This window comes from Chiloscyllium punctatum, chromosome 2, assembly GCF_047496795.1.
Source record: "Chiloscyllium punctatum isolate Juve2018m chromosome 2, sChiPun1.3, whole genome shotgun sequence".
Lineage (NCBI taxonomy): Eukaryota > Metazoa > Chordata > Chondrichthyes > Orectolobiformes > Hemiscylliidae > Chiloscyllium > Chiloscyllium punctatum.
In genome coordinates this window covers 22,857,552-23,001,730 of record NC_092740.1, presented here as the reverse complement: position 1 = coordinate 23,001,730, position 144,179 = coordinate 22,857,552, and the positions used below count along the sequence as shown (strand labels likewise).

The 144,179-nt window shown below is 43.7% G+C and overlaps 1 protein-coding gene across 5 annotated transcripts; it reads left to right on the top strand.

Moving 5' to 3' along the window:
• Window positions 1-36,251: 36,251 nt before the first annotated feature.
• On the top strand, window positions 36,252-108,133 carry LOC140495235 (15-hydroxyprostaglandin dehydrogenase [NAD(+)]-like). Of its 5 annotated transcripts, none has more exons than XR_011964060.1 (7): window positions 36,252-36,650; window positions 37,857-37,980; window positions 41,079-41,185; window positions 46,629-46,725; window positions 69,922-70,412; window positions 86,794-86,870; window positions 89,558-89,592. XR_011964060.1 is itself a non-coding variant. In XM_072594576.1 (7 exons), exons 1-7 carry the CDS (start codon window positions 36,558-36,560, stop codon window positions 103,124-103,126), a joined length of 801 nt encoding a protein of 266 aa, XP_072450677.1. In that variant the 5' UTR covers window positions 36,259-36,557; the 3' UTR covers window positions 103,127-108,133. The 5 variants fall into 5 exon arrangements, 3 of the variants coding, with proteins under 3 accessions (XP_072450678.1, XP_072450679.1, XP_072450677.1); XR_011964059.1 differs by having other exon boundaries at window positions 69,919-70,412; XM_072594576.1 differs by lacking the exon at window positions 69,922-70,412 and adding an exon at window positions 102,988-108,133 and having other exon boundaries at window positions 36,259-36,650; window positions 89,558-89,721.
• Window positions 108,134-144,179: the final 36,046 nt, after the last annotated feature.

Here is a 144,179-nt window from a genome sequence, read left to right as displayed (position 1 = left end):
TTCACAGTCAATGCATTGCAGTTGAAGTATCAAAATTGCAAACATTCAAGAGGCACATACATGGTCCACCAACTCTGCACCATCTCTCTGAGGATTTGAACTTACTGCCAAACCCCCTGTCTTTTCCCTGTAGCCCTGCACATTATTACTATTACAACAATCACCCAATGCCCACTTCAATTGAACCTGCTTCCACTACACTGCAAGGCAGTACATTCCAGACCCAAACTACTTGCTGTGTGCAAAAGTTTTCCCTCATCTTGCATTTGCTTATTTTGCAAAACTCTTTAAAATTTTACACTCTGTTTTCAATCCATTCACTGGTGAGAAAAATTTCTCCCTACCGACTATGTCCAGTTCCCTTGTGAGTTTGAAAAGTTATATCAGAGCATTCTCTTCTCCAAAGAAAACAATCCCAACATCTACAACACTCGTTATAACTAAGGTGTCTCACTTTTGTAACCATTCTTGTAAATCTCTTCTGCACTTTCGCCAAAGTAATCACATCTTTCCTATAGTGTGTGGTGCTCAGAAATGTGCACAATACTTTAGGTGAAATCTAAAAAGTGTCTTAATTAATTTATTCACTCTCTGTTCATGAACTTATTAATGAAACTGAGATAACTATATGCTTTATTAACAGACGTCTCTTCCTGTTCTGAGCTATGTATACATCTAACCAAGTGTTTCTGCTCCTGCACCCCTTTAGAATAGCACTTTTCATTTTTATACTATTTATCTATATTCTTTGTACCAAAGTTTCACATCACACTTCTTCATATGACACCTTTTCTCTGACTGTGCCAATGTGTCAATGGCCTTTTGAACTTCTAAACTCAGCTTAAAATTCTAGTGAGTTTGTGTTAACCACAACCTTTGAAATTTAAGAAAGATGGAAAGCATGATATAGAAAGGCATCTAGCATATGTAAAAATGAGGTGCCAAACTGATGAAGCTACAACTCAGGGGAAATATAATTCAAAAGGCAAAGACGAATATTTCTATAACTAAAAGATCAAATCAAAGTTCTGTACCATTGCTGCATTTAATTAGGAATGCAGTGGATAACTAACTGAAGACTACAAATATCCCAAGCTAAAGGATAGCAGAATCAAGTAAAGTTCAATGCAAGAGACAAGGCAGAAACATTTGCATTTGAAACATATAGTCTGTAGTGCCAATGGGTGATTCAATTTGACCCTGTCAATTAGGTCTCAAGCATTATAGACACCAGTCGAGAGTGTCATACTGGAAAAGCACAGCAGGTCAGGCAGCGTCCGAGGAGCGGGAGAATCGACGTTTCGGGCAAGAGCCCTTCACCATTCCTGATGGTGAGCTCTTGCCCGAAACGTCGATTCTCTTGCTCCTCAGATGCTGCCTAACCTGTTGTGCTTTTCCAGCACCACACTTTTCGATTCTGATCTCCAGCACTCCTCACTTTCTCCCATTGTCGACACCAGCTTGTAGCTTTTTCAAGAGATACAAATTCATGATTAAACACACGAGTTATGGGCTCTGACAACAGCCCATCTGTAGAATTAAGGACAGTTAGCTTCAGAACTAACAAGATCTACAGTCAAAATGTTCCAGTTCAGCTACAACATTAGCATCACAATGTGGAAAATTGCCCAGGAATACCTCATCCAAATAAAAAACAGAGCAAATCCAAGGCAACCAATTATTACCATCAAGCAATTCTGAATCATCTGTAAAGTGTCATTGACAATGCTGTCATATAACACTTAATAATAATCTGCTCACTTGATATTCAGTTTGGGTCAGGGTCAATTAGCTCATTACAGCCTTAAACTGAATGACAAGCTGAGGTTAAAGTGACAGCCATTGACATTAAAGCAGTATTTAACCAAGTGAAGCATCAAGGATCTAACAAAAATTGGAATTAGAAGGGAAGGTTTAAACAGACTGCAATCTGAGCGAGCACAAAGAAATGCAATTATACTTGTTAGAGACCAATCATCTCAAACATGAGGCATTGTTGCAGGAATTCCAGCTGGCACAAGGTAGTGTCCTAAGTTCAACCATTTCATAGAATCCCTGCAGTGTGGAAACAAGCCATTTTACCCAACAAGTCCACACCAACCCTCCAAAGAATAACCAACCCAGACCCATTCCCTTACCTTATTACTCTACATTTACCCCTGACGAATACACCTAGCCTACATATTGGTGAATACTATGGGCAATTTACCTGACCTGCAGGTCTTTGGATTGTGGGAGGACACTGGAGTATCTGAAGGAAACCCACGCAGAACGGGGAAAATGTACAAATTCTACACAGTCATCTGAGGCTGGAATCGAACCCAGGTCCCTGATGCTGTGAAGCAGCAGTGCTAACCACTGAGCCACCGCGATGCCCTGATTTGATTTTTCCAAACTGCTTCATCCTGCTGCACTCTGGCTTGGACCTGATATCGAAAATAACATTTGCATCATACGGTATCCAGGTAATGTCACCTCTAAGAAAGACCTCAATTATCTTTTGTATTTATTTTTATTCATTCGTGAGATTTTGACGCAGCTGACTGGGTCAGCATTTATTGCCCCTTCCTAGTTACTCATGACAAGTTGGCAGTGAGCTGCCTTCTTGATCGGCTGTTGCCCGTGCGCTTTATGCAGACCCACAATGCTGTTAGGGAGTAAGTTCCAGGATTTTAACCAAGCGATACTGAAGGAATGATGAAATATTTCAAAGTGACGATGGTGAGTGGCTTAGAGGAGAACTTGCAGGGCCTCCTCTGTGGCTGATGAACTTGTCCTTCAAGATGGGAGTGCTCATGCGTTTGGAAGTTGCTGTCTTAGGAAACATGATGAATGTTTTGCAGTGCATCTTGTAGATGATATTCCATTCTACTCCTGAGTGTTGGTGGTGAAAGAAGTGGACTTTTGTGGAAGTGGTACCAATTAAGTGAACTGCTTCTCTCAGATAGTGTCAAATGTCTTAAGTGTTGATGGAGTTGCAGTCGTTCATGCAAGTAGGGAGTATTCCATCACGCTCCTGACTTATATCTTGTAGATGGTGGACAGACATTGGTGAGTCAGGACGTGAGTTACACACTGTAGTATTCTTAGCCTCTGAACTATATTTGTCACCATTGCATTTATAAGATGAGTCCAGTTCAGTTTCTGGTCAATAGTAACTCCCGGTACATAGATAGTAGAGAATGGGTGCAGTCGTCTCAGCTCCAAGACATTTCTGTAGGAGTTCCTCAGCGTAGTATCATTGTTCCAACTATCTTCGGCTGCTTCATCATGACCTTTGCTCCATCATAAGATCAGGTGTGGGGATGTGCTGATGATTGCACAATGTTCATCATTATTTATGATTCATCAGGCACTGAAGTCTAAATGCAACAAGAACTGAACGGTATCCAGGCTTGGGCTGAAAAATATTTACATCACACAAATGCCATGTAATGATTATCTCCAACATAGAGTCATAGAGATGTACAGCATGGAAACAGACCCTTCGGTCCAACCTGTCCATGCCGACCAGATATCCCAACCCAATCTAGTCCCACCTGCCAGCACCTGGCCCATATCCCTCCAAACCCTTCCTATTCATATACTCATCCAAATGTCTCTTAAATCTTGCGATTGTACCAGCCTTCACCACTTCCTCTGGCAGCTCATTCCATACATGTACCAGCTTCTGTGTGAAAAAGTTGCCCCATAGGTCTTTTTTATATCTTTCCCCTCTTACGCTAAACCTATGCCCTCTAGTTCTGGACTCTCCAACCCCAGGGAAAAGACTTTGTCTATTTACCCTATCCATGCCCCTCATAATTTTCTAAACTTCTACAAGGTCACCCCTCAGCCTCCGACGGGTCCAGTGAAAACAGCCCCATCCTGTTCAGCCTCTCCCTATAGCTCAAATCCTCCAACCCTGGCAACATCCTTGTAAGTCTTTTCGGAACCCTTTCAAGTTTCACAACATCTTTCCGATAGGAAGGAGACCAGAACTTCACATATTATTCAAACAGTGGCCTAACCAATGTCCTGTACAGCTGCAACATGACGTCCCAACTCCTGTACTCAATACTCTGACCAATAAAGGAAAGCATACCTAACATCATTGAATATTAAGGGATAATGATTAGATTCCATTTTGTTGGAGATAATTATTACATGGCATTTGTGTGACGTAAATATTTTTCAGCCCAAGCCTGGATACCGTTCAGTTTTTGTTGCATTTAGACTTCAGTGCCTGATGAATCATAAATAATGATGAACATTGTGCAATCATCAGCACATCCCCACTCCTGATCTAATGATGAAGCAAAGGTCATGATGAAGCAGCTGAAGATAGATGGAACAATGATATTACGCCGAGGAACTCCTACAGAAATGTCTTGGAGCTGAGATGACTGCACCTGTTCATAAGAAAATTAGAACAATTTTTTACCATCAATATCCTGGGAGCTACCATTAACCAGAAAATAACCTGAACAAGCTATTTAAATACTGTAATGACAAAGCAGGTGAGAGATTAGAAAGTTGTGGGAAAGAACTTACCTCCTGATTGCCTAATACCTGTCCACCATTTCCAGGATAAAAGATCAAGGGGCTGATGGAATATTCTCTCCCAACCTGGTGACTGTGGTTTCAATAACATAGAAAGATCTTGACACCATCCAGAACAAACCAGTTTGTATGATTGGCACCCCAATGTGAATGGCCTTTTGGGGCCAGGATCTTCTGGTCCAGATATCAACATCAACATCAACTTGGATACAGTTCCACTTCATGTGGTATACCTTTATTGCACTACTAAGCAATACTACATACTCACAACTATGCTGGCTGCTTAGAAGCCCCATGAACCAGGCTCTAACTCCTGTAGCCAATCCTTTACCAGCTTTCCAAGTGTGATTCCATAGCAACAGAGCAAACAGTTCTCTCCATGATGTGGAGGTGCCAGTGTTGAAATGGGGTGGACTAAGTCAGAAGTCACATTACACCAGGTCTATTTGAAATCACAAGCTTCTGAAGCACTATGCCTTCATCAAGTGGGACTTCCCCAGTTACAGCAGCAACCATGTGCCTCTTTTATACTTCATCTTTGCATTGACTGTGTATCATATTAGGTCATACCTGTTTCGAGCCTCTTTCATTAATTTTTATTGACATCACTGTCCTTCTGAGAGTTCTGGCCAGATGTATTTTTCTGGACCCTTCTTCATCCGTGAATAAAGATAAGCTGTTGTCTGAGGTGACACCTCTACCAATGCATAATGAAGGAATGTGGAAGTCAGTTTTGTGATCATAGAACGAGCATTCTTCACAACTCAGGAACAGTTTCAGATATTTAGCAGGAATCTGTGGTTCTTTCCATCTGCCTTTTCTGTTCTCCCTCTCACAATGTATTTCTTCAGTCAGGATATGGATTACTTCATCAACACACATTCCACCCCCTTATGACAAAGCCAGCACACAGGACTTCGCCACAAGTAGTTAATTAATTAATAACAAGGCAAAGTCACCTGAGTCCTAATCTCTCATTAGGGCGATAGGTAAATGGTGGTGGCTTACCTTGAGGGTCACTGTACTTTAGACAAGGGGATAGGTTGAAAAAGGGAGTCCTTCATGGTAACCTCAACCCATTGTAAAACCAACTATTCACCCTACTGAGCTAACCAAAATCACTAATATCCTTCAAGGAAGCAAATCTGTCATCCTCACCTGGTCTGACCTATCTGTGAATCCAGACCCACAGCAATTCTTAATTGCCGCTGAAATGACCTAGCAAGCCACTCAGTTTAAAAGCAACTAGGGACAGGCAATGAATTCTGGCCAACCAGTGATATCCATGTTCCATGAATGAATAGAGAAAACCAACACCTTACATTTGCTAATAGGATTTTAAAAAAGCATTGCACACAATTCAAAGTAATTAATATAATGCAAGAGTAAATAATGCATTGCCTTACAAAGCTTTTATGCAACTGTTAGAGTGTCTGCTGTGATGTAGACTATGATTTATGTATATTTTTGACATAATTTATGGTAACTTTAGGTTTTCAGTTTTTGTATTAGTAACACATGGGTTTTCTGTGTGTCTGAAATTAATAATTAAGTTGTAAGTATTTCTGTGGCCGTGGTAATTTACTTACAAGAGTTTTGAAATTTAGCTTTAAATTATTGATTTTTTTTGCATACATTGGTCCTTTTTTAACCAAATGACAAAAATAGCTTCCAGTTCAGAAGGTCAGGGAATTTGTTTTTATATCTTAAGGAACACAACCGTAATTTAAAGAGAGAGATTTTATCATTGTTTTACCTGAGTTTTGAGTAGTCCTGTGAAGTCTTTCAATAAAGTTGCTTCCTGAGAAGTGAAGGATACAGTGATCTAGATCACTTTAGAGTAAAGAGTTATTGATAGTACCAGACAAGAAATAGTGGGATTAAATCTTGTTGAGGTTACTCAAAGCCTTAATATTTAAGCTCAGATGTAAAATAGCTCAAGGTGAACAGTTCCAACAGTAAATGACTTCAGTAACATAGAAGTATTGGAGAAGTTAGAATTGCTTCCCTTGAAGAGTTAAAAACCACACAATGCCAGGTTATAGTCCAACATGTTTATTTGGAATTACAAGCTTTCAGAGAACAGTTCCCTTGTCAGGTAGCTACCTGATGAAGCAGCAGTGCTCCGAAAGCTTGCACTTCCAAATAAACCTGTTAGACTATAACTTTGTGTTGTATGATTTTTAATATTGTCCACCCTAATCCAATGAAGAGAAAAGAGAAGGTGGTGATGAAGTTTGATAGAGTTATTCAAAATCATGAGGGGTCTATAAGGAAAAGACAGCAGAGTGGCACTAGGTTGAATTGTACATTCAGACAGCCAGTACAAATCTGATGGCTGAGTTACCTCCTTCTGTGTGATAACCATTTTAATGTTTTACATCCAAAATTCCAGGAATTTTAAGCAATTATTTACCTCTTATGATGAGTCAGAGCAGGACTTGGAGCTCAGCTCTGCCTGATTGCTTGAACAATTCCAATATAAACATGTCACCTCAAGTAAGAATTTCTTCAAATGTAATTGTAGCTGGGCATGTATACATTGAAATAATACACTCTAACACAGGCAACTATTCCTCTTAGGCATAGCATTTAATATTTCTCTCTACTGCTTTTCTACTTAATTCTTTTTAACTTTACAAAACCTCAATAGTCATTGTTTCTCTGTCTCTAAACATTGAATACAGTCAATTCTCTACTCTCTACTCTCTCTCTTCTTCTTTCACTGTCTCTGCATGTAGTTTTCTTGTAAAGGTTAAGTTACAATACTGCTGAGGAAAGGAGAGGACATAATTCCAATGAATTCCATGTATTACAGGGACTGAACCCAACCATTGGTGTTAATTTGCACCATACTCCAGTTATCTATCCAATTAACTCACACCTTACTGGTCATCCAACCAGTAATATAATCTGTAATCTTTTCATCTTTACTTCCTAAGTGTAATCAGTTTTCATTGGACTTTGTCTCATATTCAGAAAGGATCTTGTCCCTTAATTTAGGTTATTTGATTTTTTTTAATGAAAATCAAGTGCTCTGGTCAAAATAACAGCAGCAAAACTCAAGTGCTGCAAATCCTTTACAAGGCATTAGTTGAGTTGGGGATCTCCAAAAGCTCAGCCTAACCATCGCCACAGAAATTGAACTTACCTTCAAAGAAATAACATCCAGCATCAACGTAATGGAAGCCATACAATCAGCTCAAACTGTGAAGGTTTGGCCTCCATTCTGAAAGTGAAACTACTCCAGAAATTCTTCAGCAGATGAGAAGCATGTCTGCACCTCAAAAAAGAGATTTCAGGCAAACCTATTGCAGTCCAATCTTGTCATTACATTTTGCCAAACACTTCTTACCGATGTGTGATGCAAGAAGTAGACAAGTAGCAACTGCCTGGCAACAATACATTGCTTACACAATCCTATTAAAGCACACTGAAGCTGATGGGACTTGGCATCAATTGAATTAAAGGTACAACATTGCTTTAATATACTTGTTTCTTCAACCAAGTGCTGACATTTTTAATATATTCATTCATGAAATGTGAATGTCACTCCAGTAATCTCCAGGATGTTGATATTGGGGATTCAGTGATGGTAATGCCATTGAATGTCAAGGGGAAATGGTTAGATTCTTACTCATTAGAGGTGGACTTTGTCTGGTTCACGTGTATCATAGAATCCCTACAGGGTGAAAGCAGGTCATTCAGCCCGTTAAGTCCACATTAACCACCCAAAGAGCACCCTGCCCAGACCTAGGCCCTATCCCATCCCTGCATTCCCTATGGCTAATCCACCTAACTCAAACATCCCTGAAAATTATCAACAATTTAGCAAGGCTAATCCATGTAACTGCACATCTTTGGACTGTGGGAGGAAACTGGAGCACCCGAAGGATACCCACACAGACATAATGTTACTTGCACTTGCTAGCACAACCCTACATATTGTCCAAGTCATGCTGCATTTGGACATGGACTGCTTCAATATCTGAGGAGTTCATGGTGCTGCTCAACATTGAGCAAGCATCAACTAACATCACCAGTTCTGACCTTATGGAGGAGGGAAGGTCATTGATAATGCAACAAGAAGACACTTGGGCCAAGAACACTGAATCTTGGGCTGAAGGAGATTGCAAAGACAGGGAGAGCCATGACAATGGGAATATTTGAAAACAAGGATGTAAACTTTGCAATTAAAAGCAATGAGCTGATAGGTAAATGGAATAATGCAAGTTGTGATGATTAGCGTTTTGAATTAGCTGTAGTTTATGCAGGATGCAAGGTGTAAGAGCTGGTATATTGGCAAAGTCAGTAATAATAAATCAAATAAGGCTCAAGAGAAAATCATTCATGGCTTCAAACAATCACCAAACTTTGTGAAATGTGTCAACCAACATAACATCCCAGTGGAGTGAATGATTTAAAAACTAATTGCAGGTTTTGATTTTGTAGGGTTGTAGGCAAGCACTCTCACCTTTGAATTACAGGGATTAAGGTTCAAATCCCACTTGAGAGCATAAGCACAATGAAATCAAGGGTGGCACGAGAGTACTGCATTGTCAGAAGGGCCATGTTTTAGATGACATGGCACATTATTTAGATTAGATTACTTACAGTGTGGAAACAGGCCCTTTGGCCCAACAAATCTACACCTAATCTACAGGTAATTTAGCATGTCCAATTCACCGAACTTGCACATTTTTGGACAGTGGGAGAAAACCCACACAGACACGGGGGGAATGTGCAAACTCCACACAGATAGTTGCCTGAGGCGGGAATTGAACCCAGGTCTCTGGTGCTATGAAGCAGCAGTGCTAACCACTGTGCCACTGTGCTGCCCTTATAGCTCTGTCTGCCCAGGTTGAGGTGTATGATCCCATGGGATGATTTCAAAGAAGAGCAGAGAGGTTGCTCCTAGTGTCCTGGACATTTCCAACATTACAATTATGACATTCCATCATTTGCTGCCAAGCATGTTGGGATATCTGATGCTTAGGAATTATGCTGTCTCAACGCAAGTCTCCGTTCAAGTGGTAAAATGGCACATTTGTGCCCAGGCCAATTTACTGTAAGAGTGCACAAATCAGCCGTAATTGACACCTCATAGTAAAATAATGCTCCATATTCCAAAGCTAATTTCATTCGGGAGAACCTAAATATTAAAGGGAAAGGAACCGCCTGAGTACAGCTCAATAATGTCTCAGTCTGATTGAAATGATGCAGCCCACAGACCTGACCAGACTCCACATTTCCAGCACACACTTACATACAAACGCAAAGGTCAGGGCTTTTGGATATCCGCACTTCTGATTGCTTTTGTTTTCACATTTCAGAGTTATCTATCCCTTCCAGGCATTTATTATTCAATTTCCTTTCAGTTCTGATAGTGCACTGACCTAAAAACCTTACATTCTTATAAAATTTTTTTCCAATGCACATATTTACCACAACAAGCAAGCACCCAGCTCCTCCCGAGACCCCAGGCTATGGCTTGGCGTAGTTGCCTGGATGGAGATAAGATTAGATTTCCCACAGTATGGAAACAGCCCCTTAAACCCAACAATCCACACCAACCCTCCAAAGAGTAACTCATCCAGACCCATTCCCCTACCCTATATTTTCTCCTGACTAATGCACCTAACACTATGGGCAATTTAATATGGTCAATTCACCCTAACCTGCACACCTTTGGATTGTGGGAGGAAACCCACACAGACACACGGAGAATGTGCAAACTCCACACAGACAGTCAACAGAGGCAGGAATCGAACCCGGGTCCCTGGTGTTGTGAGGGAGCTGAGCCATTGTACCCCCTTTAATACCTGGACATTTCTCATTCCTTTTGGTTTTACTCCCTCGATTTCTGCTGGATGTTTTTTCATTCTGGTTTTATGATCAAGTATGTAACCAGGGTGGCACCAATTCTGTCGATGGAGGCAAGATGGCGCCGAAAAGGTGGCAACTATCATTCCAGTGGCAGTAGCATGGTGAAGAGAACTCACGCCTAGTCACCAGGCCCATGGCCCATGACAGAGCACTAAACAAGAAGGACTGCAAAGTTCGGCACTTGCTTTATTTCTTAATTTTCCTGTCTTTATATTTTAGTTTTGGCTTATTTTTCTGTGTTTTAAGATGGCGCCATTGAGTGGTGATACTATACAACTATGTAAAAAGCTACAAGCTCACTTGTATACCCAGCAATCAAAGCATCTCTGATCATGACAAGATCTTCTAATCAGGTTAAGTCAAGGAGGTTGGACCCTTTGATGCTGTACTGGCCCTTTGAAAGAAATGAAGGATGTGCATCATTCATGATATGTTGTGCAAAGCAGGACTTATAGCAACCTATTTGGGCATAGTTGGGGTCAGTTAGCTCAATTGGCTGGATAATTAATGTGTGGTGTAGAATATAAATCAACAACATGGGCTCGATTTCTATGCTATCTGTGGCAGATCATGGAGGTCTAAATCCTAAGTCTACCCTGTGCTTGTGTAGTAGTAATCTTCTAGCTATCCATAATCAATTGTCTCTCCCTAACAGAAAAGAATAACTCCACGTGTTTCATTAAATCCCACAAGTATAATAGAGCACAGAGCTCACCAATTAATCTCATTCCTCTGCTCTATCACCATATTTCTGTTTCAAAGGTCAATTCCCCTTTGGGGGTTATCATCAAATCTGTTTGCACACCCCTGTGTAGATACCCTAAAGAATGTTGGCAAAGTCATTTCCATTTGACCTGTGAGAAAATCTGTGCTTTCTGACATCTTTAATTTTAACCACAAGCAGATGAATAATTCCTCCCAGGTAATGTGAATATTGAATCAACTGCAAAATGATGTCACTTTTACATCTGAGTCAAAGACATTTGAGATCAAAGTTCACTCAGGCCTTTGACCACAAAAAATGGGTGGACATTCCATTGGTGGACGGAATGCCTGAATGCAATACAGGAGCTGCTACCTTTTCATTGCACTATTGAACTGAATTTACCTTTTCAGTTGGACATTAAAGATCCCAAGGCAATATTCAAAATAAAACCGCAGAATTATTGTTGATTTCTGGTCAACATTTATCCACACATCAAGGTAATGGTATGGGCAATAAATGCTGGCCAACCGGCGATGCTCATATCCCACAAATGAATTAAAAACAAACAAATAATTGGAAAGAATTATCTCACTATCATATCACCGATTGTTGTTTTTGCTCTGTTTATATGGGCAACAGCTTTTCTATATGGCAAAACCTCATACATAATTCATTGCCAATCGAGTGCTTTGGAACTGCCTCTGGTTGGGAGAGTTCAACATAAGTGTGAAGTTCTTATCTTTTGAATCTAAACCTTATAGAATTACATTTCAGTGCAGGGGTGTTAAAGATGTCAACCTTTGGGGCAGGGTTTCTTAGAGATTTGCCAAGAAAAGAAAGATTAACCGGGGAGGGATTAGACAACCTTGGCTGACAAAGGAAGTCAGGAAATGTATTAAAGAAAAAGAGAGATCCTATAAAGTGGCTAAGAACAGTGGGAAATCAGAAGATTGGGAAGGATACAAAAGCCAACAGAGGATAACAAAGAGTGTAATAAGAAATGAGAGGATCAAATATGAAGGTAGGCTAGCCAGTAATATTAGAAATAATAGTAAAAGTTTCTTTCAGAACATAAGAAACAAACGACAGGCAAAAGTAGACATTGGGCCACTTCAAACTGATGCAGGGAGCCTAGTGATGGGAGATAAGGAAATAGCAGGAGAACTTAACAAGTACTTTGCGTCAGTTTTCACAGTGGAAGACAGGAGTAATATCCCAAAAATTAAAGGGTGTCACGGGGCTGAGTTGAGTATGGTTGCCATTACGAAAGAGATAGTGCTAGAAAAGTTAAAAAGTCTTAAAATTGATAAATCTCCTGGCCCCGATGGGATACACCCTAGAGTTCTGAGAGAGGTTGCTGAGGAAATAGCAGAGGCATTGGTTGAGATCTTTCAAGAGTCACTGGAGTCAGGAAAGGTCCCGGACGATTGGAAGATGGCTGTAGTAACCCCCTTGTTCAAGAAAGGATCAAGGCAAAAGATGGAAAATTATAGGCCAATCAGCTTAACCTCAGTTGTTGGTAAAATTCTAGAATCCATCATTAAGGATGAGGTTTCTAAATTCTTGGAAGAGCAGAGTCTGATTAGAACAAGTCAACATGGATTTAGTAAAGGGAGGTCATGCCTGACAAACCTGTTGGAATTTTTTGAAGAGGTAACAAGTAGGTTAGACCAGGGGAACCCAGTGGATGTGGTCTATCTGGACTTTCAAAAGGCCTTTGATAAGGTGCCACACGGGAGACTGCTGAGCAAGGTGAGGGCCCATGGTGTTCGAGGTGAGCTGCTGGGATGGATTGAGGATTGGCTATCTAACAGAAGGCAGAGAGTTGGGATAAAAGGTTCTTTTTCAGAATGGCAGCCGGTGACGAGCGGTGTCCCGCAGGGTTCGGTGCTGGGGCCACAGCTGTTCGCATTATATATTAATGATTTGGATGAGGGAACCGGGGGCATTCTAGCGAAGTTTGCCGATGATACAAAGTTAGGTAGACAGGCAGGTAGTACTGAGGAAGTGGGGAGGCTACAGAAGGATCTAGACAGGTTGGGAGAGTGGTCCAGGAAATGGCTGATGGAATTTAACGTGAGCAAGTGCGAGGTCTTGCACTTTGGCAAAAAGAATATAGGAATGGACTACTTTCTAAATGGTGAGAAACTTAATAAAGCCAAAGCACAAAGGGATCTGGGAGTGCTAGTCGAGGATTCTCTAAAGGTAAACATGCAGGTTGAGTCTGTGATTAAGAAAGCGAATGCAATGTTGTCTCTTATCTCAAGAGGGTTGGAATATAAAAGCAGAGATGTACTACTAAGACTTTATAAAGCTCTGGTTAGGCCCCATTTGGAGTACTGTGTCCAGTTTTGGTCCCCACACCTCAGGAAGGACATACTGGCACTGGAACGTGTCCAGCGGAGATTCACACGGATGATCCCTGGAATGACAGGTCTAGCATATGAGGAACGGCTGAGGATACTGGGATTGTATTCGTTGGAGTTTAGAAGATTAAGGGGAGATCTAATAGAGACGTACAAAATAATACATGGCTTTGAAAAGGTGGATGCTAGAAAATTGTTTCTGTTAGGCGAGGAGACTAGGACCCGTGGACACAGCCTTAGAATTAGAGGGGGTCATTTCAGAACGGAAATGCGGAGACATTTCTTCAGCCAGAGAGTGGTGGGCCTGTGGAATTCATTGCCACGGAGTGCAGTGGAAGCCGGGACGCTAAATGTCTTCAAGGCCGAGATTGATAGGTTCTTGTTGTCTAGAGGAATTAAGGGCTACGGGGAGAATGCTGGCAAGTGGAGCTGAAATGCGCATCAGCCATGATTGAATGGCGGAGTGGACTCGATGGGCCGAATGGCCTTACTTCCACTCCTATGTCTTATGGTCTTATGGTCTTAAGTGTCTGTAACTAGGAACACATTCACAATCCATGGTGCAAGCTAAATGAGAGCCAAATGTCCAGGGAAACATTTCTCCTCCACCCAACGCCATCAATATCGGATTAAGACATCATTACTGTCAGTGGATTTTGTAGGATGTGTAATTGCTGTCATATTAACGCTAAAGAAGCAAGGGTGATGCGAGAGAAAACATTTCTAGTTAGGATATGGAACACAATGCCTGGAAATGTGGTGGAGGCAGGCTAAATTGAGACATTAAAGGGGAGGGAGCGTGATTGGAAGATTATTTGGATGGAAATGGTGTGCAGGGATATGGGGTAAATGCCAGAGATTAGTGCTCGATCATAGAACCAGTGCAGGCACAGTGGGGTCAAACAGCCTCTTTCTGCACTGTTAACCATTCTATGATTGTGTGACCAATGTGCGCAACAGCATTGACCATTCAATGAAGAATTTAATAGGAATGGCTATTGGGCAGGAAAATGGCATTAAGGCTGAAGCTTATCAACCTTGATCTTTTTTGTATGGCAGAGCAGAGTCAAGGGCCTGCAATGCACAAGTTGGGTGGAACATTCTTCACTTTCCTGGATCGATTGGGATACAATAACACTGAGGAAGGTCAGCAGCATACCAGATAAGGCAAACCACTTGCTTGGCATTCCATCCACACCTTAAACTTTAACTCCATCCAGCAGGAGTGTGTGCAAGGATGCACTGAAACAACTCATTCAATTCTCTTCGACATCACATCCCTATTCCATGACCTCTACCGTGTAGAAAGACAAAGGCAGCAGACATGTGTGAATTCCACTACCTTCTTCTTCAACTCATGATCCAAATTTTGACCTATATCACTGTCTCTTGGTTATCAGTGAATCAGTACTTAAACTCCCGATATAATGGCACCATGTATTTTCAGCACTATCTTCTTCATAGCTCGTGATGATGGACAGTGACATCCCCATCCTTACACTGAAATTCCACCTCAAAAAACAGGTCCTTTGGCCCAACAAGATGGAATGGAGTTTAAAAACAGGGAAGTTATGCTGCAGCTGTACAAGGGGCTGGTGAAGCCACACCGGGAGTACTGTGTACAGTTTTAGTCTCCTTACTCGAGAAAGAATGTATTGGCACTGGGGTGGGGTTGGGATGGGTGGGCAGAGGAGGTTCACTAGTTTGAGTCCAGCATTGAGATGGTTGGTTTATGAGGACAGATTGAGTAGACTGGGGCTATAATTATTGGAATTTAAAGGAATGGGGGGGATCTTATAGAAACACATGAAATTATGAAGGGAATAGATAAGGTAGAAGTAGACAGGATGTTTTAACTGGTGGGTGAAACTAGAACTAGTGGGCATAGCCTCAAAATAAGGAGGAGCAGATTTAGGACTGAGTGGAGGAGGAACTTCTTCACCCAAAGGGTTGTGAATCTGTAGAATTCCCTGCCCAGTGAAGTCGTCGAGGCTACCTCAATGCATGTTTTTACGGTGAAGGTAGATGGATTTTTGAACAGTAAAGGAAGGAAGGGCTATTGTGAGCAGGCGGGTAAGTGGAGCTGAGTCCATGAAAGGGTCAGCCATGATCTTATTGAATGGCAGACCAAGCACAAAGGGCCAGATGGCCTATCCTAGTTCTTATGTTCTTATAACAATAATGCTGGTCAACAAGCTTTAGCTCAGTAATTACTTCGATTTCACTCAAATCCTTCTGGCCGCGAGTTCGCGTTCAGTTAACTACGGGCACTGCCCAGCGTTTTATTCCTTCGGTAACTTGGCTTGTTACCCCACTGGAAAATCTACACACTTTTTGAACAACAAGACCCTCTGTCCACCCTACTTCACCTAAACCTATCAGTATATCCTTTTATGCTTGGGTCCTCATTTTGTTGTTTAACATCCTCATAAATGTGGAGTCAATAAAGTATGACACTGGAAAAAGCATAGCAGGTCAGGCAGCATCTGAGGAGCAAGAGAGTCGACATTTCAGGCATAACTCTTCATCAGGACTCATCATGATCGGTTTATTGGCTCTGACTCTCCAGCATCTGCAGTCCTCACTACCTCCTAGTTCCTCATAAAGGTACCAATCATTACACGGGATGTCAGGCTCTTCACTTTAACCACCCTCTGTGGCAGTGTATGATTTGAAGTCAGGTTCTCACAGGCTTCACCCAAACTCTTTATTGAATTTATTAGTGACCGTCTTATACACATTGTTCCTAAATTTTGAAGTGGTTAAAAGTGAAAGAGAAAATGAATTAGAAAGTAACCAGCAGCATTTGGGCGAATTAATCACTCACCCAAAATTATAAGATAAATGGAGGTCTGAGCAGACTTTGTCCCTCACAAGCCGTGAACATGTTGAGATGACAAAAGAAATAGCATACGCAAACTGCTGGTTACGTTATATAATCAAGAGTAAACGCTCACACGAACACAGCACAATCAAATCCTACACCATCCCCACTTCCACCACATCCACCCCCTAACCCTCCCCCGAAGATATTCCTGATGATCAACAGCTGTATTTGCTGAACTGCAGGTCCCCACGTCTTTGAGTGTTCCTCAGTAAAGCTGCACCAGCTGAAGGCCAGTGGTGCATGTTTTTTGGGGAGAGGAGGGGGGGAGCGGGGAACTGTACTGTGCAGGTGGTGGATACATCATCAGCTGTCAAAGACCTTGAATCTAAAGGAGCTCAGAAACACTATGAAGCAGTGCAGCTTGGGCAGGCTGCCAACTGGTTATGACTAGCAGCAGAATTCTCTGAGACATACTGGCATACACCAGCCCAGCAGCTCTGAAAGCCTAAGATTAAAAGGCTCGGGGAAGAATGTCCAAAAGAATGGCTCACTCGCATACATAAAGAGAAGACAATTCTTCTTTATCTCCACACCAGCAAAAATAGAAAGAAGAAAAAGATGCATTTCTGAAGGCCCTTTCTAGAACTAAGGCCATTAAAAAGTATTTTACAGAAAGCGAAGTACTCTTTGAAGTGCAGCTGCTGTTGTAATTCTGGAAATGTGGCAGCAAACTTGTGCATAGCAAGGTCCCAGAAATACTAGTACAATAACGAGCATAAAATCTGATGTTGACTGAGGGATAAATATTGGCCTTGGCAAGAGGGAGCCCTCATCTGCTTTTCTTGGAATAGTAGCACATCGTCTACTCCCACTTCAAAGGGTAAGCAAACCTCTGTTTAGATCACACTTGAAAGGTAGTAACCACACTAGCTGTAGGAAGGCAAACATCTCAATCCTGGGATCTTGTGCAGGATACCTCACGGTAGTATCTTTGGCTCAAGGTCACCCAACCATCTTCATCAATGAACTTCCAACCAAAATAAGAGTAAGGGGGGGGGGGGGGATTCTTGATGATAATTGTATAGAACCATTTGCAATCTTTCAGAGAGTGAAGTGGCCAATGGACACATGAAGGAAGATCTGGACTACATCTACACTCACGATTACAAGTAACATTTATGCCAAACTAATGCCAGACAGTGACCACCTACAGCAAAGGAAACTCTAAACATCATCTCTTGGTGTTCATTGGCATTCCACCACTTAAATCCCCTACTGGTGATATAAATACTGTGGCTACAAGAGCCAGTCAGAGGCTTAGAATTGTACAGTGAGAATTCACTTCCTGAAACCAAAGCCTGTCCACCATCCACAAGGTGACATCAGAAGTGAGATGGAATATGCTACACTTTTCTCAGCAGTTCCAATAACACTCATCATTATCCGGGACAAAGCAACCCATTTGGTGAATACCCCATTCGCTACTTTAACAATTCACCCACTGCATTACAGTGAACAGGCATTGTAGTGTGCACCATCTACAAGATGAACTGCAACAACTCCAAAAGGCTCCTCCAACACCATTTCAAAACTAATGGCCTTTACCAGCTGGAAGAACAAGAACAACAAATGCAACAGGAAACAGGCAACAGGAAACAGGCAACAGGAAACTACAGGCCAGCCAGTTTCATCTCAGCGGCAGGGAAACTATTAGAAGCAGGGACAGAATAAATCTGGGGAGAGGCAGGGATTAATGAAGAACAATCAGCATGGTTTTGTTATGGGGAGGTCATGTCTGATCAACTTGATTGAATTTTCTATTGAAGAGGTGACCAGAGGTCAATGCATTTGACATGGTCCACTTGGATTTCAGCAAGGCTTTTAATAAGGTTTGACATTGAAAAGGCACGAGCGCATGGGATTTAAAGAAATTTGTTAACTGGATTCAGATTGGTTGAATGGTAAGAAGCAGAAGGTAATGGTTGAGGCTTGTTTGTGTTACTGGAAGTTTGTATCCAGTAGGGTCCCACAAGGATAACTGCTGGGGCCCTTGCTGTTTGTGGTATATGTAAATGATTTAAATATGAATATAGGAGCATTGTTAAATAAGTTCATGGATAATACGAAAATATTTAGTGAGGTGGATACTCTTAGGTTACCGGCGAATATAGATAGACTGGTTAGTGGCAAATGGAATTGAGACTGGATATATATGAGGTGATGCACTTGGGCAGAACAAACAAGGCAAGTGAGTTCATGACGAATGAACTTGGGAAGCACCAAATAACAGGGGGGCCGTGTGCATGTCCACTGGTCCCGTAAGGTAGAGAGACAAGTAGAAAAAGTAGTTCAGGAGGCATGTGGAATATTTACCGATATTAGTTGAGGCATAGAGTTTAAAAGCAGAGAAGTTATGCTGGAAGTGTATAAAATACTTGTAAGGCCACAGCTGGAGTACTCTGTGCAGTTCTGGAATCTACATGATAGGAGGGATGTGATTGCACTGGAAAAGGTGTAGAGGAGATCTACCAGAATGATGCATGGGCTGGAGAGTTTCAGTTATGAAGACAGAATAGATAGACCAGGGTTGTTTTCCATGGAGTAGAGGAGACTGATGGGGAACATGGTTGAAATGTTTAACATTATGAGGTACATAGGTAGGATAGATGGGAAGGTTTTCCCCTTGATGTAGCGATCAAGGGCCAGGGGCATAAATGTAGGGTAAGGGGTAGGATGTAAGAGGAGATGTGAGAAAAGAAATGTTTCATGCAAAGGATGATGGGAATCTGGAACTCACTGCTTCTAAGCGTGGTAGTAATAGAAACCTTCATAACATTCAAGAAGTATTTAGATGAGCATTCGCTATCCCAAGGTATGATGTGGAGGTGCCGCTGTTGGACTGGGGTGGACAAAGTTGAAAATTGCACAACACCAGGTTATAGCCCAACAGGTTTATTTGGAAGTACAAGCTTTCAGAGTGCTGCTCCTTCATTGGATAGCTAGTGGAGCAGGATCAGAGGACACAGAATTTATAACAAAGGGTCATATTGTCATACAACTGATGCGATATATTGAACAAACCAAGATTGCTGTTAAGTTTTTCATCTTTTAGAATGTGTTGCAGGTTTCGATTCATCAATATGTAAATCCCAGAACTTCTTTCAAGTCACATTCCCGAGATAATTTAAGATTTTATTTAAAAAGGTGACACCTCAGTTCAGACAATACATTAAAGGTGTGAGGTTAGAGTTTGTATGTATTCCAATCTTGAGTCAGACTGGTTCCATTTTCCAAAGTAGGAATTTATAAAATGTCACATGGATTGACTGTCTACAGATTGTGTGCACTTTGAACAAAATAGAATGTGTCTGCAAATACAATTCAGCAAATGTAAATTCATCCCATTCGACTTATATGTATGTGTGCACGCATGTGAGGGAGAGAGAGAAAGACAGTGAAGGAGTGTAGGTGTGGGCATGTGAGAGAGAGAGGCAGAGTGTGTGTGCGCGCTTGATCGAGTATGTCTGAGCTGAAATTCTTTTTCCTATGATCCTGCTCCACTAGCTACCTGATGAAGGAACAGCTCCAAAAGCTTGTACTTCCAAATAAACCTGTTGGACTGTAACCTGCTGTTGTGCTTTTGTTAACTTATTGAAAATGGGATTCAAATAGTTAAATGGCTGATTTTAACCAGTGCATTCTCAATGGGCTGAAGGGCATTTTTCTGTACTGTAGACCTCTATGACTCCACAAAATGCCTGGGAGCACCATCACTTGAAAGTTCCCCTTTAAGACACACACGATCATACCATAGAAATATATTGCTGTACCTCTACTGCTAACTTTGAAATAATTCTGAATTTACATCTCAGGTCAGTCTGCCAGTAGTATATGAATGCATCATATACGGGTCACATCAGTAGAACATGACACCGAAAATCTGATCAGCTAAATGTGGATTTTTTTTGTGATTTCTCCAGTTAGATTGGAAGAGGTAAACCAAATGGCACACCATCTAGTGGCCAAATTCAGCACTGCATCATGTCACAGAGAACAGTTCACAGTAAAAGTGACAAAATAGATTTTCATTTTTGGAAGAAAGCAGAAATAAGGCATTCGTAAAAGTAAAAGGGCGGCAGATTCTGGAAATCTGAAATGAAAACAGAAAGTACCCAAAACCCTCAGTAAGGCTGGCAACACAGTGAAGAGTGTAACAGATTTAGTATTAAACCTCAATGATCTTTGGTCAGTCCTGGAAATATTACCCAGCTGTAGCAGGTTGAAAGCAACTGCAAAGGTAGGGGAAAAGATGGACAGGTGAGAAGAGAAGGGAATTTCTGTGATAGAATGGAAGGTAGGAGAGTTTAAGTCATAGCGTCATAGAGATGTACATCATAGAAACAGATCCTTCTATCCAACTAGTCTATGACAATCAGATATCTTAATCTAGTCCCATTTTGCCAGCATTTCGATGATAACCCTTCAAACCCTTCCTATTCATACACCCATCCAAATGCCTTTTAAATATTGTTATTTTACCAGCCTCCACCACTGCCTCTGACAGTATGTGCCATACACGCACCACCCGCTACGTGGAAATGTTGCCCCTTGAACCCTGTTTAAGTCTTTCCCTTCTTGCCTTAAACGTATGGCCTCTAGTTTTCAACTCCCTGACCCTGGGGAAAAGAGCTTGACTATTCACCCAATCCATGCCCTTCCTGATTTACAAACCTCTGTAAGTGAGGAAAACTACCATAGTCAGGGCAGAAGGAGATGGTAATGGGGCAATAAAGAAACAATAAAGAAAATGTAAGTCTAGAGAAGATGTGACCTACAAGCCTAATCTTATCATAGCCAAGACAATATCTGCTAAACCTAAATAAAAATGGATGCACAAGTTATTACCTAAAGGGTGGCATGGTGGCTCAGTGGTTAGCACTGCTGCCTCACAGTACGGGGGACCTGGCTTCGATTCCTGCCTTGAGTGACTGTCTGTGTGGAGTTTCCCCTTTCTCCCTGTGACTGCATGGGTTTCCTCCGGGTACTCTAGTTTCCTCCCACAATCCAAAGATGTGCAGGTTAGGTGAATTGGCCATGATAAATTGCCCGTAGCGGTAGGGGAATGGATCTAGGTGGGTTGCTCAGTGTGGATTTGTTGAGCCGAAGGGCCTGTTTCCATTCAGTAGGGAATCTAATCTAAAATGTTTGAATTTAATGTGGAAGTAACATGTTTACCCTTTCACCAAAAGAAAGTATTTTGGTAATATACCAGACAGCCAACTATTTCACTTTGCTGGTGTTGGAAAGATTGGTGGTGTGGTAGTTAATGTACCTGGGAGCCTAACATTGCAATGACACAAAGATACATGCAGTGAGTAGTTGTAAATGCATTTTAAGTCAGGTAACTGCGAGGTCATCCATTTTTAATTAATAAAAAACATTTTTAGATTTATTAACTGGCAAAAAAACTAAGAAGGCCCAAAGATTTTTCAGTGTGGATTTATACGGATCACTATTATGTTGTGGTTGAGTATAAAATTAAAATGGCAAATAAAATATTAAGCTTTATAGTGAGGGGATTGCAATAAAAAGGAGTTGGATTTTTGCAATGGTGAATCGAAGTTCTGAACGTACCATATCTGAGGTGCTGGGCAGTACTGGGTTTAAATCTTTGAAAGGATGGTTTGTCCTCAGACCTAGATCAGTCATGGTCCACCATGATGTTACCAGGACTGCAAGGGTCAAACTATGAAAATAGACTTTATGAACAGGCATGTCTTCCCTGGAATAGAGATTGGATGAATTGTGTTTTGAAAATAAATTATGGGATTGATATGGAGAAATCTTTTTTTTTCTCTGGTGAGAGAGCAATAGACTCAAACATAAATAATAAGAATTTAGGAAATACTATCTGTCACAATGGAGATAGAAACTCAACATAAAAAGTGGCTGTAAGCTCAATGAATAATGATAAATGAATCATGGAAGACAGAAAATGGAATTTAATCCTGACAATTAAGAGGTGATGCATTTTGGGAGGTCTAATAGGGAGGGAGGCACACAATGGTAAGTCCTTAGGGAGTACTGCGGAACAAAGGAACATTGGTGTACAAGTCTGTCCATCGATCCCTAAAGATGTTAGTACAGGTAGACAGGGTGGTGAAGAAGGTGCACAGGATGCTTGTCATCATTAGCCAGGGTATAGAATATAGGAGCAAGGAAGTCATGTTACAACTTTATAAAACATTGGTTAGGCCACAGATGGAATACTAGATTAGATTAGATTCTCTACAGTGTGGAAACAGGCCCTTTGCCCCAACAAGTCTACACCGCCCCTCCGAAGAGAAACCCACCTGAACCCATTCCCCTACCCAATATTTACCTCTGACTAATGCACCTAACACTGTGGGCAATTTAGCATGGCCAATTCACCTGACCTGCACATCTTTGGATTGTAGGAGGAAACCGGAGCACCCAGAGGAAACCCACGCAGACACAGGGAGAATGTGCAAATTCCACACAGACAGGCAGGAATCGAACCCAGGACACTGGTGCTGTGAGCCACTGTGTCACCCATTTATTATGTTCCCTTCTTCCAAGTTTAATAATTCAATTTAACTTCCACCAGCTCATGGTGGGATTTGAACCTGTATTCCCAAAGCAAATGCTTGGTACACAGGATTACTAGCCTGGTGACATTACCACTATGTCACCATCTCCCCAAGAAGATTTGGTTTGCAGATCTGGTCGCCACGCTATGGCAAGGACATGATTGTACTGGAGAGAATACAGAGGAGATTCACCAGGGTGTTACCTGGGATGAAAAGTCTCAGTTACAAGGAGAGACTGGATAAGCTGGGTTTGCTTTCTTTGAAGCAGAGGAGGCTGTGGGAAGTGGGGGGATATGATTGAGGTATACAAAATTATGAGAGGTATAGACAGAGTAGATTGTGAGAATCTCCTCTCCGTGGCAGTCTAAGACAAGACGGCATAAATTTAACGTGAGGAGCAAATGGTTTAGAGATCTGAGGAATTTGTTTTTCACCCAGAGGGTAATAGATATATAGAATGTGCTGCCTGAGAGGGTGTCCCAGATACTCTTGCAACATGTAAGAAGCAACTGGATGAGTACTTAAAATGTCAGGGCATGTCTGTTTTTGTGCTGCATGCTTCTATGGCTCTATGGTAGACAACTCTATCGATTGATTTATTGTTGTCGCATGTACCAAGATACATTTAAAAATGCAGTTTTTCATACTATACAGGAAATCAAAGTGCAGGGTAGCAGAACAGAGTGCAGAATATAGTGTTACAGCTGCAGAGAAAGTGCAGGGAGAGAGAGATCAGAATTAACATTTGAGAGGTCTATTCAAAAGTCTGATAACAGTGAGGAGGAAGCTGTTCTTGAATCTGTTCATCCATGTATTCAAAGTTTTATATTTTTATAATTCCATTTAAGGATATAGAAGAAAGAAACATAAGTGGAGTGAGGATTCAGATCAAATGCTTGTAAATGGATATAGATGGTTATATTTAACTTCAATCTAGGACATTGAACAAACAACTAGATTTATTTTATACCTCTGTATTAAATCACTCACTCACAATCATTCCAGAAACCTTGATTAGGTTATCCATGTGATTAAGGTAAAATATATTGATTATTTGTAACACTGACTAATCAAATGTGTTCACGTGGAAGCTTGAACAATAGTTTTAAATCATGATGAAAGCATATGGAGTTTCGACAAAAGGCACTGGAAATTCCAGCAGCTCCTACAAAATTAAGATTAGTGGGCAATGGGATCTTAACAAGTGTAATCAGGTTGTTTCAATGGACTGAACAGCAACTTCTCCAAAATGAACATTGTATTTGTGGAAGTGAACAGGGTTTTGTGCAGCACGAATAAAGTAGTTCTCCAAAGAATAGTAAAGTACTCGAAATGTTAACACTGTTTCTCTCGCCACAGATGCTGTCATATCTGCTGAGTTTGTCCAGCACTTTCTGTGCTTATTTATGTGTAAGACTATGTTCACTGGTCACATAGATACATTTTCACCTTGAAATCATAACTGAAACAAATTAAATTAGTCTTGCAACAGTCAAAGCATAGTTTGGGCCAAATTAACTCTGACCGATGGTCCAAAAAAGGTTTTAAAAGTGCATTTCATACACAGTTTTGCACAGACATAATAGGAGATCCTACAGGTGAATATATATTATGAAAAGCCAAGAGATTCTCAAAAAGAAAACCAGAGAGAAAGAAAAAGCATGTTGCATTGACTGTGGCCAAAGCTTGAATGTAAAGCACAACAAAGAGCAATAAAGTCATTACTTAAAGCCTATTCTGTATAACTTTACTTCCTAAAAAACATTTGGAAACTGGTATCCAAGTAATCTGTTGTGTACATTGGCTTTTGTCTTGTAGTCTTTGTCAGATCAAGAGTTACGGACTAAGCATGTTGAAAAACAGACATCAACTGAACGATCCAATTCTATTTCCATATTAGGAATCTGCCATACTCTTAAAAATCGACAATCGTTAAAAAAAAGTGCAGATTTGATTTGCTTTCTCATGCCCACACTATCCTAATTCAGATTTTGTGTTCAGTCTTTCTTCATCAGGATGATCACCTTATTGGGATTGCATTATAGAACCTCGAATAGTCAGTGGGAAATTGAGAAATTTGTAAGGAGATTTCAAATATCTGTAAGAATAATAGGGTGGTTATGGTAGGGGATTTTAACTTTGCAAACATAGACTGGGACTGACACAGTGTTAAGGGTTTAGATGGAGAGGAATTTGTTAAGTATGTACAAGAAATCTTTCTGATTCAGTATGTGGATGTACCTACTAGAGAAGTTGCAAAACTTGACCTACTCTTGGGAAATAAGGCAGGGCAGGTGACTGAGGTGTCAGTGGGGGGGCACTTTGGGGCCAGCAGCCATAATTCTTTGGGCTTTAAAATAGAGATGGAAAAGGATAGATCTAAAAGTTGATGAATTGCTCAATCTCCTTCTGTAATTACACCGGCACCACTCCCCACCTCTTCCTCCACTACATTGATGACTACATTGGCGCCACCACATGCTCCCGCGAGGAGGTTAAGCAATTCATCAACTTCACCAACACATTCCACCCTGACCTTAAATTTACCTCTTAAATTTACCTGGACCATCTCTGACACCTCCCTCCCCTTCCTGGACCTCTCCATCTCCATTAATGACGACCGACATGACACCGACAATTTTTTACAAACCCACCGACTCCCACAGCTACCTGGATTGCACCTCTTCCCACCCTACCTCTTGCAAAAATGCCATCCCATATTCCCAATTCTTCCGCCTCCGCTGTATCTGCTCCCAGGAGAACCAATTCCACTACAGAACACACCAGAAGGCCTCCTTCTTTAGAGACTGCAATTTCCCTTCCCACGTGGTTAAAGATGCCCTCCAATGCATCTCATCCACATCCCGCACCTCCGCCCTCAGATCCCACCCCTCCAACCGTAACAAGGACAGAACCCCCCTGGTGCTCACCTTCCACCCTACCAACCTTCGCATAAACCAAATCATCCGCCGACATTTCCGCCACCTCCAAAAAGACCCCACCACCAGGGATATATTTTCTTCCCCACCCCTTTCTGCCTTCCGCAAAAACCGTTCCCTCCATGACTACCTGGTCAGGTCCACGCCCCCCAACAACCCACCCTCTCGTCCTGGCACCTTCCCCTGCCACCACAGGAATTGCAAAACCTGCACCCTCACATCCTCTCTCACCTCCATCCAAGGCCCTAAAGGAGCCTTCCACATCCATCAAAGTTTTACCTGCACCAATGTCATTTATTGTATCCATTGCTCCCGATGTGGTCTCCTCTACATTGGGGAGACTGGACGCCTTCTAGCAGAGCGCTTTAGGGAACATCTCTGGGGATACCCGCACCAATCAACCACACCGCCCTGTGGCTCAACATTTCAACTCCCCCTCCCACTCAGCCGAGGACATGGAGGTCCTGGGCCTCCTTCACCACCGCTCCCTCACCACCCGATGCCTGGAGGAAGAACACCTCGGAACATTTCAACCCCAGGGCATCAACGTGGACTTCACCAGTTTCCTCATTTCCCCTTCCCCCACCTCACCCCAGTTCCAAACTTCCAGCTCAGCACTGTCCCCATGATATGTCCTCCCTGCCTATCTTCTTTTCCACCTATCCACTCCACCCTCCTCTCTGACCTATCACCTTCATCCCACCCCCATTCACCCATTGTACTCTTTGCTACCTTCCCCCACCCTCCTCCCTGACCTATCACCTTCATTCCCACCTCCACTCACCAATTGTACTCTATGCTACTTTCTCCCACCCCCACCCTCCTCTCATTTATCTCTCCACCCTTCAGGCACTCTGCCTGTATTCCTGATGAAGGGCTTTTGTCCGGAATATCAATTTTCCTGCTCCTTGGATGCTGTCTGAACTGCTGTGCTTTTCCAACACCATTCTAATCCAGAGACAGTGTATTCCTGTTAGGATGAAAGGAAAGGCTAGTTGGTGTTAGGAACACTGGTTCAGAAAAACAAGGAAGCATATGTTGGATAGAGACAGGAAAAATTGAGTGAATACTTAGAATAGTATAACAGGAGTAGGAGTATACTTAAGAGGGAAATCATGAGGGCAAAAAGGGGACATGATATAGCTTTGGCAAATGGTGTTAAGGAGAATCCAAAGGGATTTTATAAAGATATTAAGGACAAAAAGGTAACTAGGGAGAGAATAGGGCCCCTCAAAGATCAGCAAGACAGCTGATGTGTGGAGCTGCAAGAAATGGGGGAGATACTGAACAAGTATTTTGCATTAATGTTTACAGTGGAGAAGGACATGGGAAGTATTGAAGGTGGGGTAATAGATGGTGACATCTTGAAAAATATCCATACTACAGAGGGGGAGGTGCTGGATGCCTTGAAATGCATAAAAGTGGATAAATCTCCGGGATCTGATCAGGTGTACCCTAGAACTCTTTGGGAAGCTAGGGAAGTGATTGCTAGGCCCCTTGCTAAGATATTTGTATCTTTGATAGTCACAGGTGAGGTGCTGGAAGACTGGCGGTTGGCAAACGTGATGCCACTATTTAAGAAAGGTAGTAAGGACAAGCCAGGGAACTATAGACCAGTGAGCCTGGCATTGGTGGTGGGCAAGTTGTTGGAGGGAATCCTGAGGAACAGGGTTTACATGTATTTGGAAAGACAAGGACTGATTAGCAATAGTCAACATGGCTTTGTACATACAAAATCATATCTCACAAACTTGATTGAATTTTTTGAAGAAGTAGCAAAGAGGATTGTTGAGGGCATGGATCTGTATGGACTTCAGTAAGGTTCAGTAAGTTCAAAAAGGTTCCTCATGGGAAAATGGTTAGCAAGGTTAGATCTCATGGAATACAGGGAAAACTGGCCATAGGATACAGAATTGGCTCGAAAGTAGAAGATAGAGGGTGGTAGTGGAGTGTTGTTTTTCAGACTGGAGGCCTGTGACTAGTGGTGTACCACAAGAATTGGTGCTGGGTCCACTGCTTTTCATCATTTAAATAAATGACCTGGATGTGATCATAGGAGGTATAGTTAGTAAGTTTGCAGATGACACCAAAATTGGAGGTGTAGTCGACAGCAAAGGAGGCTACCTCAGGATACAATGGGATCTTGATCAGATGGGCCAATGGGCTGAGGAGTGGCATTTAATTTAGATAAATGTGAGGTGCTCCATTTTGGAAAGAACTCAGAACAGGAACTTATACATTTAATGGTAAGATCCAAGGGAGTGTTGCTGAACAAGGAGACCTTGGAGTGCAGGTTCATAGTTCCTTGAAAGTGGAGTTGCAGGTAGATAGGATGGTGAAGAAGGCGTTTGGTATGCTTTCCTTTATTGGTCAGATTATTGAGTACAGGAGTTGGGAGGTCATGTTGCAGCTGCACAGGACATTGGTTAGGCCACTGGTGGAATATTGCATGCAATTCTGGTCTCCTTCCTATCAGAAAGATGTTGTGAAACTTGAAAGGGTTCAGAAAGGATTTACAAGGATATTGCCAGGGTTGGAGGATTTGAGCCATAGGAAAATGTTCAATTGGCAGGGGCTGTTTTCCCTGGAGCGGCGGAGGCTGAGGGGTGACCTTATAGAGGTTTATAAAATCATGAAGGGCATGGATAGAATAAACAGATAAGGTATTTTCCCTGGGATGGGGGAGTCCAGAACTAGAGGGCATAGGTTTAGGGTGAGGGGGAAAGATATAAAAGGGACCTAAGCGGCAACCTTTACACATTGGGGGTGATATGTGTATGGAATGCTGCCAGAGGAAGTGGTGCGGGCCGACACAAGTACAGCATTTAAAAGGCATCCAAATAGGTAAATGAATAGGAAGTTATAGAGGTATATGGGCCAAGTACTGGCAAGTGGGTCTAGATTATGTTAGGATATCTGGTTGGTATGGACGAGTTAGACAGAAAGGTCTGTTTCCATGCTGTACATCCCTATGACTCTATGACTCTATCACTGAGTCAAAATTCTGTAACTCGCTGCCCAGCAGAACATGGACATACCTTCACAATGTCGATTGCAGTGGTTCAAGATGAAGGCCAATCACCTTTTTCTCAAAGGAAATAAGAAATGGATAATAAATGCTGGCTTTTCTAATAAGACCCTCATCTGAGAACTAATTCATGAAAAAAGAATGCAAGTATTTAAGCAAAAGGTAGAGATTGCCTGCAGACTTCACTGACACCTGGTTAGACTCCCTTCCAGCTTATTGCCTCCACATAACTATTTCCTTCAAATTAAGAACTTGGCTTTACACTAAAGGTTTCATACAGACTGCAGTGTTGTGCAACACACCACGTTATGCAATTCATTATGAAATAGAATATACTTTATGTGGTCTGGCATCTTGCAATGCATGAAGTCAGCCAGATCAAGTAGCTCCATTCACAAACTTCCAGCCCCTGGGTCAGCAGAACTGCCATGCAAAGTGAAAAATTGCACCCTTCATAATCTTTAAATGTAGCTCCAATTCATTGTGTCACTTAACCAGGAACCACTGACCAGTGTTGATCCACCAGCTTGCTGATAATTGTAAGATGTGAGTCATACAAAGCCACAAGGTTGCAGAGTGTGTTATAGTGTGGCTGCTGCTGACGATCCACAGCACCTCATGGATGCCCCTCATGAACTACTAAATCTGGATGTAGGTTTGCTCGCTGAGCTGGAAGGTTCATTTCCAGACGTTTTGTTAACCTGCTAGGTAACATCTTTAGTGGACCTCAGGCAAAGCAATGCTGAAAATTCCTGCTTTCTATATATACGTTTGGGTTTCTTTGGGTTGGTGATGTCATTTCCTGTGGTGATGTTATTTCCTGTGGTGAAGTAACTTCCTGTTCCTTTTCTCAGGGGGTGGTAGATGGGGTCTAACTCGAAGTGTTTGTTCAAAGAATTCTGGTTGGAATGTCATGCTTCTGGGAATTCTCGTGCATGTCTTTGTTTGGCTTGTCCTAGGACATGCATGAGAATTCCTAGACGCATGACATTCCAACTGGAACTCTATCAACAAACACATCGAGTTAGATCCCATCTACCACCCCCTGAGAAAAGGAACAGGAAGTTACTTCACCACCGGAAATAACATCACCACAGGAAATGACATCACCAACCCAAAGAAACCCAAATATATAAATAGAAAGCAGGAATTTTCAGCATTGCTTTGCCTGAGGCCCACTGAAGATGTTACTTAGTAGGGTAACGAAACATCTGGAAATGAACCTTCCAGCTCAGCGAGCAAACCTACATCCAAAACCTCAACCTGAGCTACAAATCTTCTCAAAACATAATGCTACTAAATCTGTTTGAAGCCTATTCCATTTATCATGCTGATAACGCCGCACAACATGGCAGAAGTACACTTCATGTGAAATTTACCGAGATTCCTTAGACAGCAGCTTCCAAACTACATGGGAACATCACCAACTGCAAGTTCACCTCCAAGTCACTCACTTATCTTGACTTAGAAATATATCACCATTCCTTCACTGTCACTGGGCCAGAACCCTGAAATTCCCTCCCTAAACATGCTGTGGGTCAGCCGAGAGAGCTTTAACCACGACGGTTCAAGAAGGCAGCTCACTACCATTTCTCAAGGGCAAACTTCTCAAGGAACGTAAGCAAGATGGCGGCAGAGTAGGACTCCTGACTGGAGCTCATCCATTCACACTGCTTTCTTTCTTCTAATTTCTATATTTCTCGCATTTTTCTTTCTTTCTTTTAGTTCTTTATGTTTTTTTTCTTTCTCTATTTACCTTCTGGTGGGAGCCCAGTCAGGTAGGCAGTGGCTAGAGGCTTTAACGATCAGCCATGAGGCAGTTGGTGTGCCTGGCCGGAGTTCTGGTGGTCAGAGGCATCCCAGCTTCGTCGATGTCCAGCGCGGTGCCAGAGCGGGACTCTGCAGCAAGGCAGCCAACATGGAAACGGAGCCTGGCAACAACAGGAGCCCAACGTGAGCCCAGATGGCAGCAACTGATGGCAGCAGCAGAGCCAAGCCTGGTGTGCCCAGTGGAGGTTGGTAGTGCTGGTCGGCAGTGAAGGGCAGCTGGCCAGCATGGGCAGGTCTTAGCCTGGTGAAGTTGAAAGTGCGCCCTGTTGGGGAAAGCCCAGCTTGGAGCATCCACAGACCCATGGCTTGAAAAAAGGACTGTAATGTTTGACTTTTTAATTTTACTTCTTTATTTTTCCCCTTTTATTCTGTAGTGCTGAACTTTTTAACCTATTTATTTACTTTCCTGTAACTAAGCTTTGTACCTCAGTACTTTGTATTTAAGATATCACCATGTGCGGTGGCATTATACACCTTTCACTGTACTCTTGTACCCCGTACTTGCATACACGTGACAACAAAACCTAACATTAAATGTAACTGGTTATGGACAGCAAATACCAGTTATTATGCGATAAATGGTTGTGGGGGCTTGCTGTGCATAAATTGGGTGCTAGTCTTCCTACATTACAACAATGGGAAGCCATGAAAAGTAACCTGATCATTTCCATGATAGAGCAGGAGCCTGTTCGGACCAACAAATTTGAAAACTGTTTTTTTCTCACTCTTTTCACATGAAGTTCAGAAACTGAGTTACCGAATCACTCTTGCAACCCATTGTGACAGCTACAATCACTTCTTGATTACTCCCAAATTTTTCTATGATTTCCATATCTGTAATTTTATCAATTTAGTTTAGTAAGTGACTTAATGAGTGTATTTTATTCTTGCACAAGTTAACCAATTATAGCAATTAAAAGATTATTTAGATAGTAAATTTCAGAAAGTTTATGGGTACATGAATAGGGAGGGTTTAGAGGGACATGGGTCACATGTTGGCAAATGGGAATAGATTAATTTAGGATATCTAATTGACCATGGAGGGGTTGTACATCTCTAAGACCCTAAGTACTGAACAACACAGAAAAGTAATTCTTACAATTTCATCATTTGGTTAAACCATAACAATTGCTGGACATACCCTACTTCTGGAGACAGACAAACTGTCAGAGCTGAGATAGACGATATTTCCAAATCAAAATCCATTCAGAGATATTATTACACACCTCTAGAGCAGGTGGGTACTTGAGTCTGGGTGTTCTGACTCAGAGGTAGAGAAACTACCACTGCACCATAAGAGCCCTTAAAGCTGAGTCATATAGAGAATCCCTACAGTGTGGAAACAAGACCCTTCAGCCCAACAAGTTGACACCGACCCTCCGAAGAGTAACCCACCCTATTCCCCTACATTTACCCCTGGCTAATGCACTTAACCTATACACCCCTGAACACTATGGGCAATTTAGCATGGCCAATTCACCTAAACTGCGTACCTTTGGATTGTGGGAGGAAACCCCACAGACACAGGAAGAATGTGCAAGCTCCACACAGTTACCCAAGGGTGGAATTAAACCTGGGTCAGTGGCACAGTGAGGCAGCAGTGCTAACCACTGAGCCACCATACCATCCCCTTTTTTCTTGGTGCAAACCTAAACACCTCCACCCCTTCTCCACTGCATCCCCCCCACCCCCAATGCCACCACCGCAGACATCTTCCTTCCTCCTCCCTAGTACGTTTCTCGTCATTAAGAGAATCAATGGTTATGGGAAAAAGACAGAAAAGTGAAGTTTAGGATTATCAGAAATTTATATATCTCAGCTTTAAGGGCTCTTATAGTGCAGTGGTATGTCCCTCCCTCTGAGTCAGGATACCTAGGCTCAAGTCCCACCTGCTCTAGAGGTGTGTAATAATATCTCGGAATGGGTTGATTTGAGGAAGAGGCAGGAGTTGAGGATTATAAGATCGGCCACAATCTCATTGAATGATGGAGCAGACTCGATGGCTGAATGGCCTACTTCTGTCCCTACGTCTTACAGTCTGTTGGCCTTGGAAATCCGTCCTCAAGGGGTTTCAGCACTCTAGCAAAGAAACATTATGGAGCCCTGTCAGAATCAGGCTTTTAACTAATTTCATAAATGGTTCCAATTGTTGCTCAGTTCAATTGATTAATGTTTGGTCACAGTGACCATCACAGTATCTTTGATGAGAGTGCATTGAAGCTTATCACACTGTCTTGAATGTTATTTTAAACTATTCCTCTCTTTTGACTGAATTTTTTGTGCATTCCGAGTGAAATTTAAACAATGCTGCACTTTGTGACATGACAAATTCCTGGCACATTTTGCAATGCTAGATAATTTCCTCAGCCAGTCATACCTAACAATGCACTAACTGAACGGCATTAATTTTCTTCAAATAATTCAACTTCTGTGACTATCCAATATTTGCTGGTGAAGTGATCCTGCCAGACTTGATTGGAAGACTCTGTTTCACAGTCATGCTGATGATCTAAATGATGGCATGGTAGCTCAATGGTTGCCTCACAGTAGCAGGGTTCCAGATTCAATTCCACCCTCAAGCAACTGTTTATGTGGAGGTTGTACACACTCCCCATGTCTGCGGGGACTCCTTGGGGTGCTCTGGTTTCCTCCCACAGTCCATAGATGTGCAGACTAGGTGGATTAGCCACATGAAATGGGGAGCTACAGGATTGAAGGGTGGGATGCTTTTCAGGGAATTGGTGTGGATTTGATGGGCTGAATGGCCTGCTTTCACATTATGGGGATTCTACGACTCGTAGTTGCATCTAACCATGATCAGGCACTTAAACGTTGATGGACCAAATTGCTACAGACACTGGGATCTGTACTGGAAAGAAGATTTTGGAAATCACAACAGGTCAGGCAGCATCCGTGGAGAGAGAGCAAGCTAACATTTTGAGTCTAGCTGACTATTCATCAGATCTCTAAGGAAGTCATCTGGAAGAGTCATCTTGACTCGAAACATATGCTTTCTCTCTCTTTCTCCACAGATGCTGCCTGACCCGCTGTGAGTTCCAGCATTTTTTGTTTCCACTTTAACAATAACCTTCCCTCCATCAATAGGTCAGAAGTCCTGATCTTACTGCATTTGTTGATGGCTGCACAGTTGCTGAAGCAGTCCATAACAAAATGCAGTAAGATCAGGACTATATTCGGACTTAGGCTGACAAGTACCAAATAACATAACTACCTCTCAAGTGACAGGCAATCTCCAAAACGAAACAACTAAGCACCTCACCTTGACACTCAAAGAGTACTGGAATCACTGAGACCCCACTATCCATACCCTAACGGTTATGATTGGCCAGAAACTGAACTAGCCATATGTATATGTATCCTGTGACTGCAATAAAGCGCAAAGGTGTATAGTCTCAGAAGGCTGCTCTCTCACTATTAGAGTGGTGCTGGAAAAGCACAGCAGGTCAGGCAGTATCCGAGGAGCAGGAAAATCAACGTTTCGGGCAAAAAAAACCTTCATCAGGAATTTGGACTTGTGCCCGAAACATTGATTCTCCTGCTCCTTGAATGCTGCCTGACCTGCTGTGCTTTTCCAACACCACTTTAATTTTGACTCTAATCTCCAGCATCTGCAGTACCCACTTTTGCCTGCTCTCTCATTATGACTGGTGGTGAGTTTAACCTGAGGGTCTCTACATCTTAGGCAAGGGAAGAATTTGAGAAGGAGAATCCTTCATGGTAACCTCAGCCATTGTGGGAATTAAACCCACACTGCATTGCAAAGCAGCAGAGAAGCCAACTGAGCTAACCAATCTCTGCTGTGACTATCAGAGCAGGTCAGAGGCTAGGAATTCTACTATGTGCAGCTCACCCTCTGACCCCTGAAAGCCTCTCCACCATCAGCACAAGTCAAGAGTGTGATGGATTACACCCCCCTCCCCACCTGCCTGGATGGGTGCAGCTCCAACAACACTCCAGAGACTAAGATAACCCCTTTGAGGTCAGAGCACCCAGCCTCACCTCAGCCAAAAGCCCCAATGTGGGTGTCCCGACATCACATGTACTGCAATGGTTTAAGAAGGTATCTCACCTTTTCAAGAGCAGTTAGGGATAGAATAACAACTGATGTTATTTGGGTTCCAAATGCCATGAAAGATTTTCGTTTTGGCGAGATGGATTTTTTTCCAGGGGCGTCGGTGCTGTCAGTGATCCCCTTCCACCTATGATCAAGTTGGCTGGCTTCCCAAATGTGTTTCTCCTGACAGTGATTCAAACAGGTGGATGAGAGTATAGCGGTTGATGTGGTGTATACGGATTTCAGTAAAGTAAAAATCTTTCAGTAGGGTTCCCCATGGTAGGCAATTGCAGAAAACACGAGGCATGGGATTGAGGGTGATTTAATGTTTTGGATCAAAGATTGGCTAGCTGAAAGAAGACAGAGGGTGGTGGTTGATGGGAAATGTTCATCCTAGAGTTCAGTTGCTCGTGATGTACCGCAAAGATCTGTTTTTGGACCACTGCTGTTTATCATTTTTATAAACAACCCAGATGAGGGCGTAGAAGAATGGGTTAGTAAATATGTGGATGAAAATAAAGTTAGTGGAGTTGTAGACCGTGCAAATGATGTTGCAGGCTACAGACAGATATAAATAAGCTGCAGAGCTGGGCTGAGAGGTGGCAATGGAGTTTAATGTGGAAATGTGTGAGGTGATTCACTTTGGAAGGAGTAACAGGAATGCAGAATACTGGGCTAATGGTAAGATTCTCGGTAGCGTGGATGAGTAGAGAGATCTTGGTGTCCATGTACATTGATCATTGAAAGTTGCCACCTAGGTTGATAGGTTTGTTAAGAAGGCATACGGTGTGTTAGCTTTTATTTGTAGAGGGATTGAGTTTCGGAGCCACGAGGTCATGCTGCACCTGTACGAAACTCTAGTGCAGCCACACTTGGAGTACTATGTACAGTTTTGGTCACCATGTTATAGGAAGGACGTGGAAACATTGGAAAGGGTGCAGAGGAGATTTATTGGGACGTTGCCTGGTCTGGGGGGAAAGTCTTACGAGGAAAGGCTGAGGGACTCGAGGCTGTTTTCGTTAGAGAGAAGGTTAAGAGCTGACTTAATAGAGACGTACAAGATAATCAGAGAGTTAGATAGGGTGGAAAGGGAAAACCTTTTCCTGCAGATGGGGTGACTAGCACTAGGGGACATAGCTTTAAATTGAGGGGTGATAGATATAGGACAGATGTCAGAGGTAGGTTCTTTACTCAGAGAGTAATAAGGGCATGGAAGGCCCTGCCTGTGACAGGAGGAGACTCGCCAACTTTAAGGGCATTTAAATGGGCATTGGATAACTATATGGACGATCATGGAATAGTGTAGCTTAGACGGGCTTCAGATCGGTTTCACAGTCTGTGGTGCGCTGTATTGTTCGATGTTCTGTGATTCCAGTCTTTGCTTAGAGTTGTCTCGGGGCTGATCGGACAGTGAGTGATTCAGTCGCTGCACAGTAGAAGCGAAAGCAGATTCTGTGTCGCAAAGATAGGGAGGTGGGACTGTGCAATTGTCCCCGACTGCAGGGAGAGAGGGGTTGAAATGTGTTTTGTTTCTGGAGGGTTGATTGTGACCTTCGCTGACGTACTACACGTGATATAAACATTGAAGGGAGATCAGGAAAGGACACACACGGTGTGCGGCACAGAGACACAGAGGGAGAAGTTGGTGAAGTTTGCACAGGGACAGCTTGCTTGCAGAGTGTAGGGCAGGCTGTCAGTGAGCAGCCTGAGAGCTCGGTGCTGGGCTTCCGGAGCTAACACACCTCCCATGGATCTGACCGGCAAAGTCGCGCTGGTGACTGGAGCAGCTCAGGGCATCGGCAGATCGTTCAGCGAGGCGCTGCTGAGACATGGAGCCAAGGTAGAAGCTGTGTACCGCTCCGAGCCATCGCAGCTGCTCACCCTTCATTGACTTTACCAGGTTCAAGCTGACTGTTTTTACTCACTCTCTCTGTTTCTCCCTCCCACTCCCCGCTGCCTCTCCTCTGATCACCTTTACTCTTACACACACCCGTAACCCCCCCCCCCACCCGACTCTCCCACTTTCACCCCTTCTCTCTCCCCCAACTTATCGCTCTCTCCCCACTCCACACTCTCTCCACCTTCAATCTCCCCCCTTCTCTCACATTCTCTATTTCCCCTTTTCTCTCTCTTCCCCCATTTTCCCTTTCATTCACTCTCTTTCTTCCCCTTCTCTCTCTCCCCCTTACTGTCTTTCCCTTTTCTCTCTTCCCCCCTTCTGTCTCTCCCCACCTTCTCTCTGTTTCCCCTTCTGTCTCTCTCCCACTTTCCCCTTCAATCACTCTACCTTTCCGCATCACTCTCTCTCTTCCCCTCCATTCTCTCTCTTCCCCTTCACTCTTGATCTTACTCCTTCACTCTCTCTTTCCCTTTCACACTCTCCCCACCCTCCTACTCTCTCTCATTCCGCTTCACTCTGTCCCTCTCGCCTTCATTCTCCCTTTCCCCCCACTCTCTCTTTCCCTCTCTTTCCCTTCCCCTCCATGCTCTATCTTTCCCCTTCACTCTCTCACTTACCCCTTTATTCTCTATCTTTCCCCTTCACACTCTCCCCATCCCCTCTTCTCTCTATCTTTCCTCTTCCCTCTCTCCCTTTCCTCTCACTCTCTCTTTCCCTCTTTCTCTCTTTCCCTTCCCCTTTCACTCTCCCTCTCTCACACACTTTCTATCTTCCCCCTTCACTCTCCCTCTCTGTTTCTCCTTCACTCTCTCCCTCTCCCCTTCACTCTCTTTCCCCTTCACTCTTTCCATCTCCCCTTCACTCTCTTTCCCCTTCATTCTCTCTTTCTCCCCTTCGCTCTCTCTCATTGCCCTTCACACACATTCTCTCTCTTCCCCTTCTCTCTTTTTCTCTCTCTTTGCCCTGCTCTTTCTCATCCTCCTTCTATCTTTTTCTCTCTCCCCTGTCTTCCCCCTTTTCTCTCTCTTCCCCCTCTCTGTATTCCCCTTTTCTCTCTCTTCTCTCTCTATCTTCCCCCTTTTCTCTCTCTTTCCCTCTCTCTGTCTTACCCCTTTTCTCTCTCTTACTCCTTCTCTCTATGACTAGGTGGCTCTGCTGGATTTGAACATGAGCGCTGGGGAAGCCTGTAAGAAGGCATTGGATGGGGAATTTGATGCTGCCAGCAGTTTATTCATCGCATGCGACGTGGGGGCAGAGGAAGAATTAAAATGTAGGTGGCTCAGTACCAAGGCTTGTCCTCCTTGTGCTAATTGTAATTGGAGCTGAAGCAGTTTATGTTTGTTTCTGATTGTAAATAGGTAAGTGTTTGAGCAAGGCATGCTGTTTAACATCATCTTCCATAAATGTGAAGTAGATACTTCAGGTTTGCAGTATTGTATTTGTGCCGACCAAAGGTAATCTCATTGATGTGTGAGATCTTCACATTCAATGGTTCCCTTTGACGATATTAACCCAATGTTAGATTAGAAGCATGTCAGTTTATGTTCGCTGTGGATCAGCTGGACTGTGCTTACATTAAAAATTCATTTTGAAACACACAGATTGAGGTTGACGCTGCAATACGGTCGTGATGGGTGACACAATTAACCGAGCACCCATTGGCCCTTTCAGATGGAAGCTGCAGATTCAATCCCATTTATTGGAGGAGAGCAGAAAAGTCATCTTGATGAATATTTACCTCAGTCAACATTGGCAAGATTGGTTTATCATTATCAGAATGCTGTGGGAGCTTGCTGTGAACAAATTGTTTGCAACAATAATTGCAACAGCAACAATACTTGAAAAATACTTGAGCGGTTGCAAAGCACTTTTGAGATGTCCAACAGTCATGAAAAGTGCTATGTAAATGCAAGTGGCTTTTTAAAAAATATTCATGTTTTAAGCTGAAATGAGAATCACAAGAGTATTTATTTCAAAACATCTGAAGGTGCCTCAATATTTTTTAATATGTGCCTTTCTATTTTAAAAAAAGGCCATTTGTCAGTTTAAATGTGTGTGGTCTGTAGAATGAGGGGATTGTACTCAATGGGGGATTCTCTGAAGTCAGGTTAATGACAGCACTCTCTGGGAAATGCGATGGAAATTAAAGATGCTCCTAGAATCAGAGATCCTTGCAGCATAGAAAAGGTCTATCGAGTCTGCACTGACATAACTACCACTAAAGGTACACTAATCTCAATCTCCTGCAGTTTTCCCATATTCTTGGACATTATGATATTTGAAATACTCATCCAATTTTTTTTAAGGTATAAATTGAGATTAATGCACCTTTAGTGGTAGTTACGTCAGTGCAAATCGATAGACCTTTTCTATGCTGCAAGGATCTCTGACTCTACTACTTTTCCCACGCAGAGGATTGCAGATTCCCACCAATTGCTGAGTGAAAACCTTTTCTTTCCTTAACCCCCTGTGAATGTCCTGTCCCTTACCCTAAATCTATGCTCTCTTGTGATTGACCCCCTCAACCAGGGGAACAGCTCCTCTCCATACTGAGGAGACAAAAGGGACAAGTTTTGTTTGGGAACATGGTTAGTGTGAACTGATTGGACTGAAAGGTGTGTTTTGAAGCTGCACAACTCTATGACTTTATATCATACTTTTTATGTAGTAAAGCTACATTGCAGAACAGGTTCATAGAAGAATTCATCCATTCTCTCTGATCATTTTTGATTTCTGTTGAACAGTGAAGTTTACACTTCACAAGGACAGTTGAACACACTGCCAAAAATATGCAAAAAGAAAAAAAAAATCAAAACCTCATTGAGCAGAGAAAGCTAACAGGGAAATTTGATGGGGTTGTTGAAAAGCATGAAGGGTTCAGTTAGTCAATAAGGAGGTACTGTTTCCCCTTGGCAGAAGGTTCCATACTGAGAGAACACAGACTGAAAGTGATTGGGATTAAGACTATAACATGTTAGAGTACAAGTAGACCACTCAGCCTTACAGCTCTGCCACTCAGCAAGATTATAGCTGATCTGATTATGATCAATTTCACTTCCCTGCCATTTCTCAATTAAAAATCTGTCTATCTTAGCTTTAAATATACTATAGATTCTACAATCCTCTGCAGTAAAGAATTCCACAGATTCACAACACTTTGGAAGAAGAAATTACTCCTCATTTTTGCCGAAGTGCATCAACCTACATCTTGCACAAGGGGTAACAACCTGTCTGCATTATCCTGTTGAGTCACCTGCGAATATAAGAGTTTTATATGTTTCACTAAGGTGTCTTCATGCCATGCGTTCTTCCATGGCAAGACAATGTCTGATGCAACCTTCTTCCCTCAGCAGATCTGGGACAGGAAAGCCCCCGCATGGCCTTCGAACCCCACTGCTAATTGAACATCTAGAGGAGGCAATTCAAAGGCATTTAAGTATGTCATCCCATTGCCACTGAAATTGACCCAGCAGTAAGTTGGAGCACAATCCCTCCATGGAAATACCTAAAAATAGCCAATGGTTTATTTGCTTGAGGCACACATTAAGGGAGGGAGTTTCTTTCTTGTAAGGCTCCCAGTGCTTGATCAGGTGACCCCCATCTCTTTCACACAGAGCCACCCCTTCAAAGCCTTTGTGACCAATTCCCGTCCCTGTCACCATTTCCCCAGTCATCACTCACCTTACCTGGGTCCCTTTTCGATCAGAAGGATCGAGTGGGTGTATTACCAGCAGCAGCCACTATCTCCTCAGTGGCACTGGTGAGCTTGGCACTTCTACTTCCTGATGAAGGGCGTTTGCCCAAAACGTCGATTCTCCTGCTCCTTGGATGCTGCTTGACCTCCTGTGCTTTTCTAGCACCACAGTCACGAATCTGATCTCCAGCATCTGCAATCCTCACTTTCTCCTTTGCACTTAGACCTCAATCCAGCAAGGACCTTGATCCTGGGATGGTCCTGCTGTACCCAGCTAATTGGTCATTAATCTGGCAGAACTTTCTAGAAAAAAGTAAAAAATGGACACATGCTGGTTTTCTAGCTCGCAGGCAAGACCCCAAAACAACCACAGAATATTAATCAATATCAGGAAAATCTTTTCCACTCTGCTGTAGCTATATATTTTATCTATATCCTTATTTTTACTCAGTGTTTTTAGGTTTTGGAACGTCCAGCGTAATAATGCAATGGAAATCAGTCAAACAGTGAAATTCAAGAGCAAATGTAATAAATACTTGGGGAAAAAGACTCTAGGGTATGGGGAATGGATAAGAGAATGGAACTACCTAGATTGTTGTTTGGAAGAGCTAGCTCAGGCCAAATGGCAAATATGGCCCTCTGTGTACTATTCTCTGATTCTGCCTTGTTTATAGGTGCTTTTAAGAAGACGATAGAGCTCTTTGGAAGCTTGGATATAGTGTGTAACAATGCCGGAATAAACAACGAGCACAACTGGGAGCAGACAATCAATGTTAATTTGGTAAGAATTCAAAGGCCTTGAGCACAAATTTATTATCAACCCTTCTTTATAACCCTTTACTTACAAAGTTACAGCACTTCAAATTTGAATTGTTTAGTAATTGCACCAAATTACATTTTCAATCTGTTGTCATGTTGTTTTGGAGGTATTGTATGGACCAGTTTAAATGAATACATTTCGTTGATAATCTAGATAAAAGTTCAGTCCTGATACCAGATAATTCAAGATGGTGTCTGATTTCAAACAGGTTTTTGTCTTGTGACAGCTTCGTTAAGCTACTACTGGCAACACGCCATACTGTGTGGTCAATAATTCAGTTAACAACATGTTTACCTATGAGTAAAGTTTGGAGTTAGGCACTTAATTCTCAGTTGAAAATTAGTGTTTTATTGATTTAATTTTCTGTGCCACCACATTAAGTTTAAAAAATTTTTTTAAGCTGTGGCTACATTTAATCAGATGTCTTTGTACAGAGTTACTTCTGTCCGGACCGATTTATTTTATTCATTCACTGAGATATGGACACCACTGGCTGAGTCAGAATTTATTGCCTGTCCTTAATTTTGCAGAGGGCATTTAAAAGTCAATCATATGCTGTAGGATTGAGCTGAAAAGTGTGATGCTGAAAAAGCACAGTAGGTCAGGCAGCATCTGAGGAGCAGGAGAGATGACATATCGGGCATAAGCCCTTCAACGTCCACTCTCAGGCTCCTCAGATGCTGCCTGGCCTGCTGAGCTTTTCCAGAGCCACATGTTTTGACTCTGACTCTCCAGCATCTGCAGTCCCCGCTTCCTCTCAGTTGCTGTAGGATTAGTTGCTGTAGGCCAGACCAGGCAAGGATGGCAGATTTCCTTTGCTAAAGGACATTAGTGAGTCTGATGGAATTTTATGATAATTGCCATCAACTAGTGATGACTGTCTGGTCTTTCACTGCAAAGGGAACTTTTCATCCATATTGCATGTAATCTTTTGACCATTTAAAAAAAAATTACCCTGCTTTGTTCAGCTTGTCATGTCTGTGCAGGCTGTTCAGAGGACAATCCAAGTGATCCCACAACCCTGCTCTTTCTCCATAGCCTGGCAAATTTCTCCCTTTTTCGAATATATCTAACTCCGTCATTATCACATTCTCTGCCACCAAACTTTCAGTCATATCACAACCGTTTGAGTATAAAATAAAAATCCCTGACTGGCTTCTTTTGTGAATTATCTACAATCTGCCTGCTCTGATAAAAGACTGAACTGCTAATGGAAGCTTCCTTTTTTGTTGTTCATTTATTTGTTTCGGGGTATGGGTGCTACTTCCCAGGGCAATGATTTTTGCCTATCCCTTTCTGCTCAGAGAACTTAGAGTTAACCACATTGCTATTTAGGCCATACCAGGCAAAAATTACAGATTTCCTAGCCTAAAGGATATTGCTTCTTTTCATAACATCATCTCCCCTAGTGAACAAAAATTCTTATAATTTTGAAAACTGATTAAATATCCCCTTAAGCATGTCTGCTGTATGACCTTCAATTGTCATAATCATATTGATTGTCTTATGGGTAAAGGAAATTTACAGATTCGCTTTCCACTCACTGAAGATTAGAAGAACGAGAGGTGATCTCATCAATTCAGAGAATTGTAAAGAGGCTTGATAGCATAGATACTGAGAGGGTGGTTCCTCTCGTGGGAGAGTCGAGGAACAGAGGGCAGAGTCTCAGAATAAATGGGTACGAATTAAAGGCTGCGATAAGCAGGTTTCACTTCTCTTGGAGAGTTGTGAATCTTTGGCACTCTTTGCCACAGAGAGTTGTCAGGGCAGATTTAAGGCTGAGAGAGACAGATGCTTGAGCAGTAGGGTAATCAAGAGTTATCAGGAAAAGCAAGAAAGTGGAGGTGAGGACTGGCAGATCAATCATGACTCTACTGAATGGCAGAGCAGGCTTGAGGGGCCAAACAAGATTAGAATGGTGCTGGAAGAGCAGAGCAGGTCAGGCAGCATCCGAGGAGCAGGAAATTCAAGATTTCAGGCAGGGGCCCTTCAGGAAGGGTTAAACAGTCTACTCCTTATAATCATATGGCAGATCAGGCTTGAAATGTTGAATGGGCTATTCCTGCTCCGATAGCTTATGTTTCTATGCAGTCATCTTTCTGTATTACTGATATACTCATTCCTAATATGGAAATTTCGTTCATAGCATGTGTTAAGTTTCCAAACTATGGAAGTATGCTTTAATTGCCAGGAGACAAAAATGTACCTGGGTAAGGTGGAATCATAGATTCCCTGCAGCATGGAAACAGGACATTCAACCCATCGAGTCCACACGGATCCTCTGGTAGGCATCCCACTCAGATCCACCCTACCCCGTAACCCTACATTTCCCAAGCTAACTCACCTACCCTACACATCCATGATCACTATGGGCAATTTAGAATGGCTGGTCCACCTAGACTGCACAACTTTGGACTGTTGGAAGAAACCGGAGTTCCTGGAGGGAATCCACACAAGGAGAAAGTGCAAACGCCACACAGACAGTCACCTGAGAATGGGATCAAACTTGGTCCTGGTGCCAAGAGGCAGGAGCGCTAACCACTGAGCTGTGCTACTGACTTACATAGAATAAATTCTGGATTAGTGGTGCTGGAAGAAAACAGCAGTTCAGGCAGCATCCAAGGAGGAGCAAAATCGATGTTTTGGGCAAAAGCCCTTCATCAGGAATAAAGGCAGTGAGCCTGAAGTGTGGAGAGATAAGCTAGAGGGGGGTGGGGGTGGGGAGAAAGTAGCATAGAGTACATTGGGTGAGTGGGGGAGGGGATGAAGGTGAATAGGTCAGGGAGGAGAGGGTGGAGCGGATAGGTGGAAAAGGAGATAGGCAGAAGGGACAAGTCCGGACAAGTCATGGGGACAGTGCTAAGCATGAAGTTTGGAACTAGTGTGAGGTGGGGAAGGGGAAATGAGGAAACTGTGGAAGTCCACATTGATGCCCTGGGGTTGAAGTGTTCTGAGGCAGAAGATGAGGCGTTCTTCCTCCAGGCGTCTGGTGGTGAGGGAGCGGTGGTGAAGGAGGCCCAGGACCTCCATGTCCTCGGCAGAGTGGGAGGGGGAGTTGAAATGTTGGGCCATGGGGCGGTGTGATTGATTGGTGTGGGTGTCCCGGAGATGTTCCCTAAAGTGCTCTGCTAGGAGGCGCCCAGTGTCCTCAATGTAGAGGAGACCGCATCGGGAGCAACGGATACAATAAATGATATTAGTGGATGTGCAGGTAAAACTTTGATGGATGTGGAAGGCTGCTTTAGGGCCTTGGATAGAGGTGAGGGAGGAGGTGTGGGCGCAGGTTTTACAGCTCCTGCGGTGGCAGGGCAAGGTGCCAGGATGGGAGGGTGGGTTGTAGGGGGGCGTGGACCTGACCAGGTAGTCACAGAGGGAACGGTCTTTGCGGAAGGCGGAAAGGGGTGGGGAGGGAAATATATCCCTGGTGGTGGGGTCTTTTTGGAGGTGGCGGAAATGTTGGCGGATGATTTGGTTTATGTGAAGGTTGGTAGGGTGGAAGGTGAGCACCAGGGGCATTCTGTCCTTGTTACGGTTGGAGGGGTGGGGTCTGAGGGCGGAGGTGCGGGATGTAGACGAGATGCGTTGGAGGGCATCTTTAACCATGTGGGAAGGGAAATTGCGGTCTCTATAGAAGGAGGCCATCTGGTGTTTTCTGTGGTGGAACTGGTGCTCCTGGGAGCAGATCCGGCAGAGGCGGAGGAATTGGGAATACGGGATGGCATTTTTGCAAGAGGTAGGGTGGGAAGAGGTGTAATCCAGGTAGCTGTGGGAGTCGGTGGGTTTGTAAAAAATGTCAGTGTCAAGTCGGTCATCATTAATGGAGATGGAGAGGTCCAGGAAGGGGAGGGAGGTGTCAGAGATGGTCCAGGTAAATTTAAGGTCAGGGTGGAATGTGTTGGTAAAGTTGATGAATTGCTCATCCTCCTCTCGGGAGCACGAGGTGGTGCCAATGCAGTCGTCAATGTAGCGGAGGAAGAGGTGGGGAGTGGTGCCGGTGTAATTTCGGAAGATCAACTGCTCTATGTAGCCAACAAAGAGACAGGCATAGCTGGGGCCCATGGCGTGTGCCCATGGCTACCCTTTTGGTCTGGAGGAAGTGGGAGGATTCAAAGGAGAAATTGTTAAGGGTGAGGACCAGTTCGGCCAAATGAATGAGAGTGTCGGTGGAAGGATACTGTTGGGGATGTCTGAAGAGGAAAAAATGGAGGGCTTGGAGGCCATGGTCATGGTGGATGGAGGTGTAGAGGGATTGGATATCCATGGTGAAGATGAGGTGTTGGGGGCCGGGGAAACGGAAGTCTTGGAGGAGGTGGAGGGCGTGGGTGGTATGTGGGGAGTTCCTGGACTAGGGGAGATAGGACAGTGTTGAGGTAGGTCGAGATGAGTTCAGTGGAGCAGGAGCATGCTGAGACAATGGGTCGGCCAGGGTGGTCAGGCTTGTGGATCTTGGGAAGGAGGTAGAGCCTCCTTCCCAAGATCCACAAGCCTAACCACCCTGGCCAACCCATTGTCTCAGCAAGCTCCTGCCCCACTGAACTCATCTCTACCTACATTGACACTGTCCTATACCCCCTAGTCCAGGAACACCCCACATATGTTCGAGACACCACCCACGCCCTCCACCTCCTCCAAGACTTCCGTTTCCCTGGCCCCCAACGCTTCATCTTCACCATGGATATCCAATCCCTGGGCGCCTCCTAGCAGAGCGCTTTAGGGAACATCTCCGGGACACCCGCACCAATCAACCACACCGCCCCGTGGCCCAACATTTCAACTCCCCCTCCCACTCTGCCGAGGACATGGAGGTCCTGGGCCTCCTTCACCGCCGCTCCCTCACCACCAGATGCCTGGAGGAAGAACGCCTCATCTTCCGCCTCGGAACACTTCAACCCCAGGGCATCAATGTGGACTTCAACAGCTTCCTCATTTCCCCTTCCCCCACCTCATCCTAGTTCCAAACTTCCAGCTCAGCACTGTCCCCATGACTTGTCCGGACTTGTCCAACCTGCCTATCTCTTTTCCACCTATCCACTCCACCCTCTCCTCCCTGACCTATCATCTTCATCCTCTCCCCCACTCACCTATTGTACTCTATGCTACTTTCTCCCCACCCCCACCATCCTCAAGCTTATCTCTCCACGCTTCAGGCTCTCTGTCTTTATTCCTTCATGAAGGGCTTTTGCCCGAAACATCGATTTCGAAGCTCCTTGGATGCTGCCTGAACTGCTGTGCTCTTCCAGCACCACTAATCCAGAATCTGGTTTCCAGCATCTGCAGCCGTTGTTTTTACCTTGTACATATAATAAACCCCGTTCATCAACACCTAACTCGGGTGTTACAAATTATCATTAGATAGCTGAGTTTTTAACCGATCTTAAATCAAATTGCTTGTTTTAAATGCCAGACCTCCATGATAAGAGGAACATACCTGGCTCTGGACTACATGAGCAAGGAGAATGGGGGCAAAGGAGGAGTTATCGTGAACATGGCATCTTTAGCAGGTAAGCATGTATTTCAAATGGTTACACACTAAGTCCACTAGGCTGGGGGTGGTGGCAGGGTATATTTGCAACAATGCAAGGATCAAGAACAAGAGCGGCTTGGAGGTTGAATTTGATAAAGTGTGTCATTGAGAAGTCTAAGTAAAACTGAAGTCAGTACGAATCTGGGATCTTTCTGTGCTGGCTGGAGTCAATGTTTGGCAAAACTGAAAATGAAAAGAATTGCTAGATGTCAGTCGTCTCTCCTCCAGGTTATCTCTGCAGCAGTTTCTCAGGATAATATCCTAATGACCATCTTTTCACTTCATTCATCAATGGCCTTCCTTCCATCAGAAGTCTGAAGTGGGGGTGCCCAAAAATGGTCACACAACGTGTGATCACACCATTCATGACCCCTCAGATACTGAGCAAATTTACATCTAACTCCAGCAAAACCTGGACAACAACTAAGCCTGGGCTGACAAGTGGCAAAAAGTACTTGTGCCACACAATGGCTGGGAAATGAACATCAACAAGAAAGAGAGAGTCTAACCATCATACCTTGTCGTTCAGTGGGATAACTGCTGAATTCCACACTGCTAACATCCTGGGGGTTACCATTGACCAAAAACTGAACTGGCATCGCCATATCAATACAGTGGCCACAAGAGTGGAATCATTCAGTGAGTGACTCACTTCCTGACTTGCCAAAGTCAGTTCACCATCGACAAGGCACAAGTCAGGAGAGTGATGGAATACTCACCCCTTGCCTGGATGGGTACAGTTCCAACAACACTCAAGAAGCTTACTATTGTCCAGGACAAAGCAGCCCACTTGACTAACGCCATGTCCAGAAACATCCACTCCCCCCACCACTGATGCAGAATGTACCCTTCACCACCATCTTTCAAACCCTCAACTATTGCCGTGACAGCAAGGGCAGCAGATACATTGGAGGACTGTGTAAGTTCCCTTTCAATCCATTCACCATCCAGTTGTAGAAATGTATCCCCATGTGACTGGGTCAAAATTCCAGAATGCTTGCTAACTGTATCTACCTACACTGAATGGACTGAAGCAGTTCAAGAATGCAGTTCACCACAACCTTCTCAAGGGCGCCTAGGGATGTGCAATAAATGCTGGCCCAGCTAACAATGCCTAGATTCTGAGTGTGAATAAAAATAAATGGCCAAACCAGGTAAGGATGGCAGATCTTCTTTCATCAGTCCCATAGCATTACTTTGGTTAATTTGAGTCTTTAAATAAGACTGAATGTGATAGAGATGGCACACATCATCGTCAAACATAGAATTATAGAATCCCAACAGTGTGGAGACAGGCCAATAATGTCATTAGTCATGTGCAAGGGACCAAAGAGAGGGTAGAATAGTCTGTATGATGAGAGATGGTCATAATATTGTTCTGTTTCAGTACAACCATTTTGGAGAAACCTACCAGAGGTGAACAATACCGCTGACGGCTTGGGGGAAACTATTATGTTCCATAAACTATTGGAAAGAGATGAGGACAGCAGAATAGAGACACATTTCTCTGAGCAAATTAACCCAATTTGTTGAGATTGTAAACTAATATTAGCCAGGTAGGGCATTCTCAGGTGTTGGGGGCAACCCACCATTTTAACTGCTCAAAGAAAATGTGGCAGAGAATGCTATTGTCTTAATACTAGTCAGCTTCTGACTGTACCTTTCTTGGTGATTTAGAAGATATGCAATTTTATGAAAGAGGAGTTACAGAGAAATAAATTAATTGTGGTGCACGCAGGAACCATTACTGTCAGGACTTCTCTTAGGTGGTCTCCTGCCTTGTATTCCAACAATTTTAATTGTATAACTACAGCATTGTTAGTTTGGCCAGTCCTCACTGTGATGTTTAGGCACGCACAGCCCCTTTCAGCCTCTTTCTCAGCTGGATTAACTTTTTGTTGTAGACATTGTTTCAATGGTGGACTGTTTCTCTGCATCTCTCCAGGCTGTATGCACGATTATCCACCATTTGATAGCATTAAAACCAGATGCTGGATATCTACAACCAAAGCAACAAATTACTGGGAAAAACTCAGCAGATCTGGCAGCATTTGTGGAGAGAAATCAGAGCGAATGTATCAAGTCTAGTGATTCTTCTTCAGAACTTGATAGCATTACATACCAGTCAGCAATTCAGCCCTCCTCAGGCCTGTTGTATTACTGCGTGGCATTCAAAGTAATTGGGCAAAGCTTCAACATTTCTCATTCTGGTTACACAAAAATGAAATCCTCTTCAACCTTTCAATCTTCCATTCTGGTTTGAATTTTACATCAGCAGCAACTTAATATGGACTGAGCTCTTGTGCCCTTTCTTCTTGTACATCAGAAGATCAGGTCTCTCCAAAGTGAAAGAAATGGAAGCTAGAGAACTCAGAAAATACATATTGATGTTTGTAAATGGCTTACATTACAGAAGAGGGCTTAGAAAACATAAAGGTAAATCAATCTCCAGGACCGGATCTAATGTATTCCAGGACATTTTGGAAAGTTCGGGAGGAAATTGTGGGACCTCTAGCAGAAATATTTATATAATCTATAAATAGATGCTGGAGGACTGGAAGGTGGCTCATGTAGTGCATTGTTTCAGAAAGGCTGTAAGGAGAATCCTGAGAACTGTAGACCTGTGAGTCTGACATCAGTGGTGGGTAAGTTGTTGATTCTGAAGTATAGGAGAGGCATAGATTGCTTAAGGATTGTCAGCATGATTTTGTGTGAGGGAAATCATGTGTCACAAACTTGATTGAGCTTTTTGAGGAAGTAACCAAAACAATTGATCAGGGCAGAGCGGTAGACATTGTTTACGTAGACTTTAATAAAGCCTTTGATGAGGTTTGGCATGGTAGACTAATTGTTAACATTAGATCACATAGGATTCAAGGTGGGCTTACTTCAAGGGCGGCACGGTGGTACAGTGGTTAGCACTGCTGCCTCACAGCGCCAGAGACCTGGGTTCAATTCCTGCCTCAGGCAACTGACTGTGTGGAGTTTGCACGTTCTCCCTGTGTCTGCGTGGGTTTCCTCCGGGTGCTCCGGTTTCCTCCCACGGTCCAAAGATGTGCAGGTCAGGTGAATTGGCCATGCTAAATTGCCCATAGTGTTAGGTAAGGGGTAAATGTAGGGGTATGGGTGGGATGCGCTTCGGCGGGGCGGTGTGGACTTGTTGGGCCGAAGGGCCTGTTTCCACACTGTAAGTAATCTAATTAATCTACTAATTGGATACATAATTTGCTATATGGTGTGATACAGAGATTGATAGTGATGGTTGATTTTCAACTGGAGGCCTGTGACCAGCAGTGTTCCATTGGGCCCAACTTTGTTTTTTATATAAATGATTTGGATAAGAATACAGGAGGTATGATTAGCACACTTGTGGATGACACCAAAATTGGTGGTGTAGTGGATGGTGAAGAAGGTTATCCAAGATTGCAAAGAGATCTTACTCAATTTGTGTCAATGGGCTGAGGATTGGTAGATGGAATTTAATTTGGATAAATGTGAGGTATTGCATTTCTGTAAAACAAACAAGGGCAGGACTTATACAATTAATGGTAAGGACCCTGGGTAGTGCTGTAGAACAGAGAGACCTAAGGGTTCAGGTTCATAATTCTTTGAAGTCTGGATCACATGTAGATGTGATTGTTAAGAAAGCATTTAGCATGCTTGCCTTCATTGCACAGCCGTTTGAGTACAGGAGTTGCGACATCATGTTGAGGTTCTACAGGACATTAGCCAAAGCTTCTTCTGGTGTACTGTGTGCAGTTCTGATCACCCTATTACAGGAAATGTATTATTAAACTGGAGAAGGGTCAGATAAGATTTACCAGAATGTTGCCGATATTGGATAGGTTGTGAGATTTTTCCACTGGAGCAAGATTTAAATAGGACATCAAGGGCAACCTTTTTACACAGAGGGTAGTTCATGTGTGGAATGAACTGCCAAAGGAAGTGTTGGATGCAGGTACAGTTATAAAGTGTAAAAGGCATTTGAATAAGTACATGAATAGGAAATGTTTGGAGCGAAATGGGCCAAACACAGACAGGTGGGGCTAGTTTAGTTTGGGAACATGGTTGGCATGGACTGGTTGGACCAAAAGGGTGTGTTTCTTTGCTGTTTGACTCGATGACCCACTTGTGGTGTGAGCTTTCAACTCTGTTGATTGTCCTTTTCTAAATGATCTTGTTAAATCAAGAACTAAGTTCAGTCAGATTTATTACTTACTGGTATTACTCATTCACAACTGTAACATTATGTGCCAGGTAATTACATTAAGACTTGCTTGTAACCAAACAGTTGATAGCTTGTAACATGAGAGGTTGGTATTTTCAACTCTGCCCCCGCAGATTCCTCCAATTTACTGTCTGAGCAAGTTAGGTAATCCTAACTAGAGAAACTTACTAAAAATGTTGATAATCTGTACAATTTCAATTACAGAGGGACCTCGATTATCTGAAGGACACGGGTGGGGAGTATTCCGTTCAGATAATCGAATTCCAGATAATCAAATGCCAGATAACTATTTAGCCGAGCGTCGGGATCTTGCAATCTTGCCGGACAATCCAATATTCGGATAATCAAATGCTGGATAATTGAGGTTCCCCTGTAATTAAATTCCGCTAGTCTCTGCATGCCAGCCAGACTTAAAAGACCCATTTATTTCCACAACAAAAACAGAAATTCCTAGAGAAATTCAGCAGATTGTCAGCATCCATGGAGAGAAAGTAGAGTTCATGTTTCAAGTCCAGTGACCTTCTTCAGAATCACTTATTCCCACTTTCTGATTCCTATCTGTCAATGATTTTCAAACCTTGCCAATATATAGCACCTAGCCCATGTGCTTTCACTTTGCCCACTAGCCGCTTAACAAAAGTTTTCTTGAAGCCTGAGTAAATCACATTTACTGGGTTTCCTTTATCAGCTCTACTTGTTACATCCTCAAAAAACTTGCCAGTAGATTTACTAAGCACTTTTGCTTTTCCAAACCCTTGTCCAATGGCTTTGTCCAATCCCATTCATGCTTTCCAAGTTTTCTATCATGATTTTTACAGTAGACTCTAGCATTTGCCCCACTTTTAATCTCAGGCTGATAGGTCTGTAATTTTTATTCTCTCCCTCCACTTTTAAATAGTGGAGTTACACTTGCCACCTTCCAATCTAGAGGAACTGCTCCAGAATTGTGCAAGATGGCCACAAATGCTTCCAATATTTCCAAGCCACTTCCATCACTCCTCTGGGATATTGATTATCAGGTCCTGGGGACTTGTCAGCCTGCTTACCCCACTAACAGGGTTCCCTAGAACTATTTTCTTACTCATTCTGATTTCCTTCAGTTCCACCCTCTCACAAGACCCTTCGTTCCTGAATTTTTCTCTGAGACTACTTGTGCCCACTTTTGTGAAGACAGAATCAAAGTATGTGTTTAGTTCCTCTGCCATTTCTTTGTTCTTTATTATAATTTCACTGGCTCTGGTTTAAGGGCCCCACTTTGGTCTTTATTAATGTTTTTCATTTTGTGCTAAGCTTTTATCAAAGCTTTTATCATCAGTTTTTATGTTTACTGCAATTTGACTCTCACATTCTGTTTTCCCCCCTTGATCAAACTTTTTCTCCTCTTTTACAGAAATCTTAAATACTCCAACACTTCAAGCTAGCTGCTTTTGGTTGCAATTTCATTTTTCTCCTTTATGAGATCTTATATTATTTTTAATATCTTATGTAAGCCATGGTTGAACCATCTTTTGTCTTTTAGCACCAGGCAGGAATGAGTATTTGTTGTAATTCATGCACATGTTGTTTAAATATTATCCATTGCCCAATCACTCACTGTTTAGTTTCTTTTTTAGTAAGGTTCCCCAATCCATCCTTGCCAGTTTGCACCTCATGCTCTTGTCATTCCCTTTAATTAGATTCAGGATCCTAGTTGCAGATTCAACTATTTCACTCTCTATCTTAATGAAGAATTCTATCTTATTACAGTCACTCTTTACCAAGGGACCATACAGAACAAGATTTGTTCACTAATCTGTTCTAATTGCACATGTGCCTAGTCGAGAATAGCCTGTTATTTGTTTGACACTGCAATGTATAGGCCTAAAAATACCTCACGCACACATTCCAAGACATCCTCCTCCACAATATCGTTACTAGTTTGGTTTTTCCAATCTGTAGGTTAATTAAAGTGACCCATGATTAAAGTTGTACCCTTTATTTCATGCATCTCTGATTTATTGTTTAATGCTATGTCTGAGGGCCTGTAGATGAACCCCAACATCTGCCCCTTGGTATTTCTTATCTCCACTTATACAGATTCCACATCATTATTTTCTAAACCAATATCTTTGGTTACTGCAGCATTAAGTCTTTTACTGAAAACGTCACCCCATTGCCTTTCCATTTCTTTCTGTCCATCTTGGGGTGGAGATGCCGGTTTTGGACTGGGGTGGATAAAGTTAAAAACCGCACAACACCAGGTTATAAACTGACAGGTTATTTGGAAGTATTAGCTTTCGGAGCACTGCTCTTTCATCACCTGATGAAGGAGCAGCGCTCCAAAAGCTAGTGCCTCCAAATAAACCTGTTGGACTATAAACTGTTGTTGTGTGATTTTTAACTTCCTACATATTGAATATTCCTGGGATGTTCAATTTCTATCCTTCTTTATCCTACAGCCATGTCTCTGTACTTACAACAAAATCGTAATCATTTGTATGCACTGATAATTCATCTACCTTATTGTGAATTCTTCATGCATGAAGGTACAAAGCATTTTGACTTGTGTTTTTAATCTTATTAGTCATCCTACCTTTAATTTTGTGATTTGGCCCTATTTATTTCTTTCTCCCATGTTATTCTGACTTCTACTTTTGTTTCTTGCCCTTCTGTCTTGATTGTTTCTCACTCCTCTACTTCCCTGTTCAGATTCCCAAATCTCTTCCATTGTTAACGAAACCATCCCCAACAATATTGGCAACCACTACCACCGCCCCACCCTCCACCACCCCATGCAATGCAAGATCATTGGGATTGGTCCTTGCCAGCTGCTACCAGCTGGTACTAGTCCCAGCTTCCTCAGAACCAGTACCAGTACCAGAACTAATCCAACCAAAATCCAAGCGATACATTATAACATGACAGTTGTAAATCCAGTCAGATGGTTTCCAGTAAAGACAAATTTATCATGAGACATTTGACGACAAATCAATGCCTTGTTCTTCACAAAATCTTTCCAATGTCCTTTACTTGGCAACTTTAATTTTAAAAAATCCAGAATCCTTCAAACTCAAGACCACAAAAATGATTTCATGTCACAATAGGGCAAAGATGGAAACCCTTGAGTTGGAGCTTTGTGCTCTATTGCAGAAAGCCAATGGCAAAGGATATTGTTTAAGTTAATATGTATTTGATCGTGCATTTGTTGACAAAGTGAAACATTATGAGCATGTAACTCTGAACTCAATCACATTATTCATGCTCAAGGAATCACCAGTTAACGCCCACTACCTCCATATGACGAAAATACAATTAACCTGCTGCCTGAAACATTGTTCTGTACACAAACCATCTCTGATCTGCTATGTGACAACAACATTTTATAGTTTTGTAACTAATGGGAGGGGCAACGGACGCCAGTAAATTATGAGGGACAAGCTGCAGATGGAAGGAAGTGATTCTAGATAATGATACAAGGGGCAGGGATACAGGACAGGTAAGCTGTTCTTTAAAAGAATCTGATCTCCTTGGCAGCAGCTGTGCAGAGTATGTGGGAAATCAATGTCTCATAGCCTTCTTAATTACTGTCTTTGACCTACTGTCCCTCAAAAAATAATTCTCCTAAAGGTAAAATGCACAATTTTTTAAAATTGCAATGTAACAGGATGTCAGTACAACTGCTGGAGGCCTTGTAATTCGACCGTATGAAATGTTGATATTGAGGAAGATTTCCCTGTTTACAGCCTCATTGGTGGGTGTGCCGCCAGGAACGTATCCAGAACTGCAGTTTATAAAAGTTTAATCAGAGCCGACATCATGTCAGAAAAATTGATGCAAGATGTGAGTTAATCAGGATGGCCAAGCGCAATTGACTGAATGTGTCAGCTGCAGAGAATGGGGAGGTAAAGGAGTTACTGAGTCTGGAAGATTCATTAAATGAATTAATTAGTACTTCTTATATATAACATGTATAGAAATCATTTCAGTAACATATGAAGTGACATTTTTCCCCATTGTCTGAAAATATCGATAGGTAGTCATTATAATGGATTTGTTCCTGTTTGGTGCAGATGGTCAGCTTTGGTCTTCTTTTAAGACTGGGATAATGGGCTGGAAATCAAACCCCACCACTCCCAGAGTTGTCATCAAAGTTAATAATTTTATGAAAGTATGCAATGTTTCCCAAATTCCATGTCGTTTACACCCAAATTGACAGGATGGAGTCAGTCATAGAGACGTACAGCACGGAAACAGACCCTTCGATCCAACTCGTCTATGCCGACCAGATATCCCAACCCAATCTAATCCCACTTGCTAGCACCCAGCCCATATCCCTCCAAACCTTTCCTATTCATATACCCATCCAAATGCCTATTAAATGTTACAATTGTACCAGCCTTCACCACTTCCTTGGGCAACCCATTCCACACACGCATCACCTTCTGCATGAAAAAGTTACCCCTCAGGTCTCTTTTATATCTTTCCCCTCTCACCCTAAACCTATGCCGTCTAGTTCTAGACTCCCCCACACCAGGGAAAGACCTTGTCTATTTACCCTATCAATGCCCCTCGTGATTTTGTAAACCTCTATAAGGTCACCCCTCAGCCTCCCACACTCCAGGGGAAACAGCCCTAGCCTATTCATCCTCTCCCTATAGCTCAGATCCTCCAACCCTGGCAACAACTTGTAAATCTTTTCTGAACCCTTTCAAGTTTCACAACATTTTTCTGATAGGAAGGAGACCAGATTTGCATGCAATATTCCAACAGTGGCCTAACCAATGTCCTATACAGCCGCAACATGGCCTCCAAACTCTTGTACTCAATAATCTGACCAATAAAGGAAAGCATACAAAATGCCTTCTTCACTGTCTTATCTACCTGCGACTCTACTTTCAAGGAGCTTTGAAGCTGCACTCCAAGGTCTCTTTGTTCAGCAACACTCCCTAGGACCTTACCATTAAGTGTATAAGTCCTGCTAAGATTTGCTTTCCCAAAATGCAGTACCTCACATTTATCTAAATTAAATTCCATTTGCCACTCCTCAGCCCATTGGCTCATCTGATCAAGATAATGTCTGAACAAGTTTCTGTACTCAACAAGAATTCTCATTTAGGGGCATAAGAACAACATTTTTATAACTACAGGGAAGAATTGCAAACCATCATCATATATCTCTACTAGTTAAAACTTTAGTCCTCTTGTAAACTCCACATTGTGCACACATGAATTGCACAAACAAGAATAAGTAACATATGGTTGTTATAGATGGAGGACATGCAGTTGAGTAGTTCCTGTTTGCTGCTGATGATACAAATGTTAACGACATTGGCAATCACTTACTAATGAGTATCACTGCCCACCAAGGAAATTCTATGTCACCAGTCAGGGGTTCTGTGAGTCCTTGTGTAGCTGATGAGGCCAATCCTGAAATCACTCCTCCAAACGTAACAGGTGTGTTCCGGGAAGTGGAATTGGTCCCTGGCCTCAATCCCTGGCATTCCCTTCTCCAGTTTCTTGTCCATACCTCCTCTTACCAATGGCTGTTCTCAAAGAATTGTGTCCCTTCATACACACGCTTCCTCCAATTCAGCTTCTTCTGTCCGAGGGTCTCCCATACATAGAACATTGAACATAGAAATGTACAGCACAGAACAGGCCCTTTGGCCCACCGTGTTGTGCCGAGGTTTAATCCTAATATAAAATATAGTAACTTAACCTACGCACCCTTCAACTCACTGCTATCATGTGCATGTCCAGCAGTCGCTTAAATGTTCCCAATAACTCTGTTTCCACCACCACAGCTGGCAACGCATTCCATGCATTCACAACTCTCTGGGTAAAGAACCTACCTCTGATGTCTCCTTTCCACCTTCCTCCTAATATCTTCAAACTATGATTCCTCGTACCAGTCAATCCTGCCCTAGGAAAAAGTCTCTGGCTATTGACTCTATCTATTCCACTCATTATTTTGTACACCTCGATCAGGTCTCTTCTCTTCCTCCTTCTCTCCAGAGACAAAAGTCCAAGCTTATTCAACATTTCTTCATAAGGCAAGCCATTGACATCTGTGTTGCATTTCTTGAAGTAACCCTTCAGGGAGTCTTTGAAATGCTTCGTTTGTCACCCTTTCATTCAAATGCCTCCCTTGAGCCGGGTGAGGAAGATTTGCTCTCGCAGTCAGAGCTCAGGCATCCCGAGCACGTGGCTGGTCCAGCTGTGTTGGTTTCGGATGATCACAGCCTTGATACTGGTGCAAAGAGGGCTTTTGCCCGAAATGTCGATTTTCCTGTTTCTTGGATGCTGCCTGACCTGCTGTGCTTTTCCAGCACCACTCTAATCTAGACTCTGGTTTCCAGCATCTGCAGTCATTGTTTTTACCACTGATGTTTGTCTGCCTGTCCTCTCAGCTGATGGGTCGCAACCGTCTCAAGTAGTGCTGGTGGTACCACCAACACGGATATTAATGATTCTTACACTGCTCAGATGCAGCTGTTCAGTCTTCCTTCTACCAGCTTGTAGGAGGCATGAGGTGACTGGTTCATATCTGTAAATAATCTGACTTGTTTACTAAACATCACTGCTTACAACAACTGCAGTAAGATTAGTTAATTGGTTTTCTGAAGATTTCAAGTGGAAAACAGAGGTGGAGCCCCTGAGGTGATAGAAGTCTGAGTGTTCTCATTTTCTTGTTCACAGCTAAGTTGTTTTTCTACTGGAGAGCCAATCACAGAGTTGAAGGCAAACAGAAGCCTTTGTCTTTGTCACTACTCTACAGACCAATGGGCTGCTTGTTGCCGGCTTCATCTCCATGTGAGCCCAGATCCCTCAGCTCCAGTTCATCTGCAGCCGCACTTCAAGCACTGCTTGAACTAGCAGCTCGATAACTGTTGCTTGCAATGAATGTCTGATTACTTACTTTCAAAATATGCAGCACTCCTTGGTTTTGAAGTAGTTCATTACCCATTTCAGTCCACAATTAAAAATACTTTAAAAAATGGATCTTTACAACTTCCTTTAGAAGCAGTTAGGCAAATATTCACTCAGCTGGTTGTACATTCAGAAGGATGAGACATTGTTTAATTTTTTGATTTTTTTTCAGTTAGCTGGTAGTGGAGATTTGACGCTAACCATTATCTGCAATGTTCAATGTGCAGTCTGCCTGTCTGTGTATGTCACATTATTCAGTTGGGGTTCAGCTGCTCTAGGTGCTGTCTCTAGCTTCATACCTGTCGATACTATTGAGGCAGGTTTTTTTGTTATGTTATAAATTGCTGGCAATGCCTTATCTATTTGCTGCAATAATGAGTCCAGAATAGTAAACCTGATACCTAAGCCACTGTTGTTTTTATCTGAAAAGTTAGGTTTGTTTTCAGTTTCAGTGGCACAGTGGTTAGCACTGCTGCCTCACAGCGCTCAGACAAACGGGTTCAATTCCCACCTCAGGCAACAGTCTGTGTGGAGTTTGCATATTCTCCCCGTGTCTGCATGGGTTTCCTCCGGGTGCTCCGATTTCCTCCCACAGTCGAAAGATGTGCAGGTTAGGTGAATTAGCCATGCTAAATTGCCCGTAGTGTTAGGTGAAAGGGTAAATGTAGGGGAATGGGTCTGGGTGGGTTGCTCTTTGGAGAGTCGGTGTGGACTTGTTGGGCCGAAGGGCCTGTTTCCACACTGTAAGTAATCTAATCTCATCTAATAACCTGCTATAGCTAGTCAAACCCCCATGGTATCACACACACAGTGAATGAAGAACAATTGTGGGCTTCAGGTTAAAGAGGGCTGCCGTATCACGTGGACATACCTTTCAATACCAATATCATTATACATATGGTCATTTCTATATTTCTCTCAATTTATCACACTTACATATTGTAAAAAAATTGCAGCAAATTAGGAAGAATGTAGAGCTGTTTGGAAGATAGGAATTTCTTTGAAGTATAGATTGAGGAGCAGAGATTCAATATTGAAGTGTTCGTGTCACAAATGGCAGGAGTGTGTCATTATAATGTGACATTTACATCAGCAACTTTCATTATAAATATCAATATCAGGATTTACCATGTGAACAGTCAGCACAGAAAAGATGTCCATCTTGGTTCAGATATGATACTCTTGCATCTGTCACAAAATCGTGGCTAAAAGCTCCCCCCTGGAAACTGAGTGTATAACCCATGCTGGCAGTGCTGGGCAATTGTAATTTTTAACTTCTTCACAGAATATGAGTGTCACCAGTTCTGCCAGCATTTTTATTGCTCACTCCAATTGCACAGAGTCTAGTTCAGAGTTGCTCTTTGTAAGTGCAGTGTACACAGTTGCTAGTTCAAGCAGTAGTAAGAGAAAGTATAGGATTAGGAGCCAAGTGTGTATACAAGTGGAAAATCAGCCAGCAGCAAGTAACTGTTTGGTCTGTGGACTGCTAACCAATTATTGATAACAAAAACCTTCTGCCTTCCAAGAACTATGTGATTGGTTCTTGGGCAACTAAACAGCTCCAGTGTTGCAAACAAGATGGGGAGAAACCATCAGATCTCCACTAGCTCAGGAGGTCTCTGTGTCCTCTACAGTAAAAGGCCTAAAAAAATCAGTTTATTTTCTTTCAGGTGTTGCTGTCAGCCTTTTAATAAGTCAAAGACCTTTATAAGTATGAACCAGTCACCCCGTGCCTCCTGCAAACCACCTGATGCGCAGTGCCTGATCACAAGAACCATCTCAGCAGATTCCTTCCTGGTCTTTCCTCCATCCATAAAAGTTGAGAGTACACTCTCAACTCTGATCTCCAGCATCTGTAGTACGCACTTTCTCCTCGCCCATTCATATTCCCTGTCTGGCTCTGTGTGTGTGTGTGTGTGCGCGCGCGCGCGCGTATGTGTGTATGTGCATGCGTGTGTGTATGAGAGTGTGCGTGTGTGTGTGTATACAGAAATTTGCTTCATGCTTTCAGTCAACCTCGGATGAAAAGACACGAAAATTTGAGGATTCTGTGAATTTTGAAACTTTTTAACTTGTGATAAGTCCAGGAATAACTGGGCTTCACTTCCAGCATGCTACCCCAGTGAGTTGTTACAGAAGATCAGAAGTGGGGATGTTCACTTGTGATTACATTTCCATCTCGTGTGATACATGTGTCCGTATGCAGCAAGACCTGAAGAACATTGAGACATGGCCTAATAAGTGGCCAATTGCGATCATGAAATGACATAGTGACTCGATGGATAGCACTGCTGCTTTGCATCACTAGGGACCAGAGTTCAGTTCCATCCCTAGGCAATTGTCTGCATGGAGTTTTTGCATGTTGTCCCTATGCCTGCATGGGTTTCCACCCACAGCCCAAAAATGTGCAGGTTAGGGTAGATTAGCCATGCTGAATTACCTATAGTGTCCAGGGATGTGCAGGCTAGGTGGGCTAGCTGTGGAAAATGCAGGGTTACAGGGAAAAAGTAGGGATGTAGGTCTGGGTGGAATGTCATTCGGAGGGTCAGTGTGGACTCGATGGGAAAAATGGCCTGCTTTCATGTTGTGTGATGAAATGCAAGTGCTAGGTACTGACTATCTCCAACAAAGTTGAGAGGGTATTGCTGGAAAAGCACAGCAGGTCAGGCAGCATCCGAGAAGCAGGGAAACAATGTTTCAGGCTAGATCCCTTCATCTCCAACAAGAACAAATCAAACCATCTCAATTTGATTTTCACTAACAATATGATCCCCTATTGCTAACAATCTGAGGGCTAATATTGTGTGTACCTTTGAGTGTACATATATAGAAAACAGCAGTAAATTGGGCTAAAAGAGAAAAAAAATGATAACTTGAATGCACATTATGTTCTGAACAAAATAAATAAATTAATAGCACAAATACAGGTTAATGAGTGTGATCTTATAGTTATTACAGAGACATGGTTATAAGGAAATCCTGTTGAATGGCAAACTATGCTTGAGGAGTCAAATAGCCTACTCTTGTTCCTACTTCTTTTCTTTTGGGAACCAAGTATTCGTGGTGTAGGACAGACAAGTAGGTAAAGGTGTTGGGATGGCATTGTTAGTATGGGATGGAGTATGAACAATAGCAAGAAATGCTCTTGAATCGAAGGCAAAGAATCCATATGGGTGGAGATAAAAAATAAAAAGCGAAAGAACACACAGACAAGAATAATCTAAAGGCCCACTGAAGTAGCAACCTGAAACGAGATGATTCAGATGTGGCGATGGAGAGTTACAGGTTAGCTAGAAAGGATGTAAAAAGAGAGTTAAGAAGAGCAAGATGGGGACATGAGCAGTCTTTAGCAGGTAGAATAAAGGAGAACCCTAAAGCTTTGTATAGGTATGTGAGGAATAAAAGGATGGCTAAGATAGGAATAGGGCCAGTCAGAGACAGAAGTGGGAAGTTGTATATGGACCCTGTGGAGATCCGAGAGGTGCTAAACGAGTATTTCTCATCTGTTTTCAATCAGGAAAAGGAGAATATTGTAGGGGAGAAGTTTGAGATATGGGCTATTAGACTAGAAAGGATTGAGGTTAGTAAGGAGGAGGTGATATCAGTCCTAGAGGGTGTGATAGTAGATAAGTCCCCTGGGCCAAATGGGATTTACCTGAGGATTCTCTGGGAAGCTAGGGAGGAAATGGCAGAGCCTTTGGCCTTGATCTTTGAAACATCATTGTCTCCAGGTTTAGGACCAGAGGACTGGAGGATTGCAAATATTGTGCCCTTGTTCAAGAAGGGCAGTAGAGATGACCCAGGTAATTATAGGCCTATGAGCCTTATGTCTGTTGTAAGAAAAGTTTTGGAAGGTTTGTAAGATATAGGATTTATAATCACCTAGCAAGCAGCAATTTAATTGGAGATAGCCAACATGGTTTCATCAAGGGAGGTCATGTCTCACAAACCTCATTAAGTATTTTGAGAATGTGACCAAGCACGTAGGTGAGGGTAGAACAGTTGACATGGTGTATATCGACTTCAGTAATGTCTTTGATAAGGTTCCACATGATAAGCTTTTGGAGAAAATGCAGAGGCATGGGATTGAGGGTGATTGAGCAGTTTGGATTAGAAACTGGCTTTCTGTAAAAAGGTGGTTGATGGGAAAGTATTCAGTCCGGAGTCCAGTTACTAGTGGTGTGCCACAAGGATCTGTTCTGGGACCACTGCTGTGTGTCATTTTTATAAATGACCTGGACGCAAGCATAGGTGGATGGGTTAGTAAGTTTGCAGATGACACTAAAGTCGGTGGAGTGGTGGACAGTGTGGAAGAATGCTACAGGTTGCAGGGGGACTTGGATAAACTGCAGAATTGGGCCAAGAAGTGGCAAATGGAGTTCAATGCAGATAAATGTGAGGTGATTCACTTTGGGAAGAATAACAGGAAGGCAGAATACTGGGTCAATGGAAAGATTCTTGGTAGTGTGGATGTGCAGAAGGACCTTGGTGCCTATGTACATAGATGCCTGAAATTTTCCACCCAGGTGGATAGTGCTGTTAAGAAGGCAAACGGTGTGTTAGGTTTTATTGACAGAAGGATTGGGTTCCACAGCCATGATGTCATGCTGCAATTGTACAAAATGCTAGTGTGGCCATATTTAGAATATTGTATACAGTTCTGCTTGCCCCATTACTGGAAGGATGTGGAGGCAATGGAAAAGGTGCAGAGGAGATTTACAAGGATGTTGCCGGGTCTGGAGGGAAGGTCTAATGAGGAAAGGCTGAGGGACTTGGGTCTGTTCTCATTGGAGAGAAGAAGGCGAAGACAGGGGGTTTGATAGAGACATACAAGACGATCAGAGGATTAGATAGTGTAGACAGTGAGAGTCTTTTTTCAAGGATGATGATGTCAGCTTGTACAAGGGGGCATAGTTACAAATTGAGGGGTGATAGAATTAAGACAGATGTCAGAGGCAGTTTCTTTACTCAGTGAGTGGTAAGGGCGTAGAATGCCCTGCCTGCCAATGTAGTTAACCCAGCCACATTGGGGGCATTTAAACAGTCCTTGGATAAACATATGGATGATTGTGGGATAGTGTAGGAGGATGGGCTTAGATTAGTTCACGGGTTGGCGCAACATCGAGGACCAAAGGGCATGTTCCGCACTGTATTGTTCTATGTTCTATGTTCTATTGTAAAGATTGATAAGTCTCCTACACCTGATGGGTTGCATCCGAGGATTTAATAGTTGCTCTGGAGGTAGTTCATGTGCTGGTAGTAATCTTCTAAGATTCCTTAGCTTCTGTAAAATTTCTAGAGGGCTGCTAATGCAACACCTTTGAGAAAGAGAGAGGCCAAAAAAAACACAAACACTTTCTGTAAGGAAAATGTGAAAGTCTGTTATAAAGGATGTAACAACTGAGCAAACAGAAATGCAAATGATCAAGCAGAGTGAACGTGGCTTCATGTTGTTGATTACTCGCCTAGCCAACTGTGCCCACATCCCATGAACAAATGATTCAAGAAAAATATTCTCCAGAAATGTGAATGGAAAATGAAAAGAGGAATCAAAATCTTGGGAACAGAAAACAAATGGGGAAAGAGAAGTGGGCCATTCATTCCTCAAACAGTCCCTCAATTCAATTAAATAAATGCAGCTTGACTGGATGTTCAATTTTATTTTATATCCTTTGTTACTTTTAGCTAATAACCATTTGGACAGATCCAATAACCACACTATTTTGGAAGGACAATTTTCACTCTTTTTTTTACTCTTTGGGTGGAATTTAATGCCCTCCAAGGAGCAGGCTGTGAGGGAGTGGGATATAAGATTGGATGGGCTAGCAGAGGACATAGTGACCATCACTGGCATGCTGTTATTCCACTAGTTACAGAGGCTTGATGAGGTCATTAGGTCAGCAGCCTGATAGTGGGTTTTTGTCCTGTTTAATGTCCTGCACCCAGGGCTTCAAACACCCCCACACACCCGAGTCCTAACGACACCCCAAAGCGAGAACTTTACCTATCCCTGTATATTCTTGCCCTTTGTCCACCGCTTTGACACTTTGTCATTGAAGTTGTCTATGCAGAATTTATGAATTAGCGTTATTAATGCCTGCCAAGATTTTATTTTTGCTTTGCGTTGCTTAAATTGTTTTGGGACTTGCTTCTTTTTGTGGAATGTGTAATTAATTTAGTTAATCTGTTTTTGTTTTGCTTTGGAAATATTGTATTTCTGTCAAAACAGCATTTCTTCCAAGTCTCTCTGGCCTGCTGCCAAGTTAATTGTTGAATGCTGCCAAGCTGCTGTCAGCTTGAGTGTAGATGTAAAGTGATGCTTATTTAAAATTCGTTTCGTTCTTGGCGATGTCAAGGCAATCAAGGATGGTCAACAGCCCTTATTCTCTCCCAAAGACTATCTGTCTCGGTGCTCTTCCAGTCGGAGCATGGTTGTCTTACTTCCCAACCCGGACAGGTTCAGCTCAATGTTCCATCTCTCGCTGCAGAGTTCACATGGATTTTCACTTTGTGAGTTCTCCACACTCGCTTATGGACAGGGTCACATTTCGGCACAAGCTGCTGTTGTTGCCAGCTTTCAAGGGTCGCTGATTGAGCATTTTCTGGCATATTTTACCCACAATAAGTTGTTTTGAGTACTCTGATCAGAGAATGGCACGTTCGGCGTTCTGGGCTTAGGATGATATGGCAGACTGAAGCAGCTTTAAAACGCTTGGCTTTTGGTAATCTTTGGAGAATTTGCCCAGCAAGTTTCAGTTAAAGCTCAGCTGCAAAAAAAATCAAGTCTAGCAGCTCTCCTTCTGGCTCCCTTCTGGCTCATCCAAGGCATTTATTTTAAGTTCTGCATTAAAACCGCATCTGGCAGTTTGCACTGCAGCTCTCCCATGTATGTTTAATTTAATCATACCGCTACAAATCTGTGATTGATGGCAGATGAGCCTTCACATTTTCAATCCTGTGCAGTTGGCCCTCACTGTATTGTAATCACACTGAAGGATTCTCCAAAGCTGTTTGATTTGGAAGGCACTATCCCTTTCAAATGCCAGCAAGTTACTTACTGACAGAACCCAAGCCCACACGATGAACAAACATTGCAGGCTATAATATGAGGGGAGTACGGGTCAGATTCTCTTGAATATTTTTCATGACTTTCATGAAATATTACCTGAAGGTAACTGTCCCCTCATTCCCATGCAGATCCCAGTTGCGAAGGTTTTCATTGCAATGCATTTTGGTTTGGAACTGAAGATGCTGAGCATGTCTCAGCAGCGTTGGTATGAAGCGTTGTATTTCTGGAAAATCTTCCTCAAAGGGGAACAGAAATATTTGTTAGATGTTTTCATGTCAGCCAAATTGAATGCTTTATCGGATAACTGAACTGCACAGAAACAGCTTTTTGGCCCAACATGATTATGTTTTGTCACCCCACTTTGCTTCACCTCATCCTGTTTCTTTTTCACTTTGTGAGATTTCCCCCATTTGCCCATCAAAAGCATCTGTTCTATCTGCCGAAATCATTCCAATCGCCCCTACATAAGCAGTGTTGGTCATCAACACTAGAAATCGTCCTAATTTGGGTCTACGGAGTGGTATTGTAACTCCACTTGTGCCCCAGTTATAGGATTAGCACAGTTAGGTGGTCGTTTCTGACTGGGGTGGACACAATGGGCCGAAGGACCTTTCTCAGTGCTGCAGATCTGTAAACGGAAACAGGCAGCAGGACCCAGAGCAGACCAGGGTCAGTGGGCCAGGAGTGAAGATGGCTACGGGTTGGAAACAAGTGGAGCCCAGGTAGACCACATGGAAACCGTTATAGAAAGACAGGAATGTCTTATTTTAGCCTTATTTCTGATTTTCATAACTATACTATGTATACCTGTAATGTCACGTCACTTTCTTTCTTTATTTTCTCAATTTTGTGGACCTACGATTTCTACCTGTGTACTTTGTACCTAGGAAGGTGTGGTGTGTTGGCAACATTGTACATTTTCACTGTACTCCTGTTCTTTGTAACTTGAGTACACATCACAATAAGCCAAATTCTAAAATTCGAAATCTCTCTGACACAATGACTCCTTCCTGAGAGATTTTTCTGCTGGGAAAATAATTTGGGAGCTGTTAATCCACTTGAATTGTCAGGTGGAAACATTTTTTGGATTATCTGTTCTGACGTCATCCATATGTCATCATCATTATTTCACTCAGAGCTGTAGTGATCTGATGTGTTAACCACTCCTGTATGTTCAAAACGAACACCATAAGCTATCTCTTTGCAAGTTCAATTCTGCTTTCTTGACACAAAATTAGAATTTAATGTTGTTTGTTTGCAGTGATTATAAAATAGTCGAGCCTTTAATTAAAAACAACATTGAGGTGACACTGCTATCTTTTAATCTGACATAGTTTTTGAATATTAAAAATATTATATAATGGCTACCAGTATTTGATCCCTGTATGCAGCTGCATCCCTTTTAAAGTTCCTTACCACACTTGTTGAATATATATATTTAAAAGTGAGAAATATGGAGATAGGGATGGAGAATGGAATTGGTTGGGAAGCTCTACAGGAGCCAGTACAGGCATGATGGGTCAAGTGGCCTCCTGTCCTGTAAAATTCTATGTCTAATTGTTCACCCAGTCCCATGCTCACAAGTTCTTCATGCTATGTTCAACATGAACCAGACAACACAGAGCATGTGTATGGAGCTGAACATCGTGCAGTATCTGACTGAACTATTGACCTGAGGTCCAATTGAGAAAACCTACCTTCATAAGCTCATCAATACCTGTAAAAAGAAAACCCTAGCTGATTTTTATTTTAGATATAGATGTCTTATTGGAACTGAAAGTCTGAACATTAGTTTGAGTTTAATTTTGTTGATTCCTATTATTTGCTCCTTGTGGAGATAAAGTTATATTTACTAATTTTGTTAAATTAATATTTATTTTGGTTGTGGTGGGTTATTCATTCGTGTTATGAGTGAAGCATTATTTATGGTTATTGTCTGTTTGGAATTAGGTTTGTTAATTAAAATAAAAATGCACAGACTTGGAAGTAAAATACAATTAGTGTAAAGGTCAAAGATGCATGTCGGACAAAAGGAATATCACCATCCTGATTGTCAGGATGTCTAGTGGTGCTCCCTAAAGATCTGGCGCTTTGATGCACATGTTTCTGATGATGTATTCTAGGTGGATATTCTTGTTGCAGGACTGACAGAGTGCTGCAGTGTCAGACCTGCTGTATCTTTCAGACAAACTGTTAAAATTTATCCAGTGTGCATTTTCAGGTGGATGTAAAATATCTGATGTCGTTAGTTTGAAAAGGGAAGTGGAGTTCCTCCTGGTCTCCCAGCCAAGTATATATCACTCAATATTATGGTGTTTTATAGCGCAGAGCTATAGTTTTTTTAATTCACTCATGGGATGTTGGAATCACTGGCTGGACAGCATTTATTTTCCATCTCTAGCTGCAGTTTCTCAACATGGCCAACCAGCAATGCTCATTTCCTACGAGGAATAAAACACAACAGTGTTGCGGGAGGTATATGAGATGACACCAGATTCTGTACCTGCCTGGAGCTTTATTTACAAATCTTTTGAACTGACTGCAGCGCAGGTTTCCAGTTACTCTTAGTTCATTTTTCAGCCTCATGGCATCCAGGTTTGCTGAATAGTAGATAGAATAGAAAGGTCAACAGACATATGTCAACTCTGGGTAGGCAAGTAGGAGGTGCATTCTCCCCATGTCTGCTCTGGGTGCTCCAGTTTCCTCCCACAGTCCAAAGGTATGCAGGTTCAGTGGATTAGCCATGACAAATGCAGGCCTATGGAGATAGGTTGGGACAAGTGAATCTGGGTGGGATGCTCTTCAGAGGTTTGGTGTTGTCTCAATGGGCTGATGCTGAATGGCCTGCTTCCACACTGTAGGGATTCTATGAGTCACTTCTCCTGTCATATTCTTTTGTGGTCTTCTCCTCCTTGCTCATTTTCCCCATCTTTCTGTTTCAAGCACAATAACTTGGACAACTTATGGACAAATGCATCACTCCCACTGCCAAACTTGCCACGGCATATGGCAACATATTCTGCTCTGAAATGTGTATATGTGGCAAAGAAGTTGTTATGGTGACAGTCAACATGACTGCATTCAAGTAGCAAACCATCTATTGCTTTTCAAGTTGATGTGGGAGATTGAGGAGACTGGGCCAAAGTTGTCTGGAGTTTAGTGGAATGGGAGGGGACCTCACTGAAGCTTTGAAAATTCTTCAAGCACCAACAGAAGACAGGAGAAGGATGTTGTCTTTGGTTGTGGACTCTAGAACTCAGTATGGGGTAGACTATTTAGATTAGATTCCCTACACTATACAAACAAGTCCAACAAGTCCACAAGTTCGGCCCAACAAGTCCACACTGACCCTCTGAAGCGTAACCCACCCAGACCCATTCCCCTACCGTATATATACTCCTGACTAATGCACCTAACACTATGGGCAACTTAGCATGTCCAATTCACCTGACCTGCATATCTTTGGATCGTGGGAGGAAACCGGAACACCCAGGGGAAACCCACGCAGACACGGGGAGAAGGTGCAAACTCCACGCAAACAGTCACCCGAGGCTGGGATCGAACCCGCGTCCTTGGTGCTGTGAGGCAGCAGTGCTAACTACTGAGCCACTGTGCTGCCCATAGGCTGAGGAGAAACATCTTAACCTGGGGCGTGATGAATCTTTAAAATACCTTCCACAGAGGGCTGAGGACATTCAGCCATTGAGTCCAATCAAGTCATTGATTTGATAGATTTTTGGATATTAAAGATTTCAGGGGATATGGGAATATTGGAAAAATAGCATCTGAGGTAGATGGTCATCCATGGTCAAGTTGAATAATGGCAAAGACTTGATGGGCCAAATAGCCTATACCTGCTCTTATTTTCCTACAGCACACAGTGTAACCGAAGAAAGGATGGTCACAGACCTCAGCTTTTCTCCAGGAAAATGCCACCAGAGCTGCTAAATTTTATTTTATTCGGTCATGGGATATGAGTGTCTCTGGCTGGCCAGTATTTATTGCCAATTCCTAGTTGCCCTTGAGAAGGAGGTAGTGAGCTGCATTCTTGAACCGCTGCAGCCCATGTGCGAGAGGTAGACTCACAGTGCCCTTACTGAGGGAATTCCAGGTTTTTGACCCAGCGATAGTGAAGGAACAGCGACATATTTACAAGTCAGGGTGGTGAGTGACTTGGAGAAGAAATTGCAGGTGGTGTTCCCATGTATCTGCTGCCCTTGGCCTTCTAGATGGAAGTGATTTTGGGTTGGGACGGTGCTGTCTAAGAACCTTTGGTGAAATTCTGCAGTGCATCTTGTGGATAGTACACACTGTATTGGTGTTGGAGGGAGTGGATGTTTGAGGACGTGTTGCCAATCAAGTGGGTTGTTCCATACTGGATGGTGTCAAGTTTCTTGAGTATTGGTGGAGCTACACTCATCCAGGCAAATGGGGAATATTCCATCACACTCCTGACTTGTGGCTTTGTAGATGACGGACAGGCCTTGAGGAGTCAGGAAGTGAATTAGTTGCTTCAGTGTTTCTAGCCCCTAACCTGCTTTTGTAGTCAGTGTGTTTATGTGGCGCATCCAGCTGATTTTTCTGGTCATTGATAACCCCCAGGATGTTGATAGAGGGGGATTCAATAATGGTAATGTCATTGAAATGTTGAGAGGGGTAGTAGTTAGATTGTCTTCTATTGGCTAAGATAAAGTGAGCGCTGCAGATGCTGGAGATCAGAGTCGAGAGTGGGGTGCTGGAAAAACACAGCAAGTCAGGCAGCATCCGAGGAGCAGGAGATTCAATGTTTTGAGCAATAGCCCTTCATCAGGAATCTATTGGCACTGATTGTTGCCTGGCATTTGTGTGCACAGATGTTTCTTGCTGCTTGACAGCCTGAGCAGTATTTTCTGCATTTTCTCTCCTTAATTCAGAGTCTAATTTTAATTGATGCCTTCACTTATGCAGATTATATTCTCTTTCAGCAGTTCTTTCAAGTGTCAAGTATCTTCAGCGGCTTGAATCTTTCCCCCTCCCCTTCCCAAAATATGTCCATGTGTCACCTGGAAGGAAGGAACTGCACCCTCAGGGAATTGAAATGACTGACAGGGAATGGGCGACTGATTTTAGCGCCTTCAGGTTGTTATTGATTCTGAACCTCTGTTTCGTCATGGAATCTGCACCACACAGAAGCCCGGGGCATTTGCGGTCTCTGAGATGACGAGCATTTCATTGCCGGTGTCATATTACCTGCCTCGCCCTCCTTACAGACATTACACTCCACTGTTGCCGTATGTGTGCTGCTGAAATCTGACATCAACAGCAAAGCTGCGAATTTCTGCTCAAGCAGTCTGGGGTAATGTATTTGTCTGGGGATTTTCTCATAGACAAGTGAGCTGTGCCAGTGATAACGAGCTGGATACTGGAAGCCTGGGCACTTGTGATTAACACTGAAAACACTCACTGCGAGGGAAGGACGGTGAGTGGTGTGGGGAGCATTGATTGTCGGCAAAGTTTGCCAACTCGATCAGGCAGAATGCCAATTTGTATGCACTTACTGAAGGAAATCCACCCAGTACTTCACACAGAGTTCCTTCACATTTCTCTCATCAAACTCTGCCGACATCACCAGCACCTGCCATTATTTCACTATATCAATTCTCTAATTGACATAGTGAAAGTTCTCTAATTGTCTTTTGGCTGATATTCTCCCTTAGTCAACGCCACTGTCACAGATTAACAGGTCTCATTATTCTTTTGTGAGGCAATGGTATATACAACTTGGCAGCTGCAATCTGTCTTCTTAAAGCAATTTCTGAAGTTTGGTCAATGTTTAATCGCATGTGTGATGCTGTTTGAATGCAGGCTGTTTGCTCTTACCACTTGTTCGGGTATCTTGATAATGTGACTGGAAGATGAATCCAGAAACCCCAGCTAATGCTCTGGGAAGTCATGAGTTCTAACCTTGCCACAGGACCTCGTGGAGTCTAAAGGTTTCATTCATAAATCTGAATGACTCAGCTAGTCCCCATAATGGTGATCATGGCAACTACTGTCGATTATTGCAAAATCCATCCTTTCAGGAAGGAAATCTGCTGCGGTTATTTGGTCTGACTTAGAGGTAATTTCAAACCCACAGCAATGTGGTAGACTTTGGATTGTCCTCTGAAATGACCTACTAAGCTTCAGTTCAAGGACAATTAGGGATGGACAACAAATCTTATGAATGACATCTATATCCCATGTAAGAATCAATAAACAATGGTAAGCTGATGCCTTGAACTGCTGTCATTTTGTGTGGCATAGGTACACTCATTATGCTGTTGAGTATGGGAATCCAGGATTTTGATCTGACAGTTATGAATCAATGATGCTTCAGTTCAAAGTCAGTATTGTGTTCCCATGTTCAAAGTACCCCGAACAGTCTAATCATGGCTCCAGGTTCTGCCAGCATGGGAGGAATAGTTGGGTAGGTGGTTGGAGCAGTGTTCATGAGGAATTTGGGAATTGATTCTCTCCTGAAAGAATTTGAAGGCTGCTGGGTGCAGAGGCGGACTGTTCAAAGGCCAACCATGATGCTCTGTCCTTTCACTCTCACTTTTAAATGAGCTCCAAAATGAAGCATATTCCTGCATTAAATCAAGCTCCTTCCCTTCCACCCCTGCAAAAACTCTTCACACCTCCTCACCTGCCAGACACTTCCCATGTCAACCTATAATTCCAGGCAATGAAGAATGTCAAACAGATAAGTACAAGCTTTCGGAGCGCTGCTCCTTCGTCAGGTAACGACTGGGGCAGGATCATCGGACACAGAACTTATAATAAGCTCCAAAAGCTTGTACTTCCAAATAAACCTGTTGGACTATAACCTGGCGTTGTGTGATTTTTAACTTTGTACACCCCAGTCCAACCTGGCTCCTTCACATCATAAAAAATAAGTACAAATAGTGACAATAGCATGTCGACAGGCTAAATAACAAGTCTTTGCAGGTAATCAACAGATTAATACCTACCTGCCTATCTTCTTTTCCACCTATCCACTCCACCCTCCCCCCCCCCGACCTATCAGATTCATCCCCTCCCCCACTCACCTATTGTACTCTATGCTACTTTCTCCCCACCCCCACCCTCCTCTAGCTTATCTCTCCACCCTTCAGGCTCTCTGCCTGTATTCCTGATGAAGGGCTTTTGCCCGAAATGTTGATTTTGCTGCTACTCGGATGCTGCCTGAACTGCTGTGCTCTTCCAGCACCACTAATCCAGAATCTGGTTTCCAGCATCTGCAGTCATTGTTTTTAACCTAGATTAATACAAACAGTGTGAGTAAAGTGTCAACAGCTGAATAAGAAGTGAAGGGATGTCTTATGAACAGATTAATTAAGATAGACATAATTACAGATAAAAGTAAGATGGTGCTAGAGACAAACCAATTGGCTGGCATCACATGAGTGGATATCAGAGTCACCTGACAAGGATCTCACACAAGTAACAAGTAATGGTTTGTCTTGAGCACCATCTTACTTTTGATTATGTGTAATGATCACTCTGCCTTAATCAGGATGTGGAGGTGCTGGTGTTTAGATTACTTACAGTGTGGAAACAGGCCCTTCGGCCCAACACGTCCACACTGCCCCGCCAAAGCGGAACCCACCCATACCCCTGCATTTACCCCTTACCTAACACTACAGGCAATTTAGCATGGCCAATTCACCTGACCTGCACATCTTTGGACTGTGGGAGGAAACCGGAGCACCCGGAGGAAACCCACGCAGACACAGGGAGAACGTGCAAACTCCACACAGTCAGTCGCCTGAGGCGGGAATTGAACCCGGGTCTCTGGCGCTGTGAGGCAGCAGTGCTAACCACTGTGCCACCGTGCCGTCCAACAGTGTTGGACTGGAATGAACATTTATTTGGAAGCACTAGCTGAAAGCTTTGAAAAAGCGCTGCTTCTTCATCAGGTAGCTAACTGATCAATTAACTTAATTACTCAGTTCTTTGGTGAAACTTTCACTTGTTATTCAACTGTTGACACTTCACTCGTACCTTCTGTACCTGCAAAGACTGGTTCTTCAGCCTGTCAACACTCTGCTCACACTGTTTGTACTTAACTGTCGACTTTCTTAATTACCTGGGATTGTCTTGCTATTGTCTCTGTGCTATATATTCTGTGACTGTACACTTCGTCTGACCAAGGAGCAGTGCTCTAAAAGCTTATGGTTTTCAATAAACCTATGGGACTATAACCTGGTGTCGTGTGACTTTTGTCCACCCCAGCCCAACCCCGGCACTTCCACATCATATGTATATAGAAGGATATTAATATGTATTGAAGCAGTTCAAAGAAGGATTACTGGACTAATACTGGGAATGAGCTGATTACCTTTTGATGAAAGGCAAGACAGGCTAGGCCTGTATCCTCTGGAGTTTAGAAGAGTCAGAGGTGACTTAATTGAAACATATATGATGGTGAAGGGAGTTGACTGGATGGATGTGCAAAGGATTAACATTCCCTCTCATTCTCTTTCTGGACGCATGGGTCACCAAGGTCCACATGTGACAGAGAGGTTCCCTGAAACGCTCCACAAGTTGGCACTCGGTCTCTCTGATGTAGTGGAGACCACGTCGAGAGCAACAGATGCAGTAAATAAGGTGGAAGGATCAGGAATTGCCCATTTAAGATAGAGATGAGGAAACACCAGTCATGGTGGTATTGAATGACAGAACAGGCTTGAAGGGCTGAATGGCCTACTTTTGTTCCTTGTCCATATGCTTCTCCAGGCCTTAATGTAAGTTCCTCTTCAAAACCTAACTTCTCCAAAATACACATACTCAGACTTAACTGCACCTGTGACACGCCCTGGGATATTTAGTTACCATACACATGCTTACGTAAATCCAAGTTGTCATAATTCTGACACAGGAGTGATTAAATGTTTCCAATATTTAATTTCAACATGAAGCAACAGCAGCTATACTTTCGGTTTCTATGTCAACAAATCATCAGGTGCTGTGGCTTTTCCAGTACATTAACTTACTTAGCATGAATCATGCAACACAGGCTGGGTCAAGTTAAACACCATTTGTGTACAGTCTTCTGTAAAAGGCTATTCACTTCAGAAAATATTAGAGGCAAATATCCAACTGACTCAAACGTTGAGAGAATGAGACGCTGAATACTGATGCTGTAGATAAGAATTGGCTTCAGCTCTGATTAAAGTCTCGACTTGCACTCTCATCTTCTTTACTTCACCTTTTCGGCAATCTTCAGTGCTCTTATTTGTATCATCGATAGCCACAGGTGAGGTGCTGGAAGACTGGAAGTTATCTAACGTGGTGCCATTATTTAAGAAAGGTGGTAAGGAAGAGGCCAGGAACTATAGACCGGTGAGCCTGACATCGGTGGTGGGCAAATTGCTGGAGAGAATCCTGAGGGACAGGATTTACACGTATTTGGAAAGGCAAGGACCGATTAAGCATAGTCAACATGGCTTTGTCCATGGGAAATCATGTCACGCTAACTTTATTGTGTTTTTGAGGAAATAACGAACAAGATTGATGAGGGCGGAGTGTTGGACATGATCTGTTGGACTTCAGTATTGTGTTTGACAAGTTTACTCATGGTCGACTGGTTCACAAGGTTAGATTACATGGAATACAAGGGGAATTAGCCATCTGGATGCGGAACTGGCTCAAAGGTAGAAAACAGAGGGTAATGGTGGGGGGGTTGCTTTTCAGATTGTTGGCCTGTGGCCAGTGGAGTGCCACAAGGATTGGTGCTGGGTCCTCTGCTTTTCATCATTTATATGAATGATTTGGGTCTGAACATAAGAGGTATAGTTAGTAAATTTGTAGATGACATCAAAATTGGAGGTATATTGATGTGGAGGGGCTGGTGTCGGACTGGGGTGAACAAAGTTAAGAATCACACAACACCAGATTATAGTTGAGAGTGTGTTACTGGAAAAGCACAACAGGTCAGGCAGCATCTAAGGAGCAGGGGCATTGACATTTCAAGGAGGAGCCCTTCATCAGGCTCCCCCGAAACATCGATTTTCCTGCTCCTTGGATGCTGCCTGACCTGCTGTGCTTTTCCAGCAACACATTCCGATGCTGATCTCCAATATCTGCAGACCTCACTTTCTCCTAGTTGATTAACACCAGGTTATAGTCAAACAGGTTTATTTGGAAGCATTAATTTTTAGAGTGTTGCTCCTTCATCAGGCAACTAGTGGAGAAGGATCATAAGACAGAGAATCTACAGCAAAAGATCACAGTGTCATGCAATTAAAATGATATATTGAACAAACCTAGATTGCTGTTAAGTCTTTCATCTTTTAGAATGGATTGCAGGTTTTGGTTCATTAATATGTAAATCCCAGAACTTCTTTTAAGTCACATTCTTGAGATAAAGTATAATGGACAGCAAAGAAATTTACCTTGAAATACAGCAGAATCATGATCAGATGGGCCATGGGCTGAGGAGTGACAGATGAAGTTTAATTTAGATAAATGTGAGGTGCTACATTTTGGGAAGTCAAATCAGAGCAGGACTTATACGCTTAATGGGAAGGTCCTGGGAAGTGTTGTGAAAAGAGACCTTGGAGTGGGGGTTCAGAGTTTCTTGAAAGTGGAGTCTCAGTTAGATAGGATAGTGAAGAAGGTGTTTGATATGCCTGCCTTTATTGGTTGGTGCATTGAGTATAGTAGTTGGGACTTCATGTTGCAGCTATTCATGTTGTGGCATTGGTTAGGCCACTTTTGGAATACTGCATTCAATTCTGGTCTCCCTTTTATAGGAAAGATGTTGTGAAATGTCATAGAGTCATAGAAATGCATAACATGGAAAAAGACCCTTCAGTCCAACTCGTCCATACCGACCAGTCATCGCAACTCAATCTAGTCCCACCTGCAAATACCCGGCCCATATCCCTCCAAACCCTTCCTATTCATATACCCATCCAGATGCCTTTTAAATGTTGCAATTGTACTAGTCTCCACCACTTCCTCTGGCAGCTCATTCCACACATGTACCATCCTCTGCATGAAATAGTTGCCCCTTAGTTCTCTTATATATCTTTGCCCTCTCACCCTAAACCTATGCCCTTCAGTTTCGGACTCCTCCACCCCAGGGAAAAGACTTTGTCTATTTACCCTATCCACGCCCCTCATGATTTTATAAACCTCTATAAGGTCACCCCTCAGCCTCCGAGGCTCCAGGGAAAATAGCCCCAGCCTGTTCAACCCCTCATTATACCTCAAATCCTCCAACCCTGGCAACATCCTTGTAAATCTTTTCTTAACCCTTTCAAGTGTCAGAACATCTTCCCCGATAGGAAGGAGACCAGAATTGCACACAATATTCCAAAAATGGCCGAACCAATGTCCTGTACAGCCTCAACATGACCTCCCAACTCATGTACTCAGTACTCTGACCAATATAGGAAAGCGTACAATCGCCTTCTTCACTGTCCTATCTACCTGCGACTCCACTTTCTGGGAGCTATGAACCTGCACTCCAAGGTTTTTTTGTTCAGCAACACTCCCTCAGACCTTACCATTAAGTGTATAAGTCCTACTAAGATTTGCTTTCCCAAAATGCAGCACCTCACATTTATCTAAATCAAACTCCATCTGTCACTCCTCAGCCCACCGGCCCATATGTGACAAATGCTGCCAAATGGGTAGATTTAGGATCTGGTTGGCATGGATGGTTTGGATTGAAGGGCTTGTTTATGTGTTGTACATCCCTATGACAAGACTCTGTATTGACCATTGTACCATCTTCCTACGACTCAGAAGGGGATACTATAACAACAGTGCAAACTGATGATTAACAGAAACTTACAAAAGGGAACAGAAACTTATCAGATTAAAGGAACATTTTCCAGAGTGATGGTGCACCCCAGTCCTTGCTGTGTGCACTGCTCTCCAAAGGCAATCCTCCTCTCTATGCTGAGTCTTAGGGCCCAGTCTAATTATCAGTGGTAAAGGATTGATGACTAGAAAGTCTTAGCAATAAGAGGAACTTTTGTTCTGTAACAAGACATCGTTTGCTGCATGACAGCAATAAGTACAATTAGCATTATCGACTTAGGAGTAATGACAGCTATCAGGAACAGGTATGACATGTGTGTCTCCAATGATATCTCATGCACCTCAATTTCTCCATCATGAACCGGTGACACTTCATCATGTTGGGTGAAGCGAATACAATTTCAATATATTCTCTTTCCGAACCATTGCTTACATTCCCAACTAATGACACCACCTGCCTTCACCGCTATCTAAGTCCAACTGTCATTGAAACCTTCATCTGTGCTTTTGTTATTTTGAAACCTTAAGATTTCAGTGCAATCTCATGTCATGCATCCTCCAAAAGTATCAGTTCAACTGAAGTTCTGCTACTTGCACTATCACGTATTAATCATTCCTGCCCTCCATACCCCATATTGTCATTTTATCTGCTTTAAAGGAATTGAAAATGTGCAGATCTGAAGAAAGGTCCCAGGACCCGAAATGTTAACTCTGCTTTCTCTCCACAGATACTGATGGACCTGCTGGGTTTCTCGAGTAATTCCTGTTTTTTTTTGTTGAAAGTTTACAAACTCTGGGATCCGAATGTACTGCTATAATGATTACATCATGCTGACTAGTGTTATTAAACCAGTGACGTGTTTTGTGCATTGTTCGGAGTTTGAGACTCTGCTTTTCGGGTTATCTTATGCGTGTTGGATGTGTCTATCTGAGTCAATCCTAAAACAGTGTTATTTAGCTGCAGTTCTGCGTAACCCAGAGCTTTTCTTCTTCAAAATTGTGACGTGCCTTCACTTTCATTGTATACCTGTAACATGGAAGCATGTTAATTGGGTGCTCATTCAGTACAACACGGAAAGAATGGCACTCTGCAAAATGCACTGGAGATTGAATTTCTCTTATAATCAGCTGGCTATTATCTCATTAAACTTTGGCATAAATATTTTAATAATCCAAACGTCATACACTTGTGGCACAAAGGATGCTGATATTGAATCCAGTCCTTGTACCAAGAGGGCTTTCCCATGTACACAAAGCTAGATCATGTACCCACTCATCTGCTACTCTGCAGTATAAATGCTCTTTTGTCTCCTATTTAAATTAGGATGTAAAAGCATTGGGGTGGCTCGGAGGAGATTTGCTAGATTGATACAAAAAAAAGAACTGCAGATGTCGGCAGTCTGAAACGAAATCAGAAATTGCTGGAGAAACTCAGCAAGTCTGACAGCATCTAAGGAAAGAAAGCAGAGTTAATGTTGCAAGTCCAGTGACTCCTCATCCAAACACATTGAAGAAGGTCTTCTCCTTTCTCCCACAGTGTTTCTATTCACACCTTTCTTCTTTTTCTCCATCGTTACTTTGGTTTTCTCACCTCGTACTTGACAAAATCTTTGCCGAAACCAATTCTGATTAAGAGTCACCATGCTGGAAAAGCTAACTCTGTTGGCCTCCCACAGAGTCAAAAAATGTGATTGAGTGGGGGTTCCCTGAAAGCAGATAAAATGACAATATGGGATAGGGAGGGCAGGAATGATTAATATGTCAGGCATATGCTCAAAACATCGACTCTCTTGCTCCTCAGATGCTGCTTGACTGGCTGTGCTTTTCCAGCACAACACATTTTTTTACTCTAATCTCCAGCATCTGCAGTCTTCACTTTATCCCTGTCTTCCCACAGATGCTGAGTTTCTCCAGCAATTCCTGTTTTTGTTCACCAGATTGATACCTGGAATGTGTGGGTTGTCTTCTGCCCAAAGATTGGACAGATTAGACTTGTTTTCATGGAGGTTGGAAGAGTGAGGAGTGATTTGATCGAAGGAGAGACAGTGCTGTATTGCACTTCAAAAGCAATGCAGAGCCCCAAACAAATGTTCTGGGTACATGGGTTTGAATCCCATCATGGCAAATGGTGAGATTTGAATTCAATGAAACCTTGATTAAAGAGTTGGTCTAATGATAGCTATGTAACCACTGTCAATTGTCATTAAAAATCCATCTGGTTCACTAACATTCTTCAAAAAGAGAAATAGCCATCCTTACCTGATCTACCCTACATGTGACACCACACAAAGCAATGTGTTTGATCATTTAAATCTCCACAAGGCAATTGGGGCTATAAATACTGGCCTGGCCAGAGATATCCTCATCCCATCAATGAATAAAAAGCAATTTAAGACTGGGAAGTCTTGACAAGGATGTTGTTGAAAGGAGAGGCCAGACTTGGCAGACTGCTCAAAAATTAGGGTTGCCCAGTTAGGGCAGAGATAGGGAGCCTTTTATCTCTCTAAAGGTAGTATGATTTTGGAACTGTACAAGTTGTAGAAGTTAGGGTCACTGAATATTTTTACTTCAGAGACAGATAGAATCTTGCTACGCAGGGGAGTCAGAGGGAGCAGTAGATGTCTCAGTAATCAATCTCACATTTTAATCTTATTTTGCTGGGAGATGTTATGCCAAAGTAGATGGTTGGAGTTATAGTACAGATCAGCCATGATCTGATTGAATTCAAGGGACTGAACAGTGAACTTAAAATCCCTACAGTGAGGAAGAAGGCCATTTGGCCCATTGAGTCCACACCAACCCTCCAAACAGCATCCCACCCAGACCCACCTCACTACTCTATCCCCATAAACCTGCATTCCCATGGCTAACTCAGTAACCTGTGCATCCCTGCACACTATGGGGCAGTTTAGCATGGCCAATCCGTCTTACCTGCACATTTTTGGACTGTGGGAGGAAACGAAAGCACCCAGGGAGATGTGGGGAGAATGTGCAAACTCCACACAGGCAGTCAACCGAGGGTGGAATCAAACCACTGAGACACCTTGCTGCTCCTTCTTGTTCCTGTGTTTCTGTGTTCCTTACTATATTGCCACAAAACCTGTTGCTGATTTTATAAAATGGCTGTCTGATCACAATTCAGAAAGACTAACTTACATGTGAGGCAGCTGCTGTGACATCTATGTTCCTATCTCTGAGTGGAATGAAAGATTTTGAACATGCATTTTTTATTTATTCATCATTGCCAGTAGTTATTGTCCCTAACTGCCCTTGAGAAGATAGTGTTGAGTCACCATTGTGAAATGCTGCAATACAGTGTGAATGAATTGCAGTGTAACTGGAAAGGAATGCATGGATATTGACCCTGTCACCATGAAGGAGTAGTAATACATTTCCATGTTGAGATGGTGTGTGACTTGGCTGTTGGCATGCATGTATCGGTGGTTGTATGCATCAGATATTCTTGCCTTCAAGGTGTTAGAGATCACAGATTTGAATGAAGCTGTCAGAGTGAGTTACTACAATGCTTCTTATAGATGGCATATGCTGAAGTCACTGTGTCAGTGATGGAGAGAGTGAATGTTTGAGGATGTGGTCCGGATCTAGCAGGCTACTTTGTCCTGGATGGTGTCCAGCTTCTTGAGTGTTGTAGGAGCTGCATTTTTCCAGGCATGTGGAGAATATTCTTGTACTTGGGAGTTAGGAGATGACTTACTCACAACAGAATTCCCAACCTTTGACCAGCTCTTGCAGCCATTTATATTGCTGCTCCAATTCAGTTTTTGATCCATGGTAATCCCCAGAATGTTGATAATCGGGAATTCAATGATAGTAATGCCATTGAACATCAAGAAGTTATGGTTCGATTCTCCCTTGTTATTGATGGTCACTGCCTGTCACTCGTGTGGTACAAAAGTTATCTGCCACTTGTCAATTCAAGCTTGGATATTGTCCAAGTCTTCCTGCATTTGAACATGAATTGTTTAAGTATCGCTAATTGAAGTCACGAATTGTGCATAATATCATGCAATCATCAGCGAAAATCATGGAAACGTAGAAACTAGTATCAAGGGTAGACCATTCAGCTCTTTGAGTCTGCTCCATCATTCAATATGATCATGACTGATCCTCTATCTCTTGCTTTCTCCCCCTAACCTCTTTAAATTGAAATAATCAAACAATGTTGATCTTACTAATGGTAACCTTGCTTTGTGCACCTACTGTGCAGCCATAACCCTGTATTCCTTCTTCTGTCTAAGCACTCTATGATCTGTATGATTTTGCTTGCTGTGATCTGCCTGTACTACTCTCAGAACAAAACATTTCACTATACTTAGGTACACGTGACAGCAATAAATCAAATCAAATCAAACCCTTGATGCCTAAAGACAGAGGCAGGGCCTAGGACATAAGTCTCACTCCTGTAGAGATTTCCTGAGACCAAGATTTTGGATTAGATTCCCTACAGTGTGGAAACAGGCCCTTCAGCTCAACAAGTCCACACTGACCGTCCGAAGAGCAACCCTTCCAGACCCACTCCCCTACACCTATCACTATGGACAATTTAGCATGGTCAATTCACCTAACCTGCACATCTTTGGATTGTGGGAGGAAACCGGAGCACCCAGAGGAAACCCGCACTGACACGGGGAGAATGTGCAAACTCCATACAGACAGTTGCCCGAGGCGGGGATTGAACCCAAGTCCCTGGCGCTGAGGCAGCAGTGCTAACCACTGAGCCACTGTGCTGCCACAATGATTGACTTCTAACAGACACATCCATTTTCTTTTGGGATCACTGGGGTTCTATAGAAATTTCCCTTCCCACTGTGATTCCCATTGACTCTAATTTTGCTAGGACCTTTGGTACTGTACGCGGTCAAATGCTATCTCAATGTTAGAGGTAGTCATTCTCACCACCCTCCTGGAGTTCAGCTATTGTCCACACGTAGACCAAGATGGTAATAAGATCAGGAGTTGAGTGGTCCTGACCAAACTGACATTAAGTGAACAGGGTTTCATGCTGAGCAAACATTGCATGGTCGTCCTGTCACCGACCCTTTTCATTACTTTGACAAGAGTGAACTGACAGGATGGTAATTGAACAGTTTGGATACCATCTACTTTTTTGTGGAGAGGACACACATCAGTAGTTTTCCACATTGCTGGATTGACATCGGCATTGTGAATTCTTGGGAAACACATTATCACAAATTGCCTCAAAGATGGGATTCATGATTTTCAATACGATAAAGAAATGGGCAGAATCTCAAAGTTGCAACCTATACAGTTGCTCACTCTCCAAATATATATTCAAGAGTCAGTTGGATGACATTTCTGACAGCTGTAGCTCCCATTAAAGCATGTGGCGTTCCATGGGAATATGCAAGCTTCAGATTTCTGTTTGAAGAGTACACATTCCGTGACCTTCTACTAAAAACAGAAAGCCTCCGTAACCTACAGCGAATCAAAAGCAGCAGACAGATGCCACACATCAGGAACTGAGCATGTAATCTAAGATGACACACCAGTGCATTGAGAATGTCAGAGATGGCACCTATTGGATAAAAGGTGCCCCTCAGCTGAATGTAACAGATTCCACCTCACTAAGGTAAAGAAGAATGCAGCTCTCCAGGGATTCCAGAGAATGGTCATCCTCAGCCCAGCAGTAGGGAAAGGACAGATTAGCTGGATGGTTGTCTCATTGCTGTTGATGTGATCTTCCAGGGTCCATGTTAGCTGCAGCATCTGCCGATCCCACAATTGGTAAGAATTTTGTCCCAGGCAGGGGAGCAATGGAGACATTGGCTTGATGGAGAGGTTCCATAGTATGTAGCTTAAGTCCTGAATAAGAATTTTCTGGTCTGTACAGAGCTGCACAGGGACTGGACTGACAAAAGCATCTTTCACAGAGCTACTGGGAGAGAAATGTCTGTCTCCTGAAAAATGTTCTGTCTAAAGTTCCTACATTTCAAAGCTGGTTCTCTAGTAATGACACACTTGGGGCATACTAATGACATGCTCAGATAACCTTTTTTTAAAATATCGCTTGTTAGCAAGGAAGTAATGTCACAGGAGATTCATTAATTCTCAGTCAAATAAATGTGTGTGTCTTTTGTTTTTTATTTAATTACTTTGGTTGCATGGGCAAACTGGGTAGCCCAATTGTGCACAGCAAGATCCCAAATGCAGCCGAGCTGATGACCAAATAATCTGCTTGGCTGGAGTTATTTGAGGGATAGATGTTGGCCAGAACATTCTTGCTAGTATCTCCTTTTCCTCTTTGTACAGGTCTCACTTTTCTTAAAACCATCTTTTAGCTGCTGTCTTCAATTTATATTTATGAACTTCCAAGAATTCTTTGCTCCCATGTTCCCATTGAATTCCTCTGATAGAAATTCCACTCACTTTTAAAGATTCAGTTGTCTTCCTGTAAATTCAGTTTAGAGTGGAGAAGTGATCCCACTGAAACATGTAAAAATTCTTAAGGGATCGGAACATGCCGTAAAAATGTTTTGCTTGGCGGGGACGGCCTTTGGGGACTAAAACCAGAAGAAATGTCTACACTCACTGGGTTGTAGATATTTGGAATTGTCTACCCCAGTGCGCTGTGGGTATCCAGCAATTGATCATCATAGAGATTTTATCCAAATATTTATAAGACTATAAGATATACGAGCAGAAATTAAGCCATTCAACCCATCAAATCTGCTCCACCATTCAATCATGGCTGATACGTTTCTCAACCCCATTTTCCCACTTTCTTTCTGTAACCCCCGATCCCCTAGCTGGGGGAACTACTGGGTCATAACCTCCTGGGTGTCCATACTGCCACTACCAGAGCTCCAGCAAACCAGATTGAAAGATGGTGGGCACTGACAATTGAGTGACAGTTGCTGATAGCCAGAAGCTAACTGTTAGGAGATTGCATTGGCCGTGGACATATCAGGTCTTTGGGAGGTAGAACTGAGAAGTTGAGCATTATTTAAATTGGGGAAAACTGTGGAAAGCTGTAGCGTGGAGGGATTTGGAAGTCCAAATGCATAAATCACAAAAAAGCCATCATCAAGTTCAGCGGGTCACGGTAAAGGCTTTCATTTTAAAAGAAATGGAGTATAAAAGCAAGAAGGTCTTGTTAAACTATGCCATGCACTCGTCAGATCACAGTTGGAACACTGTGAATAGTTTTGGGGCCCTTATTCAACGATAGACATGCTGACGTTGGAAACAGTCCAGAGAAGGTTCAGCAATCCGAGTATGGAAAGATTTATCCAAGGAGGATAAGTTTAGTGGGATTTAGAAGTATGAGAGACAACCAAATTGCAGCATATAAAATTCTTGGGGAACTTGACAGATGATATGGGAAGTTGTTTCCCTTGTGAGAGATTACCAGATAAGACCAAGATGAGGAGGAATTTCTTCTCAGTTGCTAATAACTCTGGAATTCTTCACCACAAATGGTTGTTGTGGCTAGGTCATTTGAGTATATTCAAAACAGATTTCCAATTAGTAAGGATTGTAAGAAAGGCAGGAAAGTGGGGTTGAGGATTATCAGATTTGCCGTGATGTCATTGAATAGCGTAGCAGACTTAATGGGCTGAATGTCTTACTTCTGCTCTTGTGTCTTATGGTCTTATGGACATTGATCATTCGGGTAGGTAAAAACAATGACTGCAGATGCTGGAAAGCAAATACTGGATTAATGGTGCTGGAAGAGCACAGCAGTTCAGGCAGCATCCAACGAGCAGCGAAATCGACAGCTGACTGAGACTAAAGAGGTCTGCAAAAGTTCTGCTCCTTCTCCGCCCCCTGCCCTGCTCTGTGGCAAATAAGGCAGAGTCTGCCAGGCCAGAGTGGGGTTCCTCACACTGTTCATCACCACAATGCAAACCCTCGTCTCACCAGACAATAGACTGACAAAAAGAGAACCAAGAGATATGGGGATGCTGCAGGAAAATGGAGTTGAAGTCAATGTCGAAGGGTGGTTAAGAAAGCATTTAGCATGCTTGCCTTCATTGCTCAGACCTTCGAGTATAAGAGTTGGGATGAAACGTTGAGGTTGTGCAGAATGTTGGTGAGGCCTCTTCTGGACTACTGTGTCCATTTCTGGTCACCCTTTTATAGGAAGGTTATTAGTAAGTTAGAGAAAGTTCAGAACATTTTTACCAGGTGAAAATGGGGGGTTGGGGTTATAAGGAGAGGCTGGATAAGCTGGGACTTTCTTCACTGGAGTATAGGAGGCTGAGGGATGACCTTATGTAGGTTTATAAAATCATGAGGGATTTAGATAAGGTGAATGGTAGGTGTATTTTCCCGAGGGTTCGGGATTTTGAGACTAGGGGGCATATTTTAAAGGTAGAGGAGAAAGATTTAGAAAAGACATGAGGGGCAAATTTTTTTACACAGGTAGTAGAATGAGCTTCCAGAGGAATTGGTGAATGCAGGTACACTTTCAAAGTTCCAAAGATATGCAGGTAAGTACATGAATAAGAAATATTGGAAGTATATGGACCAAGCACAGGCAGGTGGGGCTAGTTTAATTTGGGATTATGATCCGCATGGATTGGTTTGACCAAAGAGTCTGTTTCCATGATGTTTGTCTCTAAGACTCTATAACTCAAAGATCAGCCATGACGATGTTGAAAACAAAGCAGACTTAAAGAGCTTTTTATAATGGGAATGACTTGGGTAAAGCAGTCATACTGTACTTCCACACTCTGACTTCTGGTGGTGTTGTGCACTAAACATTCCTTTTGCAGTTTTCATTACTCATCACACACTTCATTGCACAACATCGAGCTGCCAAGTTGAAAACGAGCCATTTGGCCCAACCAGTCTGTGCTGATGTTTATCCCTCACAAGTGCAACACTGACCCATTGTGGCCAACTTATGACTGTATCGCTTCATTTCACCATCCTTAAACCATCCAACTAACCTGTCCTTCCGGTAACTTCTGAGGATGAGTCACTTGATCTAAAACGTTAACTCTGATTTCTCACCACCGATGCTGCCAGACCTGCTGATCTTTTCCAGCAATTTCTGTTTTTGTTGTCTCCAGGTAATTTTTTTCATCTTTCTGTGCAAGTTTCTTTCTCTCGATCTTGAATCCTTGATATTTAATGTTATAGCGCTGTCACTATGTTATAGACCTTGGCCCATTCCTTCATCACCTTAAACGTTTCGGTCAAATCTCCACTGCGCCAATTAAAACAGAGAAGGTTGATTCTCATGTTAAAGGGCAAGATAGCACACACACAAATAGGAAGGAAATTATATTTTGAATGTTGTCTTTGATGTTCATGCTTTTGGTTTTGAAATTCCTTCAAGGACTCATTTTCCCTCTATCCGATCTCCTTCCGTCTGACAGCTCTCAGAGATATTTGAGTTTCTGTAATCATGTCTTTATCCCAGATTTTCATCGATCCACTATGACACTGCTTCCAGCTGTGTAGGCCCTTGACCCTGCAATTCCTTCCCCAAACCTCACTGTCTCTCCACTCCTCCCCCTCCCTTAGAAGACTTCTCAAAACCAAACACTTTTGGTCCCAATATCTCCTTATGATGCCAGGGGTCAAATTGTATTTGGTATTTCTTTGAAAAACTCATTCACGGGATGAGGATGTCACTGGCTAAGCCAGTATTTATTGCCCATCCCTAATTGCCTAGAGGGCAGTTAAGAGTCAACCACATTGCTGTGGATCTGGAGTCACATGTAGGCCAGACCAGGTGGGGATGGCAGGTTTCCTTCCCCAGAGGATATGAGTGAGTCAGATGGTTTTTTCCAACCACTGAGAGTGGATTCATGGTCATCATTAGACTCTTAATTCCAGATTTTTTTTGTCAAATTCATGGTGGGATTTGAACCCAGGTTCTCAGAACATTTCCTGGGTTTCTGGATTAGCAGTCCAGACAATGCCACTAGGCCTTTGCCTCCCCTGAAGCGCCTGTGAAGCATTGTGATACATCATACTCCAACAAAGTTGCAATATGAATCCAAGTTGTTGTTACATGCAATTCTGCTTTCTTCTCTATTTCCATTTAGGTATATTCCCAGCTGCACATGGACCAGTGTACACAGCCACAAAGCATGGTGTAGTTGGATTCACCAGGGCTATAGCAGTAAGTACTCCTTAGTCATGATTTTCTTCCTTGGCCAATATTATTCTTTATGTGCCTTTACTGTTCATATGACACTAAGATCAGGTGGAACCAGTGTTTTAAGTTTCTTTATGCTTTCTGTGTTTTGGTGCTGCAGAATACAGCAATCTAATCAATTGCTTGACAAAGGTCAGTATGTTTTACATAATAAGAACATAAAAACCAGGAACAGGAGTAGACCATCTAGCCCCTAGAGCCTACTCCACCATTCAATAAGATCATGGCTGATCTTTTCATGGACTCAGCTCCACTTACCCACCCACTCACCATAACCCTTCATTCCTTTACTGTTGAACAATCTATCTGTCTTTGCCTTAAAAACATTCAACGAGGTAGCCTCAACTGCTTCACTGGGCAGGGAATTCCACAGATTCATAACTCTTTGGGTAAAAAAAGTTCCCTCTCAACTCAGTCCGAAATCTGCACCCCAATATTTTGAGGATATGCCCCCTAGTTCTAGTTTCACTTGCCAGTGGAAACAACTTTTCTGCTTCTATTTTATCTATTTAAGCCAACCGGTTCACCTAATGTCCTTCAAACAGGGAAATCTGCTATCCTCGCCTGGTCTGGGCCATATGTGACTCCAGACCCACAACAGTGTGGTTGATTCTTAACTGCAATTCCAGATAGGCAATAAATGCTGGCCTAGCAGACATGCCAGTTTAAGTTTATAAGTTTCTGTAAGATCGCCATCATTCTTATAATTTCCAATGGTCCCGGTATTTGCAATGTCTCCCCGTTAGCCAACCCTCTCAGCTCTAGAATCAACCGAGTGAACCTCCACTGTACCTTCTCCAGTGCCAGCACATCCTTTGTCAAGTAAGAAGACCAAAACTGTTTTATATTCTTATCAACAGCATTTAGCTCAGGAGAAAGTGAGGACTGCAGATGCTGGAGACCAGAGTTGAAAAGTGTGGTGCTGGAAAAGCGCAGCAGGCCAGGCAGCATCCAAGGAGCAGGAGAATCGACGTTTCGGGCATAAGCCCTTCTTCAACCATTCCTGAAGAAGGGATTATGCCCAAAACGTCGATTCTCCTGCTCCTCGGATGCTGCCTGGCCTGCTGCACTTTTCCAGCACCACACTTTTCAACAACAGCATTTAGCTCAGCCAAGCCATCCAGGTGTCATTTAACATTGAAAAACAGAATACTGCAGATGCTGGAAACTTAGAACAAACGCCCAGAATGCTGAAGAGCTGAGCTGATCTTGCAACATCTGTGCAGAGCGAAACAGAGTTAACATCTTGAGACCCATATGACTCTTCTTCAGAATGTGATTCATACCAGACGCATTAACTCTGTTTCTGTATCCACAGATACTGCCAGACCTTCTGAATCTAATGTTAATGTGTCCAGTATGACTCCCATTCTGATGAAGAATCATACCGGACTTGAAACTTTAACTCTGCTTCTCTGTCCTCAGATACTGCTGAATTTCTCTGTGCATGTATCATGTTTTTTTTTCCATTCTTCACATCATTTGTCCCCGTCATCTTGAGGGACATTGTGTTGAAGTAGAGACCTTCCCCCCTTCAAGTCTTGGATTGAGACTGCAGAACCCATTTTGCATAGTGACCTTAGTGGAGAGAATTTCATTTGGTTTGCCTTGATTGCATTTGAACCTTGACCCCACAGGATGGCCAGTGCCTAACTCACCATCCCATTCGGCCACCCCTGAACATGTTAAATCTTAATGTTAGGAACATAGAGCATAGAATAGTACAGCATAGAACAGGACCTTTGGCCCATGATGCTCTGCCAAGCATTTGTCTTAATCTACGATCAACCTAATCTACACTTCCTTCAATTTACTGCTGTCCATGTGCTTGTCCAGTAGTCGCTTAAATGTCTCTAATGTACCTGAGTCTACTACCACTGCTGGCAGTGCATTGCACCCACCCATCAGTCTCTGTGTAAAGAACCTATCTCTGACATCCCTCCACACCTTCGTCCAAGCACCCTAAAATTATGGCCCCTTGTGACAGTCATTTCTGCCCTGGGGAAAAGTCTCTGGCTATCTACTCTATCTATGCTTCTCATTACCTTGTACACCTCTATCAAGTCACCTCTCGCCCTTCTTCTCTCCAGTGTAAAAAGCCTTAGCTCACTCAACCTCTCTTCATAAGACATGCCTTCCAATCCAGGCAGCATCCTGGTAAATGAGGTTACTGTTATCGAAATGTTGCTTTCCAGGGTTTCATGCCCTGGGCTATGAATGTAGTGAGGGCTCATTGATGATCAGGGAAGGTGATTGTTGAAAATGACTTGTCCAAGAACACTGCACTGAGGAGGTTGGGTGTGATGCTGGACTCTTGACATTTACTGTAAACAAGGATCACCCCTGGTCGGGCCTAGTACAGGCAGAAAGAACAAATCTCCAAATGAGACTGACTTCTCAGCAATCTGGACGGGGTAAGGGAGAAGATAAAATTTCTGAAGGATGGGTTCAGATCCTACCTTCCCAGGGATCCTCACTAGGTGCCCAGCCATTATTTGCTGTTGTTCCCTGATGCATTAGGCAGCTCACTACAACGTTCTCAGGGGCAACCAGAGATGGGCAGTAAGTGCTGGCCCAGTCAACAGCAGTGACATTCATAAGTGGGACCGTACAGTCTGATAAACAGTAACTGTCTTGCGGCTTTCGTTCAGGCAACTTCGAAGCTGCTGGACTATGGAGTTCGGATCAACACAATTTGTCCAGCCTTTGTGGATACTCCGCTTTTGAACTCTGTGAATCAAGAGCAAATGATGGGGAGATACTACATATTCAAGGATACGGTGAAAAAGTTGATTCAACACTACGGGATATTGGAGTAAGTACATTTTGGGAAATGGAAGAGTGATTAGATTAGATTACTTACAGTGTGGAAACAGGCCCTTCGGCCCAACAAGTCCACACCGCCCCGACGAAGCGCAACCCACCCATACCCCTACATTTACCCCTTACCTAACACTACGGGCAATTTAGCATGGCCAATTCACCTGACCTGATCATCTTTGGACTGTGGGAGGAAACTGGAGCACCCGGAGGAAACCCACGCAGACACGGGGAGAACGTGCAAACTCCACACAGTCAGTCGCCTGAGGTGGGATTTGGACCCGCGTCCCTGGCGCTGTGAGGCAGCAGTGCTAACCACTGTGCCACTGTGCCGCCCATGTGGTGTAAGAAGTTGACAACATCTGACAGGGAGTGAGTTGCATCAAAGTAGGGGGAATTGGAGCGTGTTTGGTTCTATCGGAATGCTCCACACCAAACAACTAAGCAGCACAGAACAACCTTGGTTATCCAAACATCAATTATCCAAAATTCAGATTATCCAAACACGATCTCAAGATCCCGTAAAAACATTATCTGTTATCTGAACACTCAATATCCAAATAAAATACTCCCACCGTCTTGCTTGGATAATTGATGTTGTTCTGTACATATCTCCCCCACAAGATGGTGGTAATCTGAAACGTTCTTTTCTCCAGACAACCCATGGATATTATGGTTTGTCTTTTATTCACTCATGGGATGCTGGGCCAGCATTTACTACCCAGAGCTCAGATAAGAGTCAACCATGTTGTTGTGGGTCTGGAGTCATGTGTAGGTCAGACCAGGTAAGGATGGCAGTTTCCTTCCTTAAAGGACATTAGTGAACCAGATTTTATTTTCTGACAATCAACAATGGATTTGTGGAAAGGAAGTATCTCTGCAGAGCTTTCTTATTCTTTGCAAATAACACTTACCACTAATACCTACTTCTCATTTATATCTCTCCTCCTCTACTACTGTTAGCAATCCCTTTGGAACTGACACCCTCACCAACTGTTCCACATGCTAGTCCTCCCCACTCTTTCCACTGTGTCACCCTATCACTTTTCCAAATCCCTTCAGTTCTGAGGAAGAGTCACACTGGACTCGAAACCTTAAGTCAGCACAACATCAAAGATCGAAGGACCTGTACTGCGCTGTGGTATTCCATGTCCTTTGTCTCCCCTCAGATGCTGCCAAATTGGCTGAGTTCATTCAACACACTGTTTTTATTAAAGGAAGTTACAATGCACAACAGCCTTACCCTCACTGGTCAATCAGCCTCAAAAGACTGAATGACCATCTCTATCCCTTGGATGGTCATCCTAAACCAACACTCCAGGATCTGGGGCCATGGGCATGAGGGAAATGGGGCAGGGGGGGTTGGAAAAGCAGCCTGGCTCCCATTGCGTCCCACATACTGGACTGGGTTAAAATTGTCCTCATTGTTTCTAAATTCCCAGTTGGAGGAAGCAAGAGCATAAATTTAGTTTGGACAGAAGGGCAAAATATATGTCAGTGTACACTGAAATTAAACAGAATAGAACCATTCCCAACAATATTTCACACCAGGCTCCAAAACATTTCCAAGAAGTCCTTTTTTAAGATATTCTACAACTGTTATATTATTCTGACTTTTACGAATGGATCTTTACTGCTAAATCCCGAAACATGGAAATGTTGCATTGAGCAACAACAACTTGCTTTTTACAACCTCTTTTAATGGAGGGATGTGTCACATAGCAGTTCACCAGAGTGTGATCAAAGATGATTTGGCACCGCATGAGGAGGTATTGGACAAATTATCAAAAGTGATGGTCGAATGATGTCAGAGATGTACAGACCCTTCGGTCCAACTCATCCACGCTGAACAGTTGTTCTACATTAATCTAGTCCCATTTACTAGCATTTGGCCCATGTCTCTCTAAAACCCTCCTATTCATATACCCATTCAGATGCCTTTTAAATTTTGTAATTGTACCAAACTCCACCACTTTCTCTGGTAGCTCATTCCATACTCACACCACCCTCTGCATGGAAAGGTTGCCCTTTAGGTCCCTTTTAAATCTTTCCTCTCTCACCTTAAACCTGTGTCCTCTAGTTTTGGACTCCCCTACCCTGGAGAAAAGACCTTAACTATTTATCCAATGCATGCCCCTCATGATTTTAGAAACTTCAATTAGGTCACCCTTCATCGTCTCTCTCTCTCCAGGGAAAATAGCCCCAACTTATTCAGCCTCTCCCTGTTGCTCAAACCTTCCAACCTTGGTAATATCCTTTTAAATCTTTTCCGAACCCTTTCAAGTTTCTCAACATCTGTTTTAAGGAGACTCTTAAAAGATAAATTGAGGGCAGAGTATTTTAAGAAAGTCCAATATCACTGAGGGCATAGCTTCCAATGGTGGAACCTTATGAGGCACAAGAGACCAGAACAAGAAGGACACAGAGCTTTAGGGGTCTTCATTTGGTTGGTCAGTCAGTGAGGAAGAGGTTGTAGAGGGATTTGAACACTAGGATGGGAATTTAATGCCGACCCATTGCTGGAGTCTTAAGTCTGTGAGTATTGGGCTAAATGAGAATTGTTAATGGGCAGATGGCAGTGATCTAGATAAGCAATGATTGACACTTACAAGGCTGCCTAGAAGAGAACTGGTGCATCCTGTCCCTGTAGTGAACAATCGTAGTCAAGCATGAAACCACAATAATAAACTTTTAACACTGCTGCTCTGTACTGTAATACTGCCTTTGTACCGTAATACTGACTTTGGCTTGGTTTCATGATGATTCCAATTTTGGCACATTTGGTTCAAATTAGAGTCAAGCTGTACAATAACAAGAGGTTAGAGCTGGATGCAATTGTAATGAGTGACTCAACTTAGCAGGTAGTCAGTGAAGATATAACAAAAATATATTTTTACTTGGAATTAACATTGTGCAAGCACAGTCTAATGTGACTTAATGTAGATGCACCTCATAAACTGCACCTGAATTATTTCAACCAAGGAATACATGTCCTCATAATTTAATCCCTTGTATCAATCCAGTAAAGCTGCATTGTACAGCCTTCAGAGCCAATATATATTTGCTGGCTTGTCATGGCCAGACTGAAAATAAAGGAGATCATATATTTCTGTAACATGACTACTTAGAGACAGACACCAATTTTCTTTTTAGCTTTTTAGTTTTTCAGAGAAGTTTTATTTCTGAGAAGTCTTTTATAAATATGACTATTTAAAAATATCAAACTTCCAGCCCTACTTTTGAGGAGCCCTTGAAATAATCCCCCTCACTATGAATATATAAAAGAAACAGCATGGAAATCTGTAGCTCATTAAGTTCCTGAAAAATGAAAGAATATTCATGTGTCATAGATGCCTCTGAGGATGACTCTCGGAGGATTTCCGACCTAACTTATGAATTAGTCTTTTCCAGATGCCAGCCAACTACATTGGTTTTAAAATTGATAGAAAACAAAATCGTGCCAAATATAAGCCTGATTACCTGGCATCGATTTTCCTCCTGGGACAAGTTTCACCCCTCATAGTTTCACTGTTTAGCAAAGAGGTTTCTGTAGCAATATTTCCCATTGTCACTGTGATTTTAGAAATCTCATGTCTTCAAATGTACAATGGGAAAGGTGACTTGGCCCATTGATTCTATTCTTCCATGGAAACTTATCAGACCATCACTTCTCCAACTCTTATTGACTCCAGTCTCCATTTCCACTAATCCAACTACTTGTATTTGAAACAGAGGGGTACTAATATCATGGGTGGGAAATTTGCTAGTGCAATTCAGGGTGGTTTAAACTAGCTCAGCAGGGGGGTTGGGATCCTGTGGTGTAGTTCCACTACACAGGAGGATGAGAGTAGGGAGGACATGGACAGGATTTCACGGTCACAGGGGTGTGCTGGCAGACACAAGCTGGTCTGAAGTGTCTGGATTAGTGGTGCTGGAAGAGCACAGCAGTTCAGGCAGCATCCAAGGAGCTTCGAAATCGACGTTTCGGGCAAAAGCCCTTCATCAGGAATAACGGCAGTGAGCCTGAAGCAAGGAGAGGTAAGCTAGAGGATGGTGGGGGTGGGGAGAGGGTAGCATAGAGTACAATGGGTGAGTGGGGGAGGGGATGAAGGTGATAGGTCAGGGAGGAGAGGGTGAAGTGGATAGGTGGAAAAGGAGATAGGCAGGAGGGACAAGTCTGGACAAGTCATGGGGACAGTACTGAGCTGGAAGTTTAGAACTAGGGTGAGGTGGGGGAAGGGGAAATGAGGAAACTGTTGAAGTCCACATTGATGCCCTGGGGTTGAAGTGTTCCGAGGCGGAAGATGAGGTGTTCTTCCTCCAGGCGTCTGGTGGTGAGGGAGCAGCGGTGAAGGAGGCCCAGGACCTCCATGTCCTCGGCAGAGTGGGAGGGGGGAGTTGAAATGTTGAGCCACGGGGCGGTGTGGTTGATTGGTGTGGGTGTCCCGGAGATGTTCCCGAAAGCGCTCTGCTAGGAGGCGCCCAGTCTGCCCAATGTAGAGGAGACCGCATTGGGAGCAACGGATACAATAAATGATATTAGTGGATGTGCAAGTAAAACTTTGATGGATGTGGAAGGCTCCTTTAGGGCCTTGGATGGAGGTGAGGGAGGAGGTGTGGGCACAGGTTTTACAGTTCCTGCGGTGGTAGGGGAAAGTGCCAGGATGGGAGGGTGGGTTGTAGGGGGGCGTGGACCTGACCAGGTAGTCACGGAGGGAACGGTCTTTGCGGAAGGAGGAAAGGGGTGGGGAGGGAAATATATCCCTGATGATGGGGTCTGTTTGGAGGTGGCGGAAATGTCGGTGGATGATTTGGTTGATGCGAAGGTTGGTAGGGTGGAAGGTGAGCACCAGGGGCGTTCTGTCCTTGCTACGGATGGAGGGGTGTGGTCTGAGGGCGGAGGTGCGGGATGTGGACGAGATGCATTGGAGGGCATCTTTAACCATGTGGGAAGGGAAATTATGGTCTCTAAAGAAGGAGGCCATCTGATGTATTCTGTGGTGGAACTGGCCCTCCTGGGAGCAGATCCGGCGGAGGCGGAGGAATTGGGAATACAGGATGGCATTTTTGCAAGAGGTAGGGTGGGAAGAGGTGTAATCCAGGTAGCTGTGGGAATCGGTGAGTTTATAAAAAATGTCAGTGTCAAGTCGGTCGTCATTAATGGAGATGGAGAGGTCCAGGAAGGAGAGGGAGGTGTCAGAGATGGTCCAGGTAAATTTAAGGTCAGGGTGGAATGTGTTGGTGAAGTTGATGTATTGCTCAACCTCCTCGCGGGAGCACGAGGTGGCACCAATGCAGTCACCAATGTAGCGGAGGAAGAGGTGGGGAATGGTGCCGGTGCAATTACGGAAGATCAATTGCTCTACATAGCCAACAAAGAGACAGGCATAGATGGGGCCCATACGTGTGCGCATGGCTACCTCATTGGTCTGGAGGAAGTGGGAGGATTCAAAGGAGAAATTGTTAAGGGTGAAAACCATTTCTGCCTAACGAATGAGAGTGTCAGTGGAAGGGTACTGTTGGGGACGTCTGGAGAGGAAAAAACAGAGAGCTTGGAAACCTTGGTCATGGCAGATGGAGGTGTAGAGGCACTGGATATCCATGGTGAAGATGAGGCGTTGGGGGCCGGGGAAACGGAAGTCTTGGAGGAGGTGGAGGGCGTGGGTGGTGTCTTGAACGTGGGGAGGTCTGGACTAGGGGGGATAGGACAGTGTCGAGGTAGGTAGAGATGAATTCAGCAGGAGCATGCTGAGACAATGGGTTGGCCAGGGTGGTCAGGCTTGTGGATCTTGGGAAGGAGGTAGAACCAGGCAGTGCGGGGTTCCCGGACTATGAGGTTGGAAGCTGTGGGTGGGAGATCTCCTGAGGTGAAGAGGTTCTGTATGGTCTTGGAGATGATGGTTTGGTGATGGGGGTGAGGTCATAGTCGAGGGGGCAATAGGAAGAGGTGTCCTTGAGTTGACGTTTGCCTTCAGTGGTGTAGAGGTCACTGTGCCAGACTACCACTGTGCCCCCTTTATCCGCTGGCTTGATGGTGAGGTTGGGATTGGAGCAGAGGGATTGGAGGGCTGCGCGTTGTGAGGGTGAGAGGTTGGTTGGAGTGGGGGAGGGGGTAGACAGGTTGAGGCGGTTAATGTCCCAGCGGCAGTTGGAAATGAAGAGGTCGAGGGCAGGTGATCGGCCAGCGCGGGGTGTCCAGGTGGATGCAGTGTGTTGGAGGTGGGCGAAGGGGTCCTCGGAAGGTGGGCGGGAGTCCTGATTGTGAAAGTAAGCTCGGAGGCGACGGAAGAATTGTTCGACGTCACGGCGTGTATTAAATTCATTGATGCGTGGACGGAGGGGGATGAAGGTGAGTCCTTTGCTGAGGACTGATCATTCGTCCTCAGTGAGGGGGAGGTCTGGGGGGATGGTGAAAACTTGGCAGGGCTGGGAGCTGGGATCTGGTGTGGGTGTAGAGCTGGGAGTGGGGGCGGAACCTGTAACTGGAGTAGGTGTGATGGTGGGGGGAATGGGGGTACAGTCATGAGCAGGAGTAGTGTTCCCCTCGGGGTTCTGGGGGGTGGGGATAGTGACAGTGGGGTCTGTGGGGGGCATGTCAGCAGAATGCAGGTGAGTGGCGCTGGTGGGGGCGGAAGTGGTGGTGACCACTGCAGTAGGGGTGGCGGAAGTCACTGAGCATGTGGCATCAGCGATGATGTGAAGGGCAGAAGTGATGTCAGGTGTGATGTATGAGGAATTGTGAGGGGTGGAAGTGGTTGTGGGAGTGGCCATGTTGGGGGTGGAAGTGATATCATCAATCAGCGTGGGGGTGGCAGCTGCATCAGCCGCATGGCTAATGGTGGAATAGGTTCCGAGGCCAGGGGAATCTTCTGGAATGTTGGAGGAGTGCTGGTTATGGAGGTGGGTAGGTAAAAGTTTGTTGTACTTACAGTTTTTGATGTTTGAGATGGAATTGAAATACTGTTTGTTGAGAGTATGAATTCTCCTGAGGATGTAGTACAGAGTGGGTCCTTTGCAATCCTGAGAGAGTGTGGCCCTCAGCTGAGGCAGGGCTGACTGTAGAGAGGTTAGGTGCCAGCGCATTGCTGCAAGCGTGGAGCGGAGGATCTTGAAGGAGAACTGTTGCTGGTGTTTTTGAATCTGTAGTCTGTACTGTTTGTCCTGTTCGGGTCCGAACTCTGCTGGTTTAAAGGTGGTCCGGAGTCCGTGTGGGATGAGTTGGTTACGGAGACAGGCACTGAGGAAGCAAATGTGGCTGTGATAGCAAGTTTGTTTCAGGACATGGTTGAAGAGTTTCAGGGCAGAGGAAATGACCTGGGAGTTGCAGTGGGAGAGGGACTCCCTGAGATTCTTGTAGAGAGCGGAGGAAAACTTCTTCCAGTTGGCCTCCTTCTTTAGAGACCGGAATTTCCCTTCCCACATGGTTAAAGATGCCCTCCAACACATCTCGTCCACATCCCGCACCTCCGCCCTTAGACCCCACCCCTCCAACTGTAACAAGAACAGAATGCCCCTGGTGTTCACCTTCCACCCTACCAACCTTCGCATAATCATCCGCCGACATTTCCGTCACCTCCAAACAGACCCCACCACCAGGGATATATTTCCCTCCCCACCCCTTTCCACCTTCCGCAAAGACCATTCACTCCGTGACTACCTGGTCAGGTCCACGACCCCCTACGACCCACCCTCCCATCCTTGCACCTTCCCCTGCCACCGCAGGAGCTGTAAAACCTGCGCCCACACCTCCTCCCTCACCTCTATCCAAGGCCCTAAAGGAGCCTTCCACATCCATCAATGTTTTACCTGCACATCCACTAATATCATTTGTTGCATCTGTTGCTTCCGATGCGGTGTCCTCTACATTGGGCAGACTGGACGCCTCCTAGCAGAGCGCTTTAGGGAACATCTCCGAGACACCCGCACCAATCATCCACACCGCCCTGTGGCCCAACATTTCAACTCCCCCTCCCACTCTGCCGAGAACATGGAGGTTCTGGGCCTCCTTCACCACCGCTCCCTCACCACCAGACGCCTGGAGGAAGAACGCCTCATCTTCCGCCTTAGAACACTTCAACCCCAGGGCATCAATGTGGACTTCAACAGTTTCCTCAATTCCTCTTCCCCCACCTCACCCGAGTTATAAACTTCCAGCTCAGCACTGTCCCCATGACTTGTCCGGACTTGTCCTACCTGCCTATCTCCTTTTCCACCTATCCACTCCACCTTCTCCTCCCTGACCTATCACCTTCATCCCCTCCCCCATCTACCCCTTGTACTCTATGCTACTTTCTCCCCACCCCCACCCTCCTCTAGCTTATCTCTCCATGCTTCAAGCTCACTGCCTTTATTCCTGATGAAGGGCTTTTGCCTGAAATGTCGATTTCGAAGCTCGTTGGATGCTGCCTGAACTGCTGTGCTCTTCCAGCACCACTAACCCGGAATCTGGTTTCCAGCATCTGCAGTCATTGTTTTTACCTGGTGTGAAGTGTGTCTACTTCAATGCAAGGAGTGTTGGGGATAAGGTAGGTGAGCTTGCAGCATGGATAGGTATCTGGGACTTCAATGTTGTGGCCATTTTGGAGACATGGATAGAGCAGAGTGAGGAATGGATGTTGCAGGTTCCAGGATTTAGATCTTTCATTAAAAACAGGGAAGGTTGTAAAAGAGGAGGAGGTGTGGCCTTGTTAGTCAAGGACAGTACAGTGGTAGTTGAAAGAAGTTTTGACAAGGACTCATCTACTGAAGTAGTATGGGCTGAGGTTAGAAAAAGGAGAGGAGAGGTCACACTGCTGGGTGTTTTTTAATAGGCCTCTGCAAAGTTCCAGGGAGGTGGAGGAGAGGATCGGCAAAATAATTCTGGGTAGGAGTGAAAGGAATAGCGTGGTCATAATAGGGGACTTTAACTTCCCCAACATTGACTGGAAATGCTATAACTCTAGCGTGTCGGATGGATCAGTTTTAGTCCAATGTGTACAGGAGGGTTTCCTGACACAGTATGTCAAAGGACCAGCAAGCGAGGAGGCCCCACTGGATCTGGTACTTGGTAATGAACCAGACCAGCTGTTTGATTTAGTTGTAGGTGGGTACTTTGGAGAGAGTGACCATAATTCAGTCACATTTAGTTTAGCGATGGAAAGGGATAGGTACATGTCACATGGCAAGAGTAATCGATGAGGGAAGGGCAATTATAATGCCATTAGGCAAGACTTAGGAGGCATAGAATGGGGTAGCAAAATGCAGGGGATGAGGACAATCAAAATGTGGAGCTAGTTTAAGCAGTATATTGTATGTCCTTGATAGGTATGTCCCTGTCAGGCAGGGAGGAAGGGATAAGGGAAGGGAACCATGGTTTACTAAAGAAATTGTATCTCTTGTTAAGTGGAAGAGGGAGGCTTATGTGATGTTGAGACAGGATGTTTCAGATGAGGCTATGGAGAGTTATAGATTAGCTAGGAAGGATTTATAAAGGGAGTTAAGAAGAGCAAGGAGGTGACATGAGCAGTCTTTAACAGGTAGAATAAAGGAGAACCCTAAACCTTTCTGTAGGTCTGTGAGGAATAAATGGATGACTAGGGTAGGAATAGGGCCTATCAAAGACAGAAGTGGGAAGTTGTGTGTGGACCATATAATGATCAGAGTGAATATTTCTCATCTGTTTTCACTCAGGAAAAGGAGAATAGTGTAGGGGAGAAAACTGAGATACTTGCTATTAGACCAGAAAGGATTAAAGCTCGTAAGGAGGAGGTGTCCTCAATTCTAGAAGGCATGAAAGTAGATAGGTCCCCTGGACTAGATGGGATTTATCTAAGGATTTTCTGGGAAGCTAAGGAGGTGATGGAGGAGTCTTTGGCCTTGATCTTTGAGTCATCATTGTCTTCAGGTTTAGTACCAGAGGACTGGAGGATTGCAAATGTTGTGCCCTTGTTCAAGAAGGGCAATAGAAATGACCCAGGTAATTATAGACCAGTGAGCCTTTTGCCTGTTGTTGGAAAAGTTTTGTAAAGAGTTATAAGAGAGAGGATTTATAATCATCTAGCAAGTAACAGTTTGATTGGAGATAGTCAACATGGTTTCGTCAAGTGCAGGTCATGTCTCACAAACTTGGTTGAGTTTTTTGAGAAGGTGACCAAGCATGTAGATGAGGGTAGGGCAGTTGACATGGTGCACATGGACTTCAACAAAGCCTTTGATAAGATTCCACATGATAAGCTTTTAGAGAAAATGCAGAGGCATGGGATTGAGGGTGATTGAGCAGTTTGGATTAGAAACTGGCTTTCTGTAAAAAGGCAGCGAGTGGTGTTTGATGGAAAATATTCAGCCTGAAGTCCAGTTACTAGTGGTGTGCCACAAGGATCTGTTTTGGGACCACTGCTGTTTGTCATTTTTATAAATGATTTGGACACAAGCATAGATGGACGGGTTAGTGTGTTTGCAGATGACACTAAAGATGGTGGAGTGGTAGACAGTGTGGAAGAATGTTACAGGTTGCAGGGGGACTTGGATAAACTGCAGAATTGGGCTGAGAGGTGGCAAGTGGAGTTCAATGCAGATAAATATGAGGAGATTCACGTTGGGGAGAATAACAGGAAGGCAGAATACTGGGTCAATGGAAAGATTTTTGGTAGTGTGGACGTGCAGAGGGATCTTGGTGTCCATGTACATAGATCCCTGAAAGTTACCACCCAGGTGGATAGTGCTGTTAAGAAGGCATACAGTGTGTTCAGTTTAATTGATAGAAGGATTGAGTTCCAGAGTCGTGCTGTCATGCTGCAACTGTACAAAGTGCTACTGTGGCCACACTCAGAATATTGTATACAGTCCAGGTCGCCCCATTACAGGAAAGAAGTGGAAGCATTAGAAAAGGTCAGACAAGATTTAGCAGGATGTTGCCTGGTCTGGAGGGAAGTTATTACGAGGAAAGGCTGAGGGACTTGGGTCTGTTCTCATTGGAGGGAAGAAGGCGAAGAGGGGATTTGATAGAGACATACAAGATGATCAGAGGATTAGATAGGGTGGACAGTGAAAATAATTTTTCCTAGGATGATTACGTTGGCTTGTACAAGGGGGTATAGCTGCAAATAGAGGGGTGATAGATTTAAGACAGATGTCAGAGGCAGGTTCTTTACTCAGAGAGTGGTAAGGACATGGAATGCTCTGCCTGCCAATATAGTTAATGTAGCCACATTGGGGGCATTTAAACTGTCACTGGATAAGCATATGGATGATGATGAGATAGTGTAGGGGGATGGGCTTAGATTAGTTCACAGGTCGGCGCAACATCGAGGGGCGAAGGGCCTGTTCTGTGCTGTATTGTTCGATGTTCTGTGTTACATGAAGAAGTACGGAAGTTAATGAATACGCTCTGGAGCTAATAACCTGCAGCCATGGGTTATTGTGGCTTGTGAAATTGAATTTGGATTCTTTTTCTGCAGAAAATTTGGAAATCAAGTGTTGTTCCCAGGAAATCTGACTATGAAACTGTTGGATTGGTTATAAAGACAGAAAGGTCTCTCTACTTTCGAGAAACCTGCTAAGGCCGACATGTGATTTCAGCAAATAGCCATTTAGCTACTTACTGTTGTCCTTGACATTCAGTTGCATCAACCTTCTACAATGAACACAGTGGTTCAAGAAGACCCATTACTACCACCTCAGAGTGACGGGGAATAGAGACTAAACACCAGACTTGCCCTATCCTATTATTGTAATGCTGCCTAACATTAACCTTAAACTAATCTTTACCAGTTTAGAATTAGAATTAAGAATTCAGTTTTATTGTGACTTGTACTGAAGCTTAGGGATACAGATGTACAGTGAAAAGTATATGAAGTCACCATTCCTGGAACCATCTTAAATACAAAGGTATCTAGATACAAAATCTTAGGTACAAAGTAGAAAAATAAGTAAAGTTTAACATTACAGTCTTTCTTAACTGCTTAGCCATGCTAGGCCTCGCAATCCCTACAAGGGCTCGATCTCCTCTGTGCTGGGCTCTTTTATCCCAATTGGCTCCCTCTCCCAATGCTGGCTCAATATCCCCCTCACTTGACGTCGCCATGGATGCTGGGAGACCTCAGGTTGCCTGCTCAGGCCACTGCCACAGATGCCAGGGGACTTCTTTCACTGCAACACTGGCTCAATCTCCTCCATGCCGCACAAACCCGCTCTCCACAGAAAGTAAGTCAATTAAATTAAGGGGAAAAAAAAGAGCGGCAAAGGGAAAAAAAAGTGCAAGCAGACAGAGCCGATGAAGTCCAGGCAGAAACCCGCACTGCCAGTCTGCCGCCCATCTTGAATTAGAATTAGTTTGTACGTACACATTGATTACAAATGTGAAAACTTATGCCTCTGATATCGTGTAGGCAGTTGCCCAGCCTTTTGCCATCCCAAGTGCCCCAGTGGAAATGTCTGTTTCAGCTGTTTTTGATTGAACCGGGTGATGGGGACTGGTTTCACCAAAGCGCTGCGAAAGTTATGGCGGTAGAATTGAAACCACCCCTTTTCCGGAATATCATTCATCGGCTTGAGACCATTGAGCCCCTCGGGCCTGCTCCTGCCTTCACTTAGGTCACGACTGATCTCTCCTCCCACACCATTTACCTATCTTTGGCCAATTGATGACCTTATCGGTCAACAATGCATCAGTCTCAGCGTTCCAGTTGGTGTCCAGTGTCTATAACCTTTGAGCAGAGAGATTTAAATACTTCTGCAAACCTATTGTGAGGAAAAGGTACAGCCTGAATTCACCTCTAATTTAAAAACCCTGTTTAGACCACAAGATGTAGAAACAGAGTAGGCCGTTCAACTCATCAGAAGTGAGGAGTGCAAATGCTGGAGATCAGAGTCAAGATTAGAGTGGTACTGGCAAGGCACAGCAGGTCAGGCAGCATCCGAGGAGCAGGAAAATCAACGTTTTAGGTGGGAGCCCTTCATCAGGAATCACTCAGCACCACTCTAATCCTCATTCAACTCATCAAGACAGGTCCACCAATCAATGAGATCAATGCTGCTGTGTTAACCTTCAATCCTATTTTCCTCTTTACCATGGTTTCCCTTCCTATTTAACAATCTATCTCAAACTTGAATCTACTTAACAAGCGATTGTTTCTCTGTACCTACCCACCCGAATTCTTTTTGCATTGTAAACTCTTCAATAAGATCACCCCTCATTCTGGAGATGCTTCAGGAGTTGCAAGTGGAAGCATTTTCATCATAACCGAGTTTTACAAAATACAGCAGAAATGTTTTTTTTTTGCAGCCCATCATTAATCGTTCAAGGGTTAATGAAAATTCTTCAGGAGGAGGAGCTGAATGGAGCAGTCATGAAGATAACCAAGTCCAAAGGAATCCATTTTGAAATCTACGAGACAGCGCTGATACAGCCAGAAGTAAAGTAGACCAATTCCTCCCGGTCTTGCTAACAGAGTGTCTCTCAAATTCACCTGCCCCTGAAGTCAGGGGATATGAGCTAAAACCGATAACTGACAATGTATTTTGTACAAACTCTAAATGACTTTGGATAAGTGCAGGCACCAACTTGGATGATCTTTTGCTATGCACTGCATAAAATGTTTTAACCTTCCTTGTCTTTAAATTATTTAATTTAATTATATTTTTGTAATCAAAGGGAACTCTGCAGTGTGAAATAATTGTGGATATTGTTGAACAAATTATGACTTAAACTAGCAATAAGGAATTTGAACTTGTAATGCTTTTAAAATTCCCAAGATTTCCTTTACTGATCATATACTGGGAATTCATGAACCTCTCATACAAATAGGAGAAAGTGAGGACCACAGATGCTGGAGAGTCGAGAGTGTGGTGCTGGAAAAGCACAGCAACTCAGGCAGCATCTGAGGAGCAGGAGAATCAATGTTTCGGGCATAAGCCTGATTCCTGATGAAGGGTTTATGCCCAAAACGTCGATTCTCAAATCCTTGGATGCTGCCTGAGCTGCTGTGCTTTTCTAGCACCACACTTTCATACAAATGTCTTCTTAATCTACCTATTTGAACTTGGACTCAAATCCCCTTGGAATCAATCCATAAAACTTGGACAGTTTGAAACCTGGATGCGCCCAGTGCATAGAGTTCATCATTCCTGGTCATACAGGTAGGACATATACTTCAATGTATAACAGGCAACATTTTTCTCATTTATTATCTATAAGTGGATTGCTTTTGATGTAGCTTAATATTTATAGCATTTGGCTCTAAACTTTTAACTCTAAGGAGTTAGGATAGATGTTGAAATTTAAAGAATTTGAAATCTGACCCTATGAAGCGTCATCTGTTTCGCCTAGGTTGATCTGTATGTTGCAAGGGGTGTTATTTTTATATCTTAAGTCCCATATCCCTTAAAGAAACTGGGATTTAGGTCCAATGAAGAGCATTTAGCATTTGTTGTTCTGCATCCAATTTACCCCCATATGACTAATTAAGATATAGATGGAAATTAGAACCCCCCCCCCCCAACCATACACACCCCAACCCCTCCCCTGCCCGCAGAAGTCGCTATATCACTTCGGCATTGATGTAATTTGAACTAAATTCCACGTGTTGTGCTGGAACACAGCTAGAATAGAAGGATTGCTCCTGTGGACCCAAGCAAGAAAGTGTAGGCTGGTGCCACCTTGAGTGCCCACTTATCCCCAAAAAAGTGTTACAATTCCATAATAGGAAATATGCACTCTAAGTTATCATCGTGTAAATGGAAATGATGTTTATGTGTATGCCAAAAACTGTTGTAAACCAAAATGTGACTTTCCCCTGTGGATAACCCTGAAACGTATTTATAGCTGATCCCTCATTGCCCCTGAAGAGTCAGCATCGAGTAGGCCTGGAACCACATGTAGAGTAGACCAGGCTTCCATTCTTGGATAATAATTGTGAACCTATAGACTAGGCAAAGGCATTTATTTTTCTTTTCAATTGTTTATGGTACTTGGGCATTGCTGGTTGGCAACATCACTGTATGTTGCACATCTCTAATTGCCTGTGAGAAAATTTGGATGAGTTGCCTGATTGAATGACACTAGTCCACATGGTATGGGGACAACCACAGTGATATTAGAAAGGGAGTTTCAGGACTTTGACTCCATGATACTGATGGAACAGCGATTATAGTTTAGAGTCAACTGGTTCTCACCTCCCATCATCACATATTGATGAATTGCTTACCTTCAAGCTTTTTTACACATTAATGGACAAAGATGTTTTTTGTATGTGTGAGCAGAAAATAGTCCATTCAGCCCATCCAGTTTACTCTGCCATTCAGTCATGGCTGATATGTTTCTCATCCCCATTCTCACACATACTCCTTGTAATCCTTGATCCCCTTGATACTCAAGAACCTATATGTCTCAGTCTTCATGTGTTGGAAAACAGACCAAAGCAAAGGCACTTTAATTTCAGCCAAAGGTGTGAGAAAGGACCTTTTTTCGCCTGTCACTGTAATAAAGTAAACATTTCAGTTTAGCAATACTTTAGGACTCTGGGAGAGGAAACCAATGGAGAAGTGCAGAAGGCAAATGTTGCCAGATGGAGTCATAACAGAGCCACCATGCTCCTGCCCATAAGGAAACGTGAAGTGGTTTTCTAACCCTGGGTATTGGTCCGAACAGCTTTAGCTTGGTAGGAAAGTGACCATTGTTCAAGCCTCAGGCTAAATTAGTAGATCAGGCCCTGATGATCTAAAGGAGGACCTTTCCTTGCAGCTGGAAAGAAGTTTAAATTTCCAGTCAGTCAGACTAGGAAGGGAGTAGAAAGGGTGAGAATCCACAGTTAATCCACTCCATTTGAAATTTTTCCCTTGACCTATTTTATGCCAGGTGAGCAAACTTAATGTCAAGGCTTAACTTTTTGCATCCTTCTATGTCAAGGATGATGTGACAAGTTCACAATTTTACTGATTGAAAAGTGCAATATATCTTCTTATTGCTCCATTTAAAAGTCATTATCACTTTGGGATAAAAGATTACAGAATCCAATTATCAAAGTCTGCTAGAGATATCCCCTCACATTTATCTCCCCCCAACCCCCCTCCCATTTACCTCCCCCAACTCCCCTCACATTTATCCCCCCCCACAGCCCCCAATTTATCTCACCCCACCCCCACCCCCATTTATCTCCCCCAGACCCCTCCCATTTATCTCTCAGCCCACTTGCGTCACTTCCTCATTCCTGATGAAGACCTTATGCTCAAAACATCGACTCTCCTGCTCCCCAGATGCTCTCTGACCTGCTGTGCTTTTCCAGAGTCACAGTTTTTGACTCTGATCTCGAGGACTTGCAGTCCTCACTTTCTCCCAGAGATAATTCATTGCAATGAGTGGTGCTTATTCACTAAAGGAGATTGGAAGTGGGTTTGAGACATTTAAAAATGGCACTAAGCCCATGTCAGCCATTAAAACGCCTTCTGCTCCCATCTGCTAAGGTCCCAATGCACTGTATATGAAAGAGATGTAAGTGTATGGTAGATTGGAGTCTAATAAGTGAGAGCCAGGCCCTGTGTCTGAACTGGAACTTGCTCAGTAGTCAAGCTACAGCCTCAATGAATTCTTAGATCAGGTCACCTGCTGTCCATTTTCCAGGCAACTAAATGAGATATGGGAATCAATAGGAAAGTCAAACTGAGATTGAGAATTGATCACAAGCTTTGCTGAGTGTGAGTATTATTTCCAGTGGCTGTATAACATATTAATGGCCTTATTTATTATGTTCAATGTCTCATCCAATCCCATCTAATTTCTCAAAGGGTAACTGTAATAAAAACCTCAGCCTTGATCTGTATCAAAGTTTTAAAACGCACTAAAACATCCTGTTCACAGAATGATGAGGCACTGGGAAAGACAAAAGCCTCACGGACCTACTTTGCCAAACCTGAGCCCCAGAATAGCATACTTTCCTTGCTTTTATAGAGTCATAGATATTTACAGCATGGAAACATACCTTTCGGTCCAACTTGTCCATACTGACCAAATATCCTAACCTAGTCCTGTTTGCCAGCACCTGGCCCATATTCCTCTAAACCCTTCCTATTCATATTCCTATCCAGATACCTTTTAAATGTTGTAATTGTACCAGCCTCCACCACTTCCTCTGGAACTCATTCCATACACATACCACCATCTGTGTGAAAAAGTTGCCCCTTAGGTCTCTTCTATTTCTTTCCCCTCTCACCCTAAACCTATGCCCTCTAGTTCTGGACTCCCCCACCCCAGGGAAAATACTTTGTCTATTTATCCTTGATCCCCTTGATAGTCAAGAACCTTTTTGTGTCAGTCTTCATGTGTTGGAAAACAGACCAAAGCAAAGGCACTTTGCCCCTCAGGCGACTCTCTGTGTGGAGTTTGCATATTCTCCCTGTGTCTGCGTGGGTTTCCTCCGGGTGCTCCGGTTTCCTCCCACAATCCAAAAATGTGCAGGTTAGGTGAATTGGCCATGCTAAATTGCCCGTAGTGTTAGGTAAAGGGGTAAATATAGGGGAATAGGTCCAAAGTTTGTGAGAAGATTTGTTGTTCGGGTGCTCGTTGGGGTCTGGGGGGGTTGCACTTCGGCAGGTCGGTGTGGACTTGTTGGGCCGAAGGGCCTGAATCCATACTGTAAGTAATCTAATCTAATCTAATAATTTTGTAAACCTCTATAAGGTCACCCCTCTGCCTCCAACGCTCCAGGGAAAACAGCCCCAGCCTGTTCAGCCTCTCCCTATAGCTCAAATCCTCCAACCCCGGCAACATCCTTGTAAATCTTTTATGAACCCTTTCAAGTTTCACAATATCCTTCCAATAGAAAAAATACCAGAATTGCATGCAATATTCCAAAAGTGGCCTAACCAATGTTCTGTACAGCCACTTCTCAACTCCTATATTCAATGCTCTGTCCAATAAAGGAAAGCACACCAAACACCTTTTTTACTATCGTATCTACCTGTCACTCTACTTTCAAGAAAATATGAACCTGCACTTCAAGGTCCCTTTGTTCAGCAGCTCTCCTGAGGACCTTATCATTAAGTGTATAAGTACTGCTCTGATTTGCCTTTCCAAAATGCAGCACCTCACGTTTATCTAAACTAAACTCGATCTGTCACTCCTCAGCCCGTTCGCCCATCTGATCAAGATCCCGTTGTAATCTTCTTCACTGTCCCCTACACCTCCAATTTTGGTGTCATCTGCAAACTTACTAAGTATACCTCCTATGATCACATTTAAATCATTTATATAAATGACGAAAACCAGTGGACCCAGCACTGATCCTGATGGCACACCACTGGTCTGGAAAGCAGCCTTTAGGGGAAAGAAAAACTTTAAATCAAAATGTTTTCTGTATAATATAATTGTATTATTTCAACTGCTGTAAATTTGTATTGATCATGAAGCATTATTAAAGCAACTTATCATGCCTGCATCATGGATCAGCTTTTTGCATACCAGTGCCTCTGTGTTGTAATGTGTCAAAAGACTAAAGTGATTCATTTCTTAGTGACCAACATTTCTCACAAACGGCACAAGTGAAAACTCATCTTTAGTTTTGACCTTTAAGTTTGGGCCTCACTGTGCTGTATGCCTGTTGTAGTTGGCTGCATGACAACTATCGCTGCACTTTAACTGGGAGTAAATGTTTACTTTGAGCGACTGTGTAAGTGAAACTGCAACCAACCCTTTTTAACATCTCTCCCAGTGTTTTTTTACAATTCTCTCTCAAACCATTGACTCCAATATGGCCATGACTGAGCCATTTGCCTGGCTCCCAGTATAATTCACCACCCTGTCACTTCATTTCTGTGTATCAATCATGCAGTGTGAAAGAACATTGTTTAGAAAATGTTAACTGGCACTTAACAATAACCTGTAAGAACAACAAGGCAGGAGATGGAGTTTTGCTGATATTATAATGAGCTTGGAGCTGTATCAAATTCTGTCTGCCAACTTAATGGAGATAATAGCTCATCTAAAACAAACAGCTTTTTCATTAGAAGTGGAGATGATTTCTGAAGTGTTGCTACAATCAGTGTAATCTTGTGCTGCAATTGGAAGCAGGAAACAAGGTGGGGAAAGGAAGTGAGGAGGGTGGGGGTCAAGGCAGCATGTTGTTCCACGTCTTGCTGGTATCTATATGATGGTTCTGCATAAGGCATTGCCCATATTTGAAGAAAGTGCCAGTGAGGCATGATTGTATCGATGCCAAAGTACCCTGCATTAGGACTTACGCCAAATGTCAACAACGGTTTCCCTTCCAAGTTGTCAATGTTGCAGAATTGTACATCCTGATGGAGGTAGTGTACTGGTCACGTACGTACATATGCCATGATGTTATCTGAGCAGCATGTTCTTCCTTCTTGTCCTGTACCAAGCCTGATTATTGCACAAGCCTCACTGGTGTTATCTGTCCCTCAGTCATAAAACAAGCCCTCCAGCTGTCATTCCTGGGAACTGGACTTCTTACCTGTCTCGGATGGTCTGCAGGACAACCTGCAGCAAGTCATTACTGATTTATGGATCCACTCTTTTGCCTTTCCTCAGACGTGCTGAAGAGTTTGTGAGGGATCAAGGAGAGGCACATATGGACCATCATTCACTTTCAGTCCTACCACCATTAAGCTCACTTGCTAATGAAAGATTTCACCTAATGATCTCATTGGCCATCATTCCCAAACTTTAACTTTCCACCTATTCCAAGTCATTGTACTCCTTAATGTGGGATTTTCATAATTACAAGCCATCAGGAGGCTCCTATAGTAAGTCAGAATGCCATTTAAATGGCCATAAGACACTCGTTGGACCTCAGCTGAAGTATTATATTCAATGTTGAATGTTGTTAGGGTTAATTACTCTGAATGAGCTGCCACCATCCTCTTTAAGTGAAGGAAACTACCGGGTCAGCTTGGTCATTGTTATAGAAGAAAATTACCTCATGGTCTAACTAGTAGGGTAATTAACCAGATATAGCATAGTACATGTCAGCAACTAGTTTACCTTGTAATGATACATCACTACATGAAATGTGAGAAGAACGAGATGCTGGGTCTCCCCCGTTCAAGATCCTAACCTGTTCTGCCCACAGGAGATCAGCATAGTGGTAGGTTCTTATGGCACTCTTCAGCTTTAACGCTTTCAGATGCATATACCCCAATGAGATAGTGAAGAAGACATTTAATATGTTTTCCCTTATTGGTCAAAGCATGAGTATAGGAGTTGGGACGTCATGTTGTGGCTGTACAGGACATTGGTTAGGCCATTTTGGAATATTACGTGCACCTCTGGTCTCCCTCTTACAGGAAAGATGTTGTAAAACTTGAAAGGGTTCAGAAAAGATTTACAAGGATGTTGCCAGGGTTGGAGGATTTGAGCTATAGGGAGAAGCTGAATAGGCTGGGGCTGTTTTCCCTGGAACATCGGAGGCCGAGGGGTGACCTTATAGAAGTTTATAAAATCATGAGGGGCATGGATAGGGTAAATAGGCAAGGGAGTCCAGAACTAGAGGGCATAGGTTTAGGGTGAGAGGGGAAAGAGGGGACCTAAGGGGCAACTTTTTCACACAGAGGGTGGTACATGTATGGAATGATTTGCCAGACGAAGTGGTGGTAGCTGGTGCAATTGCAGCGTTTAAAAGGCATCTGGATGGGTGTATGAATAGGAAGGGTTTAGAGGGATATGGGCAAGTACTGGTAAATGGGATTAGATTAATTTAGGATATCTGGTCAGCATGGATGAGTTGGACTGAAGGGTCTGTTTCTGGGCTGTACATCTGTATGAGTCATTACAATGTTCTCTACACTTTAGGAGCAGAGGGAAATGAACCAGAGTTGTGCCAGGGACCTTACAGATTAAGAGTAGAGAGTCTGACATTGTACCCCTTAAAGCAGAAAAGGTTTAGGAGGAAATTTGGTCAAGCTATTCAAAATTATGAAATGGGTTTGGGAGAGCAAAAGAAAAAGTAATTTATTTTTTGTCATAATGAGTGCAAAATTAAAGACTTCAGCATCATGCCTCTCTTTACACAAGTATTTAAATTCTGTACCATCAAGATGAAGGCAGAGCAGTTGACATTATCTACGTGGACTTTAGAAAGGCCTTCAATACGGTTCTGCATGGTAGACTGGTTAGTAAGATTAGATCACATGGGATCCAGGAAGAGCTATCCAATTGAATAAAATTGGCTTGATGATAGGATTCTGGATTAGTGGAGCTGGAAGAGCACAGCAGTTCAGGCAGCACCCAAGGAGCTTCGAAATCGATGTCTCAGGCAAAAGCCCTTCATCAGGAATAAAGGCAGTGAGCCTGAAGCGTGGAGAGATAAGCTAGAGGAGGGTGGGGGTGGGGAGAAAGTAGCATAGAGTACAATGGGTAAGTGGGTGAGGGGATGAAGGTGATAGGTCAGGGAGGAGAGGGTGAAGTGGATAGGTGGAAAAGGAGATAGGCAGGTAGGACAAGTCATGGGGACAGTTACTGAGCTGGAAGTTTATAACTCGGGTGAGGTAGGGGAAGGGGAAATGAGGAAACTGTTGAAGTCCACATTGATGCCCTGGGGTTGAAGTGTTCCGAGGCGGAAGATGAAGCGTTCTTCCTCCAGGCGTCTGGTGGTGAGGGAGCGGCGGTGAAGGAGGCCCAGGACCTCCATGTCCTCGGCAGAGTGGGAGGGAGAGTCGAAATGTTGGGCCACGGGGCGGTGTGGTTGATTGGTGCGGGTGTCCTGGAGATGTTCCCTAAAGCGCTCTGCTAGGAGGCGCCCAGTCTCCCCAATGTAGAGGAGACTGCATCGGGAGCAATGGATACAATAAATGATATTGATGGATGTGCAAGTAAAACTTTGATGGATGTGGAAGGCTCCTTTAGGGCCTTGGATAGAGGTGAGGGAGGAGGTGTGGGTGCAGGTTTTACAGTTCCTGCGGTGGCAGGGGAAAGTGCCAGGGTGGGAGGGTGGGTTGTAGGGGGGCGTGGACCTGACCAGGTAGTCACGGAGGGAACGGTCTTTGCGGAAGGCAGAAAGGGGTGGGGAGGGAAATATATCCCTGGTGGTGGGGTCTGTTTGGAGGTGGCGGAAATGTCGGCGGATGATTTGGTTTATGCGAAGGTTGGTAGGGTGGAAGGTGAGCACCAGGGGCGTTCTGTCCTTGTTACGGTTGGAGGGGTGGGGTCTGAGGGCGGAGGTGCGGGATGTGGACGAGATGCATTGGAGGGCATCTTTAACCACGTGGGAAGGGAAATTCCGGTCTCTAAAGAAGGAGGCCATCTGGTGTGTTCTATGGTGGAACTGGTCCTGCTGGGAGCAGATCCGGCAGAGGCGGAGGAATTGGAAATATGGGATGGCATTTTTGCAAGAGGTAGGGTGGGAAGAGGTGTAATCCAGGTAGCTGTGGGAATCGGTGGGTTTGTAAAAAATGTCAGTGTCAAGTCGGTCGTCATTAATGGAGATGGAGAGGTCCAGGAAGGGGAGCGAGGTGTCAGAGATGGTCCAGGTAAATTTAAGGTCAGGGTGGAATGTGTTGGTGAAGTTGATGAATTGTTCAACCCCCTGACGGGAGCACGAGGTGGCGCCACTCCAGTTATCAATGCAGCGGAGGAAGAGGTGGGGAGTGGTGCTGGTGTAATTATGGAAAATCAACTGCTCTACGAAGTCAACAAAGAGACAGGCATAGATGGGGCCCATACGTGTGCCCATGGCTACCCCTTTGGTCTGGAGGAAGTGGGAGGATTCAAAGGAGAAATTGTTAAGGGTGAGGACCAGTTTGGTCAAACGAATGAGTGTCGGTGGAAGAGTACTGTTGGGGACGTCTGGAGAGGAAAAAACGGAGGGCTTGGAGGCTCTGGTCATGGCAGATGGAGGTGTAGAGGGATTAGATATCCATGGTGAAGATGAGGCGTTGGGGGCTGGGAAACGGAAGTCTTGGAGGAGGTGGAGGGCGTGGGTGGTGTCTCGAACGTATGTGGAGAGTTCGTGGACTAGGGGGGATAGGACAGTGTCAAGGTAGGTCGAGATGTGTTGAGTGGGGCAGGAGCATGCTGAGACAATGGGTCGGCCAGGGTGGTCAGGCTTATGGATCTTGGGTAAAAGGTAGAACCGAGCAGTGCGGGGTTCCCAGACTATGAGGTTGGAAGTTGTGGGTGGGAGATCTCCTGAGATGATGAGGTTCTGTATGGTCTGGGAGATGATGGTTTGGTGATGGGGGGTGGGGTCATGGTCGAAGGGGCAGTAGGAAGAGGTGTCCTTGAGTTGGCGTTTGGCTTCAGCGGTGTTGAGGTCAGTGCGCCAGACGACCACTACACCCCCTTTATCCGCTGGCTTGATGGTGAGGTTGGGATTGGAGCAGAGGGATTGGAGGGCTGCACGTTGTGAGGTTGAGAGCTTAGAGTGGGGGAGGGGGGTCGACAGGTTGAGGTGGTTAATGTCCCGGCGGCAGTTGGAAATGAAGAGGTCGAGGGCAGGTAATAGGCCAGTGCAGGGTGTCCAGGTGGATGCAGTGTGTTGGAGGTTGGCGAAGGTGTCCTCAGAAGGTTGGTGGGAGTCCTGATTGTGAAAGTAAGCTCGGAGGCGGAGGCGACGGAAGGATTGTTCGACGTCACGGCATGTATTAAATTCATTGATGCGTGGACGGGGGGGGATGAAGGTGAGTCCTTTGCTGAGGATTGATGGTTCGTCCTCAGTGAGGGGGAGGTCTGGGAGGATGGTGAAAACTTGGCAGGGCTGGGAGCTGGGATCTGGTGTGGGTATAGAGCTGGGAGTGGGGGCGGAACCTGTAACTGGAGTGGGTGTGATGGTGGGGGGAATGGGGGTGGAGCCATGAGCAGGGGTAGTGTTCCCCTCTGGATTCTGGGGGGTGGGGATAGTGACAGTGGGATCTGGGGGGCATGTCAGCAGAATGCAGGTGAGTGGCGCTGGTGGGGGCAGAAGTGGTGGTGACCATGGCAGTAGGGGTGGCGGATGTCACTGAGCATGTGGCATCAGTGATGATGTGAAGGGTGGAATTGATGTCACGTGTGATGCATGATGAATTGTGTGGGGTGGAAGTGGTTGTGGGAGTGTCCATGGTGGGGACGGAAGTGACATCATCAATCAGCATGGGGGTGGCAGCTGCATCAGCCGCATGGCTCATGGCATCTGAGTAGATCGTGAGACCAGGGGAATCTTCTGGAATGTTTGAGGAGTGCTGGTTATGGAGGTGGGTAGATAAAAGTTTGTTGTACTTACAGTTTTTGATGTTTGAGATGGAATTGAAATACTGTTTGTTGAGAGTATGAATTCTCCTGAGGATGTCGTACAGAGTGGGTCCTTTGCAATTCTGAGAGAGTGTGGCCCTCAGCTGAGGCAGGGCTGACTGGAGAGAGGTTAGGTGCCAGCGCATTGCTGCAAGCGTGGAGCGGAGGAACTTGAAGGAGAACTTGCTGGTGTTTTTGAATCTGTAGTCTGTACCGTTTGTCCTGTTCGGATCCGAACTCTGCTGGTTTAAAGGTGGTCCGGAGTCCGTGTGGGATGAGTTGGTTACAGAGGCAGGCACTGAGGAAGCAAATGTGGCTGTGGTAGCAAGTTTGTTTCAGGACATGGTTGAAGAGCTTCAGGGCAGAGGAAATGACCTGGAGTTGCAGTGGGAGAGGAACTCCCTGATATTCTTGTCGAGAGAGGAGGAAAACTTCTTCAAGGCAGTTGATGATAGGAGACAGAGAGTGGTAGTCGAGGGTTGTTGTTCAAACTGGAAGCCTGTGACCAGCTGTGTGCTCTAAGGTGCTGGATCCACTGTTTGTTTTCTCATTTATATAAACAATTTGGATGAAAATATAGGAGTCATGGTTCGTGACTTTATGGATGATAGCAAAATTGGTAGTATAGTGGACTGTAAAGAACGTTATCGAAGAGTACAATGGATCGTAATCAACTGGGCCAGTGGACTAACGATTGACAGATGGAACGTAGTTTAGATAAATGTGAGGTGTTGCATTTTGATATGGCAAACTAGGGTAGGACTTACACAGTTAATAGTAGGGTCCAGAAGAGTATTCTCAAATAGAGGACCAAGGGGTGCAGGTACATAGTTGCTTGAAACGCCACAGGTAGTTAAGGTGGTGAAGAAGGCATTTGGAACACTTGCTTTTATCAGTCAGAGCACTGAGCACAGAAGTTAGGGAAACATGTATTCTGATTGCCCTGCTACAGGAAGAATGTTATTAAACTGGAAAGAGAGAAAAAAAGATTTACAAGGATGAAATTGGGGTAATTGAGTCATAAGGAAAGGCTGGCTAGGCTGGGACTTTTTTCTCTGGAGCTGAGGAGGGTGAGGGGTGACCTTGTAGATGTTTATAAAATCATGAGAGGCATAGATAAGGTGAAAAGGCTGGGACTTTTTTCTCTGGAGCCTAGGAGGATGAGGGGTGACCTTGTAGATGTTTATAAAATCATGAGAGGCATAGATAAGGTGAAAAGGCTGGGACTTTTTTCTCTGGAGCCTAGGAGGATGAGGGGTGACCTTGTAGATGTTTATAAAATCATGAGAGGCATAGATAAGGTGAAAAGGCTGGGACTTTTTTCTCTGGAGCCAAGGAGGAGGAGGGGTGACCTTGTAGATGTTTATAAAATCATCAGAGGCATAGATAAGGTGAATAAGCTGGGACTTTTTTCTCTGGAGCCAAGGAGGATGAGGGGTGACCTTGTAGATGTTTATAAAATCATCAGAGGCATAGATAAGGTGAATAAGCTGGGACTTTTTTCTCTGGAGCCTAGGAGGATGAGGGGTGACCTTGTAGATGTTTATAAAATCATGAGAGGCATAGATAAGGTGAATAGGCAAGGTCTTTTTCCCCATGGTATGGGAGTCCAAAACTAGACAGTGTAGATTTAAAGTTAAAAATCACACAACACTAGGTTATAGTCCAACAGGTTTAATTAGAAGCACACTAGCTCTCGGAGCGTCACTCCTTCATCAGGTGATAGATTTAAGGTGAGAGGGGCAAAATTTAAAAGGGTCCTGAGGGGCACAGGAGGTACTGCCAGAAGAAGTGATAGAGTCTGATACAATTATAACATTTACAAGGCATTTGGATAAGTACATGGATAGAAATGGTTTAGAGATGTATGGGCCAAATGCAGGCAAATGGGATTAGTTCAATCTAGGAAACCTGGTCAGCATGGACGAGTTGGACCAAAGAGTCTGTTTCCATCCTGTATGACTTTATGACTCTAAACTGTTTACAGTAACAGGATAGTTAAGTGTCCAGGAAATAGGCATAAGATGACTGACAAAAGAGCTGGAGATGACGTGAGGATTTTTGTTTTGCACAGCAAATTGTCATACTCAGAACTTGCTGCTTTGGACGGTACTGGAGGCCAATTCAACATCGATCATGTGAAGAGAATTGGATGAATAATTGGAGAGAAAAATGTACAAAATTATGTTGAAAGAGTTGGAGATTTGGTGCTGGTTGGGTAAAACCTTCAAAGAGCTGACGTGGGCATGATGGCTCAGATCACTTCCATTTGTGTTCATATCATTCTATGATACAATAAGGAAGACCATCCAGCTGTTCATCCTTGCAGAAGGGTTCCCCACCTTCAGAACACCTTTCAGCTTCTTAAATGATTCCAGCGTATTTTTTTGCATGCTCTATCCTACTGGAAAAATCACCCAGTGCCTTCACTTGACTTTTCGCCTTCACTTGACTTTTCCCATTCATTTTGGTCAGTGCTGACACTATGGCATGGGGAGGCAGTGGTGTAGTGGTAACACACTGGGCTAGTAATCCCAAGCCCAATGCCAATATTCTAAGCACATGAGTTCACATCACAACATTGGTAGCTGGTGAAATTTAAATTCAGTGGAAATCCATCAAGGAAAGTTAGCTCAATAGTGACCATATGAGCCCCCCCCAAAAACTACTGCCTTGTTTTATTTCAAAAATATACTTTATTCATAAAATATCGTTATGTATATGTATAATCACTAAAGCAGTTCGGTTCTGTACAGTAGCATATGAAAACAACAAACTTTCACGTTTGATAAACAAACCATCGAATAGATTTGAATAGAATAGAACAGAATAGAAATTTATTATCAGGTGTATGTTTACATAAAAAAACACAGTGAACAGACTTATAAATCACACCAACATGGAACCTACATCAACAACAGCTATTATACATATTAATAAAAGAAACTAAAATTAGGACAGAGATCATCACAGTTCAGTTAATGGCTCTGAGGTTCAGGCAAAGCTGATTTAGGAATGATGGAATAACCTGAAGCTACAGGCAGGACAAGACCATAATTCCAACTCGCTGGAATACTGGGCTGGAAGCCTCTGATGAAGACAACCACGCTGGAGATCACCACTGCTGGAAGAGAGCCCCTGCCAGGCTGTTGGAATAACTGGATGCCAAAGATGAAGATGACCATCACATGGGGACAAGACCTCCACTTCAGGACATGACCTCCATGCCAGGACAAGATCACCATACAGGGAGACCAACAGATGGGGGGAGAGCACCACAAAGAGAGACCAACAAACAGGTCGACCAACAGACAGGGGGACCAACAGACTGGCGGACTGACACACAGGGAGATTGCCACGTGCCTTTCTCCTCCTTAAGGCACCCAGGCCTAGCTATGGACCTAAAGCCTTAGCCTAGCCAGTGAGTGCTAGGGAAGTTATCCAAGGACCTGGTTCTCACATACCGGGAGACCCCAGGCTAGAGTGGAGCTGTGTCCAGTTTGTCCTGGCATTGCTGACTCCGCCACTGGTGTTGGAAAAGAAAATGAAGAAAAAAGATCAAAAGCAAAAAGCAAGAAAAGCATTTTTACTTATTTATATTTGAGGCACTGGAAAGGTCCAATCACTAAACAGACTTCCACCCGTCTGGTTGACTCATGCCCTTTAAGGAAGGAAATCTGTCCTCCTTAACAGCATGGCCTTAATGCAACTCCAGACCCACTGCAACCTGGTTACCGCTCAGTTAGGGTAACGAGGGATGGGCAATAAATGCTGGCCCAACAAGTGATACATGCATCCTGTGAACAAATGAAAAAAAAACAAATTCCAGAAAAAGTAAGTTTGTTTTCTTATTTAAAAAGAAAGTCCCATTTACACATTTTCCTGCTGAACATTTAATAGTTTCAGTAGTGCCCATTTGACTTTTTAACAATCCTACTTCTGCCTCTGTAAAACCCAGTGTAATCTTTGAGACTGAAGATGCATGACAACCTAGAGACCACTTTGTTACACTGAAATGTCCCAATGCCCAATACTTTGTGCATGAAATTAGCCATCATTTAATCCTTCCATTAAGCATCCTCCAGTTAAACCAGTTAAACCATTTTACGGTTCTTTCTTGCTTCTGAATCAAAATGTTCTGAGCTAATGCGCCTCTCCAGTAATTTTGATGTGTTATGCATGCTGACAGAGGGAGTGCTGCTTTGTCTGAAGTTCTAGTTTGGGGTGAGAAATTAAGCCGAAAACCATCTCCAGTGCCATTAATAGTCTTGCGCCACTATTCCAAAGAACCTTTGAGGCAACTTTGACCTGATTTGCCCAATGGGAAATTGATGGGATCGGGTACAATACTGGTCAATACTCCTATCATTATTTCATTCAATGCAGAACGATAAGTGTGAAGTTTATATATAATGTTTCACCCAAACGCATAAATTTCTCACCAAGAAAATCTTGTTAAAATTACTGACAAAAATTGCTGGAAAGGCTCAACAGGTCTGGCAGCATTTGTGGAGAGAAACCAGAGTTAATGTTTTGAGTCGAGTGACCCTTCTTCAGAACTGATGGACAAGAAAAATGTTTGGAACGGAAATCCCATCACAGAGAGAAGCAGAACTTCTTCAGGGTGGGCATGCCTAGAAGAGAAGTGGCAGTGAGTCAAATACAGAATAAGAACTGAAAGAACTGTCGATGCTGTAAATCAGAGACAAAAACAGAAACTTCGGCAAAAAAACTCAGCAGCTCTGGCAGCATCTGTGAGGAGAAATCAGAGTTCACGTTTTGGATCGATTTCTGAGGAAGGGTCACTCGATCCAAAGTGATAACTCTGATTTCTCTCCACAGATGCTGCCAGACCTGCTGAGCTTTTCCAGCATTTTCTATTCTTATCTCTGATTTACAGCATCTGCGGTTCTTTCAGTTTTTTTATTTTATTAAAATTACTCCCTTTGTTTTCAATCTTCAAAAGTCTATACATTTTTACTTCATCATTACAAGATCTGAATTTTCTTAGGTCATTATTGTCTTTCAACAACATCTTTCAAAATCATGACTTCTATCATTGAGGAGGTCAAGGGCAGTAGATGCATGGGAACACTTACACCTGTAAGTGCCCCTCGAAATCATGCATCATCCTGACTAGAATCATAGAATCCCTACAGTCTGGAAGCAGGTCATTTAGCCCATCAAGTCTACACTGACTCTCCCACCCAGACCTCACCTCCCCCCCCCCCATCTTTTCCCTGAAACTCTGCATTTTCCCATGGCAAATCCACCTAACCTATGCATACTTGGACTGGGGAGGAAACCAGAGCACCCAGATGAAACCCGCACAGACACGGGGAGAACATACTAGCTCCACACAGACAATCGCCTAAGGCTGGAATCAAACCAGAGCCCCTGGTTCTGTGAGACAGCAGTGCTAATCACTGAGCCACTGTGCCACCCCAAACTATATCACTGTTCCTCCACTGTCACTCCATTACCACATCCCATGACGTAAAGTAGTTCAGGGATTCAGCCCACCATGACCTTCTAAATGAATTAGGGAAGGCTAACAAATGAAAACCTTGACAGTGATGTTCACATCCAATAGCCAGATTTTTTTTTTAATTCCCCTTACGGACGGCCCTTTTAAAGTTTCTACATGTCTTCCTGATCTCCCATTGTGAAGTATTGTGAAAAGCGATAAGTGACCATTTCTCCACTGGTTACTGGAGAAGCAAAGCTGCATGTATTTGTTTTTAATAATTCATAGGATGAGGGCATCACTGGCCAGGCCAGCAGTTATTGCTCATCCCTAATTTCCCAGAGGGTAGTTAAGAGTCAACCACATTGCTGTGGGTCTGAAGTCACATATAGGCCCGACCAGGTAAGGATGGCAGTTTCCCTCCCGAAAAGACATGAGTGAACCAGGTGGGGTTTTTTTTCTGACAATTGACAACGGATCCATGCTCATCATTAGACTCTTAATTCCATATATTTACTGAATTCAAATTCCACCATCTGTGGTTGCAGGATTCGAACCAAGGTCTGCCAGAATGTAACCTGAATCTCTAGATTAACAGTCCAGGGATAACATCACAAAGCTATTCCTCCCCTTTTTATTGCCCATTTCTAATTGCCCAAAGGGCAGATAAGAGTTAACTTATCTCTTAGTTAAGTTAGGCCAGGCCAGGCCAGGAAAAGAGGGCAAACTTCCTTCCCTGAAGTGATGTGTGCACCAGATGGGTTTTTAAAGCAATGGTTCATTATCAGCATTAGGCCAGGTCCTTATTCTAGAACTTATTAAATTTAATTTTCATCATTACTGTGGGATTTGAACCCATTTCCCACCTATTAACCAGAGACTGACTATTGGACGACTAGCCCATTGACATCACCATCTCCCCTAAAAATGTACTCTAACTATTTACTGTCTTGTGTTTTGTATTTAGCGTAAGTAAATTTACATTTTATCTTTGGAATTCTGAAGTGCGTGCAGCATGAAACTACATTAAGTTGGGTAAACAGATTAGTTCATTTCAGCTGATTGTTTACAACCGGGTCCTGCAGCTCATCAAATACAGATTACATAAAGAGAACAACTTAAAGACAATAAGGAACGAGAAAGCATTCTGGGAAGTTATTGAAGTGAAAAAAGTCCAAAGAAACTCTATTTATAAAAAGTGCAATCAGTTCATGACTCTGCATGTTTCCCTTCGCAAATAAAATCTAGATTTCTAAAGGTCATACGGCTTGGGAATATTCATTGCGCTGTCTACTGCAGTATAATCCTTCACTCCTTTATGTACAAGTGGATCACAAAACAGCTTGTGAGTCAAGAAAGCATCTTAAGAAGATAATGTGGGAAAATCTTGTTCAGTGCATTTTATAAATGACACGTGACTCAGATTTTGAAATACAATAGCTCATTAGTGTATGTACCTGCAAGTTTGTGTGTGTCGATGCATGTGTGGGTCAGTGTTTGTGTAAGTATTTTGTGTGTCTTTTCAATTTCTAACAGTACTTGTTTCTCTCTTCCCATTTAGCACTGATTCATGGAATAATGTGTGTCAGAGATGACTCAGTGGCTAGCATTACTGCCTTACAATGCCAAAGACCTGAGTTCAATCCCAGCCTTGGGTGACTGTCCATGGATTGTTTATGCACTCTCTCTGTGTCTGTGTGGGTTTCCACTTGATGCTCTGGTATCCTCCAACAGTCCAAACATGTGCAGGTTCAGTCAATTGGCCATGTTAAATTGTAGTGGAGTCCAGGCAAGGTGGATTAGCCATGGTAAAGAGGGGATGTGGGTCTGAGTGGGGATGCTCTTTGGAGGGTCAGTGCAGACTCAGTGCACTGAATGGCCTCTATCTGCACTGTAGAGATTCTATGAGATACATCGGTATGTAAGACATATGTTCAGGTTTAGCTTGAAGAATTGTTGCCTCATCAGTTGCTGCAATTTTAATTGTTAAAAGTGTCATGCTGCATGGCCACAAAACCTGTTCTTTTATGAGGAGGTTATATTATAGAGTCATAGGGATACAGAGTCATAGAGATCAATAGCACAGAAAATGTCCCTTTGGCCAATCGTATCCGTGTTGGTCAAAAGCAGCCACCTAAGTATTCTAATCCCATTTCCAGCAGTTGGTCCATAGCCTTATATACCTTGACATTGCATGTGCACATCTAATTACTTCTTCAATGTCATGAGGGTTTCTGCCCGTATCACCTTTACAGGCAGTGAGTTCCACATTCCCACCATCCTCTGGGTGAAAAAGCTTTTCCTCACATTTCTTCTAAACCTTCTGTCCCTTCCCTTAAATCTATGCCTCTGGCCATTAATCCCTCCATCAAGGGGAAAAGTTTCTTCCTCTCTACCCTACCTATGCCCCACATAATGTTATAAATCTCAATCATGTTCCTTCTCAATCTCCTCTGCTCTAAGGAAAGCAACTTCAGGCTGTCCAATCTCTCATAACTGAAGGGTTCCAGCCGAGACAATATCATGGAAAGTCCCCTCTGCACCCTCTCCATTGCTATCACATCCCTCCTATAGTATGAATTCCAGAACTCACACAATAGTCTAGCTGTGGCCTAAGCAACATTTATTAGTTCCAGCTCACTTCTCTTAATCTCTATTCCTAGGCCATTCAAGGCAAGTATTCTGAGAAAACGCATTGTGACCTAAAATTTGCGTTTTAAACCCTTTTTTCTCCCCTACTTTGTTTTAACATACGACTTTAGAAAGTTAAGAATTATGAGCAGAAGTGAGCCTTTTCATCCCCTCAAGCCTGCTCTGATATTCAATAAGATTTTAGCTAATTGTTTCTTGTTTCAAATTTCAAATTTCCACCGTGCCCCAGATAATCTTTGACTCCCTTGTCTAACAAGAATCCATCAACCTTCACCTTAAAAATAATCATTGAAACCACCTAAACCACTTTCTGAGGCATGAGGTCCAAAATCGCACAACCTTCTGACAGAAAATCTCTGCCGTGCAAGGATGACCCCCAAATTTTAAAAAGTCCTCTCGTTCTGGATTCACCCACATGAGGAAACATCACATTGTGTCAAGACAATTCAGGTTATTGTGTGTTCCATCACCCTGTTTCTTCAAAGTTCCAGTGAGAAAGGCACAACCTTTCCTCATAACCTGTTTATTCCAGGTGTCAGTCTAATAAATATTCTCTGAAGCATCACCAATGAATGAACCATTGCTCATTGATCAGTATGTCCCAAAATTAATGTTCAAACAATTTCTTTAATATATCCACAAAATTATATATATTGCAGTCAATATTAATTTAATCTCTTTTGCACCTTGTGATCCTGCATTCAATGCTTTTTTTTATTTGAAGATTTCAGCCCATGATAAATACCTGAGCTTGAATTGATTATTTGCTTTTGAATCTCTGACCTTTTATTTCTACCTTCCGTCAGCCGTACTGATAGAATGCTTTCCTTTGGCTTCTGGCAAATGCTCAGGTCCTTTCTTTCAAGTAGTTTCAAACACGGTAACAACATTTCAAAAGTTCCATTCAAGCATTGTTGATGTTCAGTGTTCAAAACCATGAAGCAACATTTTTTTTGTCTCTATGCCAATGTGTGAGAGCATGTGTTAATAAATGGTAAGGTCCTGATGAATAACTGTTCCAGCTTTCTGTTTGCACTCTGAATATTTCAAAAGGATGCATGAAAGGGAACCCAAATAAAGATGGATTATAATGAGAGGAGGAAAACATTTTTCACATTTATGTTAGTGCTTATTAAGCTTAGTTCTTATCAATATTAGTACATATTAATGTTAGCTTGACCACACATGCTCCACTTGTTGGTAGCAGGTGAGTGGCTCAGTGGTTAGCACTGCTGCCTCATGGTGCATGGGACTCAGGTTCAATTCTGGCCTCAGGGCAACTGTCTGTGTGGAGTTTGCACTTTCTCCCTGTGTCTGTGTGGGTTTCCTTCCACAGTCCAAAGATGAGAAAGTTAAGGGGATTGGCCAGGCTAAATTGACCATAATGTCCAGGGATATATAGGTTAGATGGGTTAGCCAAAGTAAATGTTGGGTTAGAGGGATAAGACAAGGGCTGGGTTTGGGCGAGATGCTCTTCAGAGGATGGGTGCAGACCCAATGGGCCGAATGGCCTCTTTCCACACTGCAGCGATTCTATGAGTGGCCTAACCAGGTTACTCCTGGCCAATAGAAAATTCCAGTTATTGGCTGACTAGTCTGCTTCCTCCTTGATCCTGCACTTAATCTTGGTCTTATTATCCAGGTCCCTGTCCATGTAGTGGATCATCACAAGATAGTAACATCAGGCTAGCTTCAAACAAGAGGGGCACCATTGGATCTTTGTGGATAGTTAATGAGGTGAGTAAGGGATGGTATGGCAAGAGAAACCCTCAGTGTAACTTAGTTAAATTCACTCTTGGCTAAAGTACGTAAGGTCTAGCCCAAAATGTGACTGTTGTTACCTGTCTCTAGGAAATCATGAAAAGCATTGGAACTTAACAACTTAAAAGGAAACTCAATTATGTGAATTGTTTACTGTGTATTGCAAACAGGAGGTAAAATCAGCAGGTGGATCATGTTAATATATTAGAGATATTCTGAGAGTGGGGATAGGATAAAAGTCTACTTGAGTTGATTTGATTTGATTTTGATTTGATTTATTTATTGTCATGTGTGTCAAAGTACAGTGAAAACCTTTGTTTACGAGCAGTACAGACAGATCATAGTAAGCAAGGAGATACAGATGGTAGGGTGAATAAAAACTTGAACAATTTAAGGCATACAGGTTACACTGCACAAGACGTGCACTAGGCATGATCATTATTAACAAGATCAGCATTACTTGAAGTTAGAGAGTCCATTCATCAGTCTAATAATGACGGGGAAGAAGCTGTTCCTGAATGTGCTGGTGCATGTATTCAAGCTGCAGTATATTCTGCCTGATGGAAGAGGTTGTAGGAGACTATTACTGGGGTGGCACAGGTCTTTGATAATGTTGGCAGACTTACAGCAGCAACAAGTGTAAATGGAGTCCATGGATGGTAGGTTGGTTTCTATGATGGCCTGGACTATGCACACAACCATCTGTAGTTTCTTACGGTCATGGGCAGAGCAGTTGCCATACCAGGGCATTATGCACCTGGATAGAATGCTTTCTATGGTGCATCTGTAAATGTTGGTGAGTTTCTGATAGTGAAAGAAGTAGGGAGTAAAATGGAAATATCAGAATAATTGGAAAATGAATCACAAATTGAAAATCTAAAAGTCTGCCCTCCAGCATCAGATTCCATATTATATAGATACTTAAAAGGTTAGACAGTGTGATCTATCTTCTAGAAAAGTAATTTATAAAGATTGATAAAGAATCATAAATTAATTTATTTGAATATGCCAGGAAAAATGTCTTTGGCTTTTCACAATATTAATATAAGGAATGTGTTATCCATAAAACAATACTCATACAGATTCAATCCAGAGAGATTAGCACAAGTAAGGCAAGAGGTTAAAATCATGCTGGACAATGACATGGTTAAAATAAGTCTTAATAGATGGAGGTCTTATGTCCAAGATATCAATTCTCCTGCTCCTCAGATGCTGCCTGACCTGCTATGATGGTCCAGCACCATACTGTCAACTCTGATCTCCAGCATCTGCAGTCCTCACTTTCTCCTAGGAGGTCACCTGCTGTCAATGCAGTGAAGCCGAATGGGTCACAGTGAATACCATTGATTACTTTAAAGTCATCGATGTAATAATTATGAATCTAGCTTAGAATAATCATTTATTCTTGGTTCCCATAAATCATCACACACTGTTTTTAATGCATTGGAATCAACACATTTTAGGATTGGATCAATAGAACTGGACCCCCGTTCATCAGTGGAGTCTTTGATGTAGCTCTCTAATCTTTGAGTTTGAAGGTTCTATGTACTCAAGAGGAAATGCTGTACTGTTGGAGTTTTTTTTTTACTTTGACCTATTTACCTTCTCAGGTTGATATATAAGATCTCATAGTGTTATGGTTCAGACCAGACACCCTCAAAATATTTTAAAAAGGTAACCTAGATACTAACTTTTCTTACTTGTCAGGCAAATATAATGTGCTGTATTCCAGATGCAGTCCACTCTCAGGTGACTGTCTGGTTGGAGCTTGCATATTGTCCCCATGCCTGTGTGGGTTTCCTCTGGGTGCTCCAGTTTCCTCCCACAGTCCAATAATGTGTAGATTAGGTGTATTGATCTTGCTAAATTGCCCATAGTGTCCAGGGATATGTTGGTTAGGTGGATCAATGATAGAAAATGCAGGGTTACAGAGTTAGGGTAGGGGGAGGTGGGATTGGGTGGGATGTTGTTTGAAGGGTAGGTGTGGACTTGGTGGGTCGAATTGCCTGTTCTAACACTGTAGGGGTTCTATGATTAGATCTTCAATGATTACAGTTAAAATACAACCAAAGAAAGGAAAATTTAGAACAACTTACCTCTATTGGAAATCTAAACAGAACAATAAATACAAGAACTATCACGAATTAACTGTTCCAATATACTAACATCCCACCCCTTGGCAAAAAGGCAAATTGAGGTGCAATCTAGCAGCCTAGGAAGAAAACATCAGCTTTTGGCTGTAATCAAGAGAAGGGAAAATAGCTTCCATTTCTTTGAGCTCACAACAGCAACCGCTTAAACTAAAACTAAAAACTAAAAAAAAAGAAATCCTGGTCTTTGAGAGCTGGCTACACCCAGCCAGGCTGCTTCTATTGTTCCAACTTTTAGAAAATACTCAAGACCTCACAAATTGTTAACTTTACTGATTCTCCAAGTAGACAACTTGACATGTCTGTCTTAAAACCTCTTTTCAAAAAAAAGGACAAAATCCCTTAAAGCCACATCATCATCATAACAGCATGAGTTTATAAAGGAACTAAACAATTAGAATGTAGAACATAGAAAATTATAGCACAGAACAGGCCCTTTGGCCCACGATGTTGTGCCAAGGATTATTCCTAATCTAAAATAAAATAACCTCACCTACGCACCCCTCAATTCACTACTGTCCATGTGCATATCCAGCAGTCACTTACACATCCCTAATGACTCTGCTTCCACCTCCACCACTGGCAACGCATTCCATGCATTCACAACTTTCTGCATAAAGGACCTACCTCTGACGTCTCGTCCAAACCTTCCTCCTAACACCTTAAAACTATGACCCTTCATGCCAGTCAATCCTGCCCTGGGGAAAAGTCTCTGGCTATTGAGTCTATCCATGCCTCCCATTAACTTGTAAACATCAATCAGGTCAACTCTCTTCCTCCTTCTCTCCAGAGAGAAATGTCCGAGCTTTGGTCCAACCCATCCATGCCGATCAGATATCCCAACCCAATCTAGTCCCACCTGTCAGCACCCAGCCCATATCCCTCCAAACCCTTCCAATTTGTATACCCATCCTTTTAAATGTTGCAACTGTACCAGCTTCCACCACTCCCTCTAGCAGCTCATTCTGTACATGTATCACCCTTTGTGTGAAAATGTTGCTCCGTAGGTCGCTTTTATATAGAGTCATAGAGATGTACAGCATGGAAACAAACCCTTCAGTCCAACCAGTCCATGCCGACCAGATATTCCAACCCAATCTAGTCCCACCTGCCAGCACCCTTCCCATTCATATAACCATCCAAATGCCTCTTAAATGTTGCAATTGTACCAGCCTCCACCACTTCCTCTAGCAGTTCATTCCATACACATATCACCCTCTGCGTGAAAAAATTACCCCTTAGGTCTCTTTTATATCTTTCCCCTCTCACCCTAAACCTATACCCTCTAGTTCTGGACTCCCCAACCCCAGGGAAAAGACTTTGTCTATTTATCCTATCCATGCCTCTCATAATTTTGTAAACCTCTACAAGGTCACCCCTCAGCCTCCGATGTTCCAGGGAAAACAGCCCCAGCCTGTTCAGCCTCTCCCTGTAGCTCAGATCCTCCAACCTTGGCAACATCCTTGTAAATCTTTTCTGAACTCTTTTAAGTTTCACTACATCTTTCCAAAAGGAAGGAGACCAGAATTACACACAATATTCCAACAGTGACCTAACCAATGTCCTTCTCCCTGATCATTCTCTTATTCCTCACGGATGAGTAAAATGTCTTTGGGTTCTCCCTAATCCTTCCCACCAAGTTTTGTTCATCCCTCCTCCTGGGTCTCCTCAGTCCATTTTTGAGCTCCTTCTTCACAAGTCTGTAATCCTGTCAAGCTGTGCTAGATCCTTGCCTCCTCCACTTTACGTAAGTTGCTTTCTTTCTTTTGATAAGAAGCTCCTCTGTTCTTGTCATCCAAAGCTCCTTAATCTTACCCCTTCTTGCCTGCCTCAGAGGAACAAATTTATGCATCACTCACAACAACTGTTCCTTATACAGTTTCCACATGTCTGTTGTGCCCTTTCTATGGAACAATTCCTCCCAATCAGTACTTCACAAATCCTGTCTGATAGCATCATAATTTCATTTTCCCCAATTAAATATCTTCCCATGGTAACTGCTCCTTTCCCTCTCCATGGCTATGGTAAATGTGAGGCAGTTGTGGTCACTGTCACCAAATTGTTCTCCCACCGTGAAATCTGACACCTGTCCTGGCTCATTGCTGAGCACTACATCCAAAATGGCCTCTCCACTCGTTGGCCTGTCTATGTACTGAGTAAGGAAACCCTCCTGAACACACCTGACAAATACAGCTCCGTCCAAACCATCTGCACTAAGGAGGTTCCAGCCAATATTGGAAGGGTTGAAGTCACCCATAACAACAACCCTGCTATGTCAGCAGTTTTCCAGACTCTGTCAGCCTATCAGTTCTTCAATCTCCCTACTGCTATTAGGGGGTCTATAGAAAAGCCCCAAAGAGATGGCTGCTCCTTTGCTATTCCTAACTTCCACCCATACTGACTCAGTAGACAAACCTTCCGCAATAACCTTCATTTCTGTAGCTCTGATTAGCAATACTACACCCTCTCCTCTTTTTCCACCCTCCCTGTTCTTTTTAAATGTTCTAAACCCTGAAACATCTAGCTACCATTCCTGCCCCTGTGAAACCCACATCTCCATTATGGCCACAACATTATGGTCCCAAGTACCTCATCCATGCGCTAAGTTCGTCACCCTTATTTCTGACACTCCTTGTGTTCCATCAAATGAAAAACCTTCCTGATAGATTCACTAAATCCTGTCACTGCCTCATCTGCAACAACCCACCCCTCCCCCTTCTCAGATGTGTAGCTCTGGTTTGCACCCCCCTGCCAAACTAGTTTAAAGCCTCCTGAACCGCAGGAACAAATCTCCTACCCAGGACATTTGTGCCCCTCCAGTTCAGGTCCAACCCGCCCTTCATGTATATGTTCAACCTTCCCCAGAAGGCATCCCAATGGTCTAAGTATCTGAAGTCCTCCCTCCTTCACCAGCCTCGCAGCCACGTGTTAAGCTGCATTTGCTGCCTGTTCCTCACCTCACTGTCTTGTGGCACCGGTAGCAAACCTGAGAACACTACTCTTCTTGTCTTGCTCTTCAGCGTCCAACCTAGTTCTCTGTAGTCACTTTTCAGATCCTCAATCCCTTTCCTGGCTGTATCATTGGTGCCAATATGTACCACGATTTCTGGCTGCTCACTGTCCCCCTTCAGAACCCTGTAAACCCGATCACAACATTCCGGAGCCTGGCACCGGGGAGGCAACATACCTTCCGGGAGTCCCGTTCCTGACCACAAAATCTCCTGTCAATCTGTCTAACTATTGAGTCCCCTACCACTAGCACTTTTCTATTCTCCCCTCTTCCCTTCTGAGCCTAAGTGCCAGGCTCAGTGCCAGAGACCTGACAACTATGGCTTTCCCCTGGTAGGCCATCCCCACCAGCAGTATCCAAAACAGTATACTTATTGCTAAGGGAAACAGTCACAGGGGATCCCTGCTCTGTCAGTCGGTTCCCTTTCCTCCCCAACTGTAACCCAGCTGTCCTTATCCTGTGTTGAGGAGTGACCACCTTCCTGTACATCCTCTCAATTTCCCCCTCAGCCTCCCGGATGATCCACAGTTCATCCAGCTCCAGTTCCAATTCCGTAACTCGGTTTTCGAGGAGCTGGAGTTGGGTGCACTTCCCGCAGATGTGGCCAGTGGAGACATGTGTCGTGTCTCTCATCTGCCACATTCTGTAGGAGGAACATGCAACTGCCCGAACATCCATACCCCGCTAATCTGAAAGCCCATACAGGACTAAATAAGGAAGAGAAGAAAAGAAAAACAAGAGAAAACCGGAAAACTTACCGATATTACAGACTCTTAGTAAGGTTAGAGGAGGTAGGTAGGAGGAAGGCCCAACGGTAAAGAGTTTCGGGTTTAGATATCACCCACTTAAAACCTTCCTGCAGCCCTCTCTTCTCTCTGCCCTCTTTCCTCGCTGCTCAGTTCAAAATATGACCTAGGTACTGGCCACCTAAGCAAATTGTGCCACCTTATCCTTAACCCGCGACAGTGAACACACCTCAGAAAGAGCTTCATTGGCTGTAAAGGAGGTTGGGACACCCAAAGGATGTAAAAGACTCTGTGTAAATACAGATCTTTCTTTCAATGACCCTTCGCACTGCTAGGACAAATCAAATCAATAGTTCAAAATTAGTCAAAACATTGTGCCATCTTTGTAATCAGAATAGCAGACATGATTCCCTCAAAATCAATTCAACAACCCATTCTGGAGGTCAATCTTGGCTCTGCTAGGAATCATTTTCCTAATTATATGAAATGATTTGCTCTCACTATAGATTTAAGAGGTATACAAGAACCTGAAATGAATACAGTCATATCCAAAGCTAAAGCACCTGAGGTCTCACTGTATTAATGAACTGGGTGAGACTTCACTCATAGTCCAGCAACTTACAAGTGTCATTCCATATCATAGGAACACAACAGCTCTGGATAATATTTACAGGTATTTTACAAAGCAGCTGGACTGTACATTGCCAACTTACTTTTGGAGTCATTGATCGTCTCTGCTTCCACCATGCTCATAGGCAGTGAGTCCTAGCTTAATTCCTCATTAAGATAGAAAACATTACACCATGCAAAACACCATTTTAGCACTTAATCCAGGAGCAGCAGAGGATTCCTTTCAATATTTCCTGCAAATGGGCCACCCTCTGTGGACAAAATCTGGAAACCAGTGGTTGCAAAGCAGGCAAAGGCACCAGTTAGTTTTGTAAGAGTGTCCTCATCATTTTCAACTGCTCAGGTTCCTCCACAGCTCCCTCGCACACCTCAGCACACTTTGAAAAGTGAGACATGTGAATTTACCCACAGTCAATCTCTGTTGGCACTTCTTTTCTGAGCATAAAGCAATAGCTGCAGGTCGCAACTTGTACATAGCTTAAACCCTTTGGCATTCAGAGGCTTATGATGTCAAGACAGATATCCAAACTATCATACAGTGGTTGGAACAAAGCTTGACATGCAGAGTACAGAAGATAAAACAAGAAGCTGTGGCATCACTTTGAAACGCACAGGGAGTGGGACTCCAGCAATAAAGTAGTAACGTGCGCAATCAGTTATGAAAAGTCTGAATTAAAAATAGATTAAATAAGCACACATGCAAGCTGGCTGACAGAAAATAAGCAAACAATGAAAAATGAAATCAATGTATAAGATAAGGCTCTGGAATTTTTCTCCTGACCTTTGCTGGACACAGTGCTAATAATAAAGTTGATTTTTGCAGTCGGATAGGCAGTCCTCCACTTTCAACCAATATAGATTAACAGATCAGGCAGCTCACTTTTACCCTTCTGTGCTAATGACCTTTGTCTATTTACAGAGAGAAGCTCTGCATATTGGCAGAAGGCTGGAAAACCAGCGAATACATCTTGAAAGCATTTGGAACAGACAAAATGAGGAAAAGCTTTTTATATACACAGTGAGTGATTGCAATTTATGACAGAAAGGGGTTACAGGTAGATTTATTAATGGCCCTCACAAGTCAATTGAATAAGCAAGTGCAGAAAACTTACAATTAAGTGTCCTTGTGTGACATAGTAGTAGTATCCCTATCCCTGGACCGAGAGACCCAGGTTCAACTGCGGCTTGTTCCAGGAGAGCTGTGTTATAACAGGTCTGAACAGGCTGATTAGGGATTAAAAATAGGTCAATAACTAAAAAAAGACAAACACCATTCTTTCAGTAGCCCACACCCTACAATCTGAGCCGCTCTTGTGTACGTGTGGACTGTCCTTCTGCCTGGGTAAGAGGCTTGTTTTTTAATATACAATCTGCTGCTGCACATCATTCACTTTGATTTCTTTGTCCATCAACTTGACATGTTTATTTACCTCCAGGTGGCAGGATCCCCAATCGAGGGATCTCTATGCAGGAGTCCTCCCATCTTCCATCAGCAACCTGGGGGTAGAGGATGTTGGACTCAGCAGTCTGTTATAATAGAAACAGACATCAGCAGCAATTCATGGACTCCCAGTTTGACTGTTTACTTTGCAGTGCTGTGGAATCCGTGGACCATGTACATATTGGTTGTGGACATTTGCACTCCCTTTTTAGTTATTTGAAAAACCTTCTGTTGAGCTTTTAGCTGCATTTCAGACACACACTCCTGATCTTTGGGCAGCCGGTGCGGAGGGGTGTGGGCAGATCAGTGGACCTCCTCATGGATCTGGCCACGCTGGCTATAAACTGGTCCAGGCAGCGGGCTGTGGAAGGGGTCATTTCTGCCGACTGCCTGTCCCTCTTCCATGGTTACATTTGTGCCCGAGTGTCATTGGAGTGGGACCATGTGGTGTCCATCAATGTTCTCAATGCCGAGAGAGAGAGGTGGGCACCACAGAAGATACAGTGCTTTATTTCCCCCTCCAGTTCCATTATGATTCAGCCTCTTTGGACTCAATGGGCCGAATCGCCTGCTTCCACACTGGGGGGATTCTATGATTTTAATGTTAGTTACATTAAAGAGGCTATATTCATACAAAAGCTTTTTTGCCTTGTTGCAGTTTATAAAATATTGATAATGTCCAAAGTTTCTGTGTAATGGACTGATTAGCTGAGCAGCACACACCCTTGAGGGACAATTCTAACTTTCTCTTTCAATAACTTCCATATAGCTTGGACTTTTTAAAAATGTATTCTCGGATGTAAGCATTACGCATGTAAGAAAAGAATTAAAAGGACAATTGTTGAAACACTGTCTTTGTTAGGCTACTTATACAGTATGTTAAGTTACAAATCAGAACATTTCCTATTTACTTTGAGCACAACCAAAAACACAGTTTCTGGATGTACTTCACACTTTCCTTGAAGTAGGCATTCAGTCTTCCTGGAACCATCCCAAGATGATTCTTTACTCCTACAGGATTATTTGTATTCTTTCACTGACACATTCTGGAAACCTTTCACATCAGAACTGTCTTTCCAATTTTGTTTTCTCCTGGAGATTCTTTCTCAAGTGCAGCCTCAGTAAATCTTGCTGCCTCAGTTTAGCTGCTTGTGATTGCAGCCTTTTCAATCTGAGTATGAGCTCCCAGCCATATACATGAATGATGAATCATAGCACATGTGTTCTCTCTCTCTCTCCTGGACCTCGGCAACCCAACCTTGTCCGTGAGATTTCAGCTTCTCTTACACTCTTACTCACTCAAAACCCATCTACTTCCCAGGTTATACTGCCCCTTTACTCTTTTGGAAATTTATTTCAAGCGACTTATCTTCATCTTCAACTCCAAGCACAGTCTCACTCCATTAAACTCGGCTCCAGCTGGGTCAATTTAGACCATCCTTTCTTTTGATTCGGCTCCATTTTTCAAGGATAATCATTGAGCCATTGCAGCTGTCCTGTTCTTCAGAAATCTCTCACAACAACAGCTTTCTACCTCTTACCCTAGCCTTCAAAAGTCTTTTTATTTTGTCTCAAACCAGAAAGAAGATGGGCCTTGAGCCAAGGTCTTGTGTATTTTCCTCAAAGCAAAAGCAGCTGCATCAGGATGTTCACGCTAAATGTAACAGATGTACTTGCACAGGAACAAAGAAAGGGCAAACGCCTTAAAGATCAAGCTCCATCTCGTTCAACTTCTATAGTACTGTTTCATTGCTTTGTTGATTGGCTAAGTACCTAGAGCAAATGTGAAGAAAGACTGCTGGGACATTGAGTGTCAATCAGGGAGGAAGCAGCCAATTGTGATGCCAATAAATAAATCTGGCATTAAGTAAGAGACTTGGCATCTGGTTACATAGAGTCATAAAATTTCTACAGCAAAGGAAGAGGTCCTTTAGCTGATTGAGTTCACACTGTTAATCCAAGATCTATCGATTCTAGTCATTCTTTTATTATCTCAATTCCTGGCTTCAGAATGATTTAACACCTGTAGTCTACAGATTCAATGCTGGTATGATTGTTGATTTGCAATGGGAACCAATTTCGTTCAGCTAGTCGAAAATAAACTCAAAAATGGTATAACACCAGTACGTTAGGTGACTGGTGGGGCAACAGTAGGTTGCCACTGAACGATCTGGAGAACTGAATGGGAGAAATCTGGTAATGCAGGGTTTTGATGTAGATAGGTAGTGAGAGAGGTCAAGGGTTTCTATGAGGGATCTGAGGGAGAGAGATCTCCAACACTCCCTGGTCCATAGGGAGTGAAAAAAGAACAACTTACCTGCAGCTCAATCCTGCAATTAACTGCCAGTAATCCCAGAATTCAAGTCATCTCCTCACTTCCTGTGAAATTTATATGGTATGGTGCAGATGCTATCACAGATTCACAGAACCCCTACAGGGAGGAATCAGGCAATTCGGCCCAACAAGTCCACACCTACGCTCCAAAGAGTACCCAACCCAGACCCATCCCCCTCCCCTATAGTCTACATTTCCTCTGATTAAGGCACCCATCCCTGAACACTATGGGCAATTTAGCAAGGCCAATTCACCTAAATTGCACATCTTTGGACTGTGGGAGGAAACCAGAGCACCCAGAGGAAACTCATGTAGACACAGGGCGAACATGCAGGCTCCACACAGACAGTCGCCCAAGGCTGGGATCAAACCCAGGTCCCTGGTGCTGTGAGACAGTATTGCTGACCACTGAGCCACTAAGCCACCATGTTATCAGGCAGCACACTTGGTATATTGAATACATTATTGCTTGCCTTTTGCAGAATCTCACTCCTTGGTAGTTTTCCTTCCCTACAGGACATTCGTGAATCAGATGTGCTTTTCCAACAATCAACAAGATTTTTGTAGTCATCATTAGATCTTTAATTCCATATATTTCTAAAATTAAATTCTACCTTCTACGATGGTGAGATTCAAACATTACTGGTCCAGTGTCAACACCACTATATCCTCACCTCCCACAGGCCATCACACTGCCTAGTGACCTATTAAGGTTCTTCAACATGTAAGGCTGTTAACCTAAAATTTGTTGAGTTAGCCAAAATGAAATTAAGCAAAATGAGGTGTAAACATTTACGAAGCCTGATGATGGCCTGATGATTTGGGAGGGAGGCAATGGCCTAGTTCTATTATCATTAGATTTACTATCCCAGTCTTTTAGGGAAGGAAACTGGCAGGAAACTTAAACAGAAGTTGCTGGAAAAGCTCAGCAGGTCTGGCAGCATCTGTCAAGAGAAATCAAAATTAACATTTCAGATCCAGTGACCCTCCGTCAGGAGGGAACTCACCTGGTCTGGCCGACATGGGACACCAGACCCACCACAATGTCATTGACCTTTAACTGCCTTCTAGGTAAGTAGGGTGGGATATAAGTGCAGCCCTAGCCGGTGATGTTCAGATCCTGCGAATGAATAAAAAGTGAGGCCGTTATTTTTAATGAGTTTCTGTGTCTGAAAGAATGTGTATCTGGTTAACTATATGTTTTAACTCTTGAGTAAGAGCCTGTACTGTCACAGTATGTCTGAGAGGCAGCTGGAGTCTTTATTTAAAGACAAAGTCACCGCGTGTGGTAACGTAGGCTATTTATATGGTATGTATGGTGGTTTGGTTTATCTGCAGAAAATAACCTTGAACTTCCTTTTCCCCGCCATTTAAACACACCACTGTATTTCCTGCCCCATATCTCTGTCTCAGACTTGCTGCAGTGCTCCAGCAAAGCTCAGCACAAACTGGAAGGAACAACATCACATTTTGCACTTGGGGACCGTGCAGCCTCTGGACTCAACGTCAAATTCAATCATTTTAGGGCCACGTCGTTATCCCAAACCCCCACACACCAGGCCTTGTTATCACATGGTCTGTTACCACAAACAGGTCCTGGGCCTCCTCCATTGCCAAACCCTTACCACCCACCGCCTGGAGGAAGAACGCTACATCTTCCGCCCAAGGGATCAATGTGGATTTCACCAGTTACACTGCCCCACTCTCTGAAACTGGATTCTCAATTACCTGACCCACAGGCCACAATCAGTGAAGATTGGGGACAATATTTCATCTTCACTAACACTGGAGCCCCCCTCACCGTACACCCATGACTGCATCACCAAATACCTGACTAATGCCATTTACAAGTTTGCTGATGACACCACCATCGTCGGTCGAATCTCAGATGGCGACAAAACAGATTTTCAGCCAGATGTTACTCATGGCCCTCTCCACATTAACAACACAGAGGTGGAACGAGTGGAGAGCATCAAGCTCCTGGGAGTGGTCATCCACAACGAGCTTTCTTGGACTCTTCATGTGGATGCACTGGTTCCAAAGGCACAACAATGTCTCTTCTTCCTCAGGCAACTGAGAAAATTTGGAATGACAGTGAATACCCTTGCCAACTTTTATAGGTGCATTAAGAGCATTCTTTCTGGATGTATCACTACCTGGTTTGGGAACTGTACCATTCAAGATCAGAGACAATTACAGAGAATGGTAAACTCAGCCCAGACAATCACAAAGGTCAACGTCCCATTTATAGAATCTATCTATTAGGCCCGCTGTCAGGGAAAGGCCACCAGCATTCTCAAAGATCCATCCCACCTTGGCAATGCTTTTCTCCAACCTCTACCATCGGGGAGAAGATACAGTAGCCATTTTCAAACAGTTTCTACCCTACTGTCGTTAGAATATTGAATGGACCCACAAACTCTTAATATTCGCCTGTACCTGTGTTTTTGTTTTTGCTGCTGTTTATCTCATACTTACTTATCTAGGCTACTTAACTCTGTGATAGGTTAACAGGAGAATCGACGTTCCGGGCATAACTCTGTGACCTGCCTGTATTGCTTGCAAGACAACGCTTTTCACTGTACATGTGACAATACATGTGACAATAAATTCAAGTCAATTCAATTCAATTCATTCCTCATTTCCTCAGCCACCACCTTATCCCAGATCCAAGCTTCCAACTCGGCACTGCCCTCTTGACCTATCCTACCTGTCCATCTTCCTTCCCATCTATCCGCTCCACCCTCCCTTCCAGCCTATCAATTTCACCCCGGCCTTCATCTACCAATCACTATCTCAGTTACCTTCCCCCCAGCCCCACCCCCCTCCCATTTATCTCTCAACTCCCTCGGCCCACAAGCCTCATTCCTGATTAAGGGCTTATGCCCAAAACGTCGATTCTCCTGCTCCTCGTAAGCTGCCTGACCTGCTGTGCTTTCTCAGGACCCAATTCTTGACTGATCTCCAGCATCTGCAGTCCTCACTTTCTGCTACCACAAACAACGCATTACCAGCCACTCATGGTCCCTATTAGCTATTGATTCTCCCAGGCTGACCTTTCCCCACTCCCATGTCTGCCCGATTGTTGTTCTATTTCCATCTCTCTCCCTCTGTCTGGACTCCAACTCCACTTAATGTTTACTCCTTACCCTACCTCACCTCCACCTTCAGCAGAGATTTATACCAACCTTTCCTCAGCTAAAATCAGTGCTGAAGAAGGGTCACCGGATCTGAAATGTTCACTCTGCTCTCATTCCACAGATGCTGCCAGACCTGCTAAGCTTCTCCAGCAATTTTTGTTTGTTATTGGGAATAAATGTCTACTAGGTTTCCTGAATGCCATGAGATGTAAAGAGCAGAATGAAAACTGAAGTCATTCTCCAGTGATGGGAAGCAGCTGCCTGCCTAAAGATAGTGGTCAAGGATGGAAAGTGAACACCATGGGTCCTCATCTCAGCAGTCTCCCGTGAGGCACCTAATCAAAGGCCTTTTGGAAGTCTAGATAGATAACATCCACTGGGTTTCCCTGGTCTAACCTACTTGTTATCTCTTCAAAGAATTCTAACAGGTTTGTCAGACATGACGTCCCCTTACTGACTCCATGCTGGACTTGTTCTAATCCGACTCTGCATTTCCAAGAATTTAAAAATCTCATCCTTAATGATGAATTCTAGAATTTTACCTACAACCAAGGTTAGGCTAATGGCCTATAATTTTCCATGTTTTATCTTGATCCTTTCTTGAACAAGGGAGTAACAACAGCGATTTTCTAATCATCTGGGACTTTCCCAGACTCCAGTGATTTTTGAAAGATCACAGTCAGTGCCTCCACTATTTCCTCAGCCACCTCCCTCAGAACTCTAGGATGTAGCCCATTGGGGCCAGGAGATTTATAGATTTTTAGACTTTTTAGCCTCGCTAGCACTTTCTCTTTTGTAATGGTTACCATACTCAACTCTACCCCCGACTCTCCTTAATTGTTAGGGTATTAGTCATGTCTTCCACTGTGAAGACTGACACAACGTACTTATTAAGTTCTTCAGTTATTTTCTTATCTCCCAGCACTAGCCTTCCAGCATCAATTTAGAGCAGCCCAAGTTCTAGCTTCGCCTCTCGTTTATTTCTTATGTATTGAAAGAAACCTTTACTATCATTTCTAATATTACTGGCTAGCCGGGGTGAAATTGATAGGCCGGAAGGGAGGGTGGAGCGGATAGATGGGAAGGAAGATGGACAGGTAGGATAGGTCAAGAGGGCAGTGCCGAGTTGGAAGCTTGGATCTGGGATAAGGTGGTGGCTGAGGAAATGAGGAATGAATTGAATTGAATTGACTTGAATTTATTGTCACATGTATTTGATCCTTTCCATCTGTATTTCTCTCTTTGTTACCCTCTGTTTTTGTAGTCTTTCCAACCTTCTGATTTCCCAGTGCTCTTGGCCACCTTATAGGCTCTCTCTTTTTCTTTGATTTGGAGATGCCGGTATTGGACTGGGGTGGACAAAGTTAAAAATCACACAACACCAGGTTATAGTCCAACAGGTTTAATTGGAAGCACACTAGCTTTCGGAAAGCTAGTGTGCTTCCAATTAAACCTGCTGGACTATAACCTGGTGTTGTGTGATTTTTATCTTTTTCTTTGATACAATTCCTGACCTCCTTTGTCACTCAAGGCTGTCTAACTCCTCCCCGGACAATCTTTCTTTCCTTTGGGATGAACCTCTGTACTGTGTCCTCAATTACGCCCCGAAACTCCTGCCATTATTGCTCTACTGTCTTCCCCACTAGGCTCTGCTTCCAATCGATTTTCGTCAGTTCCTCTCTCATGACCCTGTAATTACCTTTATTTAACTGTAACGCCATTACATCTGGTTTTGCCTTCTCTCTTTCAAATTACAGACTGAACTCTACCATATTATGATCGCTGCCTCCTAAGTGTTCCCTTACTTTAAGATCTTTTATAAAGTCTGGCTCATTACATAGAACTAAGTCTAGAATAGCCTGCTCCCTTGTGGGCTCCATCACAAGCTGTTCCAAAAAGCCATCCTGTAAGCATTCCATGAATTTCAATTCTTTGGATCGACCAGCAACATTATTCACTTGTAATTTAGCATAGCCAATCCACCTAACCTGTATATCCCTGGACACTATGTGGTAATTTAGCATGACCAATCTACCTAACCTATACATCCCTGAACACTTTGGGTAATTTAGCATGGCCAATCCACCCAACCTGTTAATCCCTGGACACTATGGGCAATTTAGCATAGCCAGTCCACCTAACCTGTATATCCTCTAGACACTATGGGGTAATTTAGCATGAACAATCCACCTGACCCATACATCCCTGGACACTATGGGTGATTTAACATGGCCAATCCACCTGACCTGTACATGCCTGGACACTATGGGTAACTTAGCCTGGCCAATCCACCTAACCTGTACATCCCTGGACACTAAGGGTAATGTAACACGGCCTATCCACCTAACCCATATATTGCTGGACACTATGGGTAATTTACCATGGTAAAAACAATGACTGCAGCTGCTGGAAACCAGATTCTGGATTAGAGTGGTGCTGGAAAAGCACAGTAGTTCAGGCAGCATCCAAGGAGCAGGGAAATTGACATTTCAGGCAAAGGCCCTAGATCAGAAAAGAGGCAGAGTGCCTGAAGGGTGGAGATAAATGAGAGGAGGGTGGGTGTGGGGAGAAAATAGCATAGAGTACAATAGGTAAATGGGGGTGGGGGTGGGGATGAAGGTGATAGGTCAGGGAGGAGGGTGGGGGAAGGTAGCAAAGAGTACAATGGGTGAATGAGGGTGGGATGAAGGTGATAGGTCAGAGAGGAGGGTGGAGTGGATTGGTGGAAAGGAAGATAGGCAGGGAGGACAAGTCATGGGGACAGTGCTGAGCTGGAAGTTTGGAACTGGTGTGAGGTGGGGGAAGGGGAAATGAGGAAACTGGTGAAGTCCACATTGATGCCCTGGGGTTGAAGTGTTCCGAGGTGGAAGATGAGCCGTTCTTCCTCTAGGCGGCGGGTGTTGAGGGAGCAGCGGTGAAGGAGGCCCAGGACCTCCATGTCCTCATGGAGGGAGGGGGAGTTGAAATGTTGGGCAACAGGGCAGTGTGGTTGATTGGTGCGAGTGTCCCAGAGATGTTCCTTAAAGCGCTCTGCTAGGAGGCGTCCAGTCTCCCCAATGTGGAGGGGACTGCAACTGGAGCAACGGATACAATAAATGATATTGTTGGATGTGCAGGTAAAACTTTGATGGATGTGCAAGGCTCCTTTGGGGCCTTGGATGGAGGTGAGGGAGGATGTGTGGGCACAGGCTTTGCAATATTCTACATAGCCAACAAAGAGACAGGCATAGCTGGGGCCCATATGGATGCCCATGGCTACCCCTTTGGTGTGGAGGAAGTGGGAGGATTCAAAGGAGAAATTGTTAAGGGTGAGGACCAGTTCAGCCAAACGAATGAGAGTGTTGGTGGAAGGTTACTGTTGGCCACATCGGGAGAGGAAGAAACAGAGGGCTTGGCAGCCTTGGTCATGGCGGATGGAGGTGTTGAGGGATTAGATATCCATGGTGAAGATAAGGCATTGGGGGCCGGGGAAACAGAAGTCTTGGAGGAGGTGGAGGGCATGGGTGGTGTCTCGAACGTATGTGGGGAGTTCCTGGACTAGGGGGGATAGGACAGTGTTGAGGAGGTAGAGGTATGTTCAGTGGGCCAGGACCATGCTGAGACGATGGGTGGCCCAGGGTCATCAGGCTTGTGGACCTTGGGAAGGAGGTAGAACCGAGCAGTGCGGGGTTCCCAGACTATGAGGTTGGAAGCTGTGGGTGGGAGATCTCCTGAGCTGATAAGGTTCTGTTTGGTCTGGGAGATGATGGTTTGGTGATGAGGGGTGGGGTCATGGTTGAGGGGACGGTAGGAGGAGATGTCCTCAAGTTGGCGTCTGTCTTCAGCAGTGTAGAGATCAGTGCGCTACACTACCACTGTACCCTCTTTATCTGTTGGCTTGGCAGTGAAGTCGGGATTGGAGCAGAGGGAGTGGAGGGCAGTACGTTGTGAGGGTGAGAGGTTAGAGTGGGGGAGGGGGATATACTGGTTAAGGCGGTTAATGTCCCGGTGACAGTTGGAAATGAAGAGGTCGAGGGCAGGTAATAGGCAAGCACAGGGTGTCCAGGTGGATGGAGTGTGTTGGAGTGGGTGAAGGGGTACTCGGAAGGTGGGCGGGAATCCTGATTGTGAAAGTAAGCTCGGACGTGGAGGCTGCGAAAGATGTGTTTAATTATGCATGTATTAAATTAATTGCTGCGTGGGCGGAGGGGGATAAAGGTGCATCCTTTGCTGAGGACTGATCGTTCGTCCTCAGTGAGGGGGAGGTCTGGAGGGATGGTGAAAACTCGGCAGGGCTGGGAGCTAGGGCCTGGTGTGGGTATGGAGCTGGGAGTGGGGGCAGAGCCTGTAACTGGAGTGGGTGTGGTGGTGGGGGGAATGGGGGTGGAGTCATGAGTAGGGGTGATGTTCCCCTCAGGGTTCTGGGGAGCAGGTACGGTGACAGTGGGATCTGTGGGGGGCAGTCAGCAGACAACAGGTGAGTGGCATTGATGGGGGTGGAAGTGGTGGCAAACATGGCAGTGGGGGGGGCGGAAGTCATTGAGCATGTGACATCAGCGATGATGTGAGGGGCGGAAGTGGTCACGTGTGGTGCATGAGGAATTGTGAGGGACGGGCGTGGCTGTGGAAGTGGCCATGATGGGGGCGGAAGTGACATTATCAATCAGTGTGGGGATGGTAGCTGCAGGAGCCGCATGGCTAATGGTGTCCGAGCAGTTCCAGAATACCATGGTTTAGATTAGAGTGGTGCTGGAAAAGCACAGCATTTCAGGCAGCATCCGAGGAGCAGTAAAATTGACGCTTTGGGCAAAAGCCCTTCATCAGGAATACAGGCAGAGTGCCTGAAGAGTGGAGAGATAAATGAGAGGAGGATGCGGGTGGGGAGAAAGTGGCATAGAGTACAACAGGTGAGTAGGGAAGGGGATGAAGGTGATAGGTCAGGGAGGAGGGTGGAGTGGATAGGTGGAAAGGAAGATAGGCAGATAAGACAAGTCATGGGGACAGTGCTGAGCTGGAAGTTTGGAATTGGGGTGAGGTGGGGGAAGGGGAAGTGAGGAAACTGGTGAAGTCCATATTGATGCCCTGGGGTTGAAGTGTTCCGAGGTGGAAGATGAGCCGTTCTTCCTCTAGGCGGCGGGTGTTGAGGGAGCAGCGGTGAAGGAGGCCCAGGACCTCCATGTCCTCATGGAGGGAGGGGGAGTTGAAATGTTGGGCCACAAGGCAGTGTGGTTGATTGGTGCAGGTGTCCCAGAGATATTCCCTAAAGCGCTCTGCTAGGAGGCGTCCAATCTCCCCAATGTAGAGGAGACCACATCGTGGAGGTGAGGGAGGAGGTGCAGGCGCAGGTTTTACAGTTCCTGCGAGGGCAGGGGAAGGTGCCAAGATGGGAGGGTATGTTGTAGGGGGGACGTGGACCTGACCAGGTAGTCATGGAGGGAACGGTCTTTGCGGAAGGTGGAAAGTGGTGGAGAAGGAAATATATCCCTGGTGATGGGGTCCGTTTGGAGGTGGCAGAAATGTCAGCGGATGATTTGGTTTATGTGAAGGTTGGTAGGGTGGAAGGTCAGCACCAGGAGCGTACTCTCCTTGTTACGGTTGGAGGGATGGGGTCTGAGGGCGGAGGTGCAGGATGTCGACGACATGCTTTGGAGGGCATCTTTAACCACGTGGGAAGGGAAATTGCGGTCTTTAAAAAAAGGTGTGTCCTGTGGTGGAAATGGTCCTCCTGGGAGCAGATATGGCGGAGGCGGAGGAATTGGGAATAGGGGATGGCATTTTTGCAGGAGGTAGGGTGGGAAGAGGTATAAGCCAGGCAGCTGTGGGAGTCGGTGGGTTTGTAAAAAATGTCAGTGTCAAGTCGGTCGTCATTAATGGAGATGGAGAGGTCCAGGAAGGGGAGGGAGGTGTCAGAGATGGTGCAGGTAAATTTAAGGTCAGGGTGGAATGTGTTGGTGAAGTTGATGAATTGCTCAACCTCCTCGCAGGAGCACGAGGTGGCGCCAATGCAGTCATCAATGTAGCGGAGGAAGAGGTGGGGTGTGGTGCCGATGTAGTTACGGAAGATCGACTGTTCTACATAGCCAACAAAGAGACAGGCATAGCTGGGGCCCATACGGGTGCCCATGGCTACCCCTTTGGTCTGGAGGAAGTGGGAGGATTCAAAGGTAAAATTGTTAAGGGTGAGGACCAGTTCAGCCAAATGAATGAGAGTGTCGGTGGAAGGGTACTGTTGGGGACATCGGGAGAGGAAAAAACGGAGGGCTTGGAGGCCCTGGATATGACGGATGGAGGTGTAGAGGGATTGGATATCCATGGTGAAGATGAGGCGTTGGGGGCCTGGGAAACAAAAGTCTTGGAGGAGGTGGAGGGCGTGGGTGGTGTCTCGAACGTATGTGGGGAGTTCCTGGACTAGGGGGGATAGGACAGTGTTGAGGTAGGTAGAGGTACGTTCAGTGGGGCAGGAGCATGCTGAGACGATGGGTGGGCCAGGGTGGTCAGGCTTGTGGACCTTGGGAAGGAGGTAGAACCGGGCAGCTCAGCACTGTCCTCATGACTTGTGTTACCTGCCTATCTTCCTTTCCACCTATCCACTCCACCCTCCTCCCTGACTATCACCTTCATCCCCTCCCCCACTCACCTACTGTACTTTATGCTACTTTCTCCCCACCACTCTCCTCCTCTCATTTATCTCTTCACCCTTCAGGCACTCTGCCTGTATTCCTGATGAAGGGCCTTTGCCCAAAGCGACGATTATATTGCTCCTCAGATGCTGCTGAACTGCTGTGCTTTTCCAGCACCACTCTAATCTAAACTCTGGTTTCCAGCATCTGCAGTCAATTTTACTTCATTGTTTTTACCTAGTTCCAGAGTACCATGGCCAATCCACCTAACCCGTACATCCCTGGACACTATGGGGTAATTTAGCGTGACCAATCCACCTAACCTAC

Bases quoted from the DNA above. Each gene is read 5' to 3' on its own strand.
- LOC140495235 (XM_072594576.1), top strand. From the start codon at position 36,558: ATGGATCTGACCGGCAAAGTCGCGCTGGTGACTGGAGCAGCTCAGGGC. The intron at 36,651-37,856 runs GTAGAAGCTGTG...CTCTATGACTAG, and splicing joins TGCTGAGACATGGAGCCAAG to GTGGCTCTGCTGGATTTGAA. The intron at 41,186-46,628 runs GTAAGAATTCAA...TTTAAATGCCAG, and splicing joins AGACAATCAATGTTAATTTG to ACCTCCATGATAAGAGGAAC.